General features: G+C 41.6%; 1 protein-coding gene across 4 annotated transcripts; it reads right to left on the bottom strand.

Annotated features, from left to right (window-relative positions):
• Positions 1–6,549: 6,549 nt before the first annotated feature.
• On the bottom strand, positions 6,550–117,799 carry LOC126284189 (guided entry of tail-anchored proteins factor 1-like). 4 transcript variants are annotated; one of them, XM_049982944.1, is made up of 4 exons: positions 117,654–117,799; positions 62,209–62,374; positions 36,240–36,307; positions 6,550–6,670 (listed from the first exon to the last, which is right to left on the bottom strand). In XM_049982944.1, the coding sequence occupies exons 1-4, from the start codon at positions 117,720–117,722 to the stop codon at positions 6,647–6,649; spliced, it is 327 nt and encodes a 108-aa protein (XP_049838901.1). In that variant the 5' UTR covers positions 117,723–117,799; the 3' UTR covers positions 6,550–6,646. The 4 variants fall into 4 exon arrangements, with proteins under 4 accessions (XP_049838901.1, XP_049838899.1, XP_049838900.1 ...); XM_049982942.1 differs by lacking the exon at positions 6,550–6,670 and adding an exon at positions 34,796–35,096 and having other exon boundaries at positions 117,654–117,796; XM_049982943.1 differs by lacking the exons at positions 6,550–6,670; positions 117,654–117,799 and adding exons at positions 34,796–35,096; positions 117,462–117,603.
• Positions 117,800–130,092: the final 12,293 nt, after the last annotated feature.

The raw sequence follows: 130,092 nt of genomic DNA on the forward strand, positions 1-130,092 counted from the left end.
TTGAAAGTAATGCTTTTCACACCACCATTCTCAATATTTTCCCACGATCCATTAGAAATAAGTTTATTTCAACAGTTGCCAGAGAGCATCAGGAAACGGCATTACTGCACTTGCATAGCTTTGATGATGTAGGAACCCAGTATGTTTGTACGTATTTAGCATTAAGAGATCTTACATTACGTCGTAAAAGACATCACACATGTTTCAAGAGCAACGATTTTCGTTAACTATATTAAAATGCATAATTCGGCTTAAAGTGCACATCTGTATGTCTAGATCCACAATGAAGTAGTCTAGATCCACAATGAAGTAGTCCCCAATGAAATAGTCCCAAAACTTAAACACAACATTTTTTGTTTAAGCTTTTCAGCGTGGTTTGCGCGATGCAAATTTTCTTGGAGTACCAGTACTATATTACCTCATGTTCCTTATTATGGAATAATGCCATATGAGTCAGAAGATGAAAACATACACTTGAAATTTAGCGAACAGCCGAAACTAGCCTGGTGTGAAATGAAACACTTTCAAATTAATTGACTGCCTCTGCGGAAATGATTAGTAAAAACCTAATTTCTTTAGCAAACTGACGAAAACAACTTTAATGTTCTGTAAGGCGATAAATCCATTATATCCCGAAATAATTTTTTTATGATTAAACTTCATATCCACCATCTATAATTGTATTCTGAATGTTAATCTGTTATTGTGGCCTGAAATTTATACTTTTTTTTTTTTAAAGATATTATGTATCATATGGTGGGCAGTAAGGGATAGAATTCTTTCCAGTTTTTTTATCACACTTAAAATGTTGAATTTTTCATGACTGTCATTCAATAACTGCAAATAAAGAAAAAGTAATGCTCAGATTTTTTAAACTTTATTATTATTATTTATATTTTAAATATACATTATTTATTCACATGTTAAGGATACACGGTAAAAACAAACTGTTGAACAAACAAGTAACTTTAATGTATTACATGAATAAAAAGACATTGCTATAATAATAATGCATGACAAAAATGATGGTTTTTATCAGGAAACTGCCCTCTTAGCGCTGGTGATACAAAATGAAACACCACTTTGGATGGAGTCCTACATTGCATTTTACACAATGGAATTTTGTGCATTTACCACACTGTCCACATCTTCTTTGTGTGCTCTGTCCAATATTATCAAATCTGATGTTTTCTTGCACCTGGGATAGAAATCGTGGTCTCACAGCTCTTGGCTTTTCAATGTTGGGCAAGGTCAGGATTGAAAGTACTACACGTCTGGTAAATTCCAATAGGCTCATACTGTTATTTAGTTGCCTGTATAAGATCCACATATTCACAACAACCCCATTCAGGCAGAATTTGATCAACGGCCAGTACCATTTCTTTGAGCATATTCGAATCGGTATAAACTTCATAGATTGTCAAAAAGGTCTACACTTCCCATGTGGCAATTATATTCCTGCACAAGAGATGGCTGTGATATGGAAACATTCTTTCTTGATTTTCTATTCCACCTCAAGCATGTACTCTCACCTTATACACCTACAACCTGTACATTTGTCCCCAAAGTCACTTGACTATTGTCATTCCATCCTGCTTCTTTATATCTGGCATACGTGCCTTCTCCAAGCGGTCATTTCTCAGGGTTCCTATGCATTTGATTCCACGTGAAGAAAGAGATTCAAGTAGGGGCAGAGTTAAAGTAATTATCAATGGCCAGTCTGCTGTTCCGAGGGATGTAGCCCACACAAAGCTTTTCAACAACAGACTGCCACAGTGTCTTCTGGGAATCTCTTTGACTTGCCTCAACATATGGCTCAAAATTGATGAGATATCCAGTAGATGTAGCTAAACACCACCATTTGAAACCATAGCGAAATGGCTTGCCCCTTATAAACTGTTTCATAAAGTGGTGGCCATAATAAGGTTCCATGGCCTCATCCAAGGAGAAATTTGACCCTAGAGGCTCTATGAGTTCTTGAAATTTCTTATTTCGATGTGAAATTAGTGGTCGAATTTTATAAACTTTATCTTCTATTTCAATGCTGTCATTATCATTGACATGGAAGAATCTGTGAATTTTGTCAAAAGAATTTCTGGAGATAGAATTAGAAACAAGGGTATTGTTGGTGTCAGGTCAGGTCTCCCAGAACATATGTCTATGCATGACCTTGTAATACCCAGATAAAAGCAAAATAGCAATGTATTTGTAAATGTCCTCATGACTTATTTGAATGTTGTGTCCCTTTTGAGCAGCATATTTTACTGTCTCTCTCATCAGAATCTCAACCAAATCATCATCAAAAACTGTATGACAAAGGTCAACTGGAGTCGAATTTGATGTGCAGAGATGTTCTATTATATCAGGTGTAGGATCACAAATAGCTCAAATTTTTGTGAAGAGTCTAATTTTTCTTCTATCCAGTGTCCTTTTTTCCTAACTTGTGATTTGGGACAGCAAGTATTTTGCTGCTGAGTGGATCAAGATGTAGCATCTTCAATAAGTCTGTCACTTTTTACCACTCTTACCTCTGCTGTTTGCCCAGAATCTTTTCCCCTAAATCAGCAACAGTGGCGGGTTGTCCTTCTGAATCAGTAGTTGCGTCATCTTTATCATTGTCCTCACTGTCATGTGGTGGAACAACGACAAATTCAAGTTTCTGGCATTCATCAACTTCATCAATGGAAGTTTCATCATGATCCTCTGTCCACCCCCAGTAGCTGAGTGGTCAGCATGACAGTCTGTCAATCCTAATGTCCCGGGTTCGATTCCCGGCTGGGTCGGAGATTTTCTCTGCTCAGGGACTGGGTGTTGTGTTGTCCTAATCATCATCATTTCATCCCCATCAACGTGCAGGTCGCCGAAGTGGCGTCAAATTGAAAGACCTGCACCAGTCGAACGGTCTACCCGACGGGAGCCCCTAGCCACACGACATTTCATTTCATCATGATCCTCTGTGGAGAATTGTGTATTTAGAACCTCTTCTAAGTCTCTCTCCTTATCCAAATTGTATTTGAAATAAATCGTACTAATTGATAGAAAATTATCCCTTACTGCCCACCGTATGATTTTTCATACGTCAAAATATAAGCCAATACCACAAAATGCTAATAAAGTAAGCTTTATAAATTTGTACTAATACATTGATTTGGAGTATTCAAATCAGTAATCCATACTAATATGTGCAAAATTATAACAATATACATCATAATTGTTTCATCACTTACCCCCTATCCAAGACGAAAAGCAGCAGAACCAATAGCACTAGAATAAATGCCTTCCGCCACGAAATAAATGATCCCGTCCATCACTGTTATTGTTGTTTTCAACAATGGACTTCTAAACTATCAATAAAAGGTATAAAATTGTTGGCCATGAGCTTCTGAATGCCTAAGAATAGCATGCGTATGATAAATCAAGCGAGGGCATATAATGGGTTAATGCTTGACTAACGAGAATATGGAAATGAAATAAAATCCGGAAACTGGAACTAATACCATAATTTAACCTTTCATAATTATCGGAATGTATTTTAATTCACTTGACACAGAAATCCGTTTTGTTTTGAGTTGACATAAGAGCTCTCAACGAAGTGGAAACAGCAAACTCAGTATTATCACAGTCTAATATATACAATCGCGACACTCACCGCTGTGAAAGTCGTTACCATTTGACAATTCAAGTGACACCATCTCCCCTAGCGGCCAGAAAGTTCGCCTTCCTCTGACGGTAGATGCGACATATAAATGTTTGTTTTTAATTCGTTTTGTACGTAAGCGAGAGACATATGGTAAATGATCGTGAAATATAAGTAAACAGAGCACAAACTATTGAATGAAGTGACATGAGCTGCAACATATTCTTGAAGAAATAATTAAGAGGTAGCATACAACAGTACTTATTCCACTGAAAGTAAGAGAATACACACTGTATATCCCACATATAAAGTATATAGATGCCCTTCCTTGTGAAAAAATGAAGCGACATATCACTTTTCGTTACGTTCTGTTTTGCAGGAAGCCTGCATCCAAAAATACGGTTTCCATCTTATTCTTTGTGGTATCAGGTTTTCTCAATACAAAGCATGACTGTTTTAAACTTTATTATATCCCATTGATACATTTACCGAAAATAAAATTAAATGAATGACTCAGTCCTAACACTTTAGCAACCCAAATGAGCCTGCTTCATCACTTTTTTATTTCTTCTCTTGCTCCCACAGACTAAGTCTTGATTCCTGAATTTAATAATGTAAAAAAGCCTCATTTTCACAAACAGTCTTATTAACAGCAGCTTGGTTTCAGCACAGCACCCAGGTGGAAAATTGGGGAAGTCCATCAATATGCTCACAAAGAAAGCACCACAATTACTTATGTGAGCAAATTCATCAAAAGTGGAATTCCTCTTAGTCTTACAATGAATCAAAAATTCTTTGAAATCTTCTGTACAAATAAATAGGCTTCCAAAGTTGCCTTCATAACTTTTAAAATGACAATAAACTTTGTCACTTGCATCTAAGTCTTGGCTGCCATCTACAAGTACTGTTTTACATTTATAACAGTCATGAATTGTAAGGAGTTTCTGTAATAAATAACCAGACACGTATGTCATGCTGTTTGCCTCTCCGAGATCTGTTTGGACTTCCACATTTGGTAGTCTGATCACTGAACTCGTGTCACTGATGTCGAACAGTGGTGAAACAAGTGATTTGAACGCTGCTTTCAAATCCACTATTGTCTGACCCCAGTTGATACACTCACAATTGGAGGTAGCTAAACTGTGTGTGTTCATTAATTTGCTTAAAGCACAATTATTGAATGCAGCACTAAACTTTTGTGGTGATGGGTTGCTACAAAAAACACCTTTATGCCTTATCACTGAGAAAACGTTTTGCAGTGGATCTTCATTAATTTTGCGTGTTAATAAATATAACTTGGTTCCATCCAAAACATCATCAACAAACATGTTCAAAGCACTTGTGTTACCCAGAAGTCGTTTAATACACTTAATCCTAGATGAAAAATCTTTCCCACCAACATCTACACATTTCCATGACCGTATCCATAGCATCAGTGTCTTTAATATTTCCAAATGTCTTGGGGCACTTGTAATGCAGTTCCTTAAGGATACAGGCCCTTTAACACTATATGCATTAAATATGTCAAAAATATCGTTTACTTTTTGGCAAAAATCTGCAGTAGCAGTAGGAGTGTCTCAATGCCTGTTGCTACTGTATGACTCAACACACGAATTGCTGTGCTTACCTTCATTTTTGAAAATGCTGTCAGTTGGGCAGCTCTTTTAGTGAGCTTGGGGGGCAACTTGTACTTCATTTCACAATCACTTGAGTACAATTGACAAATGTCCTTCCATTAAGCAGTGCCAATCCATTCATCTGTTGTGTGGATAATGTTATACCTGAATAAATTATTACGTATCCTTTTTATCAAGTGTGGGGTGTCATAAAAAAAGTAGACCTTACTCCCTTCGTGTAACAAGCATGGATTAACTGGTGTGATACCAAGTCTGTGCCTCCACTCCACAAGATTCGAGCCTTGGTCAGTCACACATGTTTTTACAACCAAACCAATCTCTGTGAGTTTTTTGAAAACTTCAAAAAATATGCTCGTCGAATGGGTGGCTCCTACTGGTTCTTTGGAGAAGTAATATACTAATGGCTGTTTAAAATTTGAGAATATGCCGTTAATCATTATAACTAATGCAGCATTGGCAACCACAGATGTACGTATGAAACCCATGTCTCGAAATCCAGTAACACGATTCCTAGAGCTGTCATATCAAATTTTCCATTAGTGACATCTCATCCATAGACAAATTAACAATTATATCAGTTTCTGGTAAGTGCTGCACTTTCTGCTTTAAAAGAAGAAATATGTTATTATTTATCCCACAATTTAATTGTACATCTTCCACATACCTTTGTAAGGTGCGTACTGGTGGAAGGCTGAAACAGTGTGATAAAAAACTGTATGCCTGAGTACTATAATACAAAAAATTAAGTGCAAATAATTTAGTTTCATCTTTTCATCTCGCACCAAGTTTTCCATTCAGTGGTATACTGATTTGGTTTATCAATAAATCGAGAGCCTCTTTTTTCAAGTACTTGGAATCAATACTTTTTAAAATGAGCTTGTCCTTTTGTACTTGTGTCCTGTGACGTTGTGGTTGCAGTTTATTCTTACGATGGGCACTTTCCTTGTCACGTAGTAATTTTGTACAAAGTCTAATGATTTGCACGCTTTTACATTTCACGCGATTTTTCAACACGCGAATAATTTCCCGTAATATAAGCATTTCATCTTCAAAAGATGTCTGTGCTCCAGATTCCATTGTTAGTGATTTTATATATGTCTCTTGTGTAGGAACACTTGTGGTAGCTGTTTATTCTGTGTCATGATACAGTTTTATTGTTTTTGCAGTAACACTTTCACGTTTGTATGGCAACTTTCTCTAAATCGTCACTAGTTGTTGCTTATTCGGCACACAAAATAAAGCAGGAACTGCATTCCATACCAATATATTCTTTTCCGCGCTCATGAACTGGTTTGACTCGAAATGTGACACACAAAACTTGACGGTTTTGTGCAAATAAAGGACATCTTTTAGCAGCAGGTCCTTTCTTCTACTATTTATTAACCATTTCTTGCTCCTAAAAAAGAAAAACAAATTCAGTAATTCAATACACTTTAGAAAAAAATTGTAAATAAAGAGCGCTACATACGCTGCCTTTCGTAAAAATCATGTTAAAAATTAATATAAACGACACTGTTTACATTTACTGAATACCGTATTCAGCAGCGTAGCTTCTCCACCGCTTGGGCTGCTGTTGTCGCTGTGTATAACAAAAATCTGCGAGCGTGTCGCGATTGTATATATTACACTGTGGTATTATAACAAACATAAACACGGTCACATGGAGACTACCCCTCCCACTAAAACTCAGACTACTAAGCGCATGCGTGAATCTGGCAAATTGGCCGTGTCAGAAATATTTTTCCGAGTAGAATCTCGCTGCTTGTTGCCACACAGCTAACAGCCGCGCCTGAAGCAGCCAGAAGCTGGAGAACGTACTGCTCTACACGACTCAACTATGCTTGCGCATGGGCCCGCTGACAAACTGCTCAAACGAACCTAATGTAAGCATCGGGACATCATGCTCATCGATAGCAATTTGTTGTTATGAAGTATTGCATAGTCTTCGTCCTAAAGCCTCCGACACATTTTCCTATTGGCAAACATTCGTGTGTGCACTGTGATTTGTTGTTTCAAATAGCGCATTTCCTATGAAACCTGGGTTAGTTTTAGTTTTTTCCCCTCTCGTTTACATTTTATTGCTGGAGAACAGTAAAAAGTCTTTATTAGGATATCAGTTCTTACCAATCAAAATTACAAATATTTAACTGAAAAGTAAAACAACGAAAAAATCTCGGAATTCTAAAAAAAATTGAGAGTTTTTCCCCGTTTTCTCCCGGACGAAAAAATTTCTGAGTTTTTCCCAGATTTCCCGGGGCGTAAACACCCTGAGTGGAACTCGGGCGAGGCACCAAGACGGCCAAGGAGCATCTTACAGTGGTTGCTCACCGCATACAGCCCTTCATGACAGTTTCCCGACGTCATTAGCATTTTTCAGCAGGCCGGGAGTGTGATAGAGGCTTTGAGGAACACAGTGGCAAGTTCCAATTGATGTGCTGGTCCCCCACCATATCTGAACCCGATGGAACATATCTGGGATCTAACCGAATGTGGCGTCAGAGCTCATCACCCCCTCCCCGGAGTTTACGGTAATTACGTGATTTGTTTTTGCAAATGTGGTGCCAACTCCCTCCAGTAACAGACCTCACTGTTCCCATGCAATGACGCGTAGCTGCTGTTACCCGTGCCGAAGGTGGACATACCGGCTATTAGGTAGGTGGTCAAAATGTACTGGCTGATCAGTGTACTTCGTATAATGCTTACATGATAGCCGCAGTTTCCCCAAGTGGTGTTACATAAAGTGGTATTGATGACAAATTGCTGATTTTAAATAAGCAGTTTTTTAATTTCCTTCAACGAACTATGCTTACTCATGTAGTGGCAAATTAAATATCTCTTCATTTCCACAATATTTCCCGGCATATCAACTTAATAGCAGTACCTTCGTAGTGTCCACTCAACACAATTCTTCTTCCTATATTTCTCAGAAACTTCTGCTCTCTTCATTTGTCTTGCTCTTAGTCATTATTGATAATAATAATAATGTGAATAAAATGATGATGAAAGACATACAACACCCAGTCATCTCGAGGCAGAAAAAATCCCTGACGCCGCCGGCAATTGAACCCGGGACTCCGTGCGTGGGAAGCGAGAACGCTACCGCAACACCACGAGCCGCGGACGTCATTATTGACGACGGTACACCACACATTATTTATTCAAATAATCACAACATGAACTAGTATACTTGTACATACACTTAAACACGATGAACGCTGAGGAACACCGATCCATTTGTTGTGGGTACCTTCCCACTCTGGTGTCCTCTATAATGATGAAGTTGATGCATTAGCCAAACAAGCGGCAACCTTAGGCACCGTCCTGGATCTGCACCTTCCTCATACAGACTACTTACGTGAAGTCAAGGATCACGCAAGACAACTGTGGCAGGAAATGTGGAACGTTTCTCAACAGACAAAAGGCGGTTATTACGCAGTGCTGCAACCTCGGGTTCCATCACAGCCGTGGTTCATGAGGACACATCTGGACCGATCCACGATTTCTACGATCATAAGACTCCCCTTCAATCATGCCTCTTTCCCACAACATCTACATCGGATCAACGTTTACAGTTCACCAGCATGCGAGTGTGATCCTGAATCGGAAGCTGATGTCAGTCATATCTTATTTATGTGCCCCAAATTTGACCGTGAACGGTTGGTCTTTCTGAAGACATTGCTGAGTATGGGCTACCATCTTCCTCAATCAGCTTCTTCTCTTTTGTGTACTAAAGACGTTCGTCTATATAAAGTGATCGTTAACTTCATCAAGAGTACTGGTTACAATCTGTAATGGTGTACGATACTTATAAATATGTCTTGCTGATGAAGATATTTGAGAATTGGTGTGATTGTAAGCCAAGACACGTTTAATTATTTTCCAATTCAATTCAATTTTTAAAACATTATGTACAAAACTGTAACAGTTAACCTTTTTATTCTTGTAAATATGCATTTCTGTATTTGTTTATTCAATTATGTGTACATTGTCACTATGTGTTGCCGATGGCTAAATTGAGTACACACTCAAAGGCCATATAACAAACAAACAAAAACCGAAACCTATCGCGTGACTGACATGACAAATATGTGGGGGAGTGGGGCGGGTCCACGGACGGTGCGCCCCCATCCTAGGTTTTTCCCTCACGCTCTTCTCCCTGGGTACGCTTGTAATGGGGTACGAACTCATGTCCCGTCAGTGAGAGCACTCTTGTAACATTAAGAGCTCTCATGTCACACAAAAAATTGGGAAAGACACCTCACAAAACACTCAGTTGTTTGTGAAAATGATAATAGATTCTGAGTAATAACAATTACATAATGAATTCAGACTTTCCAATTCGAATAGGGTACTTCAGATGAACAATTAACAAAAGAAATAAAAACTGCAAGTATAAAAGATAATAACAATTCACTTACATTTTAGCATTGTTTAATCAACGAAAATTATCAATTTTTGAAAATCTAATGTAACTGGATAGACAAAAAATCTACTCACCAACCAGCAGCAGCAGCAGAAAACACATATAAAGGTATTTACATTTGCAGGGTTTCGGACCCAGTGGCTCTTTCTAATGGCAGATGGGTTGCATGGGGAGGAAGAGGAGTGAAGGGAAAGGATGGTGAGGTTTAGGAAATTGGGATAGTTTGGAAAAGTCGCCAGAATCCTGGGTCAGGGGAGACTTACCAGATAGGATGAGGTTTCTTTCCTTCCTCCAGTCAGAGCAAACTTACCAGACGAATGTTTTAGTTGGACCACTTTTTTCGCTTTGTGATAGATGGCGCTGTACTAGTCACAAACATACAGCTCACAATTTTAGATGAACAGTTGGCAACAGGTAGGTTTTACAAAATAAAATACAGAACGTAGGATAGTTTGAACATTTTATTTTGGTTGTTCCAAAGTGATGAATGTAGCTTTGTGAACTTATCATTTCTGAGAACGCAAGCTGTTACAGCGTGATTACCTGTAATATTCACATTAATGCAATAAATGCTCAAAATGAAGTCCGTCAATCTCAATGCATTTGGCAGCACGTGTAACAACATTCCTCTCAACAGCTAGTAGTTCGCCTTCCGTAATGTTTGCACATGCATTGACAATGCGCTGAGGCATGTTGTCAGGCGTTGTCGGTGGATCACAATAGCAAATATCCATCAACTTTCCCTACAGAAAGAAATCCGGGGACATCAGATCCGGTGAACGTGCGGGCCATGGTATAGTGCTTCGACGACCAATCCAGCTATCATGAAATATGCTGTTCAATACCGCTTCAACCGCACGCGAGCTATGTGCCGGACATCTATCATGTTGGAAGTACATCACCATTCTGTCGTGCAGCGAAACATCTTGCAGTAATATCGGTAGAACATTACGTACGAAATCAGCATACATTGCACCATTTAGATTGCCATCAATAAAATGGGGGCCAATTATCCTTCCTCCCATAATGCCGCACCATACATTAACCCGCCAATGTCGCTGATGTTCCACTTATCGCAGAAATCGTGGATTTTCCGTTGCCCAATAGTGCATCTTATGACGGTTTACGTTACCGCTATTGGTGAATGACGCTTCGTCGCTAAATCGAACGCGTGCAAAAAGTCTGTCACCATCCCGTAATTTCTCTTGTACCCAGTGGCAGAACTCTACACGACATTCAAAGTCGTCGCCATGCAATTCGTGGTGCATAGAAATATGGTACGGGTGCAATCGATGTTGATTAGCATTCTCAACACCGACGTTTTTGAGATTCCCGATTCTCGTGCTGCTTGTCTGCTACTGATGTGCGGATCAGCTGCGACAGCAGCTAAAACATCTACTCGGGCATTATCATTTGTTGCAGGTCGTGGCTGACGTTTCACATGTGGCTGAACTCTTCTTGCTTCCTTAGATGTCGTAACTATCCGGCGAACGGTCCTGAAACTTGGATGATACCGAGCAGCATACATAGCACATGCCCGATGGGCATTTTGATCACAATAGCCATACATCAACACTATATCGGCCTTTTCCGCAATTGGTAAACTGTCCATTTTAACACGGGTAATGTATCACGAAGCAAATACCGTTTGCACTGGCGGAGTGTTACGTGTGGCCACGTACTTTTACGTTTGTGACTATTACAGTGCCATCTATCACAAAGCGAAAAAAGTGGTCCAACTAAATCATTCATATTTCTTCACGTACCACACTAATATGTAATAAAAAATGGGGGTTCCTATTTTTAAAAAACGCAGTTGATGTACGTTTGACCTATGGCAGCGCTATCCAGCGGGCCAACCATAGCGTCATCTGGTTTCCCCCTTCAAGCTAGACGAGTTTCGTTCGTTGTAGTTTTTGCATGAGATATTACGCTCCGACACTATCAATGGACGACCCTGCACATATATATAATGTTCTCCTGCTACTGATTAGTGGGTAGATTTTTTAAAGATCGAGTTACATTTATCACCATTGCTTTAGATACATTTAAAAAATTGCTCATGCGCATTTCGTTGGGCGTCAATGAATTTTATTTTAAACAAGAATAGAAACAAATGAAGAAAAAAGGGTATAACGAGAAATGGTTAATTTAAATTTGGCGGTGCAGCAATGGTCAATAATTGACAAAGTTGGTTCCCAAGATAAGGCAACTCGCTGGAAAGGCTCCCTTATCTGGGTTCAAGGCGAGGCGGGTGGGGCATGGGGAGAGCTGTTTTTCTTTCAAGAAAATACTCCAGACCCCCAGGTATTGCCCTACCCCAACTATGGGCGCTCTTGTGCCCAAGTAGTTGCAGATAGAAATGAAGAAAAGGCAAGGAGCACCTTCTTCTCCTTTACCTTTCAAATGTGAATGGCTACTTAAAAACAATACATGTTTCATCTTTAATTAGCATTTTTGTTTCCTAAAATCACACAGTAAATTTAAGTATAAAGATATTTTAATTAATGTGCCTTGTAATGTACTTTTTTGGCTATCTCATCCAATTTTGCGGCTATTCAACCCTCGCTGTGTCATATCTTTTGTTATCATGCAGAGCCACTGGGAGCAGGCGTGCGGCGCAGGCTGTGGCACGCCTAGGGGCTCAGTCGCTTTGATCGGATTAGTTTCATTGTCTCCATATCTGAGTGACAAAATTAATTTATCCTCTCCTAAGAATGCAATGTATATGTGACTGTTCGAATTAAAATACGAAACGTCTGTATACGGGAACCACATTAATAACGGAAGGTATTTATACTTGTGAAGGCACATCCCCAATGGGGATATTAATAAGTAGGAGCCGGCAGAGGCGCCCCCAGATGACGGTTCCCGCACAGGTGCATTTGACTGAAGAAACTCCGCTGTGTTCACTTGTTTCGAGCCGTTACACAAAGCCGTTGATTGTTTGTTGCAATTAAAGGAGAAACAAGAGCCCATTATTTTGAGTACGGTTTTATAGTTTAATTGCACTAATTTCTAATACTAAATATTTCCTATTTCATAGTCGCTGTTTTAACGCGTTAACTTCTGGCAGCAGTGTCTATACAGAACTCGAAACCATCGGTCGGACGTAACGTTCTCCCAAAGTGGCGGCGATTCACCTTTGTCATTAGAAATTAAATTTTCGCGGAAGTTCATAACATATGTTCAGTTAGGCTAATGTTGCTCTAATCCCCTTTCCTATTACCTTTTCGGAGTGACTTTTTTTAAATTAATAACGCCACTTGGAAAACGTCATTTACACCCAGTAAGTAACAAACGAAGGACTTTTAAACAAGAATAATACAGTTAATTTTCAAAATAAAGTAAGCATCTTTATCTCCTTTTAAGGAAGGAGAAAGTAATTTTGTGCCAAAACGCATCTGATTCATGTGGTAAACTGACTTTTGTCAATAATATAATCATGATTTCTAGCTTTCTGATTGCTAATCTATCATTGACAGGTTCGTATAAGCTCAGTTGTCTTGACGAATTTTGCTGCCCTGTAGGATAAATTCAATGCCCCCACCACGTACACCTACACATGACTTGCTACTTTCACATATTGGTTCAAATGACTCTGAGCACTATGGGACTTAACATCTTAGGTCATCAGTCCCCTAGAACTTGTTGTTGTGGTCTTCAGTCCTGAGACTGGTTTGATGCAGCTCTCCATGCTACTCTATCTTGCACAAGCTTCTTCATCTCCCAGTACCTACTGCAACCTACGTCCTTCTGAATCTGCTTACTAGATTCATCTCTTGGTCTCCCTCTACGATTTTTACCCTCAACGCTGCCCTCCAATACTAAATTGGTGATCCCTTGATGCCTCAGAACATGTCCTACCAACCGATCCCTTATTCTGGTCAAGTTGTGCCACAAACTTCTCTTCTCTCCAATCCTATTCAATACTTCTTCATTGGTTATGCGATCTACCCATCTAATCTTTCGCATTCTTCTGTAGCACCACATTTCAAAAGCTTCTATTCTCTTCTTGTCCAAACTATTTATCGTCCATGTTTCACTTCCATACATGGATATACTCCATACAAATAATTTCAGAAATGACTTCCTGACATTTAAATCTATACTCGATGCTAGCAAATTTCTCTTCTTCAGAAACGCTTTCCTTGCCATCATCAGTTATTTTGCTCCCCAAACAGCAAAACTCCTTTACTACTTTAATTGTCTCATTTCCTAATCTAATTGCCTCAGCATCACCCGACTTTATTCGACTTCATTCCATTATCCTCGTTTTGCTTTTGTTGATGTTCATCTCATATCCTCCTTTCAAGACACTATCCATTCCGTTCAGCTGCTCTTCCAAGTTCTTTGCTGTCTCTGACAGAATTACGATGTCATCGGCGAATCTCAACATTTTTATTTCTTCTCCATGGATTTTAATACGTACTCCGAATTTTTCTTTTGTTTCCTTCACTGCTTGCTCAATATACACTGCTTCCCCTTCATGTCCCTCGACTCTTATAACTGCCACCTGGTTTCTGTACAAATTGTAAATAGCCTTTCGCTCCCTGTATTTTACCCCTGCTACCTTCAGAATTCGAAAGAGAGTATTCCAGTCAACATTGTCAAAAGCTTTCTCTAAGTCTACAAATTCTAGAAACATAGGTTTGTCCTTCCTTAATCTAGCTTCTAAGATAAGTCGTAGGGACAGTATTGCCTCACGTGTTCCAACATTTCTACAGAATCCAAACTGATCTTCCCCGAGGTCGGCTTCTATTAGTTTTTCCATTCGTCTGTAAAGAATTCGCGTTAGTATTGTGCAGCTGTGAGTTATTAAACTGATAGTTCGGTAATTTTGACATCTGTCAACACCTGCTTTGTTTGGGATTGGAATTATTATATTCTTCTTGAAGTCTGAGGGTATTTCGCCTGTCTCGTACAGCTTGCTCACCAGATGGTAGAGTTTTGTCAGGACTGGCTCTCCCAAGGCCGTTAGTAGTTCCAATGGAATGTTGTCTACTCTGGGGGCCTTGTTTCGACTCAGGTCTTTCAGTGCTCTGTCAAACTCTTCACACAGTATCGTATCTCCCATTTCATCTTCGTCTGCATCCTTTTCCATTTCCATAATATTGTCCTCAAGTACATCATCCTTGTATAGACCCTCTATATATTCCTTCCACCTTTCTGCTTTCCCTTCTTTGCTTAGAACTGGGTTTCCATCTGAGCTCTTGATGTTCATACAAGTGGTTCTCTGATCTCCAAAGGTCTCTTTAATTTTCCTGTAGGCAGTATCTATCTTACCCCTAGTGAGATAAGCCTCTACATCCTTACATTTGTCCTCTAGCCATCCCTGCTTAGCCATTTTGCACTTCCTGTCGATCTCATTTTTGAGACGTCTGTATTCCTTTTTGCCTGCTTCATTTACTGCATTTTTATATTTTCTCCTTTCATCAATTAAATTCAATATTTCTTCTGTTACCCAAGGATTTCTACTAGCCTTCATATTTTTACCTACTTGATCCTCTGCTGCCTTCACTACTTCATCCCTCAAAGCTACCCATTCTTCTTCTACCGTATTTCTTTCCCCCATTCCTGTCAATTGCTCCCTTATGCTCTCCCTGAAACTCTGTACAACCTCTGGTTTTTTTTAGTTTAACCAGGTCCCATCTCCTTAAATTGCCACCTTTTTGCAGTTTCTTTAGTTTTAATCTACAGGTCATAACCAATAGATTGTGGTCAGAGTCCACATCTCCCCCTGGAAATGTCTTACAATTTAAAAACTGGTTCCTAAATCCTGTCTTACCATTATATAATCTATCTGAAACCTGTCAGTATCTCCAGGCTTCTTCCATGTATACAGCCTTCTTTTATGGTTCTTGAACCAAGTGTTAGCTATGATTAAGTTGTGCTCTGTGCAAAATTCTACCAGGCGGCTTCCTCTTTCATTTCTTTGCCCCAGTCCATATTCACCTACTACGTTTCCTTCTCTCCCTTTTCCTACTACCAAATTCCAGTCACCCATGACTATTAAATTTTCTTCACCCTTCACTATCTGAATAATTTCTTTTATTTCATCATACATTTCTTCAATTTCTTCGTCATCTGCAGAGCTAGTTGGCATATAAAGTTGAACTACTGTAGTAGGTGTGGGCTTCGTATCTATCTTGGCCACAATAATGCGTTCACTATGCTGTTTGTAGTAGCTTACCCGCATTCCTATTTTCCTATTCATTATTAAACCTATTCCTGCATTACCCCTATTTGATTTTGTGTTTATAACCCTGTAGTCACCTGACCAAAAGTCTTGTTCCTCCTGCCACCGCACTTCACTAATTCCCACTATATCTAACTTTAACCTATCCATTTCCCTTTTTAAATTTTCTAACCTACCTGCCTGATTAAGGGATCTGACATTCCACGCTCCGATCCGTAGAACGCCAGTTTTATTTCTCCTGATAATGACATCCTCTTGAGTAGTCCCCGCCCGAAGATCCGAATGAGGGACTATTTTACCTCCGGAATATTTTACCCAAGAGGATGCCATCATCATTTAATCATACAGTAAAGGTGCATGCCCTCGGGAAAGATTACGGCCGTAGTTTCCCCTTGCTTTCAGCCGTTCGTAGTACCAGCACAGCAAGGCCGTTTTGCTTATTGTTACAAGACCAGATCAGTCAATCATCCAGACTGTTGCCCCTGCAACTACTGAAAAGACTGCTGCCCCTCTTCAGGAACCACACGTTTGTCTGGCCTCTCAACAGATACCCCTCCGTTGTGGTTCTACGGTACAGCTATCTGTATCGCTGAGGCACGCAAGCCTCCCCACCAATGGCAAGGTCCATGGTTCATGGGGGGAGGTCCCTAGAACTTAGAACTACTTAAACCGAACTAAGGACATCACACAATACCCAGCTATCACGAGGCAGAGAAAATCCCTGACCCCGCCGGGAATCGAACCCGGGAACCCGGGCGTGGGAAGTGAGAACGCTACCGCACGACCATGAGATGCGAGCTTTTCATATATTACGCTGCCTGATACATTCCTGTTTTTTATGTCATTAGCCTACGTCGTTAATATCAGGATTAATATCCAAAATGCTTTTTACTCCGTTTTATTTACATACCAACACACTTTGGGAAAGAATTGATGCAATTTTACTGCGAATTCCGGCTCACAATCGAGGAGAAAAGATGTAATTTTACTGCCATTTCCTGTTCACAATTGCAGAGATGTGACGTAATTTTACTGCGATTCATGGTTTGAATTCGAAGATAAATGGCAAAATTTTTGTATGAAACTTACAAAGTGCTGTAATGCAGTAGTACATTATCACCAGCCACCACTGGCAGCATTCAAAGGAGTGGTGACTTCCGTAACAGACGATTAACAACTGAGAAACATTATGTCGCGTTTTTTACTGGTTGCTTATCATCTCCAGTACATCACCGATATTCTCATTGTTAAACCCAACCATATATGGATGCAATGTCAGCCAATAGCGAATCCTCATTTTCCAATAAATTGGCTACACTATTTACTAATGTTAAAACAGTACAGTAAGTACATTCCATATTACATTAACATACATAAAATTGGTTTCGTATTTAGATAGATTTATTCACTCCGCCTTACTGGATCTGTTGCCAATTGTAAACTAAATTAACAAACTCTTCGAAAAAATTAAGAGACACTGTGCAGCATTATCGACAACGTTCTGAATTCAAGTCACTTATATGCCGGGAAAACAACGAGAGTGTCAGAAGTGGAAGGAAATATATTATGCTCTAAAATGTCTACAGTAACACAAAATAAAATATTATAGAACAGAAGGGTGAGCATTTCATTTTATTTGTAAATTTATTCAATCAAGTACCAACAACAGTTGAACACGTACGCCACAATCGCCTTTCGCAGCCCAGTAGAACCGAGCGAGGTGGCGCAGTGGTTAGCACACAGGACTCGCATTCGGGAGGACGACAGTTCAATCCCGAGTCCGGCCATCCTGATTTAGGTTTTCCGTGATTTCCCTAAATCACTCCAGGCAAATGTCGTGATGGTTCCTTTCAAAGGGCACGGCCGACTTCCTTCCCCGTCCTTCCCTAATACAATGAGACCGATGACCTCACTGTCTGATCTCCCCCCCCCCCCCCCCCCCAACAACCACAACCACAGCCCAATAAGTCAGCCGTAGCTGAGAACTGTATTACCACAGGACACGCTATGGATTTTTCTGCCACAAAAATCTTGGCCCTAGCAAAAACTTTATGGGATTCAGTAATTAAATAATCTTTGGAAATACGCCTAGCGCAAAATCTTATAAATCGTGATGGCGGTTTTCAACAGGACAAGGTTTGGGACCCGGTGATCTCTCTAATTTCCTCTGAGAGAAGACGATTTATTCACAATGACAAATCTGGCGACATCTGATGTCTGTTTTTAGCGACGCTAGCGCGCTTTCCGACAGAGGGCAGATATGTAGTTTTCTCCTTTACGCATACGCCTGTGCACCACAGAACAGTAGCTCCAGAGAGCACGGATTTCAATAGAGGACGCTCCCGTGACGAAGGCCAATGTGCATGTGTTTTCGCGCCAATTTTTTGCTATAAAGTTGACTCCGGGATCTTGCAGTCTCCAGTGACGAACACTCACATGAAGATGGCTGGACGATTGCCAGCCAAAATATCGTGGCAAGAAGTCAACATGATCCGGCTGCAAACCCAAAATCTCATCTAACATTCAATACGCCGAGAAAACTTCAAGAATCACAATTTCAGTAGTTTCGCCCAAAAATTGTTTCAGGAACAACAGAGGGAAAAAAAAACCTTCTGGGAGTCGGTTTCGTTATCAGAAACGAGAGAAGAAAGCGCAAGAAGAAAACCTGGCAGGTTCTATTACGAAATTTTTGACCAAATCTGTAAACAACGATCAAGAAACTCTTCCTCCGCCACGTGTTCGGCGTCCGGATCTGAAACTATGGAAGCAAGTGAAGACAAGACATGTTTCGCTCCTACTCCCTCTGGTGGTTTCAACGAAAGCATAGACACATGTGATGTTACTGCTGAAGACTCTTCAAGCAGTACAGCGCCAGTTTGTGAGAGTTTGACAATTAGCTAAGACCAGGGCTGTGGCCTCTTCACACCTATCCCAGTATATCACACACATTTAATTCCTAATAAATTACACTGAATCATGAAATTTTACAGATATTTGATATTGCGAATGTAATTCATCAGCAGTAAATGTTACGGCCAAGTGTTTCAATTACTCTAAATAGTCTGTAAAAGTAAAGCTTACAAAATTTTTGAAGAGAAAGTCAAAAGTTTTGTGTAATGATTTGTCTAAAAGTGTGGGAGGTCTGCCCAGTGACTAAGGCGAGAACTTGCACAAGTGTCTTGGGCACGGAGTCCGGCAAATTGTTGCTGGGCATATTTGTGGGCTAATATGAACCTGTAGCTGACTTCGAGTACCGTCTTCATGCATAGCCTGGCCAGTCAGCCACCTCTGAGCTATGGCACGCCAATGAGAAAGTTGAAGCATTTTTCTGCGGCTGAACCCTGCGCCCCCTTTAGATTTGGCAAGCTTCAACTTCGATTTGTTAACTTCAGTTAAGTTTTGGATCTTGAGGTCTTCAACTGTTATTTTGTTATTGATACCTACATACATGTTGCGATCATTGTGATTTCTAAGCTGATCTATTATACCTCCAGTTGGTTCCTTGAATTTTGGCTGTTGTTTACATTTCCTGAGTTGATACTGGCCTTGCTTGTTTGTTAACAGGATATCTTAACCTGGGTGAGCCAATGGTGTTTCCTGAGTCAGAGTGATAATGTGTTTTTTCTATGCTGTGCCTGAACGCCCCCCCCCCCCCTCCCCTCCATCGTCACACAGTGCCTATTAGAAGGTTGAGTTTTGGCTGACCTCCTTGCCAAATGTCTTCAAACACCAGATAAGTAGATTAAAACTGTGTGCCCGACCGAGACTCGAACTCGGGACCTTCGCCTTTCGCGGGCAAGTGCTCTACCATCTGAGCTACCGAAGCATGAGTCACGCCCGGTACTCACAGCTTTACTTCTGCCAGTATCTCATCTCCTACCTTCCAAACTTTACAGAAGCTCTCCTGCGAACCTTGCAGAACTAGCATTCCTGAAAGAAAGGATACTGAGGAGACATGGCTTAGCCACAGCCTGGGGGATGTTTCCAGAATGAGACTTTCACTCTGCTCTCTGCTGTGAGTACTGGGCGTGAGTCGTGCTTGGGTAGCTCAGATGGTAGAGCACTTGCCCGTGAAAGGCAAAGGTCCCGAGTTCGAGTCTCGGTTGGGCACACAGTTTTAATCTGCCAGGAAGTTTCATGTCTGCGCACACTCCGCTGCCCAGTGAAAATCTCATTCATACCAGATAAGTACCTTTCTCCTGTAATATGGTCAGGTGCCAGTTTCTGGATACCTTCGATCACTGCAGACATCATTGCTCTGTTAATTATATTGGCTTAGGAAGTGTCTGGATCTCAAAATTTGCAATTGCTGAAGCTATGTAATTGGATTTGGTGGCCTAGTTTTCTTTGAAGCTGTTATTATTGAAGGTCTGCCTGTTTTCTATTTGGTAATTTTGCTTAACTGAAGCTGTTATTGAAAGCCTACCTTTTTTTGTATTTGGAAATTTTACTTAACTAGGGCTGATATTGTTGAAAGCCTGCTTATTCCATTTTAATTAAATTAAGAGCTATTTCATAATTTCGGTTAGTTGAAACTCTTATTAATCAAGACCTATCTGTTTTTATTGTAGTATAAACTTAGAATTCAGGAGCTTAGCACCAAGGGCAGTGTTCCAGGGCTGGCGGCCATGTCATACGCGACGTTGGGCACTCTGCTTTGCGGTTGGTGAGCACCATTGGGGAGGTCGGTGCTTCTCTCAATTATATTTCCACTGTGTTGGATGAGGTTCAGCAGAACCTGTCCTTTCTGTAGGACAGTCAACCTACTGTTAGGAAATTTGGTAGAATTCAGGCCCATCTAGCACATTTGGGGAATCGTTTGAGGGTCATTATCTCCTTGCAACTCAGCCAGCATGAAGTTACCAGGGTGGAGCAGTTGAGTGATTGAGCGAGGGATTTGCAGATCCAAGCAGCATCCTTAAGCTTGGAAAGTCAGGAAGTGGGAGCACGTCCAGCAGTTATCCCCACGAATCAAGTTCTTTGATCAGGCATCTGGGGCCCAAGGTTTAGGTGGCCCTCCAGCTAATCATTTCTCTAGACTACCCAATCCAGTTATGTCCTTTCAATGATATTTCAGAGCTTCCACTCAATACTTTGGGCCATGTCCAGCAGTGTTCGTGGCTGTTGGTGCAACTTGAATTTCATGTGAATGCCTTGAGGACATCTCACCATTTGATATTAACATTACTTTGCTCCTTGGCGAAAGGTACTCTGAGTGACTTTATATCTTAAGTCCTGATAGACACGGGTTCCCAGGTAGATGCCGTGTTTCTTGACTTCCGAATGGCGTTCGATACAGTTCCCCACAGTCGTTTAATGAACAAAGTAAGAGCATATGGACTATCAGACCAATTGTGTGACTGGTTTGAAGAGTTCCTAGATAACAGAATGCAGCATGTCATTTTCAATGGAGAGAAGTCTTCCGAAGTAAGAGTGATTTCGGGTGTGCCGCAGGGGAGTGTCGTAGGACCGTTGCTATTCACAATATACATAAATGACCTTGTGGATAACATCGGACGTTCACTGAGGCTTTTAGCGGATGATGCTGTGGTATATCGAGAGGTTGTAACAATGGAAAATTGTACTGAAATGCAGGAGGATCTGCAGCGAATTGACACATGGTGCAGGGAATGGCAATTGAATCTCAATGTAGACAAGTGTAATGTGCTGTGAATACATAGAAAGAAAGATCCCTTATCATTTAGCTACAACATAGCAGGTCAGCAACTGGAAGCAGTTAATTCCATAAATTATCTGGGAGTACGCATTATGAGTGATTTAAAATGGAACGAACATATAAAGTTGATCGTCGGTAAAGCAGATGCCAGACTGAGATTCATGGGAAGAATCCTACGGAAATGCAATCCGAAAAACAAAGGAAGTAGGTTACAGTACACTTGTTCGCCCACTGCTTGAATACTGCTCAGCAGTGTGGGATGCGTACCAGATAGGGTCGACAGAAGAGATAGAGAAGATCCAATGGAGATCAGTGTGCTTCGTTACAGGATCATTTAGTAATCGCGAAAGCGTTACGGAGATGATAGACAAGCTCCAGTGGAAGATTCTGCAGGAGAGACGCTCAGTAGCTCTGTACAGGCTTTTGTTGAAGTTTCGAGAACATACTTTCACTGAGGAGTCAAGCACTATATTGCTCCCTCCTACGTATATCTCGCGAGGAGACCATGAGAATAAAATCGGAGAGATTAGAGCCCACACAGAGGTATACCGACAATCCTTCTTTACACGAACAATACGAGACTGGAATAGAAGGGAGAACCAATAGAGGTATTCGTGGTACCCTACACCACACACCGTCGGGTGGCTTGCGGAGTATGGATGTGGATGTAGATGTAGATGTGGGCTCAATAGGACAACTAAGGGGACTGATTGTCAATAGGAAGCCCTCGCCACAGTTGTGGAATGAGCTTGAACGCAAATATTACTGGCAGGCAGAGGCATCATTTGAACCGCTGAGCCAGTATGTTGAGCGAGGGCACATAGCCATCTTGGCTCTTGCTATGTCAGTTTTGGAACTCAATACTGTATCAGAAATTTTGAAGGCATGCGTACCAAGGATGGGTTATTCTTGGTCTTTTCTTCCTGCCCACTAGCTCCTGGGAATTGCAAACAATGGTTGATTCCACTGAATCCTTGTCATTTGCTGATGAGGAGCAAAGGCGTGTGGAGCACGTGGAAGCTCCTCGAGAATTAATAGGTCTCCTCAGTCATCCAAAATATTTCTAGGAAATGTCTTCGGAGTGGTGCCCTCGATCACTTGGGGCATGAGTGTCACATAGCATGAGCTCCTAGACCTAGCAAATGACACCAGATGAAGAAGGGAGACACTGTTTCTGTCGGAGGTGCATATTCAAGCACCCTCTGGATCTGCCCTCCCTTTCATCTGTGCCCTGCTAGGACAAGAACCCTTGTGCGCGCTGTTGGCTTCTGGTAGCTTCATTTACTTATTGAATTATAACTGGTATTTGGGGTTTGTGTAAATTATCTTCCTCAGAGATGTTATGTGGCCAATGGGCAATAGTTGCCTCTGGTCAGCGAGGTGCATAGTTGTTTGTCCATTTCTAATTTCTCATGTCCCATTACGCTCTTGCTTCTTTCTTAAAGAACTAGTGCTCAATTTGTTGCTTGGGTGTGATTTTATTCAGAAAACTGGATCAGTTCTCAACTTTGTGAGCCACACCTTCTCTTTAAGGTTTTCACCTAGTGACAAGATAGCCTTTCGCTCTTGCCATTGTGCAAGTCTGAAGATTTGGTAAATTGTAAGATGTGACCCATCTTGAACTGGGTCAGACAGGGAAGTTGTTGAATATCCGTTGCATCTTCTTATCACCTCTCACCACCCAAAATGAAACTCTTGCAACAGAAATTGGCAAGTACGTTGAAGGAAGGGGTCATTAGGCTGTCTCCCTATGCGTCACTGATTTTTCTCGTTCCCAAAGCTCAGGGCCAGGACTACAGGCTGGTGGTTGATTATAGACTCCTTAATAAAAAGATTATCTTGCAATCTGTCCTTTTGCTGGATCCTCACAAATGCTTTACCTGGTTTTTGGGGTTTAAGTGGTTTACAGTGCTTGATTTCAACCAAGCTTATTATCAGATTCCTCTTACCGAGGAGTCTAAACATGTCACTGCATTCTGCACTGACTGGAACATTTACGAGTTCAACCGGGTGCCGTTCGGCTTGTCCCCTTAGATGGCAGTTTTGTCTCATTTGTTAGATCGTATCCTAGGTGACTTGAAGTTTTTGTTTGTGTCTTTATTTACCTTGATGATGATGCCATTTATGGTCAGTCGTTTGAGGATCATATTTCGGGACGTCCTCTAGATGTTTTGGGATGTGGGGTTGACCATAAAGCTGTCCAGATTATACTTGCTAGGAAAAAGATGTCCTTTCTGGGGCATTTAATTTCTGAGGATGGCATTAGGATTCATAACGAATGAAGTAGGTGTTAGAGAAATTTCCTCAGGCTCAAAATAGGAAGGAAATAGCCAGATTTATTGGGATGGTAAATTATTTTCAACATTTTGTCTCTGATTTTGCCTGGATGGCCACTCCCCTGAATAAACTATGTAGGAAGGGGGAGAAATTTGTCTGGGGTGAGAGCCAACAGGTGGCTTTTGAAGCTATCGTTCTGGATTTCAGCAAAAGATTTATCATTCAAACTGATCCCTCCAATGCTGGTATTACTGCTGTGTTGTTGCAGGAAGATTACGATATAAGTCACCCATTAGCTTTTGTGTCTAGAACGTTATCTGGTGCTGAGATGAATTACTCGATTTATGAGTGTAAGGCGCTAGCTTTGCTTTTTGCCTTATAGAAGTTTCAGTTCTATCTTGAGCATAGGGATTGTGATCTCGAGATGGACAATCAAGCCCTAAGTTGGGTGTTGGCTCAACCCAGGAAAAATGGTGAGATTGCCAGTGGGTGGTCAGCATCTTTACATTTAATTTCAAGGTGCTACGCATAAAAGGATCTGACAACCAAGTCGCCAGCACCCTCAGTCACACGTTTCAGGATGAGGAGGCTGTTGAGAATAAGGGCATTAATGTGTCTCACCTGTTTGTGTATACCATTTTAGCTGAAGTTCCCCAGTTGTTTGTGGACCTTAAAACCCAACAGAAGCACGATCCAGTGTGGGGCCCATTAAGAAAGAAACTCTTATCCAGTGGTGAGGTTACTGACTACTCCATCAGGAATGGCATTCTATGTAAACACGTGACAAAGCCAGAGACTATAATATTTGTTTGCGTAAGGAGCTGGTGCCTCCCATTGTCCATTATTTTCGTAATTCTTAAATGGGAGGACATCTGGACCTCTATAAAAACTTAGAAAAGGTTAAGGCTCACATCACATGGCCCTCTTTGTATTAGGATGTCAGGCGATTAGTGGGTGAGTGTGAAGCCTGTAATAGTACTCTGAAGGACTTGTTACAATCCGAGCGTGAGGAGAACCCTATGGACAAACTATTTATTGATTATGTTGAGCCTCTTCCTCGTACCAAGAAGGGAAACAGATATATTCAGGTGGTTGTTGACACTTTTTCCAGATGTGTATGGCTAATCCCTAGTTGTGGGGTCACGGTGGCCATTACCATTGCACATCTGACCAACATTTTCAGCTAGTTTGGACTTCCAAAGGCTCTTGTTAACAACAACCCTCCAGCGTTTGTTTGCGAACAGTTTAAGCAATTTGGCTTTCATAACAGTGTTAAGCAACTAACCAACACATGATGTTATCCCCAGACATCTTTTGCCAAGAGAGTGAATTGCAACTCTAAGTCAGCTTTGATCATTTACCATCGTAAGTCTCCGAGTAAGTGGGATACCACCTTGCCTTGGATCAATTTTGCATTTAACACTGCACAGCACGGAGCATCCAAGGCAATTCCTGCTGCTTTCTTGTTTACTTATCCTATCGGTTCCCCTCTCTCTAACTCGACTGAAAGAACAGACACCATCGATGACCTGCAGCCATCTAGAACGAAATTAGAATTATATATTAATACCTTCAGCTGCAAACAGGCATTGACATATACCATGTCTGAAAGAACATACACCATATCCATATAAATATATAGGTCTGGCAATACCGGCCAAGACCTTCCTCTTCTGTGGTGACGCACACATATTACCCAAACTCTTACAGGGCCTGGTAAGAATGTCTTCCACGAGTAATGAGTGTGTTGGGTAGGGACACTACGAATGTAGTGTGTGGATATATAAGGTGAGAACGTGGGTCAGGCGGGAGGCGTGCACGAGATAGTCCCTGCAGTCGCACTGTCCTCTGTGCCCTTGGTGGCTCAGATGGTTGGTTGGGTGTGGGATTGAAGGGACCAGACTGCTAAGGTCATCGGTCCCTTGTTCCACGATAAAATCACACGAAATAAAAACTGTCAGTCGTTAAAAACGGAGAACTGAGACAAGGGACGACACAATACAAGAAAGACAGACAAAGACCAGACAAACAGAACTAAAATCACACCGAGTGTGAAGGTGGTTGGCCGACCATGAAAATAAGGAAAAGCCAACCACCAAATGACATTAAAACCCACAGTTTAAAACCACAGGCCAAAGGCCCAAGTCAATACAGGAAATAAAAGGACAAACACTCAAATCATACGATAAAAACCCCCTGCCTGAATAAAACTGAACACGAGGTCCGCCATAGCAACGTCATCACATAAAAGGGCAGGGAGGGTATCAGGCAGCGCAAACGTCTGCCTGAGTCCTGTTAAAAGCGGGCAGTCCACCAAAATGTGGACCACCGTCAGAGCTGCCCCGCAGCGACATAGCGGTGGGTCCTCCCGGCGCAACAAATGGCCGTGCGTCAGCCACGTGTGGCCAACGCGCAGCCGGCAGAGGACGACAGAGTCCTTCCGAGAGGCCCGCATGGAGGAGCGCCACACACCGGTCGTCTCCTTCACCGCCCGAAGTTTGTTGGGCGTGGGCAGGGTGCGCCACTCGTCACCCCAGGCACCAAGCACTTTCTGGTGCAAAAGCGGCAGGAGATCACACTCCATAAGGCCGAGTTCCAGAGCCGGTGAACTCACTGCCTGTTTAGCCAGCGTGTCAACCCGCTCATTGCCCGGGATGCCGACATGACCTGGGGTCCAAACAAAGACCACGGAGCGGCTGCAACGGGCAAGAGCATGGAGCGACTCGTGGATGGCCATCACCAGACGGGAATGAGGAAAGCACTGGTCAAGAGCTCGTAAACCACTCAGGGAGTCACTACAGATGACAAAGGACTCACCTGAGCGGGAGCGGATATACTCTAGGGCGCAATAGATGGCAACCAACTCGGCAGTGTATACACTGTTCCCGGGTGCCAGTGACCGTTGCTCACAATGATCCTCTAGAGTAAGAGCGTAACCAGTGCGACCAGAGACCATCGAACCGTCGGTATAGGCCACGGCAGATCTGGGAAACTCGGCAAGGAGAGAAACAAAGTGGCGGCAGAGGGCCGGAGGAGGGACCGAGTCTTTCGGACCCTGTGCCAAATCCAGCCGAATGCATGGTCGGCGCACACACCAAGGGGGCAGACGGAGATTGGCCCGGAAAACAGACGGGAGAGGAAAAAACTCAATCCCACACAGTAGAGCCCGGATGCGAACCACGATCGTACACCCTGACCGGGGCCGCCTGTCTGGAAGATGGACGATCGAGTGCGGGAACAGGAGACGGTAGTTGGGATGCCCTGGCAAGCTACAAACGTGGGCAGCATAAGCGGCCAGAAGTCGGTCGTGCCGGATCCGCAATGGAGGAACACCAGCCTCCACAAGTAAGCTGTCAACAGGGCTTGTACGAAATGCTCCTGTGGCGAGTCGGATCCCGCAGTGATGGATGGGATCCAGCAATTGCAACGCTGATGGCGATGCCGAACCATAAGCCACACACCCATAATCAAGGCGGGACTGGATCAGCGCTTGATACAGCCGGAGAAGGGTGGACCGATCGGCACCCCATCCGGTGTGGCTAAGGCAACGGAGAGCGTTTAAATGCCGCCAGCATGTTTGTTTAAGCTGCCTAATATGAGGCAGCCAAGTCAACCGGTTATCAAATACCAGTCCCAAGAACCGATGCGTCTCTACCACAGCAAGAGGTTCACCGTCAAGGTAAAGGCGTGGCTCAGGGTGAACCGTGCGACGCCGGCAGAAATGCATAATGCAGGTCTTAGCGGCCGAAAACTGGAAGCCGTGCGCTACAGCCCACGACTGCGCCTTGCGGATAGCGCCCTGCAGCTGGCGCTCAGCAACTGCAATGCCAGCGGAGCTGTAGTAGAGGCAGAAGTCGTCTGCATACAACGAAGCTACGACGGACGATCCCACCGCCTCAGCGAGCCCATTGATCGCAATTAAAAACAGGGAGACACTGAGGACAGACCCCTGTGGGAACCCGTTCTCCTGGACCCGGGAGGAACTATGGGACGCAGCAACTTGCACGCGGAAGGAACGAGACGACAGAAAATTCTGAATAAAAATCGGGAGCGGGCCCCTAAAACCCCACCCATGAAGTGTGGCCAGGATGTGATATCGCCAAGTCGTATCGTACGCCTTCCGCATGTCGAAGAAGACGGCAACCAGATGTTGGCGGCGTGCAAAGGCTGTACGGACGGCAGACTCTAGGGAGACCAGATTATCGACGGCAGAGCGGCCTTTACGGAACCCACCCTGAGACGGAGCCAGAAGGCCTCGAGACTCGAGGAGCCAACTCAACCTCCGGCTCATCATACATTCTAGCAACTTGCAAAGAACGTTGGTGAGGCTTATGGGGTGGTAGCTGTCCACCTCCAGCGGGTTCTTGCCAGGTTTCAACACGGGGAGGATGATGCTTTCTCGCCATTGAGACGGGAACACACCCTCAACCCAGATGCGGTTGAAAACATCTAGGAGGCGTCGCTGGCAATTCACAGAGAGGTGTTTCAGCATCTGGCTGTGGATGCGGTCTGGCCCAGGAGCCGTATCAGGGCAAGCAGATAGGGCACTCTGGAATTCCCAGTCGCTGAAAGGAGCATTGTACGACTCTGCGTGGCGCGTGTGAAAGGACAGCCTCCAACTTTCCAACCGCTCTTTCCGGGAGCGGAAGGCCAGTGGGTAATTCGTAGATGCGGAACACTGAGCAAAATGCACTGCTAACCGGTCCGCAATCGTGTCGGAGTCAGTACACACCACTCCATTCAGCGAAAGCCCAGGGACAGAGACAGGTGGCCGATAGCCATGGAGTCGCCTAATCTTAGCCCAAACCTGCGATGCAGAGGTACGGACGCCAATGGTGGAAACATACCGTTCCCAGCACTCCTGCTTCTGTTGGCGAATAAGGCGTCGGGCACGGGCACGGAGCTGTTTAAAAACGATGAGGTTCTCCAAGGACGGGTGCCGCTTATGGCGTTGAAGAGCCCGCCGGCGATCTCTAATCGCCTCTGCGATCTCGGGCGCCCACCAAGGCACAGTCCTCCGCCGAGGGGACCCGGATGAACAGGGAATCGCAGATGCCGCCGCAGAAACAATGCCGGTGGTGACCGACTGAACCACCGCATCAATGGTGTCAGGGGAAGGAGGTGCGATAGTGGCGAGAGAGGAGAACAAGCCCCAATCAGCCTTATTCAGAGCCCATTTGGAGGGGCGTTCAGAAGAGTGACGCTGTGGTAGTGACAGAAAGATGGGGAAATGGTCACTACCACATAAGTCGTCATGGACACTCCAGTGGATGGATGGTGAAAGTCCGGGGCTGCAGATAGAAAGGTCGATGGCCGAAAATGTGCCATGGACGACGCTGAAATGTGTCGGCTCTCCCATGTTTAAGAGGCAGAGGTCAAGCTGCAAGAGAAGAGTCTCGACATCTCTACCCCGGCCAGTAATCGCGGCGCTACCCCACAGGGGGTTATGGGCGTTAAAGTCGCCCAGTAACACAAAAGGAGGAGGCAGTTGTGCTATCAATGCAGCCAACACATGACGCGAGACATCACCATCTGGCGGAAGATACAAACTGCAGACAGTAAGAGGCTGAGGCGTCCACATCCTTACAGCGACAGCCTCTAAAGGTGTGTGAAGAGGTACACATTCGCTGTAGACAGAGGTAAGGATGTAGACGCAGACTCCACCAGATACCCTCTCATAAGCTGCCCGGTTCTTGTAATAACCCCGATACCCACGTAGGGCAGGGGTCCGCATTGCCGGAAACCAAGTTTCCTGTAGGGCAATGCAGAGGAAAGGGTGACTGCTGATGAGTTGGCGAAGCTCAGCAAGGTGGTGGAAAAAAGCGCGGCAGTTCCACTGGAGTATCGCTTTGTCCATGTCCGAAAAAGGCGTGAAGGGGCCGAGGAGGCAGATCACGCCACTGGGTCACCTGCTGCCACCGATGGAGGACCAGTACAATCTGCTTCCATGGTGTCTGAGGGTCCGGCGAGATCCAGGTCCTCAGCGGACGCCCGGATCTCCACCTTATCCTCGGACGCAGAGCCTGTAGGGAGCAGTGGGGTGGATGCCACCGCGTGGTCCTTGGCCTTAGAGGTCTTCTTCTTCGTCTTGTCTCTCTGGTCCTTGGGTTTCATTGGCTGGGAGGGCTCCAGCGAGTCAGTCTCCGGGGCGGAGGAGGAGCGGGAAGCCCTGCGACCAGCCGCTGGTCTGCTTTTCTTCCATTGGCTGACGTCACCCTTCCCAGAGGCGGAAACCTGGGAAGGAAGGGACCCAAGGGACCCTTTCCGTGCTATTCAAGCCGGGGAAGTTTGAGGCTTCCCCAGCTTAGAAGTGGGGACTGATGTCCCCGATGGTTGGGGGGTTGCTGCTCCTGAGGCAGGTAGTGCAGGAGCAGCAGGGAGTGAAGTGCCCCCCACCATCAAAGGGGCAGGTGTAGCATTCCAGCTCTGAGAGGTGGCAGTCTGAGGGAGAGCTAATGGGGCCATAACAGTAGTAGCTGCGGCGTAAGAGGCAGTCATTCGAACAGGATGGAGGCGTTCGAACTTCTGCCTGGCCTCAGTGTATGTCAGGTGGTCCAGGGTCTTATACTCCATGATTTTGCGCTCTTTCTGGAAGATCCTGCAGTCCGGCGAGCACGGCGAGTGGTGCTCTCCGCAGTTTAAACAGATGGGAGGCAGAGCACATGGAGTATTGGGATGTGATGGGCGTCCACAATCTCGACATGTGAGGCTGGAAGTACAGCGGGAAGACATATGCCCGAACTTCCAGCACTTAAAGCACCGCATCGGGGGAGGGATATATGGCTTGACGTCACAACGATAGACCATCACCTTGACCTTCTCAGGTAAAGTATCACCCTCGAAGGCCAAGATGAAGGCACCGGTGGCAACCTGCTTATCCCTTGGACCATGATGTACGCGCCAGACGAAGTGAACACCTCGCCACTCTAAATTGGCGCGAAGCTCGTCATCGGACTGCAATAGAAGGTCCCGATGGAATATTATGCCCTGGACCATATTAAGACTCTTATGGGGCGTGATTGTAACCGGAACATCCCCCAGCTTGTTACAATCGAGTAACCGGTGGGACTGGGCGGAGGACGCCGATTTGATCAAAACCGAGCCCGAGCGCATTTTGGACAAGCCCTCCACCTCCTCGAACTTGTCCTCTAAGTGCTCGACGAAGAACTGAGGCTTCATGGATGTAAAGGATTCACTATCAGCTCTCGTACACACCAGGTAGCGGGGCGAGTATGGTTCGCTGGCATCCTTAGTCTTTCGTTCCTCCCATGGTGTAGCCAGGGAGGGGAACGATTTGGGGTCATATGTAGTTGCGTTGTATTGAGCCCTGGAACGCTTAGAGACTGCTGGCGGCTGGCCACCAGCAAGAGATGATGTACCACGCTTCATTGCGGGTCATCCGCCCTGATGCCACCTACTCTGACCAAGGGCCCTCCCCACGGATGCCACCCAGCCTCAGCAACGACCACCTGGCAGGATGGCCATTGCCGGGAGTCCCAATGCCCCAAGGAGATAGGCATCTACTCCTTGGCATACGTGGGGAGTTAACGGCGCTGGCATCAGCAGAGCGATCCCTGTGTAGTCAGGGGGCTACAACCAACAGGGTATATGGCGGCCCCACCACAACGGACTGGCTACCGTGCTGGATTTCAGGTGATGTAGTCCAATATCGTCATTGGCGCATAAAGCGACGCAGCATAGCAGACTGCAATAAACTGCACCCAAGAACAAATCCACGCCCAAGAGATGGTAGGTGAGCGGGACTGCTAAGCGATGACGACAAACCTGGCTAGAGATGGTAATGCATGATGGACACATCGCTCCTTGTAAGGCGCCCTTCCCCAATCGGCTCGCTCTTCGGAAAATTTAGAAGGATGGAGGTCAAACCCGTTAGAGGACCATCTCACAAGGCCAAAATGTTTGAGACTCCTTTTAGTCGCCTCTTACGACAGGCAGGAATACCGTGGGCCTATTCTTACCCCCGAACCCACAGGGGGGGGGGGGGGGGGTGGCTCAGATGGATAGAGCATCTGCCATGTACGTAGGAGATCTCGGGTTCTAGTCCCAGTCAGGGCACACATTTTCACCTGTTCCCATTGATTTATATCAACACCCGTCAGTAGCTGAAGGTATTAATATATAATTCTAATTTTGTTCTAGATGGCTGCAGGTCATCAGTGGTGTCTGTTCTTTCAGACATGTCCAACAGAACAGACACCATATCCATATAAGTATATTAATCAACTTAAGCCAGTTAATTAAACTTCCCCTTCTTCTTCTGTGGGCTGGACCAGTATCCATTGGTTTAAGGAGGAGAGGTTGGGCGTGGGGGAGTTTCTGGAGTCATCTTTTGAATTCCTGGCACCGCTAAATCGATCCATTATATGCTGTCCCTCTGGTTTGAGGCCACTAGGATCTTTGCTCAAGGTTGTTGATGGGGATGGGGCGTGTTGTGGTGTGGCGAGTTAGGGAGTGACAATGGAGCAAGGGGGACAGTGTGAGAGGTGCGACCAGCAACTAAGGTGAGCACTTGCGCAAGCGTCTTGTGCGTGGAATCTGGTGAGTGGATGTTGGGGGTATTTGTGGGCCGATTTGAATCCGTGGCTGACTTTGTGCTGTCTTCATGCATAGTCTGGCCAGCCAGCTCTGGGATGTGGCACACCCAATGAGAGAGTTGGAGCCAGTTTCGCTGTGCTGAATTCTGGGTCCCCTTTGGAACCAGCAAGCTTCAGCTTCGATTTGTGAATTTCAGCCGATTTCAAGATACCTTCAGGAATTTCAGATGTCATTGCTCTGTTAATTATATTGGCTTAGGAGGTGTGTGGGTCTGAAAATTTGCAATTGCTGAGTCTATGTAATTGGGTTTTTGCCTAGTTTTCTCTCAGGTGTTTCGCACCGTTGTAGAGGCTGTATCTTGCAGTGAAACAGGTACACCACTTGGCTAGTTATTGTTGCCTTCACGTAATTAACCTTGCTGTGTTAATATTTCTTTGGCTGGTCTGTACCCAACAAAAAGGCACTTGGAAGGCCAGTCCTCTCTTTGTAACCTTTCTTGGCTATACTGTTTCATGTAGTCTTGTGTTCTTTTTGTATAAGCCTTCTAGAGCACCCTTTGTGAGGAGTGTGTTCTTTGTGTATAAGCCTTCTAGAGCACCCTTTGTGAGAAGGCAATTCAAACTCTTGGTCAATTAACTGAAGCAGTTATTCATAAAGGCCTACCTTTTTTCTATTTGGTAATTTTACTTAACTGAAGCTGTTATTAAAGAAGGCCTGCTCATTTTCTATTTGGTAATATCACTTAACTGAAGCTGTCGTTATTGAAAGCCTGCCCGTTCCTTTTTAATTAAATTAAGAGTTCTTTCAACATTTGGATTAGCTGAAACTCTTATTTATCAAGGCCTACCTGTTTTTATTGCCCTATTATTGAGATTTGATATTTTACTCAACCTGTTTTGTAATTAACTGAAATTGAGATTGCCAAAGGCCTATCCGTTTCAGAGATATTTATGTCAATAAGTTAGTAACAGGAAATGACACATGATGGTACATGGGCCCTAGCCTTTCGCTTTACATCCCATTATCCATAATTGTAGGTTTCAGTTGTAATTCCAATTTTCCTCTTCACCTACATCACATAATTGCTGCTGCAACCAAGTTTCACAATTTGGATCAACTGTAGACATCTTATTCCTCTTAGAAAGTTGTTCCATGCTACAGCTGAAAAATAACATAAATTCTTGTATATAATAAAAAGTTATAAAATAAGAAAATCTAAAAAAGCAACTGAATGAAAAATATGTAGAAATTACTACACATAATGTGAAACATGCAGTCAGACAGGCACCCAATTTCACATTCTTTTCTAAGTAACATACTTTATTGTTAGACCAACAAAGTCAAGCTAATTGTTGAATGTTGCTTTACTTGCAGCAAGTATTAAAATGAAGGTACTGAAAAAGAGAGGCTGTTGTTTTTGCAGTGCTACCACTTTCAATGTTTAAAATAAATGATGCGTCTGAGCGAATGATGTTTCGGGTTAAGGGTTAATAGTGCTCTCTGTTTTTCATTCAGCACTTGAGCAATACCACCTTATTTTACAGACTATAAGATACACCTTAATTTTTTTTAATAACGTTTTTACCATTTGTATTATTAGACTGCAAAGCCAGGCTTTTAAAAAAATCTTAGTTCATAAAACTGAACTGACCTTCAAAATCCCTGAAAATCGTCATCTGAACCTCCTTCTTCATATTACAGTACTTTAAATTTGTAGGCAACATCATCTGAATACCTTTTATTTCTTTCCATTGCAAAATTAGGTACTAACAAAAATATTGTACTGTTACTGATATCACAAATCACTTTCAATTCAAGTTCAGTGTCACCATAGACTGCAGTGATGCATCATAGGCTAAGACAGTGCTTTGGGTTTGTGATGGTGGGGTGGGAGGGAGACAGTGTTAGCAAGCTTGTGAACCACAACAACTCATGTTCATCGCATCAGTGCACTGCTGCTGCCAGTTGAATCCAGTGTGGCCAGATAGAAATAGGCTTCCTGTGGCATCAAATATATGGTCATTTTTAGGACTAGTGGGAATTTTAAATCAAACACTGGGCATTTTTAAATTAATTTTGGGTATAAGACACACCTGAATTTTGGAGGCAATTTTTTGGAGAAAAGAGGGCATCTTATAGTCTGTAAAATACAGTAGATACAGCAGTATTGTAAACACCTAAATTTGGACTTAGGGCTAGATGATAGCCTTTTTTTCTCAAAACACTGTTAAGTAATTATCTTTTACCGGTATAGTTAGTAGATGGTGCATCTAGTTTATTATACATCCTAGACTGCACTGTATAAATTAAAACAAATGACATACGTTTACATTTTCTGCTCCAGTGGCTTCACAGATATCAAATGAATAAGGAAACAAAACAGGAAGAATTTCTCAGCAACAAAACTTTTATTTTTAAAATATTTCTTTGGGATGGAAATACAAGTACTCTTCTCGTAACAAAATTAGGCATTTTGACATACACAATATTTAGCACACTCAAATAGAAAACTGCTTAGCTGCTTTTCTTGCAATGTGTCCAACACAAAACAACCAAATAACAATACTTATACCACCATCAATGCCAGATGGCCATGAGAGAAATGCACCGAAAGGTTTCATCCAATTTGGTGGAAAAGTTGCAACAGGTACATGCTTATACATCCAGACAAAGCAGCAGGTAATGATGCCCTGTAAGTTAACAAGGCATTACTAAAGGAAACATATGGATAAATAAGTGGGAATATGTTACAAAGATCTTGTTTCATTGTATCAAAGGAAAATTCCATTGAGAAAACTGCTGTATTACGAGACGGAATTGCTCGCCAGCACTTACTTTTAGGAGGCAAAATACGGAATACTGCCTATCCAACACGTGTAAAAGTGATACACTACCTATCTGTGGAACTAATAGTTCTTCCTCAGGGAGGAGAGTGGGATAGGTTGGAGAAGATTACAAGGTATGGGCAGGTGACTCAGACTATAGGATGAGAGGAACCCACCTACGTTGAGCACGCGGGTACTGGAAGTAATCAGTTCATAAATAAACAATGTACTTTCATTACAAATTCCTAGATTACACATTATTGTCAAATATTTAAGTAGTCTAATCTTCTAGAACATATTGTCACGCCTGCTAAGGAGTACATCATTATGAGAAGTGTTGTTCATACCTAGATTTATAAGTGATAGCAATAGAAACTCAAAATAATATGAGATACACAGTCAGAACTAAAGTTTCTGTAACTTTCACACAGTGTTGGCAATATGTATGTAAGAAATGAGTATGCAATATTATTAACGTTTGAAGCCAATTACTACACTACACCCTAACATCTAGATAAATTTATAGGTGTTGTAAAACTTCCTTCCAGGTTAAAACTGTGCTCTGGACCAAGACTCAAACATGAACATTTGCCTTTCATAGCAAGAGTTCTAGTCAATTTAGCTACCCAGGAACACCTCATGGCTTGTACCATTTGAATTCATTCGCTGTATAACTAACACTCCTTTTTCCAAAAGACATTTGTCGGATTTCAGTTTTTTTGTTTTGATAATACCAATCCAGAGAATTTAACACCCCCCCCCTCTCTCTCTCTCTCTCTCTCTCTCTCTCTGTTGCCCTGTCTACAGGAGCATGACACAAAAAAGCACAATCCCAAAGTGAACTATAGTGAAACTCCTGGATGGTTTCAAAGCGCATGTTGGCTATCACTGAGACCTGTACCCTTGCCTTTCACAGCCAATTTTCTTACTGACTGAATACCAATACACAAATTACATACATAATTATTCTATATGTTTTATGTTTCAAAGTTTCTTATTCAAACTCACCAACACAAATTGTGCAGCATATAAAACAGCAATTTTGGTTTTTGCTTGTGATTCCAGTCGTGAAGCAGCTGTAACAGAAGGGAAAAATTGTAAGAATTATAGTGCGCACACACACACACACACACACACACACACACACACACACACAGTGCTCGCTGACACCAGGGCTATAGGTTTTTACACACACACACACACACACACACACACACACACACACACACACACACACACACACTTTTAGCAGAAGTATCCAACCAAACATGAAAATGAGAACCATGTAAACATATTTCAATGTTCATATGCAGTCTCAAACATTTGTTATTATTATTATTATTATTATTATTATTACTACTATTACTATCAATACTACTATTACTATAATTGTATAATACCAGAAAATCCTGGATGGACACAAAGGGTGCAACTCAACTTATGAAATTTTATTGTTATTCAGAGCACACAGATTTGTCAGCTACATTTTCCACAGGGCCATACACTATATGGAGATGGTGTAACTGTTATTATGTCAAAGACTGTTTATGTGCCTATCCAACAAGATGAAAGAACATTTATGATAGACGTGGTTTTAATGGTTTCCATTAATCTACTCTAAGAGATATACCGTAATCTCAGGTTACTTTGGCCCTTTGCGAGTAACTTTCGTTCCTTGGTCACAAAAAGTTTTATTTTTTTCCCCTGCTAAAATTATGCCCTTAGCGTGGAGTAAACAAGGTAGTACAGATTTACAGGGTATAAGGAAAGATCTACAACAGTTGCAGTCAATCTGGGCTTCATCACCCACTACTGTGCAATTTAATTTTCGTCATCAGCAGTAGGTAGTTGAAAGTCAAAGACATATTCTTTGCAACAATATTATGAAAAGGAAGGTTGCTATTCACAATAAAGCAGAGGTTCTGAGTTGCAGATAGGCACAACAAAAAGACTGTCACAAATAAAGCTTTCGGCCAGTAAGGCCTTCGCCAAAATTAGACCACACACACACACACACACACACACACACACACACGACTGCACTCTCAGGCAACTGAAGCCACCACACTGCGAGCAGCAGGACAAGTGCATGATGGGAGTGGTGATGGGGTGGGGTAAGGAGGAGGCTGGGGTGGGAGTGGGAAGATGGGGGGATAGTAGGCTAGGGGTAACGGACAGTGAAGTTCTGCAGGTTAGACTGAGGGCAGGTGGGAGGGGGGGGGGGGGGGGGAGGTAGAGGAGAAAGCGAGAAGTAAAAAGACTAACTGGGATGTTGAAATGAGGGTAGTGTAGTGCCGGAATGGGAACAGTGAAGGGGCTGGATGGGTGAGGGCCATGACTAACGAAGGTTGAGGCCAGAAGGGTTGCAGTCATCCAAACGGAGGATGTCAAGTTTTGCAGTGTGTTCGGCAACAGGGTGGTCGACTTGTTTCTTGGTCACAGTTTGACCATGGCCATTCATGCAGACACATGGCTAGTTGGTTGTCATGCCCACATAGAATGCAGCACAGTGGTTGCACCTTAATTTATAGATTACATTACTTGTTTGACAGGTAGCCCTGCCTTTGATGGGATGAGTGATGTTTGTGACAGGACTGGCGTAGGCGGTGGTGGTGGTGGTGGTGGTGGTGGTGGTGGTGGTGGTGGTGGAGGATGTATAGGACATGTCTTACATCTAGGCCTATTACAGGGTTATGACCCCTGAGGCAAGGGAGTGGGAGCGGAGGTTGTGCAGGGATGGACGAATATATTGTGAAGTTTCAGTGGCGGACAGAATGCCACTGTGGTAGGGTGTGGGAAGGATAGTGGGCAAGACATTTCTCATTTCAAGGCACAACAAGAGCTAGTCAAAACCCTGGTGGAGAATGTAATTTAGTTGCTCCAGTCCTCGGTGGTAGTGAGACGTGAAGGGAATGCTCCTCTCTGGTGGGATTGTGGGACTTCGGTAGGTGATGGGAGACTGGAAAGATAAGGCAAGGGAGATATGTTTTTGTACATGGTTGGGAAGATAATTAAAGTCTGTGAAGGATTCAGTGAGACCCTCAGTATGTTCTGAGAGGAAATGCTCTTTACTGCAGATGTGGGCTTGGTTGATATGGTTTTACAGGACTATGTTGGTATGTGTGTGTGTGTGTGTGTGTGTGTGTGTGTGTGTGTGTGTATTTCGAAAGAAGGCCTGAAGCTTACCGGTATGTGTTAAGTAGTCTTTTTGTTGTGCCTCTCTGCGACTCAAGAATTTTGCTACCTGGTGTGTAGCAATCTTTTATTTTCATAATTAGGTTTATGTTACGTTGCTGACAGGTCACATTGTTTTAAGCAGTTCCCAACTTCCTACTAGTATTTCTTTGGCATGAATGATCCAGTAGAGCTAAGAACAGGTGGATGGGACATGAGGGGGAATATATCTACAATTTTAATAAAATAGCATCAGTGCTGAGAAAAATAGATTTACAGTGACAAAAAAAATTAAATGCCATCAGCTTTTCAAGCATTAAGCTGATCCTGTCTTGTCCTAAAACTTAATAGCAACACATTAAACAGAAATATAAAACATTGGCATGAAGTGGAAAGCAGGCATAATGCACGGAATACTACCAAGAAACTGAAAGATCAACTGGTATATCTGCAAATGTGATACGCTTTTCAGAATATTACAAAGACTAAGCGGATAGACCGTAAGGGTTGCAAATTATGAACATACTGCTTGAGAATGAGCAAAAGGAAACTGGAGTTAGCGACAAGCACAAAACCAGAATTTCTAATCTTCATGAGTGGTGTGTTCAAAAGCTCTTTGCATCCTGTGACACATCACAGTATTTTGAACACAAAAGGTAGTAGCTGTGTCAGACTGAAAAGTGAAAACAAAACCTTCTGATTTGCACATTCATGCACTGCCAGCAACAGTCAAGGTTTGATTCGAAACATTGGTACGATACACATTTTTTTTCCCTTCTGGCATTTTTTGAATGGTTTTAAGTGCATCCCAAGACTGGAGGGAGCATTAATATCTAGTATGAATAATTGGAAATACTTATGAATGTCATATTACTGAAAGCCTCTGGACTTTTACCATTGTTAACACCAAATAAACTAGTCATGTAACTAATGTTATGCAGAACCTCATTTTACTACTACATCTTCCGGAAATTCTCTGTAGCTGGCTCTAGTACATTTATTGAAGAATTAATTTCCAATTTTTACCCATCGAAAACATAGAGAACAGTTTTTGAACAAACTTATCACACACGCATGACACGCACGCACACACAGACACACACACACACACACACACACACACACACACACACACACACACACACACACAAATAGCTAATCCCAAAGATGTGAAAAATGGGGGTCTGAAAAGGCCTATTCAGCAAACTCACCTAAATTTCTTCAAATTATGATGTAATAATTCAGGCTCTGTGAAGAGCTCTGTGGTAGAGAAAAGACTTGTTGCCTCAGAAATAAAAAAAAAATGTTATCATCTAAATGGTGGTTTTTTTCTTTTTTTTTTGCGAACAACTGGATGTTTTGAATATTGATCAGAATTAATTAACAGAGCCTAACAATGGAAAACAGTCCCACATTTGCATACCATCGTCCTAGATTTTCAATGTGGTCAGTAAATGACATAAAATCATTATACAAGTCAGCCACTATTCACACTGTTGATTGTAATTTTCCATCTTGATCATGTTTTAATGTTGTTCAAACTCTTATTTATGAGTGTTAGTGTCAATCTTCATCAGAAACACATGAGAAGAATATTGATGCAATTTCCATGTATAACCATGTCACGGAATAGAATATAATGCAACTATCACTGGCAATATGTTTATACATCTATCTATTTTTCATGAATTACATTTAGGTCAATAATAAGTGGCTCCTTACATCACAACTGTGAAACAATAGCAGCAAACTGCCCTGCTCAATTTAGTAGAAGTACCAAGAATTTTCTGTCATTACCATATATAATTACGTCGACAATGTAGATAAGAATTACAGGATACACTGTGCGAATGGCACAAAACCCAGCATTATAGGCAATACATTTAATACTTTGTTTTGCATATTATTCCACCATTTTTAATTTACTTTTCCAATAAGGCCTTGTCACCACCACCATCACTGCCAGTTGTCATGCTCATTGCTGTGCACACTGACCCCAAAAACCAAGTGACTCGATCCCAGATGTTTACGATCTTCCCTCAATGACTGCTGAAGATTTAGACTGGAGATGATCTTGCTTTGATCTGTCTATCTGCTTGGTGCTCTTCCCCTTAGTCTATTGCCCTCAATCTTTCCTTCCATGACTATTTTCTCTAGATTTTATCCATGTCTTCTCGCACTATAGCCAAAGAACTGGAGAATTTTTGGTTGACATGAGAATACCTATCTACCTATATCATACTCCACAAGCAACCTAATAGTGTGAGGCAGAGGGTACTTTTCGTACCACCTCCAACCTCTTTCCACTTGCAAATAGTGCATGGAAGGAATGATCATTGGTAGACCTCTGTATTGGTCCCAATTTCACAAATTTTCTCCTTGTCATCACTATGCAAGATGTATGTGCGGGGAAGTAATATATTGCCTGACTCTCCCAAGAAAGTGTTCTCTGGACATTTCAATAGTAAATCTCTCCATGATGCACAACATCTCTTTGTAACATCTGCCAATGGAGTTTGTTGAGCATCCCTGTAATGCTCTCACACTGGCTACACAATCCCGTGATGAAACTGGACCTTCTCTATCTCTTCTATCACACCTATCTGGTAGGGACCCCCGATAGATAAACAACACTCAAGAATCAGTTGAATGAGTGCCTTATAACTCACTTCCTTCATGGTTGAGTTACATTTCCGTAACATTCTTGCTAATATCTGGGTTTGGCATCTACTATTTCCACTATTTGTTCTATTCGACTTAAAGTCGCTATGGACAGTTACTCATAGATATTTTATGGTAGATACTGTTTCCAGCAATCTGTCATCAATAGGGTAGCTGTGCAGTAGTGGACCTCTTTTCCCATATGCGCAATATGTTAAATAAATTTATGTTCAATATCAACTACCAGAGCCTGTACCATTCATCAATTCTCTGTAGATCATTCTGCAAATCATTACCATCTTCTGGCGTTGCTATATTAGTACAGACAATAGCATCATCTGCAAAAGTTTTAAAGAGCATCCAACACTTTCTACTAGATCATTTATATATATTGTAAACAGTAACAGTCCTATCACACTTTCTTGAGGTACTCCAGAATTTACCTTTACACCTGTCTATTTTGTTCCATTAAGACTGATGTATTGAGTGATAACTGCAAGGAAGTCTTGAATCCAGCCGTAAATTTGGATAGATGAAAGAATGTGTGACTTTCAGTTCTTTTAATTGACTTGCAAGTTGAACCTGTGCTCGTCAATCAGTTAGCACAAGTTTTGACTTGCTGAGAGTGGGGTCTAATTCATATGGTAAACTAATGTACTTTATTTTTCTTAGTATCTCAGAAAGTTAATCATCACTGTTGACTAAAGCACAGTGTCATCACCAAATCAGAGATTGTTAATAGTCCTACCACCAACTGATATGCCTTTATTCCATCCACTGTGGACATTACTAGTGACACAGGTTCCGCACTGATGTCATACAGTTGGAGGAATAGAACACAACCCTGTTTGACAACTTTTGCTTCACTGACGAAATCAGACGCCAGAACTTATCTGTGTTTTCCTAGAAAACACAGTCAAAAGTTGCTCCTTTTTCTTCATCAAAATATGTGGATATGTGAGGCTGAATATACGTCTTGAAATGCTGGTTCAAGATGTAGAGCAAAATGTTCTTTGCATGGGATATGAGAGCAATAGTTCATTTGTTGTAGCAGTTCCTGATTGACACTTTCTTGTATACGGGGTGGAAGAGAGAGTGCAACCAGTTTTCTGGCCACTCCACAGCTTCCCGTAATCTTGTACACAATGAATGCAGCATATTAATCCCTTCTTGCGCCATTTCTTTACTCATCTCGCCAGATATAATTTCCAGACCAGGGGATTTATAGTTATTCAAATGTTGAATTGCATTCTCTATTTTTCTGTGTAAGATTGTAGGTTCTGATGTAAGTTGCTCAACTGCTTGACCATCCACACTGTTGTTAATTCCAGAATACAATTTTTCACAGTACTGCTTCCACCTCAAAACAGCAATGTCCTTGTCTCTGATAGGGTAGACATTCTCATTGGCTGCCTCCCATGTGTTGTTGTTGTTGTGGTCTTCAGTCCTGAGACTGGTTTGATGCCGCTCTCCATGCTACTCTATCCTGTGCAAGCTTCTTCATCTCCCAGTAGCTACTGCAACCTACATCCTTCTGAATCTGCTTGGTGTATTCATCTCTTGGTGTCCCTCTACGATTTTTACCCTCCACGCTGCCCTCCAATACTAAATTGGTGATCCCTTGATGCCTCAGAACATGTCCTACCAAGCGATCCCTTCTTCTGGTCAAGTTGTGCCACAAACTTCTCTTCTCCCCAACCCTATTCAATACTTCAATACTTAGTTATGTGACCTACCCATCTAATCTTCAGCATTCTTCTGTAGCATCACATTTCGAAAGCTTCTATTCTCTTCTTGTCCAAACTATTTATCGTCCATGTTTCACTTCCATACATGGCTACACTCCATACAAATACTTTCAGAAATGACTTCCTGACACTTAAATCTATACTCGATGTTAACTAATTTCTCTTCTTCCGAAACGCCTTCCTTGCCATTGCCAGTCTACATTTTATATCCTCTCTACTTCAACCATCATCAGTTATTTTGCTTCCCAAATAGCAAAACTCATTTACTACTTTAAGTGTCTCATTTCCTAATCTAATTCCCTCAGCATCACCCGACTTAATTCGACTACATTCCATTATCCTCGTTTTGCTTTTGTTGATGTTCATCTTATATACTCCTCTCAAGACACTGACCATTCCATTCAACTGCTCTTCCAAGTCCTTTGCTGTCTCTGACAGAATTACAATGTCATCGGCGAACCTCAAACTTTTTATTTCTTCTCCATGAATTTTAATACCTACTCCTAATTTTTCTTTTGTTTCCTTTATTGCTTGCTCAATATACAGATTGAATAACAGGCTACAACCCTGTCTCACTCCCTTCCCAACCACTGCTTCCCTTTCATGTCCCTCGACTCTTATAACTGCCATCTAGTTTCTGTACAAATTGTTAATAGCCTTTTTCTCCCTGTATTTTACCCCTGCCACCTTTAGAATTTGAAAGAGAGTATTCCAATCAACATTGTCAAAAGGTTTCTCTAAGTCTACAAATGCTAGAAACGTAGGTTTGCCTTTCCTTATTCTTTCTTCTAAGTCGTAAGGTCAATATCGCCACACATGTTCAAGTATTTCTACGGAATCCAGCTTCTACTAGTTTTTCCACTTGTCTGTAAAGAATTCGTGTTAGTATTTTGCAGCTGTGGCTTATTAAACTGATTGTTCGGTAATTTTCACATCTGTCAGCACCTGCTTTCTTTGGGATTGGAATTATTATATTCTTCTTGAAGTCTGAGGGTATTTCGCCTGTTTCATACATCTTGCTCACCAGATGGTAGAGTTTTGTCAGGACCGGCTCTCCCAAGGCCATTAGTAGTTCCAATGGAATGTTGTCTACTCCGGGGGCCTTGTTTCGACTCAGGTCTTCCAGTGCCCTGTCAAACTCTTCACACAGTATCGTATCTCCCATTTCATTTTCATCTACATCCTCTTCCATTTCCATAATATTGTCCTCAAGTACATCGCCCTTGTATAGACCCTCTGTATACTCCTTCCACCTTTCTGCTTTCCCTTCTTTGCTTAGAACTGGGTTTCCATCAGAACTCTTGATATTGATACAAGTGGTTCTCTTTTCTCCAAAGGTCTCTTTAATTTTCCTGTAGGCAGTATCTATCTTACCCCTAGTGATATATGCTTCTACATCTTTACATTTATCCTCTAGCCATAGCTTCTTAGCCATTTTGCACTTCCTGTCGATCTCATTTTTGAGGCGTCTGTATTCCTTTTTGCCTGCTTCATTTACTGCATTTTTATATTTTCCCCTTTCATCAAGTAAATTCAATATTTCTTCTGTTACCCAAGGATTTCTACTAGCCCTCGTCTTTTTACCTACTTGTTTCTCTGCTGCCTTCACTACTTCATCCCTCAAAGCTACCCATTCTTCTTCTACTGTATTTTTTCCCCCATTCCTGTCAATTGTTCCCTTATGCTCTCCCTGAAACTCTGTACACCCACTGGTTCTTTCAGTTTATCCAGGTCCCATCTCCTTAAATTCCCACCTTTTTGCAGTTTCTTTTGTTTTAATCTACAGGTCATAACCAATAGATTGTGGTCAGAGTCCACATCTGCCCCTGGAAATGTCTTACAATTTAAAACCTGGTTCCTAAATCTCTGTCTTACCATTATATAATCTGTCTGATACCTTTTAGTATCTCCAGGGTTCTTCCATGTATACAACCTTCATTCATGATTCTTAAACCAAGTGTTCGCTATGATTAATTTGTGCTCTGTGCAGAATTCTACCAAGTGGCTTCCTCTTTCATTTCTTAGGACCAATCCATATCCATCTACTACTTTTACTTCTCTCCCTTTTCTTACACTCAAATTCCAGTCACCCATGACTATTAAATTTTCGCCTCCCTTCACTATCTGAATAATTTCTTTTACTTCATCATACATTTCTTCAATTTCTTCGTCATCTGCAGAGCTAGTTGGCATATAAAGTTATACTACTGTAGTAGGTGTGGGCTTCGTATCTATCTTGGCCACAATAACGTGTTCACTATGCTGTTTGTAGTAGCTTACCCGCATTCCTATTTTCCTACTCATTATTAAACCTACTCCTGCATTACCCCTATTTGATTTTGTGTTTATAACCCTGTAGTCACCTGACCAAAAGTCTTGTTCCTCCTGCCACAGAACTTCACTAATTCCCACTATATCTAACTTTAACCTATCCATTTCCCTTTTTAAATTTTCTAACCTACCTGCCCAATAAAGGGATCTGACATTCCACACTCCGATCCGTAGAACACCAGTTTTCTTTCGCCTGATAACAATATCCTCTTGGGTAGTCCCCGCCCGGAGATCCGAATGGGGGACTGTTTTACCTCCGGAATATTTTACCCGAGAGGACACCATCATAATTTAATCATACAGTAAAGCTGCATGCCCTCGGGAAAAATTACGGCCGTAGTTTCCCCTTGCTTTCAGCCGTTCGCAGTACCAGCACAGCAAGGCCGTTTTGCTTATTGTTACAAGGTCAGATCAGTCAATCATCCAGACTGTTGCCCTTGAAACTACTGAAAAGGCTGCTGCCCCTCTTCAGGAACCACACGTTTGTCTGGCCTCTCAACAGATACCCCTCCGTTGTGGTTGCACCTACGGTACGGCTATCTGTATCACAGAGACACACAAGCCTCCCCACCAACGGCAAGGTCCATGGTTCATGGGAGGAGGGCCTTCCATGTACAAAAATTAAATTCACTGGTTGTGATGCTATTAATTTTTTTGAAGAGATCACATACTTGATTTGCTTGCAATATTATTCTATTTCACCACAGATACTGCTACTGAAGTGTGACCTGTCTTTTCTACAATTCCATTGTATTTCTCAGCATAGGTTCTTATACCTGCCTTGATCCTGGGTATTGTGGATACCAGTTTTCTTCAGACTGCTTCTCTCCTCAGTTACCTATAGTGAAAACATTGATATCCCAGGAATGTTTTGCACTTTGTGGTCATTCTGATGTCGGAAGTGACAAGGAAACATACTTCTCCATTTAGTCCCATGTTTTTAATACCGGTGCTTCCTTATCAAGACTGGTATTTTCGAGTTTGGTCTTACAAGCTAACCGAGTTCCCAAAGTGCTTCCTTATCCATTCTTCTTGGTGAATTTGAGGTTAATCTTCATTTTTATGGACAGCAAATTGTGATCATTTCCAGTCTTGACTTAAGTGCGTATGAACCCAGTTCCACCCCCCCACCCCCTCCAAAGCAAAACAAAACCAAAATTTCCACAGTCAGCCCCATGAAATCATACTAACGAGGTTGTAATTATAGTCTTTGCTTTAGTAATTGCGAAAGCGTTACGGAGATGATAGATAAACTCCAGTGGAAGACTCTACAGGAGAGACGCTCAGTAGCTCGGTACGGGCTTTTGTTAAAGTTTCGAGAACATACCTTCACCGAAGAGTCAAGCAGTATATTGCTCCCTCCTACGTATATCTCGCAAAGAGACCATGAGGATAAAATCAGAGAGATTAGAGCCCACACAGAAGCATACCGACAATCCTTCTTTCCACGTACAATACGAGACTGGAATAGAAGGGAGAACCAATAGAGGTACTCAGGGTACCCTCCGCCACACACCGTCAGGTGGCTTGCGGAGTACGGATGTAGATGTAGATGTAGATGTCTCGACAGAAACTTCTGTGAGGGTGTAGCTTCTGCCCACTGAGTACACCCGTCAACTGCTGTGGAATGTATCAGTAGCTGTCCAATGCTGGAAGAGAGTCTACAAGATGAACGTGGACATGGCTTAGAACCTTGAAACTGCCGAATGTCAGCGCATATGTGCCATTTCATTTTGGGTAGTTGACGTTGAATATACGAATGAGCCCAAGCACCAAGCATCTTTTGTAATTGATGGACAAACAGAACTATGTGTCAGTAACTTGATGATTGTGTTTGCTCCTGGATGTGACAGATTGTGAGCAATGCCAAAAGCAGCTTTGTGAAATTTTGGCAAAATGCAGAGCCTTTGATTCTGCTAGGAGATGTCGCACAATAGTGACAATTTGGTGCCTAGCATTGAGATCTGGGTGAGTCACAGTCCTGTGGAAGGGTCAGACAATAAATGCCGTAGTTGCGAATCTGCAGTCTGAGTGCTGGCAAGTTCTTGTAGTCCACAGCATTTGCCAAACTACCGGCATCCAAAAAGTAATCAGCACCAACATTATCTGCTCCTTTTATGTGATGCACATCCATCGTAAACTGGCTGACAAACTCTATACATCTGAACTGCCAGGAGGAGCACCCATCACTGGTGTGCTGTGCTGGTTGCTACTTTTGAAAGAAAATTTAACGGTTGCCAATGTTGATCGATCCATTGCACATATTTCTGTTTGGTTAACATCAATGAATATTGCTAGGAGCACAAATTGGCACTGGGCGAGCAAAGATCACTGCACTAGTTATGCTCACCTGAAGATCACAGGTAAAAGTAATGAACAACTGCTATCAGTTGAAATCATATGTCCTAGGAAGGTGAGGTCACTTTCCCAATGACACACTTCTCTCCATTTAGTACTATGCCACAGTCACACAACTGCCATTGTGTTTCCTACGCATGTTGTTCGTGTCATCATACATTTGGTGAGAACACTTGAATGTCATCAAGGTATAGGAAGCAAAATGGGAGTACCTTTAACACTTCATTCATAAAACTTTGTGATGTCTGTGTGGCATTTTGAGACCAAATGCCATAAATAAAAATTAAAATTTGTCAAAGAGCACAACTACCACCATCTTCAGGAGTTCACAAAGTGGCACAAGTATTTGGCTGTGCACAAGTATTTGGCACTAGTATTTGCAGTAAAATTTTCCACCAGCTAAAGTACATGTAAAACCTTGAATGTTTAGCATAAGGTACCTGTTTGGAACTATCTAGGTGTTTAAAGTGCAGTAATCCCCACAGAGACACCAAAAGCCATCTTTATTGTGAACGAGAAGCAAAGGTGAAAATCAAGGGCTGTTGGAATGATGGGTTTTCCAGCTTGGAGCATTTCTTCAAATATGTGCTTTTTATGTTATATGCTGAAGTATCCTTTGATTGAGGATATTTCCACAAAAGAAGCCCAGATAGCATTTAACAAAACTTGAAAGTTTACTTGCAGTTCCAGATAAATAACTATGTTAATAAAAGTTTGCATTTATTGCACTTTTGTATGAAGTACTACCTAAACAGGACTCCCAAACTTAATAACAAAAACACTGCCACGATACTTTACTTGTGTGGTCTTAAGTCTGGAACACGACACTTGTTCAGAAAAAAACAATCTTGGAAAATTAGATCAGTGCCACACTGCACTTGACTCAAGTCGTCAAATCCAAATCACCTGACAACCATACAAGGAAACAGTAAGTAAAAAAATAACATTGTCCTAAGTATCACAACGCCTAGCAAAGTCAAGTACTAAGAGTGAGCAGCGTGACAGCATTCTTTACGGCTGATGGCACGTAGAGAGTGAGTCCCTCACTGAAGAAGTACCAATGTACTCAACACCCAGCTCAGTCCACTCACTATGACGGAAGTGGCTGACTGTGGGTAGTGTGTCAGCCTAAACACTTACTGGGTGGCAGGATATGTGGCGAACTACTTGCAGCACGTGTCGGGTGGGAGAAAATAGTTCTGTGCGGCCAGCGACATATCTGAGCACCATTAGTGCCGCCTTGTGGTGGATGCAATCTTCTGCAGGACTTTGCTGTCAAGCAGGACTTTGCTGTCAAATGTTCTGCTGATGGAAGACGAGCCATAACTCATGCTGTGTGATGGTTGCACTGGTTGCTGACGATATTGGCATCCCTTGGCACGAAAGCAAATGTTTTGCGACAATTCTGTGGACAAGTTGCAAAATGGGTTGGTCAGATCTACGGACATGGTGTACATTGTTGTGTCTGACACTGCAATTCTGAGCCGGTATCCGTAAATCAATCAGAAGACTTCACTTCCTCAACCTCCAGGGTTGCCATGAGTTTCCCCAAGTGAAACTCCCTGACATTTCTCTATTTTCCAGACATGTTTTAGCATTTTTCCCTGTCAAATTTTGAGACTAACTGATTGATTAATTGAGAGGGTTTCTGGGGCCAAATGGTGAGATCATCAGTCCCACAATTCCAAAGTTACTAACAGAGGAAAGAGGGTCAGCTAAAAGTGGATGGATCCACTCAGGGGAGTCAAAGTATAAGACAAGGGAGTTAAAAAAGGCATAAAAGGTTAGACCAAATCTAAAAACTGGAAAAAAAATTTTACAAGGGGGAGTGGTCATGGGGACCCACATTGAGAAAACGTGAAGAGAGGCCCCAACCCAACCATCCTGTCTCTGCTCCAGGAGTAGAGAAAAACCTTATATCTGGAAATAACCACTTTCACAGAGGAAAGTGAGGACCAGTTCAACCATCTGTGAATTGTCTACTGATAATAAAATTAAGGAAGAGTATACTTAGCATGAAGGAGACATTCTTTCAGTATGTGAGATATTGTCAGTCTGGTTCCACAACTACACTGTGGCAGTGGTTCATTACCCAGGAGGACACAATGGGTGAGCCTGGTATGACCAATGTATAGATGGTATAAAGCAGTGGACTCCTTCTGAGAGGAGTGGAAGGAAGAGAACTGAAGTGCAGCAATGGACTCCTTCCAAGAGGAGCAAAAGGAAGAGCATCAAAGTACAGCAGTCTCCTTGATTGTACGAAGTTTATTACTGAGAGCAGTAGCACACCAAATGTCATTCAACTTTCGGGCAAAGAGAGATCTAACATAGATCTGCATATCCGCAGTTGGAATCATGAAAGGGAATGGAGCTTGAGTATCAGCTTATCTAGCCAAACAGTCAGCCCGTTCATTCCCTTGGGTACCCACAGGACTTGGGACTCAGAGAAAGACAAATAAGCAGGTGTCACAGCCAAGGAAGGAGAAGTGGTCATGGACTGCAGAGACCAAAGGATGACGAGAGTAGCAGGCTGCTCAATGAGTCAGTACATATTAAAACACTGTGTAGGGAGGCCTATGTAACAAAATGGAGGGTCCTGGTAACGGCTAGCAGCTCTGCTGTGAACAACTACACGATTCTGGCAATAAATGGTGTATAAATGGTGTTCTAAGCCAGTAGGAGACGTGAAAGTGTAACCTGCCTTGTCTGTTATCTTAGAACCATCAGTGTAGAAAATGGTAGCACCCTGGAACTCTTTCAGGATGCAAAGTACAAGATGCCAAAAGACCATAGGGGCGAAAGAGACCTTAGGACCCTTGAATAGGCCGGTCCTAATCCGTGGTCTATGCCCCATCCAAGAGGGGGTGTGAGGGGGAAATACACAGAGCACATTTCAGTGAATCGAGATGGAGATCCCAACAGAGGGAAGTGAGACACATTCCAACTGGCAATCCCACCCATGGGCAGTGATCAGGAGTAAGACATCCGTCACTTCCAAACAGGACAGGATACACAGAATGGTCAGGGAATCTGCAAATGGTGATTATGTAGGAAACCAGGAGTTGGCTTTGTCATATTTGTAGAGGGGAAATCCTGCTTCCGGGAGGAGATTGTCAACAGAACTAATGTGAAAGGTACCAATAGCCAGACACACCCCACAATGGTGAACAAGATCAAGTATTTTCAGAGCGGAAGGAGTCACTGAGCCATAAACCTGACTTCCATAATCTAATCTGGACAAGACCAGAGAGCACTGTAAAGATAGAGTAGCATGGTCTGCATCCCAAGATGTGCGAGCCAGGAGGCAGAGAGCATTAAGCTTCCGCGTGCATTTCGTCTTCAGGCGGCAAAATGGGGCAGCCATGTCAGCTTTTCATAAAGAAAAAAGGGCCCAAGAAACGGGATTGTGCTGTAACATCTACGGTATGGTCGCCTACATAAAGTTCTGGATCAGGGTGTACTATGAATTGATGACAAAAATGCATAATGAGAAAATTGGAAGCCATGGGAGACAGCCCATGCAGAGGTCTGTCGGACGGCCCCTTAAAGCTGGCACTCAGCAGACACTACCAAGTGGAATCTGCACTAGATGCAAAAATTGTCAGCATACAAAGCAGGGTTGCCTGAGGGCCAACAGAGGTTACAATCCCACTGATGGCTATGAGGAAGAGTGTGACACTTAATACAGAACCCTATGGGATGCCATTCTCCTGAATCCGAAGGGTGCTGAGTGAAGTGCCAACTGAAACCTGGAAGAGCCACTGGGATAAAAAAAATCAAGAATAAAAATTGGAAGGGGGCTGCGACAGCCCGTCATGGGGGAGAGGTAACTAAAATACGATGGTGCCAAGCCATGTCATATGCCTTGTGTGTGTCAAAGAAGACGTTGACAAGGTGCCGACAGTTAGTAAATTCCAGTCAGACTGCAGTTTCAAATCTGAGTAAATTGTCAGTGTTGGAGATCATCCTTCCCAGAAGCCACACTGATATGGAGACAAAAGGCCCCAAAATTCAAGTACCCAACATAATCGGAAACTAACCATCCTCTCAAGCAGTTTACAAAGTATGTTCATCGAGCTAATTGGGCAGGAGCTGTTGTTGGGTTCCTCCCAGGCTTAAGGACGGGGATAACTATACTGCCACACTGTTGTGAGGCAAAGGCACATGTGACCCAAATGTGGCTAAACATCCTGAGTAGATATTGTGTTTGTGTAATGTCCAAGTGTTGGATCATCTGGTTGTGGATGGAATCTGAGCTTGGGGCCGTGTCTGTGAAGCGGTAAGAGTCTGCAAGAACTCCCATTAGTGATGGGTTCATTATAGGGTTCAGCTTGGTGAGGGTTGAAACAGCTCTGTGTTTCTGCTGGAGAAAGATGGCAGTATAGGAAGAGAACACTGATGCTGTTGAAAAGTGTGTCACGAGGTGTTCTGCAAGGACCAATGGATCAGTAGACAGAGCACCTCAGAGGATACGCCACAGGACAGCTGCCTGTCGCTGGTGGCCCAGAAGGCTACAGAGCTTGAACCAAACCTGCGATGAAGAGCCATATGCCCCAGGGAGGAATCATAGCGAGCATTCCTTTTTAGTCTGCTTAATAAGGTAACAAGCCTTAGCACAGAGACACTTAAAAGTGAGGAGGATGGTCTGTGAAGGATATCATTTAAATCGTTGCAGTGCCTGTTGGCAATCCTGGAAAGCAACTGTTATGTCCTTGCTCCACCATAGTACTGGTCGATGATTAGGGGACCTGTAGATAGGGGGACAGCAGTACCAGCACCATGAAGAATAGTGGCAGAAATACCTTGTACTACCGCATCAATGCAGTTCGTGAGAGAGGTGTCGAAGTGCACAGCAGACATATATAAAGGCCAATTGGCCCTGCGGATTGCCCAGCATGGGGGGCCTGTCTGCCTGACGGTGGCAGGGGAATGACAGAATCACTGGAAAGTGGTCACTGTCACAAAGATCATCACGGGGTGACCAATATAGGCAAGCCATGAGAGCAGAGGAGGAGACTGTGAAATCGACAGCAGTAAAGGTTCCATGAGTGGCACTGAAGTGGGTAGGGGAACCATCATTGAGGAGACACTATTCAAAGTCTGTAGTAAGTTCATCATGTAGAAGACCCTGCTGAATGTAGCGGCACTCCCACACAGAGGGATGGTATGCATTGAAGTCCCCAAGGAGGAAATACGGGGGTAGGAGTTGCTGTATTAAGGTAAACAGTTCAACATAAGGAAGCGACCTACCTGGAGGGAGGTTGATGTTGCAAATGCTGATTGCCATAGTCGTCTGCACTCTAACTGCTATTGTTTCCAAGCTGGTATGAAGGGGTATCCAGTCACTAATGATATTGGTGCAAACCCACATGCAAACCCCTCCAGACGCTATCCCAGGGCAGGCACAATTCCAAGAGAATGCTCAATAACACAAAACTTTAGTAAGTGATCATCACAAAAGTGAGTTTCATGAAGAGCAAGACAGAATGAATAGTAGGAGGAAATAAGGCATTGTATTTCTGGGAGGTGGCGATAATTTCTATTGCAATTCCACTGGATTATCATGTGGTGAGAGTCCAGGTGAGTCATATCGAAGTTGAGGGAAGGTCAAGTAACTTGGTCGGTGGTCTCCACCAATGAGGATGGTGTGACATCCATAAACACTGAGTCTCGATTCAGTATGAGGTGAAGAGATTCAAGCCCCCCAGAAAGCTGCGGAAGCTTCAACTTTTGACATGTTCTGCTTCTTCTTCTTCTTCCTCAGAGAGAATAGATGGTGGTGATATCGGGATCGGACAGAGAGCGAGTGGCTCTGGGGCCCTCAGAGCGCGTGTCTCTCCTCTAGCCTGAACACAAGCTTCCTGTCCTGAGAACACCAGGGAGGGGTATTCTGAGATGGAGCCCCATCTCCAGCAGGAGCCAGAGGAGAGGATGTCTTCCATGTCGGAGGAAGAGGAGGAGCGCGGTTCCTGGAGGGAAAGGGATGGGAGCTGCCGAGGGTGAGGAAACGGAAGGGGGGCAGGATGGGGGTAAGGGGGAGGGGTGAGGAGGGGAAGGCATAACTGAGACATACGTATATGAGAGATTTACAGGGTGAAGTCTGTCAAATTTCTTCCAGACTTCAAAGTAGCTGTGAAGGTCAAGGGTCTTTGTTTCCTGAATTCTTTTTTCCTTCATGTACACTGTACGTTCCAGTGAGTGGGAAGAATGGAGACCAGATCAGTTTACACAATTAGGTGGTAGGGTGCAAGGGCTCCCCACATGAAGAGGGTAGCCACAGTCACCACAGATGGGTATGGCATTGCATTGCGAGGACATGGGGCCAAACTTGAGACAATGGAAGTAATGCATGGTAGGTGGAATGTAGGGTTTCACATCACATCTGTACATCGTTGCCCTGACCTTCTCAGGCAGGGTATCCCCCTCAAATGCCATGATGAAAGCACCAATGTCTATGAGATGGTCCTTAGGGCCTTTCTGGACATGCCACACAAAATGAATGCCATATTGTTCCAGATTAGCCATAAGTTCATCATCGAACTCAAGGAGAAGGTCCCTATGGAAAATTACATCCTGTGTCATACTGAGAGACTTGTGAGGAGCAATAGCAATGAGGTTGTCTCCTAAACAGTTGCAGGCACTGAGGGACGCTGGCTGACTGGCAGAAGTTGTCTTTATAAGGAGAGAGCCAGAGCTCATCTTGCTTAATGACTCAAACTTCGCCGAACTTGTCCTCAGTATGTTCCACAAAGAAAATGGGTTTGGTGGTGGCAAAAGTCTCACTGTCAGTCCTGGTACAGACCAGGAACCATGGAAAAGGCCTCACTCAAGTCGGCAAGTGTGGCCCTCCTCCCAGGCTGGAAAGGCAAAAACAGGAACTGAGACAGAACTACATTACGGAAGAGACACAGCCGCAGTAGAGCAGCGAGAGTGTTTAACACATTTCATGTGCCAAACGTCCACCGTTGCAATACCCACTCCGAACAGGTGGTCGTATTGTGGGAGCCACAGCAATGGCCGCCTGGCAGGACGGTTGTTGCCACGAGTTACAATGCCCCGAAAAGATTGGCAACCACTCCTAGGTTGGCACAAGGTGTTCACTGCGCAGGTACTGGCAGTGTGACTCCTGTGGGATCAGAGGCTTAGCCAGATAGGTACATAACAGGTTCACCACATGGTGAGATCTCAAGGCATAAGTTGAGAAAAGAATGTAAAGACTTCTGTATTTCTACCTAGATGGTGATCTAGCATGGGGGCAAAAGGGTTTTGGTGGGGAGGGATGAGAAGGGGGAGAAAGGAGGGGGAGAAAGGAGAGGGAGAGGGAGAGGGAGAGGAGGAGGAGGAGGAGAGGAATCCAAGCCAAAGGGAGTTCTTTCCCATCTGGCTCGCACTACAGATTTCAAATTTAGAGATGAAGGTCAGACACCCCTTGGGGGAACCAAAAAATAAAAGCCAAAAAGGAGGAGGAAAAGCAACCAACCAATATCACAAGACGAAGCAAAGTCATGAGAATAGTCAGGTCGACATAAAGAAGAACACCAAGAGAAGGAATGGCAGGGGCAAAGGGAAAGGAAGATGGTCAGCTAAGGAGAAGGAAGGGGAAGGGAAAGTAGCCCAGAAAAGAATAAAGGCTGCAGTAGCTAAGGGACCCATGAGCGCCACCCATGCACCCACAAAAGAGTTGTTGGCCCCCTGGGGGGACAAATTTTGAGATCTCAAGGCATAAGTTGAGAAAAGAATGTAAAGACTTCTGTATTTCTAAATGCTGTTGTTGTCTTCAGTCCTGAGACTGGTTTGATGCAGCTCTCCATGCTACTCTATCCTGTGCAAGCTTCTTCATCTCCCAGTACCTACTGCAACCTACATCCTTTTGAATCTGCTTAGTGTATCCATCTCTTGGTCTCCCTCTACGATTTTTACCCTCCACGCTGCCCTCCAATACTAAACTGGTGATTCCTTGATGCCTCAGAAAATGTCCTACTAACCGATCCCTTCTTCTAGTCAAGTTGTGCCACAAACTTCTCTTCTCCCCAATCCTATTCAATACCTCCTCATTAGTTACGTGATCTATCCACCTTATCTTCAGCATTCTTCTGTCGCACCACATTTCGAAAGCTTTTTCTCTTCTTGTCCAAACTAGTTATCGTCCATGATTCACTTCCATACATGGCTACACTCCAAACAAATACTTTCAGAAACAACTTCCTGATACATAAATCTATATTCGATGTTAACAAATTTCTCTTCTTCAGAAACGCTTTCCTTGCCATTGCCAGTCTACATTTTATATCCTCTCTACTTCGACTATCAACAGTTATTTTACTTCCTAAATAGCAAAACTCATTTACTACTTTAAGTGTCTCATTTCCTAATTTTATTCCCTCAGCATCACCCGATTTAATTTGACTACATTCCATTATCCTCATTTTGCTTTTGTTGATGTTCATCTTATATCCTCCTTTCAAGACACTGTCCATTCCGTTCAACTGCTCTTCCAAGTCCTTTGCTGTCTCTGACAGAATTACAATGTCATTGGCGAACCTCAAAGTTTTTATTTCTTCTCCATGAATTTTAATACCTACTCCAAATTTTTCTTTTGTTTCCTTTACTGCTTGCTCAATATACAGATTGAATAACATCGGGGAGAGGCTACAACCCTGTCTCACTCCTTTCCCAACCACTGCTTCCCTTTCATGCCCCTCGACTCTAGTAACTGCCATCTGGTTTCTGTACAAATTGTATATAGCCTTTCGCTCCCTGTATTTTACCCCTGCCACTTTCAGAATTTGAAAGAGAGTATTCCAGTCAACATTGTCAAAAGCTCTCTCTAAGTCTACAAATGTTAGAAACGTAGGTTTCCCTTTTCTTAATCTTTCTTCTAAGATAAGTCGTAAGGTCAATATTGCTTCACGTGTTCCAACATTTCGACGGAATCCAAACTGATCCTCCCCGAGGTCCGCATCTACCAGTTTTTCCATTCGTCTGTAAAGAATTCGCGTTATTATTTTGCAGCTGTGACTTATTAAACTGATAGTTCGGTAATTTTCACATCTGTCAGCACCTGCTTTCTTTGGGATTGGAATTATTATATTCTTCTTGAAGTCTGAGGGTATTTCGCCTGTCTCATACATCTTGCTTACCAGCTGGTAGAGTTTGTCATGACTGGCTCTCCAAAGGCCATCAGTAGTTCTAATGGAATGTTGTCTACTCCGGGCGCCTTGTTTCGACTCAGGTATTTCTAAATATGTGAGCAAAAATCAACATCTTTTACTATGAACTTTAGATTGAGAAAGCAAGTCAAATGTAACACCAGAGATGTTATTTTATTTCAATAAAATAAAACACATTTGGTGAGAAAAATACGTATGTCATTGGAATTGCAAGACATATTTAAAATATCTTCACTGATTTGAGAAATAACCTCAGAAGAAAGTAGGCCTCTTAAAAGAAATGTATAAGGCAGGGAAGAGTTGTGTAAACCAATACTATACTTGACTGCCAATAAAATGTTGGTTCTACTATGTTTGTTATTGTCGGTTATTGCCCCCTGTGATATGTCTATTATTTTAGAGGTATTGTGTGGTTTTTCTTTCACAAAACATATGAGTACATAGTGTACAAACTGCCAGTGACTGCCACTATTTTGTTTCTCTTATCAACCATACTTTCTAATATATGTTTTGGCACTGCTGGTCAGATTGTCCCACTCGTCAGTGGTGATTCAGCATAAATCCTTCAGAGAGTTTGGTGGGTTACGTCGTTCATAAACAGACCTTTTCAATCTATCCCAGGCATGTTTGATAGGGTTCACATCTGGAAAACATGCTGGCCACTCTAGTCAAATGATGTTGTTATCCTGAAGGAAGTCATTCGCAAGATATGCACGATGGGGGTGCGAATTGTTGTCCATGAACATGAATGCCTCGCCAATATGGTTGAACTAACGGTCAGAGGATGGCTTTCACATATTGTACAGCCATTACAGTGCCGTACATGACCACCAATGGCATACGTCGGCCCCGCACAACAGCACCCCAAAACAGCAGGGAATCTCCACCTTGCTGCACTCGCTGGACAGTGTGTCTAAGCCGTTCATCCTAGCTGGGTTGCCATCAAACACGTCTCTGATGATTGTCTGGTTGAAGGCATATGCATGCGGAACTCATCGGTGAAGAGAACGTGATGCCAATCCTGAGTGGTCCATTCGGCATGTTATTGGGCCCATCTGTACCACGCTGCCTGGTGTCGTGGTTGCAAAGATGGACCTTGCCATGGACGTCAGGAGTGTAGTTGCGCACCATGCAGCCTATTGCACACAGTTTGAGTCATAACACGACGTACTGTGGCTGCATGAAAAGCATTATTCAACATGGTGGCACTGCTGTCAGGGTTCCTCCGAGCCATAATCCATAGGTAGCGGTCATCCACTGCAGTAGTCGTCCTTGGGTGGCCTGGGCGAGGCATGTCATCAACAGTTCCTGTCTCTCTGTACCTCCTCCATGTCCAAACAACATCGCTTTGGTTCACTCCAAGATGCCTGGACATTTCCCTTGCTGAGAGCCCTTCCTGGCACAAAGTAACAATGCAGATGTGATTGAACCCTGATATTGACTGTCTAGGCATGGTTGAACTACAGACAACACGAGCCATGTGCCCCTTCCTGGTGGAATGATTGGAACTTATTGGCTGTTGAACCCCCTCCATTTAATAGGCATTGTTCATGGATGGTCGCTTACACCTTTCGGAAGGTTTAGTGACATCTCTAAACAGTCAAAGGGACTGCGTCCGTAATACAATATCCAACTCTTATCTTCAGGAGTTCTGGGAATGGGGCTGATGCAATACTTTTTTGATTTGTGTATAATCTACTTTCAAAGTGCCAAAATGTACTAGAATAAATAAAATGTCTTATAAAATGCCACACTGTACAATGTTCTTGTGGTGAGACAGCTGCAATTCCTGAAATGCATTACCTGTGGCCTCTGGCCTGCCGAGGAGCCGCAGTCCTGAGTCCACAGATAAACCACGAAAATCTGGCACATTACACCACACACAAATAGACCTGGGCTGCAGGCAGATCGTTGAGACTAGATCCGATGGGCAGGGCCTGCACATTAGTGGGAAATTTGGGGCTTCAGATTGGCAGGCCTGATCTGATAGAGATACCCACAGAAATGGCCTGCTGTTTTGGCCTGTCAGGGAAGTCCACTGAAGTGGCCAGCATGTCACAGACACCATGTTGACAAAATGATACCGAAGTGATCAATCCATGCAATAAATAACTTGTGTGAATACTCTGAAAATCGATACTAATGAGGATAGGTTGCAACTCACCGTAAAGATGATTACCGAGCTGCAGACAGGCACACAGAAAAGACAATCACACTCTCACAACCAAATTTTTGGCCATAGCCTTTGTCAGAAAACAAGAGCACACATACATTCACACAATCATTCAATCACAACTCGTGCACACATGACTGCTGTCTCTGGCCCCTGCATCAACAGTCTCTGAGAATCAGATCCAAACAAACCTCTCCTGACGCCTCCCTTCCTCTCATCCGCACTAGGCTAGCAGCAAGAAGTGGTGGCAGCACTGACTGAAAGCAGAGGGGAGTGGCAGAAAGGGAAGAAGCAATAAGAATGAGGGATACGGGAAGTGGCTCACATACTCAGCTGCCCAGCCAGTGACTATGCGTGACATCTCAGTAAACAAACCATTTCATCTACTGAGATAAAATCTAGATTTTTCCAATTTTTTTTCAAATGTTCTTGATATTTTCCATGATTTCCCTTAAATTCCCTGATTTCCAGAACTTGTGGAAAACTTGACCTCACATGATTTTCAGAGATAAGCCCCTCCCCTTTGCAATTTTTCTATTTCCATTTTAACAGTTCTAATTCCCTTTCCATGGAAGACATTGTTAAATCTTGGTTTTTACCTTGTATTGGCTCCTTTTTTTTTTTCCAACTTCATACTTCTTTTCATGGCATTTAGAGCAGATTTACCACCATAGCAATTTTCTTTAACTATGGAAGATCTTCTATATTACATCCTGGAGGTTCAGGTTTCACCTCAAGCACGTTTAGCTTCTCTGTATTTGTAACAGCTCGGATGAAGTGATAATTTTTTCTTTGTTGCTGCTCTTAACTGATGGTTGTTGTGGGTTGACATATGTGTTCGTTGTGTCTATCTCTGTACCCTGCTATAAGCAGAGCATGCCCGTAGGTCGGTTACTGTGTTTTTCATGACTACAAACCAGATTTGTGGTTGGTCAGGCATAAACAATGGGGCCTGTAACTGCAAACGCAGTGCAGAAGGACTGCTTGAGCCAAGGGCAGACAGTCTGTTGCCCCTGAGAGCAGCTGTGAGTAGCTTGATTACCTATTTAATACTTACTCAGAATTAAGTGTAGAAACATTTGACAAAAGTGTTTAAGCTCAAGGAAATACCACAGCAACTGCTTATTTGTTTGTTTCAAAGCCTTAGTTATTTATTGCAGAAATACATTACAGCATTACCAACCAGTCCTCTACAAAAATGTCATATTTATAGATCACTTCCAGCATTGTGGAAAGTGAAATCCAATGAGTGCATGAACGGTATCTTTTCTGTGCATAGATGGTGTAACAAAGTTTACCAATTTGTTGGAAGATTTCTCTTTCATCCTTAAAAAATTCCAAGTCATCTGGCTCTGTTGCAATTTCTCTTAGCATGGTAGTATGGCCATATGTAGAACACTTTCCATGCCACTTTTTTGCCTATAGCTGCTCCCTCCTGCTTTTCTTTTTGCAGCATGTAGTGACAGCAATGACAATACATGTGAATCATACATCATCAAGCGCTGATATGTTCGCTACAAAGGAAGAATTCTGACTGACTCTTCCCAGGCATAAGTATTGCGCCATTCTTGGCCTTGCACTTTTGCATTTGGTCTTGCACTTTTGCACGGTATATCAATACAATATTATAGTGAAATAAATATTGAGCATGTGACATTAAAAGAGAGTAATAGAGAAGTACAAATAATGTCCAACTGGAAAAGAAATAATATTTTTAATGTTCAATGAGGTTCAGCACTTTCCTCTCCTGCATATATTGCCTACTGGCTAACAACGAACAGCTTAAGTGTTATTCTTACTAAAATAACCCTCATATAAATGGACAGTAAACACAGAGGTCAAAGATCCCAGAAATAAAGATTTTCTTAGTCATTTGATGATACTTCACCAGACAGAGACTCTCCAAGTGTAAAATTTCTTAGTGTAAAGATAGACAACAAATCAAAATGGAACAACCAAACTGAATGCTGATCATTAAAATCCAGTTCAATGTGTTTTGAATATAGAATCAACTCTCACCACTATGGGAAAAATACTAGCTTCCTTTGAGTACTATCACTATCTAATTAACTTTATACAAGAATCGCATGGAGCAATGAACCTAAGGTCAACAAGGTATTCATTAAACAACAATGAGCAATAATTGCATAAGGACTCATCACTGGAATAAATAATGTTCATTATAACTTTGTCTCCATACAAACAGAAAGAAATAGGTACCAGTGTACACTCTTTGAAATTCTGACGATAGCAGGCATAAAATATAGGCAGCACAATGTTATTTACATTTTGTACAGAAATTAGACTGCAGCTATAAGAGCCTAAGAGCATGAAAGGGAAGCAGGTTTGTAGCCTATTTAGTACATGATTAAACCTGTATACTGAGCAAGAAGTAAAGAAAACCAAGAAAAAAACATAAAATAGAAAATTGAAGTTCAGTGAGAAAAAGTATAAACTTTGGGGTTTGCCAATAACATTCTAATTCTTCCAAAGATAGCAAAGGGGTTATAAGATAAATGGAATTTTGTCAAATTGAATGAGGTGATGGTGAGGAATTAAATTTTAGATGGAGACCAAGACTTGGATACACTAATCACCTTCAAATTATTGTAGATTGCAATAGCTATGCAAAGATAAGAGTCTTGCATAAGATAAACTAGTCTGAACATCTGCGTCAAACTAATCTTTGGACTGAAGGTATCAGCATATTCATATAATTGTTATGTTCATAGCAATAAATGAGCAACAACTATATATTGTAACTGGAAAATCAGCTGCTCTTTTTCCATCTCCAAAGTAAAGGCTGTCGTTCTAAATATGAAAGACAAAAGTTTGTAATCTTTTTAGGTTTAAATAAGAATATAATCATTGTCCTTAATATATAATATAAGCCACTTGTCACCAATGAATCATCACTGTTGCAGACTACGGAGGCAGTTTCTAATAGCTGTGTCTTAGTGACAAACTATATCTTGACTCATTTCAGATATATAAGGATTCCTCACACGATGTGATTTACCATAAACAAGGTTTTAATTAAAAACAACAGTACTATCCTAAAGTTTCTTTTTAACTTTTTATAGGAGCTGTCTCAAGTGGAGACAGAAACAATACATACCTCTATCAATATTGTGAACTGTATTGAAATATTGCAGTATTTTGCCTTAATGCTACAATTATTATATGACTTATTTTGCTAATTGACAATTTTCTCAAGCACAGAAAGAAATATGTTAACAAGAAGTACATTCCCTTTGGCAGTAGGGAAAAAGAACTGCTATACTGAGTATGTCTCAAATAATATCCTTCTTCTTAATACATAGAAAATAGAGACAAGTATTCTTTATATATTGAACACTTACCTACAGTTTTCAACTCATTCTGAATTTTGTTAAGTTTACGTTGCGTTCGAGCATATTTAGCAAATTCATCGATCATTGAGATTGCTGCTAACTCTGCTTTTACATGTGCTTCTTCAGCCTTGAGTTCCCGTTCATGTGCTGATGCAACACAAATACAGGACAGCAGCTGTTAAATGAAAATATTATTAATGAGGCTGATGATATGAGGAATATACACTCCTGGAAATGGAAAGAAGAACACATTGACACCGGTGTGTCAGACCCACCATACTTGCTCCGGACACTGCGAGAGGGCTGTACAAGCTATGATCACACGCATGGCACAGCGGACACACCAGGAACCGCGGTGTTGGCCGTCGAATGGCGCTAGCTGCGCAGCATTTGTGCACCGCCGCCGTCAGTGTCAGCCAGTTTGCCGTGGCATACGGAGCTCCATCGCAGTCTTTAACACTGGTAGCATGCCGCAACAGCGTGGACGTGAACTGTATGTGCAGTTGACGGACTTTGAGCGAGGGCGTATAGTGGGCATGCGGGAGGCCGGGTGGACGTACCGCCGATTTGCTCAACACGTGGGGCGTGAGGTCTCCACAGTACATCGATGTTGTCGCCAGTGGTCGGCGGAAGGTGCACGTGCCCGTCGACCTGGGACCGGACTGCAGCAACGCACGGATGCACGCCAAGACCGTAGGATCCTACGCAGTGCCGTAGGGGACCGCACCGCCACTTCCCAGCAAATTAGGGACACTGTTGCTCCTGGGGTATCGGCAAGGACCATTAGCAACCGTCTGCATGAAGCTGGGCTACGGTCCCGCACACCGTTAGGCCGTCTTCTGCTCACGCCCCAACATCGTGCAACCCGTCTCCAATGGTGTCGCAACAGGCGTGAATGGAGGGATGAATGGAGACGTGTCATCTTCAGCAATGAGAGTCGCTTCTGCCTTGGTGCCAATGATGGTCGTATGCGTGTTTGGCGCCGTGCAGGTGAGCGCCACAATCAGGACTGCATACGACCGAGGCACACAGGACTAACACCCGGCATCATGGTGTGGGGAGCGATCTCCTACACTGGCCGTACACCTCTGGTGATCGTCGAGGGGACACTGAATAGTGCACGGAACATCCAAACCGTCATCGAACCCATCGTTCTACCATTCCTAGACCGGCAAGGGAACTTGCTGTTCCAACAGGACAATGCACGTCCGCATGTATCCCGTGCCACCCAACGTGCTCTAGAAGGTGTAAATCAACTATCCTGGCCAGCAAGATCTCCGGATCTGTCCCCCATTGAGCATGTTTGGGACTGGATGAAGCGTCGTCTCACGCGGTCTGCACGTCCAGCACGAACGCTGGTCCAACTGAGGCGCCAGGTGAAAATGGCATGGCAAGCCGTTCCACAGGACTACATCCAGCATCTCTATGATCGTCTCCATGGGAGAATAGCAGCCTGCATTGCTGCGAAAGGTGGATATGCACTGTACTAGTGCCGACATTGTGCATGCTCTGTTGCCTGTGTCTATGTGCCTGTGGTTCTGTCAGTGTGATCATGTGATGTATCTGACCCCAGGAATGTGTCAATAAAGTTTCTCCTTCCTGGGACAATGAATTCACGGTGTTCTTATTTCAATTTTCAGGAGTGTAGTATTGTCCTGTAAAGCCCATTATTGTTGTTATGGCTGTAAAATGTAAGTACTGAATAAAAAAGATGAAACATTTACCTATTGTGGTATCTGAATACATGTTAAAGTATGCCTCAATTAAAGTACACCCTAGACAAAACAGGCATGAATCACCAAACTAATAGGGTTCTTTATCATAAATCATGTGCTTTATTGCACAAGTATTTGAACAAGTGTTGAATACAGACAGATAGGTTTCACAAAAAATAAGAGTTTTTGAATTCTATTCACATAGTCACTGATACTTACCCACTTCCTCATCTGAACATCAGATCAAGAATAAAGCAGTCTTTGACACCAGCAGAACAAACCAACTAGTCAACTGATATTCTGCTGTGTCTTGCCCTGTTATAATGTAAACAAACTAGAAACACACTAGCAAATTCAGCATCAGCATTTTCTAAGGTGAAAGCTCCACAGATTAGTTTTTTATCTGTCATGCCCCGATTCTTTTGAGATTCATACAACATCAATAAGCCCTCGCTGCCACACAATGTGCAGCAGTTACCAAATTTTGGTGTGTAGCTAATGTAATGTCACAGCAACTACAGAATGCAGATTCAAACACAGAACCTAGAAGAAATGGATATGATATTTTTTGACAATTCTGTATTATCCAGGCAGTGATAAGCCCAATCAACTGTAAATAGTGCTTTTAACTCACAACAACATGATTAAGTTCCACAACAGTACAAGAGCAGGAAAACTTCTGTAAGTTTGGAAGGTATGAGGCGAGATACTGGCAGAAGTAAAGCTTTGAGGACGGGGCGTGAGTCGTGCTTGGGTAGCTCAGTTGGTAGAGCACTTGCCTGTGAAAGGCAAAGGTCCCAAGTTCAAGTCTCGGTCCAGCACACAGTTTTAATCTGCCAGGAAGTTTCATATCAGTTCACAATCTGCTGCAGAGTGAAAATCTCATTCTGGAAACATCGCTCAGGCTGTGGCTAAGCCATGTCTCTGCAATATCCTTTCTTTCAGGAGTGCTAGTTCTGCAGGGTTTGCAGGAGAGCTTCTGTAAGTTTGGAAGGTAAGAGACGAGATACTGGCAGAAGTAAAGCTGTGAGGACGGGGTGTGAGTCACGCTTGGGTAGCTCAGTTGGTAGAGCACTTGCCCGTGAAAGACAAAGGTCCCGAGTTCAAGTCTCAGTCCGGCATACAATTTTAATCTGCCAGGAAGTTTCATATCAGCGCACACTCCACTGCAGAGTGAAAATCTCATTCTGAACCCAGAGCTTATTCCCACGAAGGGAGGAACAGTGGCGATGCCAAAGTCTCACTATCTGTTGACAGATGGCAACACAGAGATAATCAAAGGGAATGTAAAAACTAGTGGGCTGAGGTATGAGGACTACATCCTTGGCAGCAGCATCAGCAGCCTTGTTTCCTGTCAGACCGACATGACCAGGATCCCACATAAACATCACAGGGGCTCCATCAAGAGTGAGCAAGTGCAAGCTTTGCTGGACCCATTGCACTAATAGATGGTTAGTGTACTGTCCACAGAGGCTTTGAATGGTCTGAGAGAGTCTGAGCAGATGACACAATTGAAAAGCCTGTGTCATTGGATGTACTCTGTGGCCTGATAAAGGGCAAAGAGCTCTGCTGTAAATACTGAGCAGTGTGCCAGAAGCAGATACAAAAAAAACGTCAGCACCAACAACGAAGGCACACTCAACACTACGATCGGTGTACATAAGGGTAATATTTTGAAATTCCAAGTGAAAGTTGTGAAACTGAAGGCGATAGAGCAAGGCTGGTGTATTGTCCTTAGGAAGCGAATGAAGGCCAAGGTGCACATGGGCTGCCACATGAAGCCAAGGTGAAGAAGGGTCCACACCCACCAGGAAAGTTGCACGGAGCATGAAGTTAATCTGCTGGAGAAAGAGCCAAAAGCAAACTACAGGAGGTAACAGAGAAGAGGGATGTGCCCCATACTGGTGATCAAAGGAGTCATCAAAGAAGGAAGCCTAGGAGGGGTGGCCATGCATGGCAGACAAATGGCATGAATATCTGCTGAGGAGGAAGTCACGGCAGTAGTTCAGCAGCTTCGCATACAGACTCTCAACCAGACTAGTGCAAAAGGTGCCAGTGGGCAAATGGATGCCACAATTGTGGATAGTACCGAGACAGCGTAAGAGGGATAGACGTGCAGATGCATAAACAAAGCACCCATAGTCTAGTTTTGAACGGAGAAGGGACAAGTACGAAAGGTGGAGGATGCCAAGTAAGACATGTGGGAGGACCGAGAGAGTTTCCTACCGAGCATGAGACCCAGGAATTTCACAGTTTCAACAAATGGAAGATCAACAGGCCCAAGATGTGAAGGTGGTAGGAGAAACCAACTGTGCCGCCAGAATTTTATACAAACGGTTTTGTCATAGGAAAAACGAAAGCCATTCTCAGAGCTACATGAGTAAAGACAATCAAGACATTGCTGAAGACGCCACTCAATGAGACAGGTCTATGAACAACTGCAATAGTGTGCAAAATTGCCAACAAAAAGGGAGCCGGAGATGCCTGGCAGGAGACAGGGCATTATAGGGTTAATGACAATAGCAAAGACAACATTTGCTCAGGATGGAACCCTGTGGCACATCGTTTTCCTGGATAAAGGTGTCCAACAAGGCAGAACCCACACATACTTTGAAACTTGGTCTTTTAAAAATTCCTCAAGGAAACAGGGTAGGCAGCCACAGAAGCCCCAAGCCACTGAAGCCCCATGTGTAGAGAGTGCGAAAGACACTAGTCCTCCAGCAGATGTTGTAGGCTTTCTATCGAAAAAGATGTGCACATCCTGGGATTTCTGCAGAAAACCATTCATGACAAGGGTGGACAGTGTGAAAAGACGGTCAGGTACAGAATGGCGTGCTCTAAATCCTCACTGTGAGTGTCTGGGAAACTTGCCCTCTGCGCAGATGTGGTTGTAATTATTAAGTAGAAAGTGCTTGCCTGCAAGAGAAAGGTGCTGCAACATCTGAATGTGAACAGTGTTTGGCCCTGGGGCAGAGGATCTGGATGAAGTGAGAGCATGTTCTAGCAACCCCATAGTAAATGTGGCATTGTAACACTCATGATTCTGAGAAGAGAAGGGTATCGCCCGAGCCTCCTCCACTCGTTTCCAATGGAGGAAGGCAGGGTGATAGTGGGACGAGCACAAAATTTCCACAAAATGGTGGCCCAGGATGTTGGAGATAGAAATAGGGTTGATGGTGGCATCGCCTGCTATTGTCAGGCCGGAAACTGGGGAATGGACCTTGGTCCCAGAGAGCCATTGGAGGTTGGCCCACATGACGGAAGAGGGTGTGCAACTGTTAAAAGAATTAGTGAATGAACCCCAGCTGGCTTTTTTGCTATCCTAAGAAACGGGACAACACTGTGCACACATCTGTGTATCATGAATGCAGTTTGATGCCATAGCATGACAGTTAAAAATGCAGAGAGCACATCTCTGTGCGCGAATTGTGTCACGGCACGCCTAAGTCCATCAAGGGACCGAGACATGGTGTGTTAAAGAGGAAGGCTGAGGAATGGAACATTCTGCAGCAGTTAAGTTAATGTTTGTAAGATATTCCACCTGGTCAATAAACTGAAGAACTTGTGTTCGTCAAAGGTCACCAGGGGGGAGTAAAGCCTCCAGTAGGCCTTAGTAATCTGCGATTTGGGTGTGCAGGAGTCAGCAAATAGACAGCACATGGGAAATAGTCGCTCGAGTAGGTGACAGAAAGAACAGACCACTCAAAACGATGGGCAAGATGGGCAGTGCAGAAGGAGAGGTCAATATAGGAATAGGTTATGAGGAGTTTGAAAGGAACATGGGAGCTCCTGTGTTAAGGCAGAAAAGGTTAAGTTGATTAATAATGTCACCCAAGAGGGCACCTCTCAGACAGGTTCTGGGACAACCCCAAATGGGATGGTGGGCAGCAGAAATGGGTGAGGTAGCTGCCCAATAAGCTGGAGGAAGACGGCACTGGTGACATCGAATAATGGGGAGATGTAAATGATACAAGGGAAAAGGTCAAGTGAGGAAGGAAAAGGCAAACTGCAACAGCTTCAATATGGGTAGTCAGGGAGATTGGTTGACTATGAATGTCATTCCATATGATCAGCTTGACTCCCCAACGAAATGGAATCCTTGGGCGGAAGGTCAAAATGGACAGAAAGAAATGCAAAAGCTCAAAGTCGTCAAGAGGACACAATTTTGTTTCCTGAAGGCAGAGTACAAGTGGATGCTGCAGTTCTAAAAGCGGCCATAAATCCCCTTCATTGGATCGAAGGCCAGGAACATACCGCTAGAAGAGTGTCATGATAAGGAAAAAATGGATTGGTGTCCTTTGGCAGCTGCTGAGTGCCAGCCTGTGAAGACTCGCTGGTACAGAACACCAAGGCAGGAGGATCCTGCTCCATGAGGTCCACAGAAGTGTCAGCTTTCTTCTGCTTTCAGCCTGTGGAGTCCTACGCAGAAAAATGGTTGGGGGTGCGCACCGGCAACATCGAGGCAGGCCGGGCAAAGGTATCACATGGCAACACTGCCAAAAAGGATCTTCAAGTCAGTGAAGGAGAAGACCGTTTGCCTTTGTAGGACTTCTTCGAGCCTTTGTGGTTGGCAGAGGAAGACTCAGGTGTTGGCCGGTTGTGTAGCTGGTGACTTCGCCCTGAGAGGCAAGAGTTTGATAGCTTGTTGCACAGCTGGACAAGGGGACTGCGATGCTACCATGACACAGGGTGATTTGACAACCTCAGAGCCGAATTTGGTTACTAAGCCTGCATGTGGCTATGTCCTCCAGGAGTGAGATGTAGCACGAACAGTACTATAATTGCCAGACTGTAAAACGCAGGGTTTGCAACTAGCCAATAACTTGCGAGCAGCTGGGTAAGGACATTTTTTCCTTTACCAGGATCTCCTGGACAGCCTGCTCATCGAGATACAGAGGACAATCTCAAGAGGAAGTGGCATGGTTGCCATTGCAGCTGATACAGCAGGGAGAGGGAGGTGGACAGTCACCCTCATGCGCATTCCTATCACAGGTTACACATTTGGCCGGATGTCGGCAAGACATTCGAGTATGGTTGAAATGATGACACTGGTAGTAGAGCATCAGGTTCAGAATGTATGGTTAGACCATGAGAACCTCACAGCCTGTTTGATCTTGGATGGAAACACCACTCTATCAAAGGTGAGAAAAAGAGTGTGTGTGGGCACTAAGGGGAAGCATCTACCTTTTTTATCACATGATGGACAGCAATGGCATCCTGATCAGAGAGGTATGTTTGGATTTCGGTCTCGGTCAGATCGTCGAGCAGCCTTGTGTAAATAACACCATGGGAAGAATTCAGTATTTGATGGGCCTCGATACAAACAGTATAGAAATGGAGAAGTGAAGCGGCAAACAGTTGTTGTGCTTGAGAACCAGGAGTAGTCTCCAAAAGCAAAGTGCCACCCCGTAAAAAAAGAGCAGGATTTCACAAGTCTGGCAACTGCATCAATTGGCCTGTATGCAGCCCACACACCCTGCAAGCAAGAAGTTTAGCACGCTGCGACCGGCCCTGACCAATAGCATTTCTGGCAGGTAGCAAACTGTGTTGCTCTTGTCTTCTTGTAGGCATTTGTACATGGTAAAACAGAAGATGCAACCACTCTTGGACCCCAGTGTTTTGTCTTTCACTGATCGCTGTGCTCTGTTCACTGGGTACTATGGCCATCAATCTACTTAGCTATGGCTAGGCTACAGTTCAGTCAGAGTCATAAACAACATGATGAACAATCTTGTGAACCTGGGACTGCCAACTTGTAGGGTCTTACACACAAGTGCAATTTCATATGTCAGGACTGTAAAGTACTGTATGCAAAATCGTTGATTCAGGATGTATTGTGCACCTCACCCTCAACAAGGAAGTCTCGGTGTAAGCTTTGGCCATGCCTGACATCATAGTCTTGGTGATGTGCATAAAACTGCTAAATCTTTCAAGGTTACCTCAGAAGCTCAGCATGTTTTCACAAACAAAAATCAAGTATCAACAGTAGTTCACCACTGTCATGACCACCAGCTGACTGATGATTTCACCTTATCACCATCTTTTTGTACCTCTAAGTCTCACTTGAGTTCTGGGCATCTGGATCACTGGTGTCTCATGAGAGACCTCAGTATATCAATCATTCTGCTCCCACTTCAGCAGTGAGAAACCTTTTTTGTAATGTCAAGAAACTTCACTCCTTCCCTGCACACAGAAGCCAGCATTCCAGAACCAGCTGGCCTCAACATGCGGAGGACTGCTCGCTATGTGGCAGTCAAGACCCCCTCACAGCAGTGCCTCAGCAAGTGGCCCACTAGCTGCACACTCAGTTATGGCATGGGGACAGCACATCAGCCTACACCATCACAGCTGCAAAGCAGGTGGCTCCCTTGCGTCTAAAGCAGAAGCTTATGTAGGACCTTACCCTTTCCAGCCAGTCCATGAAACTCTAGCTGGATACTACCACTGCCGTGTCAATAATCAATGACAACACATATTGGCGGTTCGACTCTCCTTCACTGGTAAGGGTGCAGCACAGAGCCATAAATTACTGCTGCAAAACCATTCCTCTCGTCAGAGAACTTTAGCTGGCAGATAAGTACAACAACGTTTAACGTGTGCTAACCTTCTCTGTTGTGCACTTCCCTGGAGTCGCTAACATTTTCGGTTTAGACACCTTTACTACTTTTGGTTTTAAAGCATGAAAAAAGTCAATTTAGTGTCTGAAATGGTGCCTTCTTCTGTTCTTGATGGACTGTGCAATTTGAAGAAGATTTTTGAAACAACACTCAGGAGTGCACTTAATGTTACTGTTCATATCCCTATGTAGCCTTTGTTGGTGCCAAAATTTTGTAGAGCTCGCCTGTTACCATTTGCAGTTACACAAGCTGTTGAAGAGAAAGTCGCACAGCTTCAGGACAACTGTGTCATTTCCCTAGTTTCAACCAGTCCATGAGCAATGCGTATAGTTGCCCTTAAAGAATCTAACTGGTCTTTATGCAGTTATGGTGATTTTAAGTACAGGGCATTTCAAAATGAATATACTGATTTTAAGACATTATAGCATTTATTACATTCAACTTACAAACATAAGTAATACATCAAACTAAAGAGCAACTCAAACAGTTTTGTGTATATGACTGTGCGTGAAGGGAAGAGTATGGAACAAACAAAAATGACTGAAGAACATGTTGAACTAGTAAGAGTCTTCCAAGCGTAGAACCAAGAGATCATTTTGGAAGGCTTTTCATTGGGATATGACACAAAAAACTTCAAATTTGTGGGAATCTCGAAACAAATGTACCATCTTGTGGGAATTTCCTGAAGCCCAGATGTGCATATTACCAGTATCTGTGTTCAAGTTTCCACTTCGCTGAAACTTCGATTCTTCTCTGAAGACAACACAATCCAGAAAATCATTGTCGTTTTGCAGCAACATTTTGTTTGCAAAGCCGGCATGTAAAATGTAGTCTGTAGGATTTTGATGCTGTAACAGCTGCAAATGATAAGGACTAGTCTGTAAATGTCTCCTATCAAGGCTCCACATAGAGGTCAATGGAATTGTTAATCCTCAAACAGCCTTCCAAAATGATCTCTTGGCTATACACTTGGAAGACTTACTCGTTCAGCACGTTCTTCAGTCATTCTTGTTCGTTCCATACTCTTCCCTTCATGCACAGGTATATAAACAAAATTGTTTGAGTTGCTCTTTCATTGGATGTATTACTTATGATTGTAAGTTGAATGTAATAAATGCTATAAAGTCTTACAACCAGAATATTCATTTTGAAACGCCCTGTACTACGAATGCCCACTCCAACAATGATACCTATCCCATGCCTTGCTTGGAGGATTTGTTGGCTAAATTGACTGCGGGCCATTATTTTTCAAAGATAGATCAAAACGATACGTATCTACAACTGCCAGTCTACAACGCATCGCATCAGCTGGTAGTCTTTAAATACATCGTTTACCTTATACAGATGCAACTGCTTATCTTTTGCGATTGATAGTGCACTCACCATTTTTCGAAAGTACTTATAAAAAATGACTCAAGGTACTCTGTCCTCTGTTAATTATTGATATGATATGATTCTTATTGGATCAACACATGCAGAACTCTGCAGGAACCTTGAATTCCTTTTCAAAAGGTTCCAGAAAAATGACTTGCCCTGTCATTTGGAAGAATTCAGTTTCTTCAACCATAGTGTCAGATAGCTGGAACACACTCTTAGTTGCAAGGAAATCACGCCTATATGTCACCACATCAATGCCATCAGTAATATGCCAACCCCTACTACCTTCAAACACATTCAGGCATTCGTGGATAATAGTTTATCCCCAAAGTAGCAGAAATCACACACCCTCCAAACCATCTGTGCAAGAATGCCATCAAATTTGTGTGCCTGGCTACCTGTCAATGGACTTCTCAGTATCTTAACGACATTGTCAAGGCAGTACCATGCCATGCCTAATGCCATATGCCATATATGCTGGGCATAGTGACAAGACAAGTTCTTGTACAGTATTGCTGTTGTTTTGTCCCATATGTTGTTGGATGGCTCCAAATGACCAATCACCTTTGCTACCAATTTGTTGACTGTGGTGCAGCTCAACTACTCACAACTGAGAAGGAGGCTTTAAGTGACCATTTATGACCTCAAGAAATTTCATGTGTATTTGTATGGCATCAAATCCCACCTGCTGACAGACTAAAAACCATCAATTTTGGCATTTGGGCTTTGTTCTAAGCTCCTGGAAAAGACAGCACAGCATTTGCAGTGCTGAGCATTGTTTTTGAGCAGGTATCACTACGAAATCCACTTTCATTCCACTGCCCAACTCACTAATGCAGATGTGTCTGCAAATCTGGACCAACTTCTATTATAAACCCTGTACGAATTCCTGCTGATTGGGCGCAACGTAACTGTGGCATCATCCTGTGACACCATCATGGGGAATGTTTTGTCCCAGTAGTACAAAAAGTGTGGCCAGGGGATGTTTCTAGTCAAGACGACACCAGCTTAGGGAATTATTTCGCATTGTGCTACAGGCTCAATGCCACAAAGGGCATTTTAATGTTGTCCAAAGAGGACTCTGAATGCCAGGTCATCATTCTGCCTCCATATGCTCCAGCTCCTTCATGCCTTGCTTTGCGGGATGATGCACATGAAGATGTTGGCCTGGCAGCACGCCTACTGGACCAGCTCAATGCCAACTCTGAATGTGTATTTCTGTTATGCCTATTCTTTGAATCAGGTGGCCCCTGCATAATGTTTCCAACCGCCATGACCACCTATGGGGGAGTGTGTATGTTGATTTTGCAAGGCTGTTTCAGGAAGCTAAGTAGCTGCTGGTCGAGGACACCCTCTCGAATCTCCATTATGCACCATGGATGCTATCGACTACCACCCTACTACCATCCATGCCCTCTCGATGATATTCACCGTGCACCCTGGTGTCAGATAAAAAGGTCCCATTTTACACCGACACAATTCCATGCCTCCTGTACTGTAATGGCATCAAACACCTGCCCCCTTTCACCCCAAGTCAAACACAGAGGCTGAGCAGATGACTCATACAGTCAAAGTACATACATGGAAGGCCTTGCCAACATCAGCTATTGAGGAAGCTTTGCACAGCTTCTTCATGACATTCCAGCCCACCCCTCACGAACTGGGTCAGTCTGGCCTAAATACTGCCCAGGCATTGACATTGCATGCTCTCAGACATTGTGCATTCCATGCAGCATGCCCAGATTGTGTAAAGGCCTGTCTACATGTAGGGAACCTGTGTTTGGGCATGCACATTCAGCCAGGATTTGGGGTGCACCCGAGGGGTCATTGTAGGCCTCAGTTCTTAGAAGTCGGATGGGCACATTTGTCTGACTTATCACCACATCAAGCTCCAGCTGTGACTCCAATCGCAATTGGCATCTCCTGCATCTGTCTTTGACGCATGGGCTGGACACCAAGCTCTTCACCAGCCGTGCCTCACACCCTCACTCTGCATCCCAGTATGACTTCCACCCTGTGCTCCCACTTGGCAGAGTGCTGGTTCAGGAATAACAGTGTGGGAGCCTACGGAGGTGGAACAGCTCCCTCTGCCCCAGTCTTCCCTCATCCCTGTAACACTAATACAGTCTGCTGCCTCCGGGGCACAGCTGCGTTTGCAGTCTTCAGCTGGGCCTATGGTTCTGGATCTGTTGGCAGGTTGTTTATTTGTCACCCTATACTAACATATGTATGCCATTCACTGAACATTTCTCACGTTGATCTCTGTATACTCATTTTAGCTTTTTTTTTAGCACTGTTTGTCAACAAGGTTTTTGCTTCATTCAAACCTGTGATGAACTACTTTTTGCTTTCACAGCAACTTTCTAACATACCTACTGTTATTACTCTGAGACATAATGTTAAATGCTTTAGAATTTTATCCAGTTGGACCCATATATTCAGTGTCATGGTTGAATAATTGATGTTGACTAGTTACGTATCTGTATGTGACATTACAGGCATACCTGCAATAAGTTTTCTATCACTCTTGCTACACAAAACTATTTTTATACATTTCTTAACATTCTGCTAACACACATGGACGCTGATGCTATAATAGCCTTAGGGTTTCAGACAGGACAACTGGGTGGTACCGGTACTGCTGTAAGACAACAAAAAAGCACCTTCTCACAACCCTGCTGATTAAACAGTTGGGCAATGCACTGTCTTAGGCACCCTTCCTCTCTCTCTCCAGTTCATCGACCAAATCTTGTCACCACTGGCTGTAGTGATTTTTGAAGGGATGGCATGCTGCTCACATCACTATGCACACACTAACATATTCATGTTATCACTCAGCCTCTCCTGGACTCTATTCAGTACTGCTTAGCATGTATTTAACAGCAGTCTCATTGCACATTATACTTATTTTCCATGTGCTTTAATAAAATTTGGTGGTCACAAATATAAAAGTTATTTTTTTTAATAAGCAGAATATTTTAATCACAGCCTTTACTGCTTACAAGTCACAGTCTCACTGTCTGCCAGTGAGTATCCTGCCTCAGATATTATTCAACCTTCTTCTTATGCAGCAAAATTTCCAAGAAGCTGAAATGTCTTCATTAAGAGTCTCTTCAAAGACTATTCTTTCCATTCTTTGTCACATCTAATTTAGATAATACTTGTTTTGAGTACTTAAGTCTCATACCGGATATAATTTTGTTACTACAGCTCAAACAGATTCCAGTGGATGGTAAAATTGCTGGCACGCTGCTAATAGCTGGTGGTATGCTCCTATCACTCTGACACAATGAAAAGGCAATTACAATGTTATTTTAATTTATGTGCACAGCTTACGGGAAGGATGACAGTTGATCACATAACAAAGATGCAACCATAGTTTAGGTGTGTTATATCGACTCAACCCACCACCCACCAAAAAAAAAAAAAAAAAAAAAAAAAAAAAAGAAAATATCCAGATGCATGATGAAGTGGTTCTTACTAATAAATTGTGGCCAGTACCATTCCCTTTCCTTGATCCTTATTAAGATATGTAGAACCAAGCAAATTCTTATATTGTATGTCTGCTATTTTCAATGTCTGATCAAAAAATCCCGGAACTTTACCTACAAAATTTTTCTACAGTTACCATTTATTTATTGTGCATGGTCTCCTTCAAAATACTCTCTTCCACAATTGATACACACCTCTCAATACCATTTCCCTTCTGGAAGCAGCCTTGGTATGCCTCTTGCTGAACTGTATAAAGTGCTGTCTGCGAATTTTCTTTTATCTCATCAATCATTGCAAATTTTAGCCCTTCCAATAGGGTTTTCAAGATTGGAAGCAAAAAAAAGTTCATAGGGAAGAGGTATGGAAAGTATGAAGGATGAGGCAGCGCAGTGATTCTGGTTTTTGTGCAATAGTCACGCACCAACAGGAATGAATGTGTGGGTGTGTTATCGTGTTGCAAGAGCCATGAATTGTCCCACCACGTTTCAAACTGTTCCTGCTCACACTTTGTTCCGATAGTACCATGGATTAACAGTTTGTCCCTGTGGCATGAATTCATGATGAAGTAATTCTTAAAAGTCAGAGACAACTTCAGTGTGGCTTTGACATTTGACCTCATCTGACAAGTTTTTTCTGGTCTTGGAGAACCTTTCACAACCCATTGTGAAGACTGAACTTTGGTCTCAACATCATGACCGTAGATCCACATCTCATCATCAGTTATGATTCTCTTAAGGATCCATTTGCGCGATCCACAAGCTCTTCACAGATAGTGAGGCATAGGTCTTTCTGGTTGGGATTCATGAGCTGTGGGACGAACCTGGTGGCAACACAATGCATTCCAAGATGCTTTGTCAAGATTTCATGACACAGTCTGACTGAAATGTTACATTCTTCTGCAATCTCTTGGAGAGTCGCTCTTCGATTGACATGCATCATTTCATTCATGTTCCTTACATGTGTGTTGTTAATAGATGTCGAAGTGCAACCTGAATAAGGCTCATCTTTAACTTCTATCTAGCTATTTTGAAACCGCATGAACTATTCACAACGCTGAGTACAGATTAAGCACTCATCACCGTAGGCTTCTGGCATCATTTGGCATGTCTCCGTAAAGATTTCCTTGAGTTTCACGCAAAATTTGATACAGACAAATTGCTCCTCTAGCTCCGCCACCTCTAAGTTTGCAAACTGTGCGACACAATGTTCCTCTCAATACAGTACTGAACAATGAAACTTCTGGCAGCTACACATTAAATGCAGGCATGTGCAGGGATACCAACTGCATTTTGCTCCAACACATCACTGGCACAAAATTATGAATGTTATGGAGTTTTTGAATGGACCTCATATTATCAGCATTAGTACTGCATCAAGAAAAAAACTCTGTAGCGAATATTTTGTATCTCTTCATCCTGACCACCAGGTGGGTCCTTTACATCCTGGGATCTGAGTGCCCTGCACTTTCTTTCTAACTTGAACTATTCTAGCCCTCTTTCTTCCACGGGGCTCTAATTATTAGTTTCAAAAGCTATGACAGTGTACACACTTTCACATGTGTCTTCTGGGAGTACTGACTTTTTCCTGAAGTACTGGCCAGCAAAAAGGCAGAAGTGTTGAGTTGTCAATAGGCACACACAAATGAGAGAAAACTTGCTACCATTCAGAGTTATCCTTTGATGAGCTAGAGTAAAATACATGTAGCAAACACATTTGCACATACACATGCCTGTGCCCCTACATGGTGTCAGCTGGACTTACAGTGCAACTGCTTTGTTTCTTGGCAGGTAAACTATATGTGTGAGGATAGTGTCAGGTGGGGAGGGTAGAGTGAGAGGGAGACTGAAGGAAGGGTAAGGGTCTTTGGGTGGGTGAATAGCAGCTCGTAGGGATGCAGTTGGTTTGCCTGATAAGAATGAGGGAGGGAGAGGTGGTAGGTTTATGACCATGGCATGTAATCCATGACTGTAAGGGCCAGTGGGGAATGGTACATGCTGAAGGTAACAAGGGGACGTGAATTGGGTGGGACTCACAGGACAGAGAAGGAGAAACTGTTCAGTGGAGGGTGAGAGGCAAATGTTAACCCAAGATTGAGACCAGGATTATTACAGGAGTGTAGGATATGTTATAAGAATAACTCCCATTTGTGCAGTTCAGATAAGCTGGTGGTGAAGGGAAGGAATCAGATGACCCTAGTTGTGAAGTAGCCATTGAAACTGTGCACACTGTACTTAGCCACCCATTGAGGCACTGAGTGGTCAACTTTGTTTCTTGGCAACAGTTTAGCAGTGGCCATTCATCCTGGTGGACAAATGGTTGGTAGTGATACCAACATCAAAAGCAGTGCAGTGTTTACAGCAGAGTGTTTACTGGCCTTTGATGAGGTACAACAACTTGTGACAGGATTGGATTAAGAGGTGCTGGGCGGGTGGCTTGGGCATGTCTTGAACCTTGGTCTGACACAGAGATAGGATCACTGTGGCAAAGGTTTGAGAGTGGGAGTGACACAGAGATGGACTAGAATGGTGCAAAGGTTGGATCGGTGATTGAATGCCACTTTAAGGGGGGTAGGGATGATCTTGGGTAGGACGTGTCTTATTTTGAGGCATGATGTGAGATAATCAAGGCCCTTGTGAAGTCCATGGTGATATTGGATGATGGGGGAGGTGCCCCTTAGTAGCTGATTCTTGGGGTGGTGGGAGGATATGGTATGGGAAATCTGTTTGTGGACTAAGTTCAGGGGGTATTGCCGATCTGTGAAGGGGAGTTGCTGTCACTGCTGATACATCATCCAAGAGTAGCATGACTGTATGGGAGGTGTTTTTTGATATGGAAAGGATGGCAGCAGTCAAAATGCAGGAATTGTTGGGGGTTAGTGGGTTTAATGTGGACAATGGTGTACATGGAGCCATCAGACAGGTGGAGGTGAACGTCCAGGAAAGTGGAATGTTAGGTGCAGCAGGACCACAGAAGTGAATGGACTTGTGAAGGAAAGTGGGTAGAATGTCTTGGCCCTGAGACCAGATCATGAACATATCATCAGTGAATCTGAATTGACTAGTGGTTGTGAGCTTTGGGAGGCTAGGATTCCCGTGGCTGTGCCGTGGTTTTGTTTGTATACCTTCCATTCAAGGCAAAAGTAGTTGCTGGTCAGGTTGTAGTTGGTAAAGTGCATTTGGTAAGCTGTATAAGGAATGAGGTGGTGAATCTGGAGTCTGAAGGACACTGGGAAGGGTACAGTTCTATTCATCCACTCTTTCACACCGACTTTCACTTTTCAGATTCTGCCAGTTCCTATAGCTCACAAGCCTGGCACTGCAGAAACACCCCTCCACAATACTAGCATCCCAGAACCACCTCTACTCTCTTGACAAGCTGCTATTAATGTGCAATCCTGACTGCATGCACAATATCTCCGAAACAGAAACCTTGCAATCCAACATCTGGAGGAGCATTCCAGACACCATCTCCATAAACTGTCCCATCAGTTGACATCCTACGGCCTACCTCAGAGTACCACAATCTACCAACATCCATTCATCCTACTCAAGGTGCACCCCTTCGTCAACCCCTCTTATCACCTTGACCCTGCCAGCTGACCACTTCAATTTAGCACTTCCTCCAAAAATCCTTCCCAAATCCCCAAAAAACCCAAAACACTGATGTTAACCTTTCCACCAAAAATCTTAGTCCCATAGAAGTTCCAGTTCAAACCAAAGGCCTCAACTTCAAGTCTATGCCCAATTTTAACCTTGTTGGACTTATCAAAGACCTACTCTCCTCCCAATCCCAGCAGTGCAAAATCAACCTAATTCCAACTTTGAACCTTGCCTCTCCCAATTCATACCACCAGCTAACCATGACCTGCCTCCCCTCACACATAATGACCCCTTGGTCACCATCCAGGACTTCCTTACTTCCAACTTCACCTCACCATCCTTCCCCAGGTCCCTCCCTAAGAATGTTAATCTTTCAGTAGAAGAAAGGGCAACCACACACAACCTTAAAAAAAAGTGCTCACCTAATCATCCTGCCAGCAGACAAAGGTTCTATCACTGTCGTGATGAGTCGCAGTGACTACCTGACAGATGGCCTCTGCCAGTTGTCCAACTGCCCCACTTTCAAGCTATGCCATAACGATCTCATCTTAGAAGTCCAACATAGCCTCAAATCCCTACTGAAATCCACAGGCCCTTCCCAGAACCACTCCCCTGAGCCCATATCATTTCTCACCCCTACAACACCCTGCATATCCACCTTATACATGCTAACCAAAGTCCACAATCCTGGAGGCCCCATAGTTGCTGGCTATCACGGTATCACCAAAAGAATTTCCACTCCTGTCAACCGTTACCTCCAACCAGTTACCCAAAACCTAGCCTCCCACATCAAAGACACTAACCACTTCCGTCACCGTCTTCCCACCATCCCCAGGCCTTAACCTCCTGGATCCCTGCTCATTACTGTTGGTGCCACCTCCCAATACACCAACACCTCTCATGCTCATGGTCTTGATGCTATCAAACACTATCTCTAACAACATCCTTGGGACTACAAACCCACCTTCTCATTCTTTACACATATTGCCAACTATATCCTTAGCCACAACACAACTACATTTCCTTTAAAGGGAAGGTATGCAAACATATACGCAGCATAGTCATGAGCCCCTGGATGACACCTTCTTATGCCAACCTGTCTATGGATTATCTAGAGGAAATCTTCATAGCTTCCCAACTGCTACTGTGGTTCGGGTTCATTGATAATACCTTCATGATCTGGACTCAGGGCCACAACATGATCTGGTCTCAGGACCTGGACATACTACACAAATTGATTCACGACCTCAACACCTTTACTCCCATCCACTTTAATCATCCTTCTCTACCAAATGCATCACCTTCCTGGACTCTGAGTTCCACATTTCTGATGGAGCCATCCACACCATTGTTCACATTAAACCCACCAACAGTGCCTGCATTTTGACAGCTGTCAACCTTTCCACGCCAAAAAATCCCACCCATATAGCCTTGACACTTGTGGACAACATATCAGCAGTGACAAGAACTCCCTTGGTCATTGTGCTGAAGGCATAATGAAGGTCCTCACACCCCTGTAATATTCCCCAAACCTAGTCCACAAACAGATTTCCTATGCAATATCCTCACATACCTCAAATCACCCCCAAGAATCAGCTACAAAAGAGTGCCCCCTTAGTCACACGATATAACCCTGGATCCCAGTCCATTCCTGTGTCACTCCCACTCCCAATCCATTGCCTCATGGATCACATCCCTGTGGCAGACTGAGGTGCCAGTCCTGGACACTCCACCCACCCAGCACCTCTTCCTCCAGTTCTGTCAAGAGCCTACCCTACCCAATCAGAGGCCGGGCCACACATGAAAGCAGCCATGACATATACAGACTCTGCTGCAAACACCGCACAGTTTTTTATGTTGGTATGACTACCAATCAGCTGTGCACCAGGTTGAATAGCCACTGTCAAACTGTTGCTAAGGACAAAGTTGACCACATGGTGGCATAACATGCTCAGTTCCAACTATGCAGGTGGGAGTTATTCTTCACATCTAGACATAGACGTAAATCTACATCTAAATCTACAAGATTCCTCTATAATTCACAATTAAGTGCCTGGCAGAGGGTTCATTGAATCACCTTCAAGCTATTTCTCTACATCTCCACTCTCAAAATGTGTGCGGGAAAGATAAATCTTCTGTGCGAGTACTGATTTCTCTTATTTTATTACAATGATCATTTCCCTTTATGTAAGTGAGTGATAACAAAACATTTTCACTCTCTGAGGAGAAAGTTAGTATTGAAATTTCATGAGAAGATCCTGCCACAATGAAGAACACCTTTGTTTTAATGACTGGCATCCCTATTTGCATATCATATCTAGATCTACATCTACATTTATACTCTGCAAACCACTGTGAAGTGCATGTCAGAGGGAATGCTCCATTGCACTGGTTATTAGGATTTCTTATCATTCCATTTACATATGGAGTGCAGGAAGAATGATTGTCTGAATGTCTCTGTGTGTGCAGTAATTACTCTAGTCTTGTTCCTATGTGTGCGATACATATGATGTTATAGTATGCTTCTGGGGTCATCATATAAAGCCAGATCTTGAAACTTCTTGGGATATTTTACATCTATCTTCAAAAGTCTGCCAGTTCAGTTCTTTCAGCATGTCAGTGATACTCTCCCATGGGGTCAAACAAACCTGTGACCATTTGTGCTACCCTCCTCTGTATATGTTCAATATCCCTGTTAGTACTATTTGGTACAGGTCCCACACACTTGAGCAGTATTCTAGAACTGGTCACACAAGCAATTTGTAAGCAATCTCCTTTGTAGACTGACTGCACTTCTCCAGTATTCTACCAATAAACCAAAGTCTACCACCCACTTTACCCACAACTGGACCTATGTGATCATTCCATTTTATATCCCCACAAAGTGTTACACTCAGGTATTCATAAAAGTTGGGCAATTCCAGCAGTGACTCAGTAATATTGTAGCCACTTTGTGAAGTGCACAATTTTACATTTTGAACATTTAAAGCAAGTTGCCAATATTTGCACCACTACGAAATCTTATGAAGATCTGACTGACTATTTATGCAGCTTCTTTCAGACAGTACTTCATTATAGATAACTGCTATCATCTGCAAAAAGTCTGAGGTTACGCAAAAAGTCTGAGGTTACTATTAATATTGTCTACACGGTCATTAATATGCAACACGGACAGCAAGGGTCCCAACACATTTGTCTGGGGCACATCCAAAGTTACTTCTACATTTGACAATGATGCTCCAGCTGAGATAACATGCTGCATACTGCTTACCAAAAAGTCCTCAATCCACTCACATATTTTACTTGATACTCCATTATGACAGTCCCTCCTCTGTTTCACAACAATACAAAATGAGGTGCCCTTTTATTGAACTTTTTCAATGTCCTCCGTCAATCCTAATTGATGCAGATCCCACACCACATTGCAGTTCTCCAAAGAGGGTGACTAGTTGTATGTTAGCTGTCTCTTTAGCAATCCTGTTGTCTTTTGTAAGTGCTCTGCCAATAAATTGCAGCCTTTGCTTTGCTTTTCTCACAACATTACCATGTGATCATTCCAATTTAAGTTACCTGTGATTATAACCCCTAAGTATTTAGTTTAACTGACAGCCTTTAGATTTGTGTCATTTATCATGTAACCAAACTTTAGTTAATTCCTTCTGGTACTCATGCGAATAATTTCACACTTCTCATTATTTAGAGTCAAATGCCATTTTTTGCACCATACAGATATCTTGTCTAAATCAGTTTGCAGTAGGTTTTGATCATCTGATGACTTCACAAGATGGTAAATGACAGCATCATCTGCAGACAATCTAAGTGGGCTGCTCAGATTGTCTTCTGCATTGTTAATGTGGGTCTATAACACTTTCTTGGGAATGCCAGACATAACTTTTGTTTTACTCTATACTTTCCATCATTTACTAAGAACTGTGAACTTTACGACAGGAAATGAAGAATCCAGTCATACAACTGAGACAATACTCCATAAGCATCCAATTTTCACTTGCGAGGAATGGTGTCAAAAGTCTTCTGTAAATATGGAATCGACTTGATGACCCCTGTCAATAGCACTCATTACTTCATAAGAATAAAGAGCTAGCTGTATTTCACAAGAATGATATTTCCCGAATCTGTGTTGGCTGCTTGCCAATAAAACATTTTCTTTGAGGTAATTCATAATGTTCGAGCATACTGTATTTTCCAAAACCTACTGTAAATTGATGTTAGCAATATGGGTATGTAATTCAGCAAATTACTCCTACTTCCTTCTTTGGGTATTGGTGTGACTTATGCAATTTTGCAGGCTTTAGGTATGGATCTGTCAACAGGTGAGCTGCTGTATGTGGTTGCTAAGTATGAAGCTATTGTATCAGCATACTTTGAAAGGAACATGACTGGTATACAATCTGGATTAGCGGATTTTCTGCCAGGTTTCGAGACACAGTTTTATTGTGGAAGCTGTTAAAAGCATCTCACACTGAAATTAATGCTAAATTTCTAGCTTCTGCAAACTTCGTCGATTTTGAGGGTTTTCTGCTCTTTCCAGTTTTACAAACTTTTTTGTTGCTTCTGCAACAGTGTTCTGACCCGTTTTGTGTACCATGGTAGGTCAGTACCACCTCTTCTTAATTTGTTTGGTATTTATCTCTCAATTACTGTTGATACTATTTATCTGAATTTAAACTATGTCTGGTCTATGTTTACGTAGTCAGACTAGAAGGAGTGGAGACTGTCTCTTAGGAAGGCATCATGTAAATTTTTATCTGCTTTTTTAAACTGGTGAATTTTGCATTTATTTTTGATGGGTTTGGATGTTACGGTAATCAGTCTTGCTACAACAAACTTGTGGTCATTAATTCCTGTATCCATCATGATATTCCCTATTTGCTCAGCATTATTTGCTGCTAATAGGTCAAGTAAATTTTCACAGTCACTTATACTTAGAGTGGGCTCCTGAACTAATAGATCAAAATAATTTTCTGGGTACACATTCATTATGATTTCGGACAATGTTGTATGCCTACCACCAACATTAAATTTATATTTTTGCCAACATATTGTGGGTAGCTTATGGTCACCACCAACTATAGTTGGTTGAGTGGCATATCTATCTGAAATGGGACTCAAGTGTTTTTGGAAATGTTCAGCAGGTGTATCACCTGAGGCAGGAGGAAGGTTTAGGGGTCAGCAAAAGGAACCAGTTATTAATTTTTTCTGATTGTCAGTATAATCTCCGCCGATACTAACTCACAGAAACTACCTACTTCAATTTCCTTGCAAGGTAAACTACTTCTGACAACAATAAATACTTCACCACTATAGTGAGGTCATCTGTAGACTTCAGCTGACCTTATTTCCAGCTTTAGCCAGCTTTCCATAAGTACAACAAGTTGAGCTTCAGTGCTTTCTACAATGAGATTTTCACTCTGCAGCAGAGTGTGCGCTGATATGAAACTTCCTGGCAGATTAAAACCGTGTGCCGGAGCGATATTCGGAATCAGGACCTTTGCCTTTCGCAGGCAAGTGCTCTACCGACTGAGCCACCCAAGCACAACTCACGCCCCGTCCTCACAGCTTTACTTCCGCCAGTAAATCGTCTCCTACCTTCCAAACTTTACAGAAGCTCTGCTGCAAACCTTGCAGGACTAGCACTCCTGAAAGAAAGGAGTTCGAGTCTCGGTCCGGCACACAGTTTTAATCTGCCAGGAAGTTTCATTCCAGTGCTTTCTATTGGCACCTGGAGCTCCAGTTATTTTCCAACACAGCTACAACCATTCAGAACTACAATACCCATTGTGCCCAGGTCTAGCTTTTGCTGCACCCTTTTAAAATGATGCCCTTTCTGTATTTTCCCGAGACTTTCTGACATAATAACCTGCCCAGTCCCCTCCACACAGCACCCCCCCCCCCCCCTACCCATGTAGCTGCTTGCTGTGTGTAGTGGACCCCTGATCTATTAAGCAGAATTCTCACAACACATCCTCCACTCCTGTAGTCATCCTGGGCAACCTCTGCCCCTGCACACTCCATCCAACAGTTTACCCTTCCTTCTTCCTGTCACACCATCTCCATTCAAGCCCCCACATTGTCTTCAGTGTGCACTCCTCACTGGCCTCTACAATCGTTGATTACATGCATAGCTTATAACTCTCCAGCTCTCCCTGCTGCACTCCTATCCAGCAAACCATTGCTTCCTTTCAAGCTGCTATCCAACCATCCGCAGTCCCTCTCCCAGCATCCTGCCTCCCTCTCCCTCTACCAACCCCACTTGACACAACCGATACCACAACCAATCCATATCCTGAAGAACAAAGCATTGGCACTGTGCCAGCATCATGTGGGGCAGAGAGAGAGAGAGAGAGAGAGAGAGAGAGAGAGAGAGAGAGAGAGAGAGAGAGAGAGAGAGTGTTTACTCTAATTTGCCAGAGGATAACTCTGAAAGGCAGAAAATTTTCCTCCTTTTGTGTGTGTCTATCAACAACTCATGGCTTCTGCTTTTCAATTAGTGGTCTCCTTTAATTCATGAGTTCTAAAAGAACTTTTCTACAGCATTAATATTTCTATTTTCCGAGATACTTTTATTCTGAGGGTTTTTGTTTAGTTATCCTATTTCTGTTCCTTTAAATACATTTTTTGCATGTTATGGCATGCTTTATGGTGTTATCTAACTGACAAAAATGTGAAACTGAATAATAATTTCATAAGGAAAGTAAAAGTAGAACATAATCTACAGCGACAAGGCAACATTTTGGATGATAACAACTGGGTCACTAGGTTGCATGTAGACCTCTTGGAATCCAGTTCAATTTATGTTACATGTCTCACTTTTCAAAAGATGTATTTTATTACAAAGGTGTGTCTTTTATTATAGGGGTGTATATTGCCTTAGAAGTTAAACCTGCAGTCACAGAACTTGTCAGTTCATAGAAAGCTTTTGGCAATGTTGAATGGAAAATTCTCTCAATATAGCAAAGATAATACACAGTGAGCATGTTTATCTACAACTTGTACAGAAGCACACTGCAGTTATAAGAATCAATGGATATGAAATGGAAGCAGTAGTTCGCAGATTGCTGAGGTTCTGCAAAGATTAACGGGCTTGTAAGGAACAGACTAGCAAAGACATATGCATCAAACCAGTCTTCAGACTAAATAGTATAACATCATCATAACATCTAGCAAACAATATCTTTATATTATGTAAAGTGTGAATCATTTTCATTACTATCATTCATACATCCTCACAAGCAAATGAGTTAGGGCCCAGTTTTCTAAGCAGGACGATATACAGGGTGTCCTATGAGGAATTGTTCATGGATATAACAGGAACGACCATTCAAAGCAAAAAATTTGATATGGAAATATGCCTGTCATGAATAGTTTCCAAGTAGAACACATTTATTGTAGTACACTGTGATTTATTTTCTGTATTATTCAAACATTCCCAGGTTTATAAATGTAAAAGAGTTAGTGAACATTACAACATGCATTTTACAAAGTACCAGTTGAAAAATACACATTCTAACACTTTCAGCTCTGGGCATTATTGTATATGCCACATTACAATAAGTGTTCGAATATTCCGCTGTGAACTTCAATGCATTTGTGCGCTTGAGAAAATGTGTTGGTTGTCTTTTTAGCTCTGCATGTTCCCTAATGAGGGCAGCACAGTGTCCATGAAGTGACCAAGCAGTTCCTCCAGCTTATTCACCTTTCACTTGTACGCTTCAGGTTTCATCCAACTCTAATCTAATGGCATAAGATCTGGTAATCGTGGTGGCCAGTTAATTGTACTAATATGACAAGTCCACCAAATAGGGTGAATGCAGTTGAGAAATTCCCTCAAACATCTCATAAAATGTGGAGTGGGTATCATCATGCTGAAAGTACATTTTAATCCACGTGACCAAAGGAACATCCTCAAGGTATTCAACAAATGAATTTTCCAAAAACAGCAAGTAACTCTGTTACATCATTCACTCTTCTAAAATGACTGAACTTAAAAAAAAAAAGAGGGACAATTATTTAAATGCATGAAAAGAAACGTAAAATAGTTAAAACTTCGGTGTGCACACACTTTATTCACCACGTAAACATCACTACAGATATTCGGACTTAGCTTATGGCATGTTCAATATGCTTGCAATCATTGACAAAGATGTGGCACAGTTGAACAGCGAAATTCTGCACGTCTTGCTGAAGTGTCGGAACATTGATGCTGTCAATAACCTTATGAATAGCTGTTTTAAGCTCAGCAATAGGTTTGGGGTTCTTGATGAACACCTTGTCTTTAATATATCCCCACAAAAAGTCGTTGAAAGTGTTCAGATCCAGAGAATATGGTGGCAAATCAAGGCCCATGCCAGTGGCCTCTGGGTTTCCCAAAGCCAGAATGTGGTCCCCAGAGTGCTGTTCCAGAACATCAAATCTCTCCTGCTTTGATGGGTCAAGTTCTGTCTTGCATGAACCACATCTTGTCAAACTCACAGAAATCATCTTCCAAAACCTTCAAGTACTATTCAGTAGTTATTGTGGCATCAAGGAATATCACATTAATTATTCCGTGACTGGACACTGCACATCACACAGTCACCCATTAAGCGTGAAGAGACTTCTCGATCATGAAATGCAGAGTCTCACTACCCCAAAAATGCCAATTTCACTTATTGACAAACCCATTCAAATGAAAGTGGGCTTCACCACTAAACCAAACCATACATGAGCATACCAATTCCCATCATGCCCCACAGCCAACTGCGCAGTTTGAATGTCCTAACACAAACCATTTGAAAGTTATGACAATTTATTTCCTATAGCTCAATAATGGTCACCTGCATCAACAAGTTACCCATCATGTCACAACAAACACTGATCAAAAATTGAACTAGGTAAATGGTTTCAAATGTAGCATGTGGTTTTCCTGTGACCATCTATGATTATTATGTGTGTTGTTGATTCTATTCCATGTAAACATGACTCCATTAGTGACCAATATTAATGGAAGTAAAGGACGACTGTCATTTAACCAGCAACATAATTGAAGTTGTGAGGCACTGTCAGCAATGTGAAGATTATGACATAATTTCACCATACATGTGTTCGTGGAACATTGATATGTGCAGAAAGTCTGTGTGTGTTGGTAGTAGAACTAAGCTGCACCATTTCCACAACATGTTGCTGTTCTTGCACTTTGTTGTTGAACTATGCACTCAGAAGAAATATGGGAACTTGGAAAAAAACTTTTCATGCAATGTGCTGAAAACTCTGGTATGGTAAACACCTAACAATCAGGAATTCGAAAGCACTAACGATATTCTTCGACAGCAGTAGGAGCACAACCAGCACAAAACCCAAACGTACACCATATAAGCATATTCTCCATTAGTGCACACACATGGCATTTCATCCAGCACATGTACAAACACACTTAACCGATGCTTTTCTCTGATACACTCTCAAGTTCCTAGCATTACTTCATTCACAATACACCATGAACAATTGCATGTTAAACAGGCTAGTTTAATAGCAGAAAAACATCCTGAGACTGATAACAACACAAGGTAGGCTGGGCTAGAATAAAACATTAACGATGTTGGGTGTGAAACACACATATGTGTGGACCACTAGGCCAAACACAAATGTTTGTTAAATGTGTTCAACAGGGAGAAAAGTATTTAAACTGACAAACTCTGGGAGGTTGTAGGGGACATCAAAACAAATATTTTTCCCTAATGTCATTTTTACCTATGAGGAGTATTTAAAGCAGTAGAGGAAGATTTCTCTGGCGGCAAATTAATCAAACCAACAAACACTTTTCCATTTTTTTTATGAACGAGAGACAACACATTAACACAACCCACTTTCAATTACAGTACATTTTCAAAAATGCCTCCATTGACATGTAAACAAAAGTTACACTGTCAGATCATGTTCTGTCTGACACGGGCAAAAACCCCAGGAGTATCCTGAATTGTTCCTGCTGCTGCTACTATCCGGGCAACCAGGTCCTCTTCTGATGCAACAGGAGTTGCAAAAACAAGGTTGTGCATCTCTCCCCCCACAGAGGACATATCTGGGGATCGAGCAGGCCATGCTACAGGACCACCTCTGCCAATCCACATTTCTGGGAACCGTTGGTTCAAGAATTGACGCACACAATGACTGAAATGTGCCGGCACCCCGTCATGGTAGAATAACATGCATTGTCTTGTAGGGAGCGGGACGTCTTCCAGCAATTCTGGCAACGCTCTGGCGAGAAAATTGTAATAGTGTTTGCTATTTAATGGCCTAGGTAGCAGATACTGCCCAATTAAACAGTCCCCAACAGCACCGACCACACGTTAACGAAGAACCGCAGTTTATGAGCGCTAGTAACTGTGGCATGTGTGTTATCCTCACTCCATATATGCGAATTGTGCATGTCGAAGACTGCATCATGCCCGAACATTGCTTCATTGGTAAACAACACAGAGGATGGAAATGTAGGATGCATTTCACACTGTTTCACGTACCACTGCGAAATCAGTGCTCTGGGTGGATAATCAACTGGTTCCAGGTTGTGAACATGCTGCAGGTGAAATGGACACGACAGTTGCACTCGAAGGACTGTTCTTACATTCGTCTGATAAGTCCCCATGTTACGTGCAATTACACAAGTGCTGATTGAAGGATCCCACTTCACATGCTACAAGATAGTTTCCTCAAATTGCAGCGTTCTTACCGTGCGATGGCGTCCCTATCCAGGTAATCTGCTAAATGATCCGGTCTCATCCAGATGTTGGTTCACAGTAGCAAAGGTCGTATGTTGTGGGATATGGCGATTAGGATATTGTTGTTGATAAACCTGCTGTGCAGCTCGTCCGTTGTGGTGCGCTACGTAGTACGCATCAACCATATCAGTGTACTCACTCCAGGTGTATCACTCCATTACTAAACAGAGACAATGCACTACTACACTAGTGGACAGCAGTTGCCTACAACTGAAAAGCTTAATATGCCCTGTAACAACTGAAGAGCGTAATATGGCTTCCACTGGTTTAAATAATCCTCATAGGAAAAATGACATTAGGGAAAAATATTTGTTTTTATGTCCCGTACAACCTTCCAGAGTTTGCGGGTTAAATACTTTTCACCCTGTATATCTGGGAAACCTTTGGAATAGGACACATGTCCGTATGAAATTTTTGCTTCTATATCTTGCAAGGGTTCTATCCTTCTTGAAGCAATCTTCTTAATTGTTTTGGAGGAACCTCACCGTCCACCAGACTGTTCCTATGAAATTACACAGCAACAGATGATGGTAGGTTCACAAACAGGAGTTATTATCCCAATTACAAATTGATTTAATTTCTGATTGGCAGTAACTTCATAGAATCAACGAACAACAAGAACAGACTCTCATTATGGTTCTGGGTCAAATTCAGTTCTCCCCAGTTACCAAGTCCCACGATCACAATACTTCACACTGAATAGAGCTATGCATACTCTAGAGCCCCCGCCTGCTCTGATGTCATGAGCAGCCATCTGGTGCCTCCAGAATATCTCCAAAACAAATCACCATACCAAACTGAACAGTACATAATTTTTTTCATCTATAACTGTTATTACTTAAACATAGTCTTCTGTGGTTTAACACTCAGCCTTATATATATTTCTATCAACACCACAACACAAACAATTTTGCAATCTCGATTCAGTAGTAAGGGTGCATATCACCAACTCCCGTTCACCATCATGTGAATTTGCACCCTTACAATCTACATCATGACCCATACTTCACAAGCTATGAGTGAAGGCTACCCTGTACCACTACCAGTCGTTACATTACCTGCTCTATTTGCAGATGGAGCGAGGGAAAAACGACTGTCTTTGTGCCTCCGTAAGAGTCCTAAATTCTCGTATCTTATCTTCATGGTCTTTATCCAGCAGTAGGATCATTCTGCAGTCAGCTTCAAATGCAGGTTCTCTTCATCTCCTCAGTAGTGTTCCCTGAAAAGAATGTTACCTTCCCTCCATGGATTACCATTTCAGTTCCTGAAGCATCTCCATCTCCAGAATATTTCATACGTACTGGTAACAAATCTACAGACCGCCGCTACATTGCTTCAGTGTCTCCCTTTAACTAGTTCTGGTGTGAGTCACAAACACTAGAACATTATTCAAGAATAGGTCACACTAGCAAACTATATGTGGTTTCCTTTACAGATGAACCACATTTTCCTAGAATTCTCCCAATAGGACAAAGTTGATCATTTGCCTTTCCTACTACAAGCCTCACATTCCCATTCTATTTCATATCAGTCTGCAACATTACACCCAGATATTTAAACAATGTGACTGTCTCAAGCAGAATACTACTAATGCTGTATCTGACAATTAAGAGTTTGTTTTTCCTACTCAAACACATGCCCATAATCACCTTTTTTCTTTTAAGTTTCATTCCAATTTATTCTACAAGGTTTCTAAGCAATATAAAGTATTCAAGTTTCAATTAACATCTCCTCAGGTTGTTTTGTTTGTGCGAATAGTAAGCCTACTTCTTTCAGTATATGCTGTGTGGGAGTTGAAGGCACACCAACAATAATTGGAAATAATTGTGTGTTCAACAAAACTTCTTTCTCTCACTTTACTGCTAAACGCTATAAAGTAGCCTGCAATAATGTAATTGACAATGAGTGAATCTGTCCCACTAGAATCAGTAGCCTGCTGTTTGTGAAAGAGAGTTTGTTACTGTGAGAGACGTCACCAGTCTGCATGGAATGGGGTGGGGTGGGGGGGGGAGGTTGCTATGATTGGAAGTGGGAATCATTGTGGATGAAACCATAGACTCAATGGAATGATATGTTTTGAGCATTTTAGTTTTCCCCTTAGCACAAAAGAAAGCTAAGCGCATGTTGTTATAAATGTATGAGCTGCAGAAAGTAAATGCCTGTAAAGTAATGCAATCAGTTATGGAATCCTGCCAAAAACTCTGGTCTACTGGTATAGAGTTTGAAAAACTAGTTCTTGTGGTTACAGAACACGTTTCATGCACGGTTTCAGCTGTTAACCAATTTAAACCTTTATTTCCTAAGTTGAAGCATGTGACATGCTTGATTCATCCACTTCACAGGATTTGTGAATCCATAAGGAACAAATATGACATCACAAATCAATTTATCTCTGCCCTGAATAAGATTCTACTGAAAGCTCCAAGTCGTGTTGTTGCCTACAGGAAAACCACTGGCCTGCCTCTTCCAAATTTCTCAGTCATTACTTGTTGGGAATCTTGGATTGAGTGTACTGCTATGCTGTATGAGAATTTTGACAAAATTGGAGAGGTTGTGCTTTCTTTGGATCCAGCCACCACAGGTGCAATATCCAAGGCACAGCAACTTCTATTCCCAGAGAAAATACATAATTTGCATACAGAACTATATTGTTTCCATAGTTACAAGTACCTAACTGCAGCTATTGAATGATTAGAACAACAAGGTCTGCCAAAGGAAAAACAACATGATATTTCTACTTCATGAGGGAGATGAAGAAATAGAGAAAGTATATGAGGATATTGCCCCCCCCCCCCCCTCCTCATGAACCATGATGAACCATGGACCTTGCCATTGGTGGGGAGGCTTGCATGCCTCAGCGATACAGATCGCCATACCAAAGGTGCAACCACAACGGAGGGGAATCTGTTGAGAGGCTAGACAAACGTGTGGTTCCTGAAGAAGGGCACCAGCCTTTTCAGTAGTTGTAGGGTAACAGTCTGGATGATTGACTGATCTGACCTTGTAACACTAACCAAAACAGCCTTGCTGTGCTGGTACTGCGAACGGCTGAAAGCAAGGGGAAACTACAGCCATAATTTTTCCCGAGGGCATGCAGCTTTACTGTATGGTTAAATGATGATGGCGTCCTCTTGGATAAAATATTCCAGAGGTAAAATAGTCCCCCACTCAGATCTTTGGGTGGTGACTACTCATGAGGACATTGTTATCAGGAGAAAGAAAACTAGCGTTCTACAGGTCAGAGCATGGAATGTGTGATCCCTTAACCAGGCAGGTAGGTTAGAAAATTAAAAAAGGGAAATTGATAGGTTAAAGTTAGATGTAGTGGGAAGTAGTGAAGTTCGGTGGAAGGAGGAACAAGACTTCTGGTCAAGTGAATACAGGGTTATAAATACAAAATCAAATAGGGGTATTGCAGGAGTAGGTTTAATAATGAATAAAAAATAGGAATGTGGGTAAGCTACTCCAAACAGCATAGTGAATGCATTATTGTGGCCACGATAGACACGAAGCTCATGCCTACACAGTAATACAAGTTTATATGCCAAATAGCTCTGCAGATGACAAAGAGATACATGAAATGTATGATGAGATAAAAGAAATTATTCAGATAGTGAAGGGAGACGAAAATTTAATAGTCATGGGTGACTGGAATTCGATAGTAGAAAAGGAAGAGAAGGAAACATAGTAGGTGAATATAGAATGGGGGAAAGGGATGAAAGAGAAAGCTGCCTGGTAGAATTTTGCACAGAGCATAACTTAATCATAGCTAACACTTGGTTCAAGAGTTATGAAAAGAAGGTTGTATACATGGAAGAAGCCTGGAGATACTGGAAGGTTTCAAATAGATTATATAATGGTAAGACAGAGATTTAGGAACCAGGTATTAAACTGTAAGACATTTCCAGGAGCAGATGTGGGCTCTGACCACAATCTATAGGTTATGAACTGTAGATTAAAACTGAAGAAACTGCAAAAAAGGTAGGAATTTAAGGAGATTGGACCTGGATAAACTGACACAACCAGAGATTGTACAGAGTCTCAGGGAGAGCATTAGGAAATGATTGACAAGAAGGAGAGTAAGAAATACAGTAGAAGACGAATGGGTAGCTTTGAGAGATGAAATAGTGAAGGCAGCAGAGGATGAAGTAGGTAAAAAGACGAGGGCTAATAGAAATTCTTGGGTAATAGAAGAGATATTGAATTTAATTGATGAAATGAGAAAATACAAAAATGCAGTAAATGAAGCAAGCAAAAAGGAAAACAAAGGTCTCAAAAATGAGATCAACAGGAAATGCAAAATGGCTAAGAAGGGATGGCTAGAGGATAAATGTAAAGATGTAGAAGCATATATCACTAGGGGTAAGATAGATACTGCCTACAGGAAAATTAAAGAGACCTTTGGAGAAGAGAGAACCACTTGCATGAACATCAAGAGCTCAGATGGAAACCCAGTTCTAAGCAAAGAAGGGAAAGCAGAAAGGTCAAAGGAGCATATAGAGGGTCTATACAAGGGCAATATTCTTCAGGACAATATTATGGAAGTGGAAGAGGATGTAGATGAAGATGAAGTGGGAGATATGATACTATGTGAAGAGTTTGACAGAGCACTGAAACATCTAAGTCGAAACAAGGCCCCGGGAGTAGACAACATTCCATTAGAACTACTGATAGCCTTGGGAGAGCCAGCCTTGACAAAACTCTTCCATCTGGTGAGCAAGATGTATGAGACAGGCAAAATACCATCAGACTTCAAGAAGAATACAATAATTCTAATCCCAAAGAAAGCAGGTGTATACAGATGTGAACTTTACTGAACTATTAGTTTAATGAGCCACAGCTGCAAAATACTAGCATGAATTCTTTACAGACAAATGGAAAAACTGGTAGAAGCCGACCTCGGGGAGGATCAGTTTGGATTCCATAGAAATATTGGTACACGTGAGGCACTACTGACCAGACGACTGATCTTAGAAAATATATTAATGAAAGGCAAACCTATGTTTCTAGCATTTGTAGACTTAGAGAAAGCTTTTGACAATGTTGACTGGAATACTCTCTTTCAAATTCTGAAGGTGGCAGGGGTAAAATACAGGGAGTGAAAGGTTATTTACAATTTGTACATAAACCAGATGGCAGTTATAAGAGTCGAGGGACATGAAAGGGAAGTAGTGGTTGGGAAGGGAGTGAGACAGGGTTGTAGCCTCTCACCGATGTTATTCAATCTGTATATTGAGCAAGCAGTTAAGGGAAACAAAAATAGATTTAAGTGTCACGAAGTCGTTTTTGAAAGTATTTGTATGGAGTGTAGCCATGTATGGAAAAAAAAGTGGACAATAAATAGTTTAGATAAGAAGAGAATAAAAACTTTTGAAATGTGGTGCTACAGAAGAATGCAGAAGATTGGATGGGTAGATCACATAACTAATGAGGAGGTATTGAATAGAATTGGGGAGAAGAGAAATTTGTGGCACAACTTGACTAGCAGAAGGGATCACTTGGTAGGACATATTCTGAGGCACCAAGTGAAAGTGAAGATGAACTACATGAATTGCTGAATAGCTAATGAATACAGAATATGGACTGTGAATAAATTGAAGAAAGACAAAAGTATGAGCAGTGGAAGAAATGAGAACAGCAAGAAACTTAACATCAGGATTGATGGTCATGAAGTAAATGAAGTTAAGGAATTCTACTATCTAGGCAGCAAAATGATCAGTGATGGATGGAGCAAGGAGGATATCAAAAGCAGACTAGCACTGTCAAAAAAGGCATTCCTGGCTAAGAGAAGTCTACTACTATCTAACATAAGCATTGTATCGTAGTGAAACATGGACTGTGGGAAAAATGAAAATTTGTAGTAAGGACTAGGGGACCAAACTGCTGAGGTCATCGGTACCTAGGCTTACACATTCACTAATCTAACTTAACTTAACTTACACCCATGCCAGAGGAAGGACTCGAACCTCCGACGGAGGGAGCCATGCGAATCGTGAGAAGACGCCTCAGATTGCACGGGAGAAAAATGGAACAGAAGATAATTGAAGCATTTGAGATGTGGTGTTACAGATGAATGTTGAAAATCAGGTGGGTTGATAAGGTAAGGAATGACAAGGTTCTGTGCAGAAATGGAGAAGAAGGAATATGTGGAAAAGACTGACAAAGAGAAGGGATAGGACCTGTTAAGACATCATGGAATGATTTCCATTGTACTAGAGGGCAAAAACTGTAGAGGAGGATAGAGATTGGAATACAGCCAACAAATAAGTGAGGACATAGGGGCTGCAGAAGATTGATGACTCAAAAAAAAAAAAAAAAAAAAAAAAAAAAAAAAAAAAAAAAAAAAAAAAAAAAAAAAAAAAAGAAAAAGAAAGAAAGAAAAAGAAAAAAAGAAAGAAGAAGAAGAAGAAGAAGAAGAAGGAGTTGTTATATGGTTTTGTCAAACATTAACTTGAGTCTTGTCTTCAGGAGGCTAAAGACTTCGAGGAATTTGCCACATGTGCCATTTCTGAGTGAATACAAAGTTCACCCCATTGGTTTCTGTGGATGGCAAAAAAAAGCTTTAGCATCTACAAAAACATTCTATCTCCTACCAGAAAAAGACTGACTTTTAAAAATGTAGAGATCCTTAATGTACTAAAGTACAAGAGCTTCATGTTCTTTCCTTCTTTTGAGGAGTGATTATTTGATGTACTTGTTTGTATTCCAATAAACTAGAATAGAGGAAATCATTGAAGTAGCTGATAACTCGCACTTTTTGTACCTTTTTTTACTTTATTTGAGCACTTTTTCCCTTCCTTTTTTCATCTGAAATTTGCACCACTACATTCTAGCCCTGCTTATTACTATGTCATCCATACATGACTCTGTGCAATTATCAAATGACAGTATGTTTGTACAATTCTCCAGTGTGAATGATTTCTTAAACACAGAATTCAAAACTTCAACTTTTGTTTTGCCGTTAAATATAGAATTTAAAACTTAACTTTGGCTTTTGTTTTACAATCTTCAACTACCACACAAGACCTGTCAATGAGTGACTGGATGAAAGCCATAGATCCACTGAGGGATTTTACATAGGACCACAATTTTTTCGGGTTCTTCGCCAGATCTTTTGCTAAGGTGTGCTGTGGTAGTTATTTTATGCTTCCTGCATAGATATTTTCACACACACATACACACACACACACACACACACACAAACACAAACACACACACACACACACACACACACACACACACACACACACACACGTGACTCTCTACTATCTTTTGCCTGTTGTCATTTGCTTGTTCTCTTTTGAACCGATGAGAATGCAACAGGCTTTGCTTCCTCAGCATTTTTTTTCTCCCCACCCCCCCCCCCCCCCCCACCCCCCCGACCACAGTGGGTATTTTCCGTCCTTAATCCACTTACTAAGCAAATATTTGTCCAGAGCATGATTTACAATCTATTTAAACTATGCCTATAATTCCTCCAGATCCATAACACAGGAATTAAATGATTGCAGTTCACTGTCTGAGCGAGATGCTAACAACTGCTTATCTTCTCTTTCTAGCAAAACACCCTCCTAGACTTCTTGGCAGATTTATTAATTTTCATAACCATAGTCACGCTCACTAATCCTCATCTATATACTGATGCCATTCATATGGTCCAGCCTGTTCGTGGCTACAAGGTCTAAGGTATGTCCACTAAATACAGGCTGACGAACTAGTTGCTTCAAATGTGTGTTCCTATCATATCCCTGAATATTGATCATTCCTCCTATAACATCCTGTAAGAGTTCCTTGACAAAGTCTTCTGATTGACATCCCATAATAATGTATGGTAAGAAAGTTTTCTAACAAACAGAGAGCAGTATGTCGTCCTGAATGGAGAGACTTCAACAGAAACACGCGTAACATCAGGTGTGTCCCAGGGAAACGTAATAGGTCTGCTGCTTTTTACGATTTACAGAAACGATCTAGTTGATGGTATTGACAGTGGCATTAGGCTGTTTGCCGATGATGCTGTAGCCTACAGGAAAGTAGTATCACACGAAAGTTGTGGACAAATCAAAGAGGATTTGTAGAAAATAAACACACCGTGTAATGACTGGCAGTTATCTCTCAATATTAGTAAGTAAAACCTACTGAATATAACAAAGCAAACATCCCCATTAATGTATGAGTACAAAATAAATGTCCCGGCTTTGGAAGCGGTAACATCAATCAAGTAGCTGGGTGTGACTATTTGAAATGATCTCAAATGGAGCAATCAGATTACACAAGTAACACATAAGGCGAACTCTAGACTGTGGTTTATTGGTATAATCCTGAAGCAATGCAGTCCTACAACAAAGGAAATTGCTTACAATACTTTAGTTCGTCCGGACCAAAGAAGAGCGGCAAGATTCGAGACTGGTATATTTAGCCATCACGAGAGCATTACAAATCTCATAGAAAGTTTGAAGTGGGACACACTTGCAGATAGAGAATGTGCTAAACAGAAGGGGCTGCTCACTAAATTCCAAAATCTGATCTTCACCAAGGATGTAGAGCATACATTATTACCACCACCTTTCATATCACGCAATGTTCATCATTCAATGATAAGGGAAATTAGAGCTTGTACTGAGGAGTTCAGACAGTCATTTTTCCCTTGAGCGACCTGCGAGTGGAACAGAGGTGGGGAGGGAGGGGGGAGGTATGACTTTGGCTTGAATAGTGCCCTATGCCACACACCACTTGGTGGCTAGCAGAATGTAGATGTAGAAATGTGGAAGTTCAAGGGAAGCTACTACTACTGGTCACGTAATTCACCATATGTAGCAACCAAGCATGGGGGCGCAGTGGTTAGCACACTGCACTCACATTTGGGAGGACGATGGTTCAAACCCGTGTTCAGTCATCATTATTTAGGTTTTCCATGATTTCCCTAAATTCCTTCAGGCAAATGCTGAGATGGTTCCTCTGAAAGGGCATGACAGACTTCCTTCCCCATCCTTCCTAATCCAGTGACCTCACTGTTTGGTCCCCTACCCCAAATCGACCAACCAACCATATGTAGCGGGTGCCACCAGGGCTGTACATTCCATGCTAGGGAAGCATAACACTTAATAGGGTCATGATATTAACAGGGTGGGACTGATGCAGGATTGGTCACAGGTGTTGCCTGGATCAAGTCTTATATCAAGAAAGACACAGCAAAGAGCAATTACTATTATGAAATACTGTAAGCACTTGTGGATTTAGAAAAGAAATAAATCTTTTTTGCAATAGAATCAAACATAAGCTCTGATGGCACCAGTGACAGACAGAATGATGTGTGAGGATAAGATAGTGCACAATACTATTTGAGAATATCAATATTTTTTCTTTTTTTATTCTTCATGTCTGAAAATAATCAAATCTTTACAATTTTTAGTCCAAAACTAGTTACACTGATAATATATTTGATTACTCTCTATAGATCTTCAAAGATGCTTTGGAACAAAGCAGTGGGGTATTCCAAATTAAGCTAATGTCATGGACCTGAGTAGAATCACAAAGGATGAACCTTCTTTCCGTATCTCGCTAGGTTGATCTTCAACAGCACCACAACTGTTTGTAAATAACTGAGCATTCTCCAGATCGTTCACAAAAAGATTAATTTCAGTAGACTCATCCTCTTAAAGTGAGTATCAGCTCGGAAGTTCTAAAATAACATATGACAGACAATCTTCTTGATTTTAGTCATTCTGTTACACCAAATGTGTACTCACCTTAATAAAATAACGAAAAAGAGCCTCCTCTAAAGAGTCTACCTCAATTTCTCAATCATGAGCTGCTCATCACTTTGTTGAAGTTACTTGCTCAGGTGAACTATACAAGGGGGGACCCAAAAATAACCGGAATTTCTTTCTAGAAAGCATATACTTTATTGTTTTCAAATACAACCTTAATCTCCTTCGAAGTACTCTCCATTAGTATTAATACACTTGTCCAAACGTTCATTCCAGTGTTCGAAGCACCTTTTAAATTTGTCCTTTTTGATACCTGCAAGCACTTTCATGACATTGCATTTTATGTCTTCCACATCTGCCTAACGATTCCCATTAATTCTCTTTTCATCCTCGGGAATAGGAAGAAGTCCAAGGGTGCTAAATCCGGCAAACAGGGCGCGTGGATCAAGTTAGTCGTCTTCGTTGAGGCCAAAAGCTGGCGAACGCTGAGAGCCATGTGCACGGGTGTGTTGTCGTGATGCAGGAACCACATGCCGGAATCCCACAAAGCTGGATGTTTTCGCAACAAACTTCTGCGAAGCCGTTTCATAACCTCCAAACAGAATTGTTGGTTTACTGACTGGTTTTCAGGGACAAATTCAAAGTGTACGATCCCTTTGATGTCAAAAAAACAGATCAACATTGTTTTCACATTTGATTTCACTTGCTGAGCTTTTTTTGGTCGAGGTGAGCCAAGTGACTTCCATTGTGATGACTGTTGTTTACTTTCTGGATTGTACCCATAGCACCATGACTCATCACCTGTAATGATTTTGTTGAAAAAATGTGTATCATCTTCGAACACATCCTTCATTTTGAGACAGGCTTGAATGGACGATCCCTTTGATCTCCGATAAGAAGCTTCGGCATGAATTTTGCTGCCACTCTTCGCATCCCCAGATCAATAGTCAAAATGCACTGAATTGAGCTCCAGGAAAACCCAGATAAGTTCTCAAGTTGGTCGATTGTCCAGTGTCAGATCACTGGTTTTGCTGATGTTGTCTTTGCTTCAAGCAGTTGAAGGTCGACTGGATCGGGGCTGATCTTCAACCACCATTTCTCCCTTTTTAAACTGAGAAAATCATTCGTACACTTGCATTTTACTAAGAGCATGGTCTTTGTAGGCTGTCTGAATCATCGTAACAGTTTCTGTTGTGTTCTTGCAGAGCAAGAAACAAAACTCCACTGCCGCACATTGTTCGTAAGAACTAGCCATTTCCACGTGTCATGTCTGCACTGTACGTACACTCAAAGAACTGCCAAAGAAACTACACTTCTCACTGTTGGGTGACGCCATGTGGCAGAATGACTCAGCAGAGCTCCTACTACAATCCTCTGGCAGCGCAACCTGCTACTACAAGTACACGATGTGCAGCATTATGATTCCGGTTACTTTTGGGTCCCCACCCTCATTTATGTTGTGGTTATGAGATGTCAGCTGTGATTTCAACTATTTACCATCACCACGGGCACTAATATCATTACCACTCATTTTAGAAGTGGACGGAGAATTAAACTGGAGCAGTATTCCTGTATCTCCTTCACAAAGATATATTTGGAAATGTAGCTCAGCATTTCTGTTTTTGAGCTGCTACTCTCAATTTTGGTTCCTGTGTTATGTATGAGGCTCCAGACACTATCTTTGACAGCCTTCATACTGCGAGCCTTTACGTATGACCCAATTTCTTTGATTTTGTAGAAGATCCTTTGATAAGACATTGGTACGAGAATAGCTGATGTCTTCATATAATACTCTTTTGAAAGCCATACCTATTTCATTCATTGTCCCTCTATCCGTATCCCTATGTTTTCGTTTTACTTCTATTGCGCAGTACTTGCTGTTCCTTTAGAAGTTTCTTTACAGAGACTGTATTTCATGGACAGCCCCTCAATCACTAACTGTTTCTACTAGGTACACATCTATCCAGCACTTAGTCAACTATTCTTGCAAAGCCAAAGTTCCTCTGCACCCTCCTGCAGAGAGATAAATATTTCAAGTTTCTTCTTGGGATGTGAAGAGCTAAATGTTTCATGTTCCTTCATGGGATATGACACTACTACTTTTTTTGTAATTACTTTAATCAAAATATATATCTTTCTGCTTGTTTTAGTTGCTCTTTGTATTTTAGTAATCACTGTTGTTGCATAAGTTTTACGGCCACTGATATCAGTTTCAACATGACATCCTGAAAGAGACCACTACTTTTCGTTGCCAATAGATCTACTACATTTCTGTCATGATTGTATTTCCAAACTATCTGTTCTAAACAGTAACCAGAAAACTATTCAGTATTGTTTGACGCAGTATTTTGGCACAACCACCAATTACTTTGTGTTTTAACACAACCACCAATTACTTTATAGTAATTACCATTTACTACTAAACTAAATGATCTAGTTAAATTCAAGTTTCTTGCCTACTCTCACAAGGACACCACTTCTACTTCCCATTTCACTATGTTTTCAATAAACTTACAGATTTACCCCAAATACCCTCAATGCTATCAATTTTGTATTTCATCTGGATTTCTGCATCGAGTATTACATGAGCTCCACTCCTTTTATGAATACTTCAAACTTCGTGATTTTATTCTTGTAGGAAGTACGGTACTCAGGATCGATTAGATTAGATTTACTATCATTCCAATTGATCTGTAGTGAGGTGGTCCTCCAGGATGTAGAACACGTCAGAAAAACAATAATACATGACAAATATTTACAACTAAAAGAAATAAGCTAATGTACCTTCCACAGGTCCCAAGTGGAATGATTGTTTCTTTCTTTTTAACACTATATGAAACGATCATTTTACAACACTCATTTAGAAAGATCGCATTAATGCACTGAAGTTAAAAAATTTTTAAAAAATTATTTATAAGGTAATAACATATAATAGAACTACTACAATACTTATTTACAATGAACACATTACTGCACTGAAATGGTGAATGGAAAATCTCATATAAAGATATGAAACAAATACTAACAACGAGATAGAGGGGCTGGCCAGTACTTACCTCAGCTCAGTAGCTTTCGGAACTTTGTTCCTTCATCAGGTTCATCAGGAAGGGGAGATGGGAAAAAAGGTGAAGAAGGGAAAGTGGATTCAGTTACTCACAACCCAGATTATGAAGCAACAGGGAAAGGTAAACAGGGAGGGTAGCAAGGATGGAGGCATGGCTGTCAGAGGGAAGCCAAAGATATTCTACTGTTAAGTACTGTGCCAGCTTCAAACAAAAGAGGATGCATACAGAAGTAAAGAGGTGTATAGTATTAAGATAAACAAAACTATGTAGGATGAAAAGGTGCGTGAATGGCTAAAGAGGAGAGGGAAAAAGGAGAAGACTGAAGAGTAAATGGGAGTGAGGTTGATTAATGTAGATTCAGTCCAGGGGGATGGCAGGATGAAAGGATGTGTTGGACTGCAGGTTCCCATCTCCGCAGTTCCGAGGGACTTGTGTTGGGTGGGAGAAGCCAAAGAGCAGGTTCCTAGGTCCCTAGATTTATACTGGACGGCATGCTCTGCTACTGGGTATTGAACATCTCCCAGGCGGACAGTTCATCTGTGCCCGTTCATGCGCTCAGCCAGTTTAGTTGCCGTCATACCGATGTAAAAGGCTGTGCAGTGCACGCATGTCAGCTGATAAATGACATGTGTTGTTTCACATGTGGCCCTGCCTTGAATTGTGTGTGTTTTACCAGTAGCAGGGCTGGAGTAGGTGGTTGTGGGGGGATGCATGGGGCAGGTTTTGCAGCGGGGCCGGTTACAGGGGTAGGAACCATGGGTAGAGAAGGTGGTCTGGGAATATTGTAGGGTTTGACAAGGATGTTACGGGGGCGACGAAAGGAAACTCTGGGTGGTGTGAGGAAAATATCGTCAAGGGATGGTCTCATTTCAGGGCTTGACTTGAGAAAGTCATATCCCTGGTGGAGTAATTTGTTGATGTAATCGAGGCCAGGATAATATTGTGTGAAAAGGGGGATGCTTCTGTGTGGTCTGGAGGTAGGAACATTGTTGTTGGACGGGGAGGAATGTATTGCTCGGGAGATCTGTTTGTGGACAAGGTCTGCAGGATAGTTGCGGGAGAGGAAAGCACTGGTCAGGTTATTGGTGTAGTTATTGAGGGATTCATCACTGGAGCAGATACATTTGCCAGGAATACTTAGGCTGTAGGGAAGGGAGCGTTTGATGTGGAATGGATGGCAGCTGTCAAAAGGAAGGTACTGTTGTTTGTTTGTGGGTTTGATGTGGACAGAGGTGTGGATGTGAGCTTCAACAAGATGAAGGTCAACATCCAGGAACATGGCTTGGGTTTTGGAGAAGGACCAGGTGAAATTCAGATTTGAAAATGAGTTGAGGTTATGGAGGAAATTAAGGAGTGTTTCTGCACCATGAGTCCAGACCACAAAGATGTCATCTATAAACCTATACCAGGCCAGGGGAAGCAGCTGTTGGGTCTTCAGGAAAGAAGTCTGGCCTTCAAAAGTGAAGTAATTATGGCTGAGAATGATAAGGAACGAGGTTTTTGGAAGATCTTCGGGTGGGCGTTGGGAGAGGTAGTGGTTTGAAGCTGGCACAGTAGAATATCTTTGGCTTCCCTCTGACAGCCATGCCTCCATCCTAGCTACCCTCCCTGTTTACCTTTCCCTGTTGCTTCATAACCTGGGTTGTGAGTAACTGAATCCACTTTCCCTTCTTCCCTTTTTTCCATCTCTCCTCCCTGATGAAGGAACAAAGTTCCGAAAGCTAGGAATGTAAATTTTCTGTTCTGTTTTGTATAACTATCGGCTGTAATACTGAAGGGGGAAATCAGATGACACTATGGTTGGCCCGCTAGATGGTGCTGCCATAGGTCAAACGGATATCAACTGCGTTTTTTTAAAATAGGAACCCCTATTTTTTATTACATATTCGTGTAGTACGTAAAGAAATATGAATGTTTTAGTTGGACCATTTTTTTCGCTTTGTGATAGATGGCGCTGTAATAGTCACAAACATATCGCTCGTAATTTTAGACAAACAGGTAGGTTTTTGAAATTAAAATACAGAACATAGGTACGTTTGAACATTTTATTTCAGTTGTTCCAATGTGGTACATGTACCTTTGTGAACTTATCATTTCTGAGAACGCATGCTGTTACAGCATGATTACCTGTAAATACGACATTAATGCAATAAATGCTCAAAATGATGTCCGTCAACCTCAATGCATTAGCCAATACGTGTAATGACATTCCTCTCAACAGCGAGTAGCTCGCCTTCCATAATGTTCAAATATGCATGACAATGTGCTGACGCATGTTGTCAGGCATTGTTGGTGGATCGCGATAGTAAATATCCTTCAAATTTGGCCACAGAAAGAAATCTGGGGACGTCAGATCCGTGAATGTGTGGGCCATGGTATGGTGCTTCAACGACCAATCCACCTGTCACGAAATATGTGATTCAATACCGCTTCAACCACACGCGAGCTATGTGCCAGAAATCTATCATGTTGGAAGTATATCGCCATTATGTCATGCAGTGAAACATCTTGTAGTAACATCAGTAGAACATTACGTACGAAATCAGCATACATTGTACCATTTAGATTGCCATCGATAAAATGGGGGCCAATTATCCTTCCTCCCATAATGCCACACCTTACATTAACCCACCAAGGTCCTGATGTTCCACCTGTCACAGCCATTATGGATATTCTGTTGCCCAATAGTGCATATTAGGCCGGTTTACGTTACCACCGTTGGTGAATGAAGCTTCATTGCTAAACAGAACGCGTGCAAAAAATCTGTCATCGTCCCGTAATTTCTCTTGCGGCCAGTGGCAGAACTGTACACAAAGTTCAAAGTCGTCGCCATGCAATTCCTGGTGCAAAGAAATATGGTACGGGTGCAATCGATGTTGATGTAGCATTCTCAACGACAACGTTTTTGAGATTCGCGATTCTCGCGCAATTTGTCTGCTACTGATGTGCGGAATAGCCGTGACAGCAGCTAAAACACCTACTTGGGCATCATCATTTGTTGCAGGTCGTGGTTGACATTTCACATGTGGCTGAATACTTCCTGTTTCCTTAAATAATGTAACTATCTAGCGAGCTGTTCGGACATTTGGATGATGTCGTCCAGGATACCGAGCAGCATACATAGCACACGCCCGTTGGGCATTTTGATCACAATAGCCGTACATCAACACGATATCAACCTTTTCTGCAATTGGTAAACTGTCAATTTTAACACAGATAATGTATCGAGAAGCAAATACTGTCCGCACTGGCGGAATGTTACCTGATACCACATACTTATACGTTTGTGACTATTACAGCGCCATCTATCACAAAGCGAAAAAAGTGGTCCAAGTAAAACATTCATATTTCTTTATGTACTACTTGAAAATGTAATAAAAAATGAGGGTTCCTATTTTAAAAAATGCAGTTGATATCGATTTGACCTATGGCAGCGCCATCTAGCGGGCCAACCATAGCGCCATCTGGTTTCCTCCTTCAAGCTAGACGAGTTTCGTTCTTTGTAGTTTTTTCGTTTGATGTTTATTTCGTGAGATATTTGGCCTGGTCACTATCAATGGACCACCCTATACACACACACATACACACACACACACACACACACACACACACACACACACACACACACACACACAGAGAGAGAGAGAGAGAGAGAGAGAGAGAGAGAGAGAGATGTAAATAAAATAGAAAGAAACTTCCAAATGGGAAAAACATATTAAAAACAAAGATTCCAAGACTTACCAAGCGGGAAAGCGCCGGTAGGCAGGCACAATAAAATAACACACAAACACACACACACAAAATTTCGAGCTTTCGCAACTGGCGGCTGCTTCGTCAGGAAAGAGGGAAGGAAAAGGAAAGATGAAAGGATGTGGGTTTTAAGGAGAGGGTAAGGAGTCATTCCAATCCCGGGAGCGGAAAGACTTACCATAGGGGGAAAAAAGGATAGGTATATACTCGCGCGCGCGCACGCACGCACGCACACACACACACACACACACACACACACACACACACACACACACACACACACACACACACACACATATCCATCCATACATACACAAACACCTGTGTATGTATGGATGGGTGTGTGTGTGTGTGTGTGTGTGTGTGTGTGTGTGTGTGTGTGTGTGCGTGTGCGGGCGCGAGTATATACCTATCCTTTTTTCCGCTCCCAGGATTGGAATGACTCCTTACCCTCTCCCTTAAAACCCACATCCTTTCATCTTTCCCTCTCCTTCCCTCTTTCCTGAAGAAGCAACCATCGGTTGCGAAAGCTAGAAATTCTGTGTGTGTGTTTTATTTATTGTGCCTATCTACTGGCGCTTCCTTTAGGCTTCTCTTTCCTTGGTTGTTAAGCTTTTGTGGCTGCTGGCAAGTTACTGAAAATGTGTGTTCCTGAATAATGCACACATTTTTGTACAAGAGTAAGTGACTTTAAATACTTGTGAAGATTATTCTTATTTCTAGTATCGATTCCATGAACTGAGCTGTTGGTAGTAGTTCGATACAACAAAAACAACTAACAGGTTATACGATTCAATACAAATACATTTTATTGTCCTACAAGTACAAAGCATGTTGTCACAAACATTGATCAGAGCAAACTAACTGTAGGTCCAGAGAGGTCAGTTGAGCTACCTCAGGGCAGCGATATTGTTCCAGGTGACTCCACACAGTTACATCCCCGGATTCTCAATGCTTTGACAACTGAACACTATCGTTTGTTTCATCTGCAAAGGCAATTTCATCGGACGCTAGTCTTCAGCCACTCACCCATTGCCATTATCTGGACTGTATTATTATTTACTTATTAATAATTAATCTATTTACTGCTTTGATAACTAACTTATTTCATATAAAGGTATTCTTCTTCTCTGCCCCTTCCCTCTCACCCAATTCTGCCCCAGATTTCTTCAACTCTGGTTACACACTGAGCAATTAATGAAGGAAATACAAATTCCTGATATGAATCTTCACTTGTGATGAACTTTATGAATGGTGTAGTAAAGATAGCTTACACTTTTTTTTAAATTAATTTATGCCCTACTTCGGTTAACATTTTTAGGCTATTAGCATTTTCAGATCCAAAACCCAATTGCAACTGTTTTGTAATTAGATTTTGTGTATATTACCAACGAACTTTATTTCAACAGTTCTATGCTTAAGTCTGAAAGTGACAGACACTTAAACACGGTATACAAAATTATATGATTAAAAAATATTACACAATCTAGATATCTACATCTACATTCTGAAAACCACCATGAGGTGCATAGTGAAGGGTACATCCCATTGTACCAGTTATTAGGACTTTTTCATTTTCCATTTACATACGGAGCAGCACAGGAAGAATGACTGACTGAATACCTCTATGCATGCAGTAATTATTCTAGTCTTATCCTCGTGATCCCTATGTGAGCGAAACATAGGGGGTTGTAGTATAGATACCACTATTTGTATAATGTATGACAATAACACACAACTGGGTACTACAGACTATGCAGAGTGAAATACACACATATATTTTGCATGTAACACACAGTGATATTCATTCAAACTTGACAGTAATTTTCTTTGGCATTGCCAGTGCATGATTCTGCCATTTATATCACTGTAAATTAAGTCGAAAAATATCCAAAGTAAAATGTGGTACATCAACCACTAAATTCAAAACTAACTGCTACAGTACTGACTTATGTAATATAATTATGTCTATAAATTTATTGGAACTACTTTAAATTCATAATGGAGAACACATATAAAACAATAATTCCAGTACTATCAGACTATGTATTTATTAAGATTACTACGGTAAACACCATAGAATATTAGCTGCCCAGTTATAATGAAATACTGAAAACTATATTTAGTTTCCAGTTAACTGTTTGATTAACTGGAAGAAGGTACAGTGTAGTGTTTAAACCACACCTCATAACTATGCTGCCCCAAAAAAATAATGAAGCACTCATGAGACAGGGTCGGATGTCAAAGTAACTTCACACACATACACATCACTGGCCGGTATATAAATGATTAGAGCTGCAACTCTCTGTGACAGATAGACTACTTGAGTGCACCAGTGTTCTTTATGTTTAGTGTCATTATAAGGCCTGTTTGCAAATGTAAGGGGCACAAACAGCATCAGAGTTATCTCTGCGAAGGACACGGAGATGAAACATGCTCGTATGAGACAGCATTGTCAGCATCTGATGGAGTTTGAAAGCGGACTCATTGTGGATCTGCATTTGGCTAGCTGGTCGAATCGTGCAATATGCAGACATGTGGGGTCATTGGGTGCAGCAGTGGTCCAAGGCAGGACTGCTAAGGAACATGAGTGCAGGAATACTCATTGTCAAGGTTCCAATCAACCATGTCTGACTACTACCAGGGAGGATTGTCATACTGTTCACCAAGCACACCATAACTCCTTTACATCTGTGTCTGCCATATGAGAACAACGAATGGATCTGTGAAACATTATGTGTCATCTCACTCCTTTAATAAAAGTAAAGCAGCAGCCAGACTAGGGAATTACCATCCCTTGCTTAGACTGCCAATAACACCACAAAACAAACAGCTGCTTTTGGAGTAGTGCATGACCTGAACACATGGTCTGCTGATGTATAGCACTGCATCACATTCATTGATGAATCGTAGTTCCGCAAATCCCCACACGACCATCGTCAGCGAATATGGTGGTGACCTTGGAATGGTTCCCATTATTACAATACAGAGGAACCTCACATAGCGAGCATAATTCGCTCAAGAATCTTACTCATAGTATGAAATACTCATTAAGCAAAACAAGTTATCCCATATACATTATTGTAAAATACCATAATGCATTCCATGCAGAAAAGGTGATAAAAGTTGTATCTTATTCATGCCATTTATTCAAAGAAAATTTTATGTGCAGAATTGTGTACTTTATTATTCATGGCACATAACTAATTCTTTTTTACTAGGAAGTTATCTATAGTCACCTGCAGACACTTCAACACTTGGCAAAAATGTGACACAGCATTATTGTGAAATAAATTTGTAGCGCACATAGCCACTACTTTATTGGGGGGATGACTTTCAATGTACACTGCAACCGATTCCCATGCTTCCAGCATTTGTCATATTGGGCCAGAAGATTGCTGCTGTCTCCTCCCTCTCTGAAGTTCAACTCTCCACAACTTCCTGCTGCAAAACACTCTGCAACTCCTTAAGCTCTTCCATGGTCATTTCTTGGCAGTGATCTTTCATAAGCTCATTTATGGCATTGTTATCCACTTCTAGTCCCATGCTCTTGGCTAAAGATACAATCTCACTGACTACAGGCTTCACAGGTAATGATTCATTGATTCATATGCCTCACAGTCACAAATGACGATGCACTTCTGCCAAAGCTTCTTCCAAGTAGAAGTGAGAATTCTCGCAGACAACGATGTTGAAGTGATATTTCCAAAACTCTCTGAGAGTGAGTTGGTAGCTTCAGTCAACTAAAAGCAATTCTTGAAGAGTGCTTTAGTGTAAAGCCTCTAAAGTTAGAAATAATCTGCTGGTCCATAGGATGAAGTAATGGAGTGGTGCAGGAAGGCAGAAACTGGATCTTCATGAATTAAAATTCTTCCTGGAGGTGGTCTTGCTGGCCTGGAGAATGAGCAGGAGTGTTGTCCATAACAAGCAACACATGGTGTGGCAGATTCATCTCAAGCAAAAAAAATTTCAACAAGGACCAAACACATCATTGATCCAATCAGAAGGTACATCATTTGTCACCCAAGCCTCATTGTTGGACCTCCACATCACATTTAACCTACCCTTCAGGATTTTACACTTCTTGAAGGTTTGTGGAGTTTCTGAATGGTCAACAAGCAGCAGTTCAATTTTCAAATCGCCACTTGCAATGGCACAGAATAACAGTGTGAGACAGTCTTTCACTGGCTTGTGACCGGGCAATGCTTTCTCCTCTGCTGTTACAAAGGTAAACTTCAGCATCTTTTTCCCGAATAGACCTGTCTGATCACAATTAAAAACCTGTTGTAGCAGATAACTCTCAGAATCTATGAACATATTGAAGTTGATGAAGAAGCTCTTGCTGCCTTTGTGTTGGAACTGGCTGCTTCAATGTGTCTTACAATGCTGTGGATGCCAGTTTTCCACTTAAATTTCTTGAACCACCTATGGCTCCCTTAAACACTTCTATGGCCACTGATGATACTGGTGTCGATTAAATGAGCTCAGCAAAAATCATTCTCACCTTCTCACAAGTGAGGTTCTCATTAGTAGTGTTGCCTCGCAATTGCTTTCCATTTATCCATACAAGCAGCAACCTTCCCACATCACCCAGAATACGAAACTGTTGTTTAGATACTCTTGTCATTCCCTTTGAAGCCTCTATCTCCTTAATCTTACCCTTGTTCTGATGATAGTGCAAATAGTTGATGCAGACCAATCGTATGAGCATGCTAAACCAGCAACGCTCACATCATCTTCACATTTTTCAATGATTTTATGTTTCATTTCCAAGGTCATTTATGTTCTCTTATGGTCGTCTTCTTATATCTTTATCTTCAGTGACATTTCTACAAGAGATATTAAATTTGCACACAAAAAGATACTGTGTGAACACAAGTTTAGAAAAATGTTTGATCGCAAGCTGCACTAAGATGGTAGCAGAAAGAGCACTAAACCCAGACAGCAGTTTGTACTAAAGGCATTGTTCATATGTCACTGCCAAGAGCGAAGTGTTCAAATCACTGAACTTTTACCCCTCCGCGCGAACTGTTGGTGATGTCACACTACATCATCATCACTCATAACGATAAGGATTGCTCAATAAGTGAGTCTTTTTTTACAAATTATTTTGCTCATTATGCAAATTGCACATTATGGGAGGTGCTTGTTAAGTGAGGTTCCACTGTATTTTGGAGAGGCACAGCAATGTTACTATTGGGCTCAGGGGAGTCATCAGGTATAGCTTCAGGTCATGGCTGGTAATGACAGAGAACCCACAGAACAACAGCATGTCATGGACACCCCGTTCCCTCTCAAGCAACAATATTGTGGTGACATTTCTCAACAGGATGGTGCTTATCCACACGCGGCTTATCTCTCTATGAACTGCCTGTGTAATGTTGACTTACTCCCATGGCCAGCAGGTTTCCCAGATCTGTCGCCAATTGAATGTGCATGGGATCAGCTTAGATGACAACCCAGAGTCCGTTTCCAGAATATCAGGACCAGCTGTGGGACATCTTGCCTCAGATGAGGATGAATGTACTGGTATGTTCTGTGTCTTTGTTATGATAATGTTTTCACTATGCTGTTCATAGCAGTTCAGGTCCTCTGCTATTTACTTATTTATTATTAGATTATTTATCCATTGATTTTGTGCTGACAACCCTGTTCTTCCTGCCACCACACTTCACAAAATTTCACAATATTTAACTTCAATTCACTCATTTCACTTTTGAAATTCTTTATTTTATTCTTTCTGCATGATTAAGGTATCTAACATTCCACACGCCACCCTTATAAGTCCAAATTCGTTCTTCCCTGGTGAAAACATTCTCCTGGGTAGTTCCTGCCCCATGATCCAAATGTGGATACGTTTTACCTATAGAATATTTTACATGAAAGGATGCTATCTTCATTTAACCACATAGTAGAGTGACTTGTTCTTTGTAAAAATAAAATATGTTGTTTCTCCTTGCTTTCAGTCATGCCACAGCCTCAACTTAGCAAGTCCATGTCAGATAATGTTACAAAACCGCATCAGTCACTCATGCTTTCTGTCATGCCACAGCCTCAACTTAGCAAGGCCGTGTCGGATAATGTTACAAAACCGCATCAGTCACTCATGCTGATTGTTGCCCCTTCAACTACTGAAATGGTTGCAGCCATTCTTTAGGAACATTTTGTAAGTGTGCCTCCCCACAGATACAAATCCAATGTGGTTCCATCTGTCATACAGCTATCCACATTGATGAGACACGCAAGCCACCCCAGGGCAGGGCAGGTCAATAGTTTTGGGGGGGGGGGGGGGGATGAAAGGCCAAATAATTTATAAAGGTTTACATTATGTCTGAACTACAACGCAGAACTACAGTGATCACTGCAGTTGTACTCCAATATATTCAATCTTGATGTTAACAATGACTGGCATTAGTAGTTAATTAGTCATTTTCAGAGGATAGCTGATAACTGTCACAAAAAGCTGATAAATTCAACGAAGACCATGAATAAATTGGGTATATAAGGACACAGATAAACTGAAAGCAGTTACTGAGTAAAACACACAATGCACAGTTGCTGTAGCAAAGTGGGCACATGATTTTTACTAGTAACTGTCGATAGTGTTTGTGTAGATTAATGGGCTAAGTAGGTCTGCTTTTGGTATATAAGATCGCAAAAATAAACAAGATGTGGCAAAAATTTCTTGGACAATTTAATGAACTGTCTCGAATAGAATGGATGTGGATTTCTGTAGATGTCCTGATCCATTTGTAAGCATTGACATTTATCTCCCTGAAGGTAGCTTTACATGCCGTTGCACATTGTGAGCTCATTGACAATATCTAAATTGTGAAAGTTGGCATTCTTGTTCCTTCTCCTACAGTCTTCCCATCTGTATTAAATATATCAGTTCTGATACTGATCTTCCACACAGGCTTACAGCTTCATTTTTTGTTACTAACTATGAAGTGTAGTTCAAAAACAGGTTTTTTCTGATGTTTCAACCATCTATTTTATGCACAATATTTCAGTTACTTCAAGTACTGAGAGTTGTGCTGCTATGTGTACTTGCTGCCTGACTTCAACCAGACTGTGAACTGCTGTTGGTCTCAAAGCTCTATTTATAGCTGAGTTTTACTCTTGACATCTAATACACTCTTTGATGCCCTATATTTCAGAGGTCTCACTAACATTTTATGAAATTCACATTGCCGGCAGCGGTGGTCTCGCGGGTCTAGGCGCTCAGCCCGGAACCGTGCGATTGCTACGGTCGCAGGTTCGAATCCTGCCTCGGGCATGGATGTGTGTGTCTTGTCCTTAGGTTACTTAGGTTTAAGTAGTTCTAAGTTCTAGGGGACTGATGACCACAGCAGTTAAGTCCCATAGTGCTCAGAGCCATTTGAACCATTTTGAAATTCACATCCTCTCAATGTTTACCAACTCTGTTGGATGAAAATGGTTGATGAAATCTTAATAAATTGAGTGTTGGATCACAATCCTAATTTAAATTGAAATATCCATTCCCGGGTAATTATGTCTGCTGACATCTCCATTTCAACAGACTTCAGCATTACGCTGTTCCAGAAACTTAGCATCTGACCACAATATGTGTCTCATCTTATTTCACTTCATGATTATATCAGAGGCAGTGCTTGGTGACACCTGATTCGTATGGTTGTATTAGTCAAGTGTGTCACTGATGCTTCTTGAATCTCTCCTCAACTGTCGTGATAGTCTCTCCTACATAAGACATGCCACATTTGCACAGAATGTAGTGTACAGTTGGATTTTGGAGACACAGATCATCTTTATTAAGACAAAAAGACTTTTTATCTTCAGTGACGAGAGCAAAATATGTTATAAACTATACAAGGAATACATTGAAGCAAATGCACTAGAAGCTGCCCAGCTCAAACCAACATGTTTCTACTAACATGTGGACAAAATGTATTGTGGTGTGGCCACATGGGATAAAAAAAACTTCAAGGCAACTTGAGGCATAAGTTATTCAGCAGTCCACTTAAAAGATGCATTTTAAAAAACAAAAAAATGAATTAATATTATTTTTTGACAATAAAATAAAAATTGATTTCAAATTGTTAATATTATAAATGGAGCACACTAGCTCAATATAACAGAGACAAAAAAGAAAGTGCCCATTGGTTTCTTGGAGGAAATATTTGGCAGTCACATGGAACGATGTGGAGAAAGCATGTAAAGTGTCAGTCAAATGAATATCAATTTTTATCCACTGGGATGATATTGGGAAACCGGAGTTGATCTAGGGACAAAATTGCTTACAAAACAGTTGTGCAGCTCAGTCTATAATATTGCTTTTACGTCTGTGGAACCCATATCAGATCAGGTTAACAGGACCACCATGTTGCCAACATACACAGCCAGAGGGGTAAAAAAAAAAAGAGTACACATGGAAAGACAATGTCAATTTTGATCTGGTAATGGCACATGCCATCTAGGGTATAGGAGATGTACTGATAATAGTTTCAATGTCATCTGCCAATAGATAGCATACTGGCACAGCTACCAGAGTGCCACCTGTGCCAACCCTTCCAACATGCTCTGCAGGATGTGCAGCAACTACATCTACATACATACTCCACAATCAACAATATGGTGCATGGCACAGGGTACCTTGTACCACAACTAGCACCTTCTCTCCCTGTTCCACTCCCAAACAGAACGAGGGAAAAATGGCTGTCTATATGCCTCTGTATGAGCCCTAATCTCTCTTATCTTATCTTTGTGGTCTTTCCGCTAAATGTAAGTTGGCGGCAGTAAAATTGTACTGCAGTCAGCCTCAAATGCTGGTTCTCTAAATTTCCGCAGTGGTGATTCACGAAAAGAACGCCTCCTTTACTCTAGAGACTCCCACCCGAGTTCCTGGAGCATTTCTGTAACACTCACATGATGATCAAACCTACCAGTAACAAATCTAGCATCCCTCAATCCGACCTGATAGGGACCCCAAACGCTCGAGCAGTACTCAGGAATAGGTCATATTAGTGTTTTATAAGGGTCTCCTTTACAGATTAATCACATCTCCCCAAAATTCTACCAATGAACCGAAGATGACTATCCGCCTTCCCTGCAACTGCCATTACTTGCTTGTCCCACTTCATATCGCTCTGCAATGTTACACCCAAATATTTAATCGGCGTGACTGTGTCAAACGCTACACTACTAATAGAGAATTCAAACATTAAAGGATTCTTTTTCCTATTCATCTGCATTAATTTACATTTATCTATATTTAGAGTTAGCTGCCATTCTTTACACCAGTCACAAATTCTGTCCAAGTAATCTTGTATCCTCCTAAAGTCACTCAACGATGACACCTTCCCGTACACCACAGCATCATCAACAAACAGCCACACATTGCTATCCACCCTATCCAAAAGATCACTTATGTAGATAGAAAACAACACACTTCCCTGGGGCACTCCAGATGATACCCTCACCTCCGATGAACACTCACCATCGAGGACAACATACTGGGTTCTATTACCTGGCCAGTATGATCTCCTGACTCGTGTTCAACTGAGTACATGTGGGGTATCATGGGACAAGAAGTGGCTGGTGCAACTCATCAACCAACAACTCTTAGAGAAGTAAGTGAACAGGGTGAGCAGGCTTGGCATAAAATATCCCAGGATAGTATTCACCACCTGTACAACTGACTGGATGACACGAATCAGCACTTGCATTGCCACCTGTGGAGGCTACATCACACATGAATGTGGGTGTTCCAGCATGGGTCAATACCTGGTACCTCAGAATCGCATGTGCTATTATCTGTAAATGTAATCATTTCATTTACTCCATATACAGTATTGCAACAATAACTTTTGAGTGAACTGGAAACCTCTAAACGGGTGTACTAATTTTTTTTTTTCCAGCAGCGTATTAAGCAAGACATCGCAAATGGTCACCAGGCTTATCTGACTAGCTTATAGTATAACAATATTGTTGAAAAACATAAGCTGGCAAATCCTCAAATGGTAGATGCTAAACATGTCTTGTAAATCAACATATTCATTGACCTGGTTTTGAGGAATGAAATTACAAATATTCTTAATTCCTTTTCCTTAAATAATTATGACTTCCTTGAGGTGAGTATCAGTAGAATTTGATTAACAACATTACACAGAATGGCATACATGCAAATATTTTTCCAATATTCCATCCATGAAAAGAATATGAACAAAACTAAATGTCTCACAGAACAAAAAATGTCCTCTGCCATTCACTTTATACTGACTCAAAAGTGTAAAGATGCAAATGTAAAAACAGATAATCAAATGGTAATTCAGTATAGACGAGCATAAAACCAGTACCTTAATCACTGCACTACCTACCACAATCATCCCACACAGTCACAGACTATAAAAGAGCAATCCTAAAAATATAAATCCAGTATTCATTACTGTGCTGCCTCTCACAGTCACTGTACAGCCATTACCTCTAGGACAAAACATGACAAAGCAAGAAGACAAGTAAATCAGTCAATACATTCAAAATGAAGACTACAGTTCTGAAGGGGCAGAGACAACACAGGCATTATGTAAAAATGAAATATTACTGATAGAGAAACCACGTGGAATGCAGGTCTTCTACGAGTATGTAGCCCAACTAAAGTGAATGAAAAATAGTTAAACAGCAGAAGAAATAGGAAAGAAGGAAAATTGGGGTTCAACATCCATAGCAACAAGATTACTATAAATGAAGCAGTATTATGGTTGGACATGGATACAACATTGTTTGTTGAAACCTAAACGTGAATTATCAGATTTGAATTTGATCCTTGTTCTTCCAGATTATGATTCCAGTGTCATGCACTGTGGAATTTCATTCAAAAGATAGGAAGGACGAAGTTGAGGAAAAAAGAGATGCTAAAGAATATAGAGGTAGGTTGCACTGCAGATGATTACACTACGAGTCAAATACATAGATGGTTGTGATCAGTTGCACTATACATACAACAATCTGCAAATATGTTTATTATGTTCAGTGGTGTGTTAAATGATATAAAAATCAATATTATTGTTGAGGAAGATCTTCAGAAACAACCGTGAGAACGGGGAGAAACTTTGAGAGATAAGTACCAGGTTCACAATCAGGATTAAATACAGAGCATTACAATATTACCACTCTCTTGCTGCACATACCGCTTCCTTCTAATTCAGATTTTTGTTTTCTCATTTCTCCATGAGTAAATTATCAAGAATCTGCACGGCTAGGTGTCTGAATAACATTTCCGAAACAATAGTGCTTTATAAAAGCATCGTACTTCGTCACATCGCTGAAATTTATGCGAATGGCTAGTGCTTCTCTTCATTAATTGACAAAACAGTACTCACACTTCTGACAATAACTGGAAGAAAGGCGTTGATAAAGCAGATACATGTCGTTGACAATAAAATATACATCGCCGGTTCAATAGTTTATTTACTTTACGTATGTAAACAATACCAAAGATCTTTCATAAAAAACCAAGGAGGAGTAAGAAGTGAGATTTCTTAGATGGGGCAGAAAACATATCCATAGTCGAATTTTTATCTGTTTCAAAGTTGGCAGTGACAGAATCAGAGATTTCAAGTCTGTATAGTGTCTTCGACCATAGATACTAGATATTTATTGTCGAAGTATAGTGTTTTCAGAACATCGATAAATGCTTCGAAAAAAAATACGGTGACAGGATGTTGTGAAAATTCTACGTTATGTTGGAATGCTGCCTATTTAGATCGCGAAACACGTTTTCCGTCTACAGCAAACCGATACAACCCCGAGCTGTTATGATCATACATTGTTATAAAAAGAATTGTGGAGACACTTTTTTATTCGCTCAACGATGTACATCGCACATACTACGTACTTACGTAGAGATCAATTTGCTTCCTTGTCATAACTGTGTGAAAAATGGAAAGACAGATGATACTTATTTAAACACGTAATTAATGTGTAATTACAGTGATATTGAGAGCAGAATTTACCGAATTGCTTCCTGTACCTTGCGATGCACACGATGTAGGTTTGAATTTGGACAATGTTAAATTTTGGTAGATAGCTTTTTAACCTCTCGGTAAAAAAAAAAAAAATATATTGTTAAAGTGCTAATACACCTAAGGCGCAGTGTATTGTGGAGAAAAACAGTCGAAAGAAACAGGATGGCAATTTCTCAGTTGGTACAGTAGTACTTCGTATTAAGGACTAGTCTGATCCACGCGCCCGGTTATGCAGTACATTGTATATTAATAATGTTGCGGTTTTCGTTGTGTTATGTTTAATAACGTAGTAATTTAAAATTGAGCCCCGCAGATTACAAGCCATTTTCACCAGAATTTGTGAATTAGCCTACAATCATGAAATCTGATAATTTTGAAACGAAATTATTCAAGATGACTCCAACTGTTTTTATGAACACAAAATATTACTTCACTGTGTGCCAAAACAGTCGTCACACCTTTTGCAGTGTGTACTTCAGGGAATGTCTTCTTCGTGGTTCTCATAATTATCTTTATAAGCACGTAGCTGTAGCTTTTGGTATGGAGGATAAAGGCTATACTCAGTCTTTCTTTCTTGCGTTTGTGTTACGATTTTTTATTTGTTTTGCTAAGGATTTCGAAGTAACAAAATAAAAATATGACCAAAACAACAATAAGCACAGATGAGAGGAAGGAAAACGTTTAAAGAATACCCATTTCCCCTTATAACAAAATATTTAAAAACTGATGCCCCCAGTTCCCAGCATTACAGAACCAACCAGATGTAGCGGGTAAGTGAATGACGTGAAGTCATTAGCTCATCGTGTGAGTCCACAGATTTTTACGTGTGAGAGCGACACAAAATTTGTTATGAGTGGATGTGTCAAATGTGGATAATAATAGGTGTCTTGCGAAAATGAACAAAGCCCGAAACTAATCAGCCAGCACCTTTGGTGTGAAATTAAAAAAAATGTTTTTTCTTAGATATTTGTGAGCTGTAAGATGCGACATACTGAAAGCTTTTAAATGTAGACTAAGTTATCCGGTAATTTCTATAGGCATAATATTGTCCTACAGGAGTCAGCTGCATGCTGCTACATCTGGTAGATGAGAGGATTACCGGATCTTAAATATCCCCTGACCCAGCATTCTGGGCGACTTTACCAAACTCTCTCCATTTTCTAAACCTCGCCAGTCCTTTTCCTGCACCTCCCCCCCCCCCCCCCCCTCTCTTCCTTCCCCTTCAGCCAGGAGAAGCAGCCCCTGGACCCAAAAGCTCGCAAATTTTAAGATTAGATTTACTTTCATTCCAATTGATCCGTAGTGAGGAGGATCTCTAGGATAAGGAACATTTCAGAAATACATTTATTTATGTGTTCTCCTGCCACTGCTTTGTGAGTTGATTTTTTTATCTATCCAATTACAACAATCAATTTGGGTAATTACAATTTAATAAGCGGTAGTTGTGAGAAGATACATTGCTAAGCAATACTAAATGATTTTCTAATTACTGTTAAGAACAGATGGTTCAGAAGCCCACTCATGATGGAATTATAGTAGATCTAGTGGCAACAAATGTCCATATCAAAACTAATATCAGGGGAAAAAAAAAAACAGTGACTGCTACATTAATGGCAAAAGTACAAAGTACAAGTAAAACATGTAGGAATATGTACATGTTCAGTAAATTAGTTAAAGAAGAGGTAGTGTCAATTCTGAGAAGCAACTTGAAACATTTAGCCCAGTGCATGAGCATGTAGAGGAACCACGGCTCAATTTTAGAATAGTTGACCAAAAGCTGGATATGTATCTAGAAGAACAGATCATGATTGAGAAATATCATCTGTAGAATACAGTCTCTGTTAAGGCATAACAGGTATAAAACGAAGCATAGGGATAATAGATAGAGGGACAATGAACGAAACTGGTTTGGCTTTCAAAAGGGCAGTGCACGAACCCTTCAACTACTACACCAGTGCCTCATCGAAACATATCCAACAAAACCAAAAGCAATTCTGGTAATGTGTATAAGCTATCAGTATAAAAACTGTCGAAGACATTGTCCAGACCCTCATAGAAATCAGGAACTGAAGTTGAGTGTAGCATAGTGAAAACAGAAAATCGTAGTTTTATTTTCAAATATTTGTTTGTGAAGACACTAAGGGAGTACAGCCCAGCTTAATTCACAGTCCACTGCTATAGAGTGAGTGATTTTCAAATATTTGTTTTTGAAGACACTAAGGGAGTACAGCCCAGCTTAATTCACAGCCTACTGCTATAGAGTGAGTGATACTGATATTAATGCTAGCTAGTACTGGTTGTTAGAAAGCATGTGTCGTAGTTGTCTGCAAGAAGAATAACACAGAACTCCTTAAAACTTACATTCATTATAATTGACATCCACATGTTGTAGAATTCTAGAAAAGATTTTGAGCTCAAATGTAATGAGGGGTCTTGAATGGAATGATCCCCTCTGTACAACCAATGTGGACTCCAAAAACAACAGTCATCAGAAACTTAAGTTGCACGTTTCTCACATGACATCCTGAAAGTTATGGATCAAGGCAATCAGGTATGTAGAGTCTTGACCTCCAAAAAAGCATTTGACTCAGTACTAAACCAACATTTAAAATTAAAGAAACTATGGCCATATGAGCTATAAAAAAAAAAAAAAAAAAAAAAAAAAAAATTTTGCTCGAGTGAAGATTATTGGTAAGGAGAATGTAGCATGTTATTTTTGATGGAGAGTCTCATAGGCTAAAGGCATAGTGGGCATTGGAAATCAAACTCAGTTATAAATAGCAGTGTGAGACCAACAATACTTTACAGTGTGTTTGGAGTCCAAGCAGCAAGTACATATAACAGCAAAACTTGCAGCAGCTGTAGAAAACGAATGGGACAGTTCTCGAAATATTGTGCATAAAATGGAGACAGCTGGGCAGAACATCCAGAAGCACACCATGAATCAAATGCAACAAGAAAACCTGGAGATTAATATTACTTAGCTGGGTGGATTATCCTACCCTTGCATAGATTGTTTTTAAAATTTGGTCTTATGTAGACAAATGTCAGACTTTTGTAAGAATCTCTCTGTGAGCTATACGCATATTCATTAACAAAAGTAAACAAGGAGTTTCATGCATAATAAACTGTTTTCCACATGGACTAGTTTTTTTAAAAAGATAACAACAAGCATGTTTCAGTAAGGAAACTGCATTACAGTAACATGCAGATGGATAAAACACTTACAGTCATTTCATTTTACTTGTGTTCATCTAATAATTATTCCTAAGAAACAGTCTCCACTCCTTCCAGTCTGACTGAGTAAGAGTAGACCAGATGTGGTTTAACTTCAAAGAAATAGTTTCAAAGGCAGTTGAGAGATATATGCCAAATAAATTAATGAGATGATACTGGTCCTCCATGCTACACAAAACAGGACAGAACGATGTTGCAGAAGCAATGAAGAACGTGTGCCAAACATAAAAGAACAAAAAATCTCCAAAATTGGTGAAGTTTTACTAAAGTTCAAACCTTAGCACGGACTTCAATGTGAGATACTTTTGATAATTTCTGCAGGGAAACTCTGTCCCAAAATCTGGAGAAAATCCAAATAGGTTCTGGTCATATGTAAAGTATACCAGTGGTAAGACACAATCTATACTTTCACTGTGTGATAGCAATGGTTACGTCACTGATGACAGTGTCACTAAAGCATAGTTACAAAATACAGTTTTCCAAAATTCCTTCACCAAAGAAGGTGAAGGAAATATTCTAAAATTCAAATCAAGAACAACTGCCAACATGAGTAACTTAGAAGTAGATATCCTCGGTGCAGTGAAGCAGCTTAAATAACGTAATAAAGGCAAAGCCTCTGGTCCAAATATTATATCAGTTAGTTTCCTTTCAGAGTATGTTGATACAATAGCTGTTTAGCAGTCATATGCAATTGCTCACTTGACAAAAGAGCCGATGTAAAAAAAAAAAAAAAAAAAAAAAAAAAAAAAAACCAACTGAAAGGAAAGTAGCACAGGTCACACCAGTGGTCAAGAAATAAGATAGAAGAAATCTGCTGAATTACAAAGCCATATCACTAACATCGATTTGCAGTAAGATTTTAGGGACCAATGACCGTCGCAGTCTGGTCCCTTTAATCTCCCAAACCAACCAACCAACCAGTAAGATTTTGAAACATATGCATACTGTGTTTGAACATTACGAATTACCTCAAAATAGCCAATTATACCCAGAAAAAATTATTCTTGTCAAACACAAATTCACATGAATTAACAATTGCTATCAATGGAGCATCTCCGATTGATTCCATATCTTTATATTTCCAGAAGGCTTTTGGCACCATTCCTTGTCAGCACCTGCGAATCGAATTAAGCTTATTCATTAATTCTGTGCCTGCAGAGTATCATCCCAATTGTGCAACAGGATTCATGGTTTCCTGTCAGAGAGAGCACAGTTTGTAGTAACTGATGGAAAGTCATCGAGTAAAATAGAAGTGATGTCTGACATTTACCACAGAAATCTTATAGGCACTCTGCTGTTCCTGGTCTATATAAACAATCTGCGAGACAATCTGTGCAATCATCTAGATTGTTTGCATATGATGCTGTTGTTTACTGTCTCATAAAGTCATGAGATGATCAAACTGAGTTGAAAAATGATCAGACAAGATACCTACATGGTGCAAAAAGAGACAGTTGCATATTCAACACTGGGATGACTGTAACAGGCAGTCTTGGTAGAGAGAAACTACTAAGGCAAGAGCACAGACACTAGATATTATCATAGGTTGGGAAGCAGCTATTGAAATTCACCAGATTGTGATGAGCGAAATACCTTTGAAATAAGTGATAAGATTTATCTTTGGCCAGGTTTCATATTGAGAGGACACAGCAGGGGGGGGGGGGGGGGGGGGGGGGGGTGATGGACAATGGTGTAGAAACTACCAGAAGTTTGTCAAAAGTTACAAATCAGTGTTGAAAAGGTCAGCCACCAACAACAAATTAAGAACCCTGTTGTGTCACGCTTCATTTGGAAAATGCTAGAAGCAACGAAAATTCGTATAGATGTTAGTATAAGCAGTTAGAGCATGAACAGTACTTACATGTAGCGATGGTACAGTGTAGGTATCTCACAACTCCATATTTTATTAATAAACAGAAATTTTTAATCTGAATGTTTGACTAAGGAACACCTGGTTTACTATCTCCAACCAGCCTTAGTGTCTCCAAATTACCTTGAGGACTACAACAGAGGACAATTATACTGGCAGCTGCTGTCCTCTCCAAAGGACAACTGGTGAAAATGGCCAGCATCTAAGGGGAATGCCAAGTCAGTTGGAACAGTAAATAGCAGCAGTACTTCCAATGCATTGTGTCCAAAGTCTTAAACCATTGACAGTGTTGTGTTTTGTGGCATGAAGGAACTGTACACATTGACTGTTTGAATGCACATTTAATAGTGAAGATTACAGCTGAGCTTACAAAAAAGGTAGAAATAGGCTGTGATTAAAAATAAGAAGCCAGTAATCATATGAAATGTTTATCAGATGTAAGGAAATTACTTAAAGTGAGAATTTCAGGTAAGAGTGAAAAATTTACAGACAGTGAATGAATTGTCAACTTAGAGAGAATATTCGGCAGCAGAAGTACATTGCCTGAAGGAAAATAAAACTATTGAAGGCACAAAGAAGTAAATCACTCGGCTCAAATCAGTGTGAAAATCTGTTAATACCATGTAAAGCAGGGTCAACACTCTGGAAGATACACTAACTACAAAGAGTACTGAAGTACGAGTAATGATACTGCAACACCTGTAGATTCTGTTAAGAGTTGCAACATGTAATAAGGACTTCATAAAAAATGTGAGGCAGTGTTGATGGACATAAAAAATAGCTGATTGTTCCATAAACCTGAAGTTGATAAGCTACCCTAGTGTATGTTGGTTGGGCTCTTTCAAACAATTGCATAACATTTACCTGTAGCATTTGTTAAACAATTTTTGAGTTGTGTGTGTGGGAGGGGGGGGGGGGCATGTGCGTTTTGTGTGTACTACTTTTAAAAGAGCTAGTGTGAATGCTGTTTTCTGTTGTATGTTTCTGTGCTCAACTCATCAGTACACTATAGGTGAGTGGTATTCCCTTATTTTATGTATTGCTCCATCCAGGAATTTACATTATTGTTATCCATCTGGATATTGTTTTTTTCTTGGGTAGATGTCAACATCATTTGCACTACCACTTTGTTGACCTGCAGATGGAATTGCTAGTGTACTTTTATTCAGTACTTATCTGTGGGTAAAGTTGACAATCATACATCTAGCAGATATATCTTTAGGGACTTTATTCTTACACTTGTGTACCAATACATTAATTCCCTAGTAGTATTTGCAGTTGTTAATAATAATAATAATAATACTGAAGGAAACAAAAGAAAAATTCGGAGTGGCTATTAAAGTCCATGGAGAAGAAATAAAAACTTTGAGGTTCGCCGATGACATTGTAATTCTGTCAGAGACAGCAAAGGACTTGGAAGAGCAGTTGAATGGAATGGATGGTGTCTTGAAAGGAGGATATAAGATGAACATCAACAAAAGCAAAAACAGGATAATGGAATGTAGTCAAATTAAGTTGAGTGATGCTGAGGGAATTAGATTAGGAAATGAGACGCTTAAAGTGGTAAAAGAGTTTTGCTATTTGGGAAGCAAAATAACTGATGATGGTCAAAGTAGAGAGGATATAAAATGTAGACTGGCAATGGCAAGGAAAGCGTTTCTGAAGAAGAGAAATTTGTTAACATCGAGTATAGATTTAAATGTCAGGAAGTCGTTTCTGAAAGTATCTGTATGGACTGTAGCCATGTATGGAAGTGAAACATGGACGGTAAATAGTTTTGACAAGAAGAGAATAGAAGCTTTCGAAATGTGGTGCTACAGAAGAATGCTGAAGATTAGATGGGTAGATCACATAACTAATGAGGAAGTATTGAATAGAATTGGGGAGAAGACGAGTTTGTAGCACAACTTGACTAGAAGAAGGGGTCAGTTGGTAGGACATATTCTGAGGCATCAAGGGATCACAAATTTAGCATTGAAGGGCAGCGTGGAGGGTAAAAATCGTAGAGGAAGACCAAGAGATGAATACACTAAGCAATTCAGAAGGATGTAGGTTGCAGTAAGTACTGGGAGATGAAGAAGCTTGCACAGGATAGAGTAGCATGGAGAGCTGCATCAAACCAGTCTCCGGACTGAAGACAACAACAACAATAGTGAATACAGGCTGGACTTTGAAATTCACAACCACAGTACTATAAGTAAAATAATTCCCATGTAGACCACACATTCAAGTCTAGGTTTCAGACTGGAGGTTTACTTTCCGGTGCTAAAGTTTGTATAAAGTTGCTGGTGGGTGTCACACAGAGAACTGAAAAGCCCCTGATATTAAAAACAAAGTAAATGAGTACTCTATTAGTCACATTATCTTCTAGAATACGTCAGAATGTTTGGACTCTGTAGTGTAAATTCAGCTTAACTTTAATGTTCATATTAAACAGGTTTTGACATCACCAATACATAAATAGCAAATATTATTCTGTGTATAGTTACATAAATACTTAGTTTTATAGTATTGCTGAATAGTGTAAGAGGAGGAGCAGTGCCAATTGCTTGTTTTGAAGTAGCCGTTCTTCTCCTAATATTATGAAAAGGATAGACTGCTACTCATCATATACAGATGTTGAGTTACAGATGGGCACAACAAAAATACTCCTAAACACGTGAGCTTTGAGCCAAAAGGTCTTCTAACATAGAAAACACATACATTCAAGCAAGCACAACTATGTTAGAAGAAGGCCTTTTGGCTGAAAGCTCATATGTTTAGCAATATTTTTGTTGTGCCCACCTGTTTTTGTTGTGCCCACCTGCAACTCAACGCTTGGTATGGTAAGTAGCAATGTATCCTTTATATTACTGTCTTTATTCCATTCTGGGGTTTCCATTTTTTTATTTAGTTTTTCTTCTAATATACATACTTATCAAAAATCTAATGTAGAAGTAATTCCTATGAGTATGAAGAAAGACTTTGTTCTGCCATGCTGTGTTTTAAAATTGTACTTAATAAAGCTTAATACAGTACAATAATTTCTTAACACACTGTGGTGGAATGATGTATTTCTTTAAATTTATCAAGCTTTGGTGGTCACCCATAAGAAACTGATTATTGGAGTTATTTCAGGTGTTCAGCTGTTCATTTCACTACATGTAAACATTTCAATGACCCAAAAACATACCATTAGTAATACTCAACAATTATAAATAGACTAGCATTAGTCATAATTTGTTGTTGGTATATTTCACACAAAAGTAATGTACAGTGGTTGCTTCTACTTATAACTTGACTCATTATACATCCCTGAAGGTTTTCCCATATCATGAGATTTATGGAACACAATGTGTGAATGAATAAATGATGAGTGACTTTTATGGCCCTGATAGTTAATTTACACATACCAATCAACCAGAGTCATGATTACTTCACTCCACTAAGAGACACAACATATTCAGTTCTGCACATTTAGTTGTACAAAGTGGTGAGAAAGTAATGAATAGGATGGAAACGGTAAAATTCTTAGGCGTTCATATTGATGAGAATTGAAATCAGAAAAAGCACATTTTGGAATTCCTAAAACAGATTAATTCAGCCACATTTGCACTTAGAATCATTGCAAATCTTGGGAAGAGACACGTCAGTAAGCTGGCATTTGATAATTTTGTATGGAATAATGTTTTGGGGAAACTCATCTTTAAGAAAAGAAGTCTTCAGTGATCAAAAATGTGCTGTAAGAATATTATGTGGTGCCCATTGACAATCATCTTGTAGATATCCATTTAAGGAGTTGGGTATTCTGAGTACTGCTTCGCAGTATATTTATTCCATCATGAAGTTTTTTGTAAATAATTCACTACAGTTCAAAAGGAACAGTGATGTACATAATTGCAAAACCAGAAGGAAAAATGAATTCATTACTTCACATTAAGGCTATCTTTAACACCAAAGGGGTGCGCAATGTTGCAACTAAAATTTTTTATCACTTACCGAGTGATAAATGTCTGACAGACAACAAAGTAAAATTTGAGAGTAAACTGAAAAAGTTTCTCCTCAACAACTCCTACTCTGTAAAAGAATTTCTATTATTGTAATGTGTAAAAGGTACTGGGAAGGAATTAAAAACTCACATATGTACACCTATTTGGAAAAAAACTCAATTTTCAGCATGTAGCCATATTTACATAATTTGCAATGTGAATGAAAAATGACTTTCCCCACATCATTGTCATTTGTCATGGAGAATGGCCCATGGAACATGAAACTACAGTGATCTGCCTTTTACATATGTTATAGCTGTAATTCATTGTTGCATGGTAAGGTTTAAGTCTTTGGTCATTGTCTGTAGCTGAATGGCACCAATTATCCACTGAGAAAGATGATGCAATGTCTGTACAAGTTGGGTTTGGACCTCAGTGATAACCCAGCGTGTCAGTATGGTCGATATTTGGAACAGATTATGGCAAAAACCTGGATAATGTGACCACTGTGGTTCCTGATATTTGACTACTGATTCTGAATACTCCAAATATGGTGTGGCGTGGCCCCATGTTGTTCTTAACAAGTGTGTGGACTGTTCTATTCTGCTATATTTTCATCACTTCTTTAAAACTCCGCATTTGCACTTTATAGGGAAGACTTTATGCCAGCACAGCAACTTCTGTGCGTGACTGCAAGTACTTTGCATGGTAACATTGTTTCATACAAATGTGAAGGTTTTTTTGCCAAATACTTCACTTATTACTTGAAGATCCGCCAATTTTAATTGCCTATAACATAGTCTCATTTCTTCAGCGACTTGTCCTGCTGCATTATATACCTTTGTTAATCTTCTGATATTGAGTGTGCACAGTTTCACAGATAAATGACTTCAATGGTAAACACGCAACATCCATATTTTAAAATCATTTTTATTCGGATTTAGCTGTTCAAGTTGGGATACCCCTCATGTCAGCTGTTCAAATACAACTTTCTCTGCAGATTAAGTTGTGGGATACCTGAAATGTCCTCAGCACAGTACGTGGCTGGATTTTCCCGTGTGTATTACTTACCTGGATTGATTCTTTGCGAACATTATTGTAATTCTGTGTGCTTGATTGGAACAGGGAGGAGGACTATATATATATATATATTAAAAACAAAGATTCCAAGACTTACCAAGCGGGAAAGCGCCGCTAGATAGGCACAATGAATAAAACACACACACACACAGAATTTCGAGCTTTCGCAACCGGCGGCTGCTTCGTCAGGAAAGAGGGAAGGAAAAGGAAAGATGAAAGGATGTGGGTTTTAGGATAAGGAGTCATTCCAATCTCGGGAGCGGAAAGACTTACCTTAGGGGGGAAAAAAACCCACATCCTTTCATCTTTCCTTTTCCTTCCCTCTTTCCTGACGAAGCAGCCGCTGGTTGCGAAAGCTCGAAATTCTGTGTGTGTGTTTGTGTGTTTTATTCATTGTGCCTATCTACTGACACTTTCCCGCTTGGTAAGTCTTGGAATCTTTGTTTTTAATATATTTTTCCCATGTGGAAGTTTCTTTCTATTTTATATATATATATATAATAAGAAAAAAGGAAAAAAAATATTTGTATTAGAATAACACTCAATACAAATACAAAACTGATTATATTTTATTAAAAAAATAATGTAAACAGACTATACTGTATCACAGCCTTTATATCACAGCAGTTTTTTGTGAAATTGTCTCTAAACGAACTTCAAATAACATTATTATCATAAACAAAACCAAAGATCAGCTTTGCTATTAATTGACAGTCTTAAGTAATACCATACTGCATCTTATTTCAATCAACATTATATGAAACTTACGTACAATGTGTATCACCATTCATTTGATATTAGTGATTATTACTTGTTTTCTCAAAATTTCCCTGTAAGTTGTGGGAAATGTTGTCATTATCTTTTTTATTTTTGTACATTCTCAAAACTGTAAGTCTTAAAAAATTGCAAAAATATTTAAGTTTTCGAAAGTAGTAAGAATACTGTATGGAGTGTTATGAACAACACTAGAATTGCTGAATGATAAATCTTCACAATGCACATAATAGTTCATATTAATTAACTTTATAGTTTCAGCCTGAAATAACTGCAGTTTTAATGGACAGATTTAAAACACAGGTTGTATTTATAAAATATGACAGTATCACAAGTTATTAACATTATAGTAAAGTCTAAAAGCTAGACATTTTAATATCATGTGCATTCTACGTAAGTTCACAATGTTCATATGATTATCTATGTGAACAGGACTAGCATAGGAAGTTCTGTTTTCCATAAACATTTCAAAATTTGATATATATTTTACCATTTACAATAGCTCCATATATTATTATTAGGCAAATACAAGTGTGTTTAACAAAATTGAATGGCAACTGCAAGGACTGCTTTACATTAACCAAATATACATCACTAAGGATTAGCAGTCCCAGAAATACATTGGTATTGTATATATGGTAGCTTATTACTTTCATGACTTTTACCCACTGATCATGACTCAGTTTTGTTGAGTATTTATATTTAAAAATTTACAGTTCCATGCAACATCATCTTAATTGTAATGGTAATTAATAAATATCTCCCTTGATATCGCACTGCAACATACTAAAACATTAAATTACTGCCTCTATTTAAACAGAAATCACAAAATGAAAGAAAAACACACCTAACGAAATTGTAAGTA

This window comes from Schistocerca gregaria, chromosome 8 (genome assembly GCF_023897955.1).
Source record: "Schistocerca gregaria isolate iqSchGreg1 chromosome 8, iqSchGreg1.2, whole genome shotgun sequence".
NCBI lineage: Eukaryota > Metazoa > Arthropoda > Insecta > Orthoptera > Acrididae > Schistocerca > Schistocerca gregaria.

Excerpts from the sequence above, each read along its gene's own strand:
- LOC126284189 (XM_049982942.1), bottom strand. The coding sequence starts at position 117,722 with ATGTATATTTTATTGTCAACGACATGTATCTGCTTTATCAACGCCTTT. Across the intron at positions 62,375-117,653 it reads TTCCAGTTATTGTCAGAAGT|CTGCTGTCCTGTATTTGTGT; the intron begins GTGAGTACTGTT and ends TTCATTTAACAG. Across the intron at positions 36,308-62,208 it reads GAATGAGTTGAAAACTGTAG|CTGCTTCACGACTGGAATCA; the intron begins GTAAGTGTTCAA and ends CTTCTGTTACAG.